The sequence below is a fragment of the Leucoraja erinacea genome, chromosome 5, assembly GCF_028641065.1.
Source record: "Leucoraja erinacea ecotype New England chromosome 5, Leri_hhj_1, whole genome shotgun sequence".
NCBI classification, from domain to species: domain Eukaryota; kingdom Metazoa; phylum Chordata; class Chondrichthyes; order Rajiformes; family Rajidae; genus Leucoraja; species Leucoraja erinaceus.
Genome location: NC_073381.1, coordinates 59,509,657 through 59,631,552, shown reverse-complemented (window position 1 = coordinate 59,631,552; position 121,896 = coordinate 59,509,657). Strand labels below are relative to the sequence as shown.

Genomic DNA, 121,896 nt, shown 5'->3' with positions numbered 1-121,896 from the left:
ACTGCAGAGCATCCTGGACAATACAGCTCACCCCCTCCATGACACACACTAGCCAACCTGAGAGGCACCTTCAGCAACAGACTGGTTCCACCAAGATGCAGCACAGAATGCCACAGGAGATCCATTTTCCCTGTGGCTATCAAACTGCATAACACTTCCCCCTTCTGTTGTGGGGTGGTCCTCTTCCTCCTACCACCTTCCTCCTACCCATCTTCCCCCCACCCCCCCCCCCCCCCCCAAAACTAGATAATGGTGTTTTTCAACATGGCGTTCAGTATTTCTTCCAGGATCTAACACAATGTAAAGTTGCATTCTGTATTATAAAAATAGATGAAAAGGAAACAGCATGCATTCATTTTTATGTTCTTTATTCAGCCTGCAAGGATGCCAACTGATCACTTACCCACTTCTGACAATATTGCATTTATTTTTCTTTCATTCTATATTTACACATTTTTTATGAAACTAAATTTTGCAATACTATATTTGCTCAGGAGAAATGGAATAAACAAACAGCGCTTAAAGTCCTAATGTCAAGCAGTGCTATTGGCCAACTCATGAACCGATCCTGTGATTTAGCATTCTCCTGAACAAAACAAAAAGCTTATGTTACAGGAACAAAAGTTAATTTAGCAATCAATATAAACTTCCAAACAGTGAGATGTCCTGAGTTAAAATACAAATCATATTTCACATCTATATTATATTCCAATATATTGCATATTTTGTACATAAAATAATATAGGTAACTTCACGAGATATCAAGGAAAACCTAGGCTTTTCTCTCTCAAATTTGGCAAAGGATAATCATAGGGAAAGCCACACGAGGCAATTGATCAGCAAGTCTTTTGGCAGACATGGAAAAACTTAATGTGTTCTGCTCCACAACCTGGGAGAATTGCAAGGAGCATGGTTTCAAAATATTATTTAACATTGGTAAAATAAAATGTTTTGTGTGGTTGGTAACTTTGCACATTTTAGAAGTCCTGGATGACAACTCAAACAGGCCCAGCCAAACATACTAAACTCCTTACTCCTCAAAGTGCTTATTTTTCAAAATGCTTTATGACAATAACTATACTCAAATGTTAAAAATTGATTTTTGTAGCATCATGCTCCTACTGTAGAATAATGTGTATAAGATCCATAGGAGTTAGGCTACTTTTAGAAAGTAAAATATCTTGCAAACCATTCTTCATGCTGCGGATCTGACGAGGACTCTGTGACTGGTGTGGTTTCCGTGTGTGAAGGGCTACAGTGAGAGATAGAGAAAAGTGATTTTTATAAGCACAGGTAATGATAGTAGAAGTTCCAAAGACATATGATCACATTAATCACCTCGATTGGTGCAGTGTTTCAGAAGTCGTTCAGTTCCCACAAATAAATCGTACCTAAAAATACTTCACAAAGAAACAATATCCTTTAAAAAATGTTATATTATTATGCTGGTTCGTTGATCAGATGATCCTCATAGATTCCAAAAGAAAAGTTTTGTGAAAGGCCTGTCCCACTTTCCCGAGCTGCTCACGAATTCTCCCGAATTTTCGCCTTGATTCAAACTCGGAGAATGTTCGTAACGGGTCCATAGGAGTCCATAGATATATCGTAGTGGCTTGTTATGTCAGCCCTAGGTACTCGGGGCATTAAATGTTGTAATTTTCTCCTCCCGACTATCTTTTTACTCGTGGGCATTTTTTTATACGCTGGAAAAAACATCCCGACTTACCTGATACAAACATTCTCGGAATTTGAATCAAGGCGAAGATTTGGGAAAATTCGTGAGCAGCTCGGGAAAGTGGGACAGGCCCTTAAGCAATTCATTTTCTGAATCGGGTTTCTATGACTGAACAAAGCAACATTGAGATCAATTATACAAATGCTGAATCATGAGAAATATGCAAGGCAAAAGCAGGTACGATGAGAAAAATAAAAACTCCTAAGTATAGCACTGAATGTTCATCCAACCTACCAGAAACGAAGTAATGTAAGAAACTTATTAGGAAATTATAATTCAATTATGTGCAATTTAAATAGGGGTAGGGCATATATAATAAATAGCAGGATGCTATGGATTATTGATGGACTGTGGGATCTTGGGGCTCAAGTCTATTGCGCCATGAAAGTGGCAGCAGAGGTAGAGAGGATGGTGCAGAAAGTGTATACCATGCTTGCCTTCAACTTTACAAAATACTGGTTAGATCTCACTTAAGTGCAGTTCTGGTCACGACACAATGGGAAGGGTGTGGTTATACTGGGGAATGCTGAGGAAATTCACCAAAATGTTGCCTGATCTAAAATACTTTAGTTATTGGGAGAGATTGGGCAAGTTGGGCATGTTTTTTCTGATCGGAGGAGGCTGCAAAGTCACCTCATAGAGGTATATAACATTACAAAGGTGTATTAAAATAAAACACACATGGATAGGATAGATAATCAGAATCTTTTATCCCATGGTAGTGGTATCAAAAACAAAATGGCATAAGCTTAAGTTAGGTAAGGTTTAATGTATTTGAGCTTTTTTTTGTATTACAGAGTGGTTGAAATTCACTGGCAGAGGAGGTGGTGGAATCAGTTGTAATCACTACATAGTTATACATTGTTGAAGCAGGCCCTTCGGCCCAACATTCTCATGTCAACCAACATAGCCCATCTATACTAGTCCCTCCCGTTTGCACTGGGCCATAATCCTGTACACCTATTCTATACATGTACCTGTCCAAATATATCAGTTATGATAGTTACTGCTCAACGACCTCTTCCAGAAACACGCTCCATATACCTAACCACCTCTTGTGTAAATAGTTTACCCCTTCAGGTTCCTATTAAATCTTCCCCCTCACCTTAAATCTATGTCTTCTGGGTCTTGATTCCCTTCCTCTGGACACAAGATTCTGTGCATTTACCCAATCTATTCCTCTCATGATTTTATACACCTCTATAAGATCACCCCTCAACCTCCTGCGTTCCAAGAAAAAAAAAGTCCTAGCCTGCTCAACCTCTGTCAGTATCCTCATAAAGGCCATACGCCTTTGTAACCACTCAATTTATCTATGATGCCACTACATTTAAGATGCATTTGTCAATCAGTAAGTTGGTAAATCATATTGCTGCAGTATAAAACTTTGGTTAACCACATGAGTGTGCAGCTCTGGTCTATGCTTTACAGGATGGATATGGAGGCTTTAAAGAGCATGCAGAAGAGGACCACCAAGATGTTGCCTGAGTTAGAGAGTATTAGATGTATGAAGAAGTTGGACAAACTTGGAATGTTTTCCCTACAGTGTTAGAGGCTGAGGAACAAAGAGTGTATAAAATTATGAGATGCACACATAAGGGGAGCTAGTCAGAGTTTTTTTTAAAGGGTGAAGATGTCAAATACCACAGGGCATAGATTTAAGATGCTGTGGAAGGGGGGCCCCCGGGGGGAGGAGGGGGAAGTTTAAAGAAGATTTGTTAGGCAAGTATTTTTACAAACAGAATGGTAGGTGCTGGTATGTACTGCCAGGGAAGGTTATGAAAACAGTTGCAATAGTCACATTTAAGCAACGTTTACATAGGCTCATTAATAGTCACGGGGATGGTGAGATATTGATCATGGACAGGCAGATGTGATTATTTTAAATTAGCATCATAGTTAGCACAGTCATTGGCGGCTGAAAGTCCTGACCCACGTTGTAATGTTCTCTGTTCTGAGGCATGAAAGGATACGGACCTAATGTGGGAAAATGGGATTAGTATTTAGCTTTAAATATACTCATAGCATATTAAACATTCATGATATCTTGTAGACTATCAAATAGGGTTCAGATGGAAGTCAGGCAAAAATTGACCATTGCGTCATCTTCTGGTATAAGACTCAGGATCAGCTGAATTAGATCAGAGAAGAATTTATGTAGGGCTCTCAAATTGAAGCTCATCTTCTTGAGAAGATCTTGCAAAACCATCAAAAAAAAGAATGCAGTGGATCACAATATGGTATGGATATGCTTCAAATATGGATGAAGATGAAAGAAGTATTGCTGATAAACAACATATTATTGTTAGGGCCTTTCAAAACATATGTTGGCCTTGAACTGCCAACTTTGGATACCTCACTTGCAGGATCAATGCTTGAATCTAACCCGCAGAAATATATTAGTGATCTCCATTTTAGCTGCAAGAATGCTTAATTACGTCCAACCATTAATTAATAGCTTGACAGAAAATTACACGATACAATGTTACATAATTGATCTGTTCATCTGTTTTAAATTATCAATGTGAATTTAAAGCCAATATGGTTTCCATAATAAAGAAATGGTTTCCATAATAAAAAAATTAATTGTTGCAGGAAAATCCCAATTGGCCCCCTTGTGACCTCATTGCCATTCAATAAGACAATGGTATTCTTAAATCTCAGCATCACTTTCCTGCACCAATTCCATATCTCTTGATTCTTTTAATATTCAAAAATGTATATACTGTATCAGAGTGATCCAGGCTTCACAACTCTCTTGGGTAATGATTCAATATTCCTAGTAAAGGCTTTTCCTATTAGCTCAGTTCTAAATTGCTCCAACTCTCTCCAATGGTCAATTAATGGGCAATTAACAGAAAACGTTAAGGGTGAGAAGACATTTTGAATTAAGCAATTAGCAGAACAGTGTAATTCAGCCAGCAGGTTCTAGAAATTTAGAACTCATGGTGCAACTTTTAATCCCATGTGCACTTTGCAGTATGTTTCTGGTGCGATTCAAGCCAATAAAATCAGTAAAGGCATTAAATGAATAAGTGAATGGAATGGACTATGAGATTAATATTTTTTGTCTTTATGTCGGAAAAATGGCAATACACATTTGCTGGGCAGCATAGCTTTGTGCAGGATGAGAATGTAGAAAAACCTTGACAAATCAGTAAAATGCAGAATCAGAATGGTTCAACTGAACAAAACATAATTTTTTGACACAGAAACGAAAACATTCAAACAAAAAACAAAAGTAATAGACAAAATGCAGATTTGTTCAAAACAGTTTCATAACATAAACGAGTATAAATAATATTTCATTTGTGACACCAAAATGCTTTGATTAACATGCTGCAGGCATATATGAGGAAATAAAACAACAGCTCATTTGAAAAATTAATTTATTAAAATAAAAAAGTATACTTTAAAAGTGCATGCTTTACCTTACAAACCAAGGTACAAATGTAGTAAAGCCGCTGTAGCTTTGGCCAAGACAATAAGAAATATCAACTTAAATGTGGAATAAAGCCACAGACATAATGAATGGCACAGAATAATTATATAACTGCATATATATTCATAAAAGCACTTAAACACACACTTCAAACTGCACTTTTCTTTTTAAACATAGTAATATATGCAAATCTTATAAAACTGACAATGTAGATTCTATACAATATAAATAATTCATCCAGATTATGCTTGCTTTTACAAAGTATTTACAATATATTGCTGCAACCTAATTCCTGATGTACCATTTTAATTTAACCTGGTTAAAAAGTAATCAATTGATTGTAAATTTCTGAAATTAATCTGAAAGTGACAAAAATATAGTTATGGAAACTGTGGGTGTAGTAACAGAGTACAAATGTAAGCTTTTTGGCTAAACATACTTAAAATGCAAAATATCATCCACTTTTAAAAGATCAGGCGATTTTACAGGCAATATATTCATCATGAAATATTCAACAGTGTATCTCTTACAATATGTTTTACACTCATAACATTTTTCCACAATTAACCTCACCAAGTAAGAATAGCCATACATTGCACTGAACATAAAAAAAAGTAGTTCTTTAAGAATGGATTTGGTAGTTATTAAGAAATGCTGCAGCCAGAATATTTAAAAGATTATCAGGGAACCTCTTTATAACAGTTTTTGTTTCTCGTTGAGTGCTACTTTCTCCCTTCGTGTGGCATCATGAAGCAACTGCTATCTGACAGAAAAGAGTCATTAACACGGATCTTTTACATGACATTCTTATTTTAAAATTCCTAGTAGCCACCTTATCATTTGGAAAAAAAACAACGGTCTTCTGGTTTCCTTAAAGAAGTAAAACAGAAACAATGATTCAAGATTCAAGATTCAATTTATTTGTCATTGATGGAACATATGATGGAAATGCTCTGCAGCTTAGGCAGCATCAGGAGAGAGGTTTGGTAGGTGGTCAGTATTAAGAATCACAACGGCTAAGTCTGGGATTCAGTGTGTGTGATCAAAGTTCACACACCCAGTTGGCATTGGGTGTGGGAGTTGAGAGTAGAGGGAAGATCAAAATCTCAATCATTGTTGGGTCCAGAGACACACTGATAATAAGGGAAGAATAATTTTCCTCTTGACATACATGATGTGCAACAGTAACCAAAATGGCACTTTGCCTCCATAGATGCTGCTTGACCTGTCAGGTTCCTCCAGTGTTCTGTTATTTATTCCAGATTCTAGATCTAAAGTCTCTTTTGGCTTCACAACAACATTTCTGGTTGAATGTGACATGGTTTTCTGAGTTTCGCACAGAACACAAGCCACTATCTCACCAGAACAAATATTTATCCAATGTATTTTAACACCACACAGAAATATTGTGGTCCTGCACACTATGAAGTAAATTAGTATTGAAAAGACATATTCAAGTTATGTTCATTGCTTCATAGGTTAATGGCATTGATAAAGTGACCAAACTGTGGGGGTTAATAATTGCAGTGCATTCCCTACTTTAAATATTTGAGTTCTGTTTATAAACAAACAATTTAATGTAAAAAGATCCTACAAGATGGATTTATTTCAAATTCATATCAAAAATCTCATGCTAATTCAACCTCAGTATGAAATCCTAACTGGTTTGTTTTTAATTAGAGGAGATAATTAACATAGACCCATCAATAAAGTAAAACATTCCAGTAAAAACAGTTTTACTGATATTGAATAGAACCGTTAAAATTATTTCTCATTACAAATTAATTTAAAATTGAAAGCAGTAATCATTAGGCCACCAAAGTAATGATATTTGTGAAGCTTGTATATGAAATAGGAGGCAGTCGTTAAGTTACTTTCTAATTGAAGTGTTTACAAGATCAGAGAAAACGATGCCCTAATTGCAAAATAAGTGTGTTTGCAATCAATAACTAATTAATCTAAAAGCATTTCCAAGCTTATGCAATTGAATGTTGATTACCAAAATAATGGTTTTCCTATATGGATAGTTTTTGCAACATCACATCAACAGTTGTATTGAGGTGGATGCTCACCTCACAAATCTTTTTACCTCCTTTGGAGGTACAGTCTGTGGTAGAGGCTTGTTACTATTGAACCCAATATCATGAACAGGAGAATTCGGAATTGGCTCTAAGCGATTGTGCTGCTGTTGCCCATTTCCCATTCCTGCAGATTCCACAGCACTTAGATTTGGGACACTAACAAAGCGACTGGCAATTTTATCATTCTTTTTTTTCTGCTGTAATGAAAACAAGAAAAATAAAGAGTCAGAAACTGTTACTTCCAAAGAAAGTTCCTTGCTAATTGGCTTTACTGTTAATAAAGGTGATCTTAAAGAGTCAGACTAAGCCAAGTAATCACGGGGAAGATTATGAACACTTGAATGTACAGACCTTGGCTAAGGGATTGATAACGCCAACTGTAGGGCTGGCATTAAAAACCTTGTTGAAATTTGTTTCTCTGTTCACCAGTTCCAGTTGGTAATATTTCTTGTCATCCTGTTAAATTGAATATCAAAAATTAAAATGCTTTATATAATTATATTTCAATAACTTTCATTGATTTAGTGAATGTAACGTCTAAGGTGTTTCCCAAAACTACTTTTGACCAAAATAGATTCAAAGGCAAAGAAGGCATTGCATTCAATTGAAAACTTTTCACTGTTAAGAGATAAATAGATGAAGATGTTCAGGGAAGGATACCAGAGTTTTCAGTTGCCAATGATGGAGTTTTGTGCTTAAAGTTGTGGCTGGGTTGCTAATCAAACACATTTATTGTCCTCGAAACGAAGAACTGCAGATGCTGGTTTAAAAAAAAAGACAAAGTGCTGGACTAACTCAGCAGGTCAGGCAGCATCTCTGGAGAACATGGATAGATGATGTTTTTCAGATTGATGGTCCTTATGGTGAGGATAATCCTGATTGTAATGGCTGTATCTAATCAAATAAAAATATTAATTCTTCTGCTTAACTATGTCTTTTAGATGGTACAATGACTTTGGGGAGTCGCAAGATATTTATTGCAGGTCCTGTTGTCATACAGTGTTCCAATTCTAACAAGGTAATATGGAATGGGGAAATCAGTTCAGTAATATTGTGGGGATGAATATATGAGATGGTTTTCTAGATTCAGCATGACAGAGCATGGTATTTTGCTGGTAGCTTAAGAGCCTTAAGGGAGTGATTACTAAAGGATATATAAAGAGTGAACATTCTTCAGTTTAATCTGAATCTAAAGTCTTCACTGAATAAAGTATGCTACTCGGCAGAAGGCACATTGGTGATGGTAGATTGGAAACTGCATAATTGTAAACAAGCAATTAAAAATGTAAACTAAAATTTAAAGGAAAATTTTAAACAGGAAAAGTATTTCATTTATGCCGATCAAGAGGTCAGACATAGCATTGCATCAAAAGGAATGACACTGGATGCTGCCAAAAAGACCAAAAGTCTCAGGATTCAGAAATTTTCAGAATTCAGCCTTTGAGGACCAAGGCATTGGTGAGGAAGGAGAAGGCAAGTTTAGAAAAAAAACTATGTAAAAATAATTTTCAAAAAGATATGTAAAAAGGAAAAGGTTACCTAAAGATAATGACGGTCCCCTGCAGACTGGGATAGGAATTTTGAGGTGATAAGGAAATATTTTGAGCCTGTCCTTGTAGAAGATGGCATAAAATAGATGTGAACAAAGTGGAGAACGATAGCTCAAGGGGAGCCCAAAAAATAAACAATGGCAATAAAAAATAAAGCTGGAGAAATTAATGCGTCTTAAAGATAATAAATCCCCAGGATCTGATCACCTGTTTCTGAGTGGTTATAATTTTCCAAAATTCAAAGGATCCTAGGAAGGTTACCACAGATTGTACGTTGCTAATGTCCTTCCACCATTTAAAAAAAAGGGAGGGGAGGAAATAGGGAACAACATATCAGATAACCTGAGATGGTAATAAGAAAAGTACTGGAATTTATTATTAACAAAATGGTACTTAGAAAATAGTAATAGAATTGGGCTGAGCAATATTGACGATGAAACAGAAATCAACGTTTGGTACTGTAAATAGATTAACATGTCCATCACTCTCTGTCACTTATTACCAAGCAATTTTGGATCCAATTCAGTGATTTGCTCTAGACCAGTCTCCCACATGGGACCATGTCAAAAAGGGACTCCTGAAATCCATGTACATTACATCAAACATACTGATGTCATCAATACATTGTGTACCTGACTCTATCAAATGGGTCAGATACTTCTCCCAAAAAAGACGCACTTACAATCTTTGATTAGTTCCTGCTTTTCAAAGTGTAAATTTAGACTACATTTTTTCCCAATAACCTCCCTATCACTGATGTTGGACTCAAGACCCTGGAGATGGGTCATGACCTGACACATTGCTTGACCATTCTCTCCACAGATGCTGCCTGACCTGTCTAACTTCTCTGAGGTAGACAAAAATGCTGGAGAAACTCAGCGGGTGAGGCAGCATCTATGGAGCGAAGGAATACGTGGCATTTCGGGTCGAGACCCTTCTGTCTAATTTCTCTTGCATTTTACATTTTTGATATGACATTCACAAAGGAATATAGTGCTGAGGTAAAAGATCAGTCAAGATCTTATTAAATGGGAAGGCGCAGCCACATAGCTTAGTTTAAGTTTAGTTTAGTGTACTGATATGGCACGCATGGGGCTGAATGACAAACTCCTGCTGCTATGTTGCATGTTCTTTTAGCCTGGTGAGTATTCCAATATATCTGTTGTATAGTCTATGCTTTGGCTAATCAAGGGAAGCATCCTGTGTGCCTTTTTATTCAAATCACCCAATATATCGGTACTACTTTCTTTCAAGATTGGTGAACATGTTGTTCAGTGTATTATTATTTATTGTGTATTTTAGAATCAGTGGACACTGAAAATACACAATAAATACCTGCTTTGTTCTAAAAGAGCAAGTATGAACTGGACAGGATGATTGTCCTCATTCTGCATCGTAACCATTCTATAATTCTCCTAGTAATTATTTTTCCTGGTACTTGTCAAATGACTTGCTAAAATCCATGAGAGGGCATTAAATCTGTTCCTTTCATTGATTTTTTTCAGTATGTACTAAGGTAAAATTTATTCTTAATCAGATATTACCGTCTTATCAAATCCCATGGTTTCTGACCTTGATTAATCAAGATCAAAGAAAAACTAGTTTTGAAAATGATGACTGATAATGTACATGGTTGCACAGATAATTTTCCAATAATTTGCCCATCACTGGTTAAGAATAATTGGCCAGTCTATTCCCTTCTCCCTTTTTAAACAGTGAATTCCACACAAGCTGCCTTCCAGTCCTCCAACATCATACCTGCAGCCAAAGAAAATGCCCTTCCTTCCTTTCATGAAAAAGCAGCTGAAGAAAGGCCCACACCTGTGAAATGAGATGATTGACCTTCAACAATTATAACCATGATACTATTTACCCCAATGGTATCCCCAAGGCTCCTACGATAAATGGCAGTGTTGTTGAAAGCTGCCCTTTTGTTAATGCCTAATTCTTACCACAGTCCCGAGTCAGGGTTTTCACCCACACCATGATAAATTCTATACTGAGGTATGGGGACAAGTACACATGGTAGAACATAATTTAAGCTGAAATAGGCAGGTTCTGGTGACGATATATCTTGAGTGCAATTGGACCTCACCTGTAACAGTAGTCAAAGAATTGCATAGAATTTGTAGCTCATGATCAGAGTTCATGGCAAACGCCAATAAAAATTGTTTTCGTCTTCATTATATTTTGTTGGTAAAATTTATTTAAAGGCATCAACTGGCTAATAGTAATTTAAGGTCTGGAAGTTCAATTTATGCTGCAAAGCGATATTAGAAGTAAATAAGTTGGCACAATTCTTTCAGCAAATCCAGTAATTGCAGTCACAATTCTGTTCAAAAAAGAGCATCTACAATCCATAAAGTGTATTGATCAGCTTGATAGTCCCTTGTCATCTTTTGATCGAAGAGACGTTTGGCGGCGCGACTCACCCGTTGCAGCGGCCCCTACAGCCTGTCTGTCTTTTTTTTATTTTTTGTCTAGTTAAATGTAGTGTTTGCTGTTTTTTAATAGTATTTTTTAAATGTGTAAATGTGGGGGGGGGGGGGGATTCTCTGCTATTGAAACTGTTTTTAAATCTCTTCCCTGTCCGGGAGACCCGACTTTTTCCCTGTCGGGTCTCGGCTGTCGTTGGGGCCTAGCACCGTGGAGCTAAATCCAGCCTGAACGACCGGGGGCTTATGAGACTGGTTTGCGGATCTGCGGAGAAAGTCTCACCATCGCGGGGGTGGCCGGCCTCGGAGCGTGGGGAGGGGGGTGACCAAGCTCGACTCGACTCTCTAAAAGTGGCAACATGAGTAGGTAGAGTGATAAATAAGGCATATGGTATGCTTGCTTTCATAGGTTGGAGAATTTGAGTATAAAAGTTAGGAAATCGTGATGCATCTTTATAGAACCTTGGTTAGGCTACATTTGGAGTATTGTGATCAGTTCTGGTTGTTGGATCACAAGAAGGGGGGAAGGGGGTTGGAAAGGGAGGACAGCACATCACCCGGCACGGCTTCATGGCCGTGGGACTCACCATCGCCCGTGGGGGTTCCAACCTTGGACTTTCAGCCCGGGAGCGGGGCCGTAAATCGCCCCGCGCGGCCTAAAATGGCCGTGGGACTCATCATCGCCCGCCTGGGGCTTGGACATCGGGAGAGACACGGAGAACAGGGGAGAGAAAAGACTTGCCTTCCATCACAGTGGCATCACTGTGATGGATGTTTGTGTGAATTTAATTATGTGTATGTCTGTAAGACAGTGTCTTTGTTTGTATGGCTGTGGAAACAACATTTCGTTTGAGTCTCACTGGGGCTCAAATGATAATAAATTTGTATTGTATTGTATTGAAATATCTTCTATTTAAAGGTAGTGAATACATACCACTAGTTTTTTCATGAGCTGATCCCGTTCTGTAATCATTTCCTTTAATTCATTGATCAACTGTAGATCTTCTGCTCTTGATTCTCTGCTATTGTATTTTTCCTCAGCCTCTTCCAATCTGGATTAATAAGATAGTAGTGTGAACTAAGAATAAGCATTCAGATAGCCAGAAGTCTGCTAAATCCAACGTATACCTTTTTATGGTGGTTTATGGATCAAAAGAGAAAGTCTTTACATGCATAACAACATAGGTGAGGTGAGGGGGTCCAAGTCCATCACTCTCTAAAAGTCGCAACATGAGTAGGTAGAGTGATAAATAAGGCATATGGTATGCTTGCTTTCATAGGTTGGAGAATTTGAGTATAAAAGTCAGGAAATCGTGGTGCATCTTTATAGGACCTTGGTTAGGCTACATTTGGAGTATTGTGAGCAGTTCTGGTTGCCCCATCACAAGAAGGGGTGGAGGCTTTGGAAAGGGAGCAGAGGAGGTTTACCAGGGTGATGCCTGGATTAGGCCACAAGGAGGGATTGAACACACTTGGATTATTTTCTCTGGAAATCTGTAAATTGCTGAGAGACATAGAAGTATTAAAATTATGAGAGGCAATAGATAGAATAGACAGTTAGAATCTTTTTTCTCAGGATGAAAATATAAAATACTAGAGGGCATAGCTTTAAGGTGAGAGGGGCAAAGTACAGAGGAGATGTGTGGGTAAAGTTTTTTTTAATATACAGTGAGTGATGAGTTCCTGGAATGTGCTGCCCGGGTTGGTTGTTGAGGCAGATACAATTTAATGCAATCTCTAATTTAAGAGACTTTTGAATAGTCCATTGGATAAGCAGGGAATGGAGGAATATGGAGTATTTGCATGCAGATAAGAGTTGGTCTTGGCAACATGTCTGGCATCGACATTCCAGGCCAAAGGGACTGTTCACCTCATTATTTCTATGATCCGGGTACTGGAAGACTGGAGGATAATTAATGTGCCTTTATTTACAAAGGGCTGCAAGGACCTGCCAGACAACTACAAGCCAGTGATTTAGTGGTGTTGAAAGTTACAGTAGGGGTCACTGGGGCCATAGAAAGATAGAAAATAGGTGCAGAAGTAGGCCATTGGGCCCTTCGAGTCAGCACTACCATTCAATATGAAAAGTTCAACACAGTCAAGAGTGTTTAATTTGTCGCGTACAGAAACAATGAAATTCTTACTGGCAGCAGCAAAACAGGACTGGGAACACAGTACTCAATAGATAACATAATAAACAAAAAAAATATGCAATTAAAAAAAGTATTAATTTCAATCGTTGTAAGGCTAATTACAAACCAACAAAAGCAACAAGCACCTTACACTTGTCCTTTGTAGGATTTTCATAAATAAACATTTCCCCACTTTTTCTTCTTTTGTCCCATTTCTAACCACATTTAGTTTTATCTTCTAGTTTTATCTTTATTTCTTTTGATGATCTTTGATAATTGTAGAAACTTGATAATTTATGATCATGACCACTGAGAAAAAGAATACGTATAAATGTACATCAGTGAGTATTACTGAATTGTGTAAGAAGGAACTGCAGATGGTCTTGACCTGAAACATCACCCAATCCTACTCTCCGGAGATGCTGCCTCAACTGCTGAGTGACTCCAGATTTTTGTCACAAATATGTAACAACATTAAAGGAGAGCGATCCACTGCCTAGCTCATTCTAGACAAAAATATTATTAACGATAATTCACAATTGCAAAAATAGGAGCAATGAGTTTATTGAAATTCTCTCTCTATCTAACTCTGGGATGGGGGAGGAAACTGAAGCATCTTGAGGAAATCAAAATGGTGATAGGAGAAAGTGCAAACTCCACACAGACAGCCACTGAGTTCAGGATCAAACCTGGGTTTCTGGCACTGTGTGACAGCAACTTTACCATCTGCAATGGATGAAGTTCTGTCAACGTTCCGTCAACGGATGGAGTTGAAAAGTGAAGCAAGTGCTTGCTGAGATGCACCAGTACTTAAGTGAAGATTCTGCATTGATCTAAACCTGGCTTCTTGATTTGTAAGGGTGTTAAAGGTTATGGAGAGAAGGCAGGATAATGGGTTTGGGAGGGAAAAACTGATCAGCCATGATTAAATGGCAATAGAGTCTTGATGGACCGAATAGCCTCCTAATTCTGTTCCTATGTCATAGGGAGGTGAAAGATTTAATAGAAACCCGAGAGTGGCAATCAGCCACTGGGTGACTGTTAATCTCGCTTGGGAAGTAGGTGAGTGGTAGAATTTGATGGCAATGTGGGGGCAAGAAGATGCATTAAGATAAGATTAGTGTAAAAATGGATAGTTGAAAATTGGCGCAGACTCAATAGGCTGAAGAGGCAGTTTCATTCCTGTATCTCTCCATGACTTTAATGAGGAAGCACAAGGGCTACAAATACATCAGAATCATGCAGAATCTATAATGTAGCCATAGCATTTCAATCTAAACTGATATCTTGATTAGTGCTCAATATGTGTTCCCAGAAATAAAAATACATGGAATCAGTACAAAAATGGGTCAGTGCAGCATTATATTTAGAGAGATGTGTATTTCTGATAATGTGTTCATTATATTTGGAGAAATATATTACTAACAGTGTCATTCACTTCTGGTACATTACTTCAGAGAGGATATGCAGATCTTGAATAGGATGCCATTCTTGTTCTTGGGCTGGAAGAGTTAAGCTAATGAGCGCGCCTGACGCTAACTCCTTTGAAGAAAGGGTATGGCGGGTAATATTATTTGCATGTTTAATATAATTTAAGAAGAATTTATAGTGTAGATAGAAGTTATTTCTTAGGGAAGGTGATCAGAATTCAAAATCAAGTGGTATACTCTAAGAATTATAGCACTTTGTTCAAGAATGATGTCAGAAAACTTAATCACACAGAAGATGTGTTAATCTGACTTTCAGAAACCCACTGAGATTGAGCCTATTGATAATTTCAAAAACATGTCGCAAAGGCGTGACATCAATTTGAAAGTTACAGAACTACATAAAGTAGCAATGTTAAGATGCACTTCAAACTTGCTCTAGGTTTGCGGGGTTTATAGGTCTACCTCTGTTCTTATCTGCAAATTAAGTTTCAAAGGAGTGAATTACAAATTAATCACCATCTTTTCTGGTACTGATACTACAGCAATTTGCTTCAGTTCCCAGAGTCATTATTTTAAAATGCTAAACAACCTACAAGATTTCCAGAGAAGAAATTTTATCTTTCAGGAATTCCTGAGCCTTGTTGAAGTCTGTTAGCATGCACTGTGTTTCTCGGATTTGGGCTGCAGTCATTTCATTTATCTTCTTCTCTTGTTTCTTTATCATCTCCTGTTCATAAATCCTGTTTTAAAAAAGACAAAGCAAAGCTAACTCCCAGTTTAACAGCTACTAATTTACACAGATAAATCAATGTATTTAGATTTAGTTTAGTTTAGTTTAGAGATATAGTGCAGAAACAGGCCCTACGGCCCACCAAGCACAATCCTACACACTAAAGATAATTTGACAATTTTACCAAAGCCAATTAACCTACAAACCGTATGTCTTTGGAATGTAGGAGGAAACCGGATTAGCCGGAGAAAACCCTTGCAGGCACTGGGAGAACGTACAAACTCCGTACAGACAGCACCTGTAGTTAAGATCGAACCCGAGTCTCTGACACTGCAAGGCAGCAACTCTACCCCTGTGCACCATGCCGCCCTCAGTTGTCACTCTTTCCCCAAATCATAAGATATTAAATCTATTTGCCTTAACCCATCTCAAGCTGAGAAAATGACTATAAAGAAATAATTTATGACCCTTTGGTCATAAACGAGCTCTCCAGCGAATATCTACCTTTAAACATTAGGTTTGGGATCCTGCAGGCAACATGCAAGCACAAGAAATAAAAGCAGGAGTTGACCATCCATTCAATAAGATCATTGTTTTACTTCAACCCACCTTCTTTCACTGACATCCTATCACTGTTCCTTTAATAACCCAGCTCAGCCTAGAGGAAACTCAGTGATTGAACCTACAGCCCTTGCAGATAGCAAATTCAAACAGATCAACAACACAGTCCTGAAAATGTAACCCCTTATTTTGACCACTGGTTCCAGTCATCCCAGGGGCAACACATCCCATTGTTTATCCCACAAGCTCCATACAAATTCTGTACTTTTGAATGAGATCATTTCCCCTTATATATTCAGGGGGATACAAGTACAATCTGCTTAACCAACCATCATATGACTGCAACATCCCTCATCCACTTCCCATCCCAGGAAACAGGCAAAAGTACTAAGAAATAAGTATTAATGGTCACGTTATTGTTCATTATTTCTAAGTACTGGGAAGACTGGAACCAGTGGTCAAAATAAGGGGTTACATTTTGGATGGTCAACTCCTGCTTTTATTTCTTGTGCTTGTATGTTGCCTGCAGGACCACAAACCTAATGATGACCAAACCTTGCTTTCTCCCTCCTTCCCCTCCCCTTCCCAGCTCTCCCACAGCCTACTGCCTCTGCCTCTTCCTTCCTTCTCCCCCCCCACATCAGTCTGAAGAAGGGTCTCGACCCGAAACGTCACCTAATCCTTCGCTCCATAGATGCTGCCTCACCCGCTGAGTTTCTCCAGCATTTTTGTGTACCTGCTATACTGTGATAGAATTAGTTTCAGAAATATAAGGTCAAGAAGCGAAAAAAAGTTCTCGAGGAATGCCTGCTTATGTCTGTCCTCAAGATAACATTTGCTGGAAGTGGTTGCCTTTGAAAGCAGTTGGGGAAATACATTTTCTCTACTAAAATGTACCATTTCAGTCTACTCTCCATTAACATTCATCTATCTGTCCATTTCATTGCTGTGCTTATGTTCTCTTTATAACTTTTTTTATTGTCACTCCAAACTACATTTCAGAGTTTTGTAGCTTTTGGAATAATGTCAAAGTTGTACATCACTTTATCAAACACCTTTTGCACCAACTGCACTTCTTTCATCAAAGCTCTCAATTATGTCATGGGATGTGCTTGTATTTGCTGCGATGTTCCTTGAAGTCAAAACTGCCAATTTTTTATCAAGGCTCACACCTCACACATAACAATGTATTGGTAGAAATGCATTGAAGACTGTGCATCATGTGTGGAGATGTATCTAGTAAGTTTCAAAACTTCGAGTGAAAATAATTCAGACATACACAATTATAGTCCTATTTTCTTTCTGCTGATTTGCCATGATAAATATACTTTTTTTTAAATGCACTACTTGTCTATTATTTTTTATTTGATTAATAAGTGGGTAATACCGCGTAAAATCAATAAGGAACAAAGTTTAAATTGTCACTGTTCTGAGATATTTGCCCTCATGTGTTTCCTTATGACATATAAGGAGACCATTTCAGCCCATTGACTGAATATCGGCTCATGGAGCAATTCCATTCCTCCACTAATTTTTCCTTTAACCTATTCTCCACATTTTCATTAACTCCCAGCAGATTCTGCTGCAGACTAGAAGCAATTTACAGTGGCCAAATAACCTACCATTTCTCGCATTTGTGAGGTGGGGGAGGAAATCAGAGCACTTAGGGGAAAGCTACATGGTTGCACGGAGAACTGGTACACTCCACATAGACAGCAACACAAAACATGCATAAACATACAGTGCCCTCCATAACGATTGGGACAAAAACCCATCATTTATTGATTTGCCTCTGTACTACACAATTTGAGAAATGTAATAGAAAAAAAAAAATCACATGTGGTTAAAGTGCACATTGTCAGATTTTATTAAAGGCCATTTTCATACATTTTGGTTTCACCATGTGGAAATTACAGCTTTGTTCATACATAGTCCCCCCATTTCAGGGCACCATAATGTTTGGGACACAGGCATTTGTAATTGCTCAGGTGTGTTTAATTGCCTTCTTTATATGCAGATGTAAGAGAGCTCTCAGCACCTAGTCTTTCCATCACCTTTATGAACTTTTATTGCTGTTTATCGACATGAGGACCAAAGTTGTGCCAATGAAAGTCAAAGAAGCCATAATGAGACTGAGAAACAAGAATAAAACTGTTAAGACATCAGCAAAACGTTAGACTTACCAAAGTCAACTGTTTGGAACATCATTAAGAAGGAAGAGAGCACTGGTGAGCTTACTAATCACAAAGAAAAATTTTAAAGAGCAATCACAATTCTCGAAAAAAGGTCTTGTGGACAGATGAGATGAAGATTAACTTATATCAGAGTGATGACAAGAGCAAAGTATGGAGGAGAGAAGGAACTGCCCAAGATCCATAGCATACCACCTCATCTGTGAAACATGGTGGTGGGAGTGTTATGGCCTGGGCATGTATGGCTGCTGAAGGTACTGGCTCACTTGTCTACATTGATGATACAACTGCTGATGGTAGTAGCATAATGAATTCTAATGTGTATAGACTCATCCCATCTGCTCAAGTTCAAATAAATGCCTTAAAACTAATTGGCTGGTGGTTGATTCTACAGCAAGACAATAATCACAAACATACTGCTAAAGCCGTCAATCACTTGATTTGAACCAATTGGGCCTTTTATATGCTGAAGAGAAAACTGAAGGGGATTAGCCTTTTTATAACAAGCAAGCATAATACAGGCAGATGTGAATATTGTGGGCAAGAAGAGACAATAGAGCATGTCGTTGTACATTGTGAGAGGTATGAGGAGGAGAGAGGACGGATGAGTGAGCAGTTCAGAAAAGAGTACAATTTGATTTGGTAGATATTTTGCAAGGGAGTTCATATAAGTGCTATCAAATCCTGTTGCTTTTTCTTAGGGTAACCAATTTGTTTGGAAGGATATAGGTTATTAGTATATGTAATGGTGTTGTTTGATCCACACTCCATGCCAGTTGGTGGCGGTAATGCACCAAAAAAGTTGTTTGCCAACCGCCAAAAAACACTACATAGAAGAAGAAGAAGAGAAGAAGGGGATTAGCCCACAAAACAAGCATAAGCTAAAGATGGCTGCAATACAGGCCTGGCAGAGCATCACCATAGAAGACACCCAGCAACTGGTGATGTCCATGAATCGCAGACTTCAACCAGTCATTGCATGCAAAGAATATGCAACAAAATACTAAACATGACTACTTCCATTTACATTATATTATGGTGCCCTGAAATTGGAGGGACTATGTATAAACACTGCTGTAATTTCTACATGGTGAAAAATTGCCTTTATTAATATCTGACAATGTGCACTTTAACCACATGTATTTTTTTAATTACAAATCTCAAATTCTGGAGTACAGAGACAAACAAATAAATGCTGGGTCTTTGTCCCAAACATTATGGAGGGCTCTGTAGGTTACTGGCACTATGAGGCAGAAAATAAATTAGGCACAGAATAGGAAGGAACCAATAACTGATCAGCCCACAATGAAGAGAGAAAGAATAGTTTTTCCAAATGCAACTCCAATATACTTCTTCAGCAAGTATAGATCAAATATTCATTTTGTCAAGTTGATATTGCCTTCATCTGTTGAACATTGTCAAATTCTGAAGAACATGCAAAAGCAAACATTGCTCATTCCAATGTGAACTAATATTGAGCTGATCTGTAAACAATGGGTCAAAATACGCATCCTATTTTTCTTAAAGGAAATTATTCTGTTTACCTAATTTTCTGGTTGACTTCACTTCGTACTTTTAAAACTTCATTCCCTTTATACTCAAGCTCTTTGGTCAAGGTACTTAGGTTTTCATGCATAGATCGGTTCTCCTCATCCATTTCCTTTATATGATGCTCACGGTGTCGTATTTCTTCTTGCAAGTCAGATATTCTGCTCAGTAGCTCCTTCTTCTAGATTATTTAAAACATTGGTAAACAAGTATCAGTAAAGATGCTATTAAATGAAATGTATTCCCACATAGCCTCATCCATAGCAACCATCCAGCTTGCCATGTACAATTTTGTTGTACATTAATTTGAGAGATCCTAATCATGCAAAGTCACCATTAGTCTTCATTTGAATGGAAACACAAATCGTTTACTTTCATGTAGAAGAATTGCCACCATTGACAATTTAAATTTATAAGCTTGTATCATAGGAAGAAGGCAGAGAGTTTATGACAGATTAACCTGTGATGGTGCAGCAAAAGCAGTTTGCAAGGTGACAAATATTTCATTAAAATGTATTTCTCATGCAATTACTAAATAATTGTTTAAAGAGGCTTAATAAATCGCCAATATATAATATGAAATTATTCATGATCTCAAAATATTTAATTAAAATTGTTCTAAGTATCAGATATTATATGTAAACAGTCATAAATCACACAGGCACATTTATTATGCAATGGTTCATTTGCACAATGGTTAATCATATTTATTTAAAAAAATTCAGATGAGTTGTTGAACGCACTAATGAGTGTTCACTATCTTTAATTCTGAAGGAATCAAAAGCTTAATAAGACAAAGTCGCTTAAGAAGGGGGTTCAAATCCAATAGAGGTCATAGATTATAGGCTAACTGCAAGGTGGGGAGTTTCCAATTACCATGCAATTGTTGAAAAAAATTGTGATGTTGGGCAACTCATTTCATCTTACAACAAGGATACAGCAAAATGTGAACAGCAGACACTTTTCATTCATCAAATGAAGCAGAGACTAGATCAGCAGAAAAGAGCTACTGAACTTAAATTCTACAATAATTAAAATTCTATTGGATTTTTAAGCTTAACTTTATCAGCAGGGAAGACCCTAGATGATGTGTCATCATATCCCTCGCAAATTAAACCGGGAATGCTGTTTAACCAACAAATTTTCCTGAATTCAGATTCAGATTATTTTGGTACCTTTTGCTGAATAGCAACGGATATGGAGCATGGCCAAAATAAATGTAAGCTAATTTGAATGTTATTAAATTCTTAAACTTGGAATTCACAGGGTGAATGTAGAGAGTCCTTTACCTTAGATAGAGGGATCAGAACCAAAGGATACAGGAATAAGCTGAGAAGGGAAAGATTTAATAGGAACCTGAGGGACAACTTTTCCCACCCAGGTTATATGGAATGAGCTGCCAGAGGAGGTAGTTGAGGTAGGTACTATCACAACATTTAAAAGACACTTGGATAGATACATGGATTGGAGAGGTTTAGAAGGATATGTGGCAAATGGGACTATCTTAAATGGGGCATATTGATCGGTATGTACGAGTTGGGCCAAAGAGCCTGTTTCTGTGCTGTTTGACCCAATACAATTGATCACTTTGGCTGTTGATAAAATTATGTTCACAGACAATGATGTCTCATTCCATATTGAGGGAACGTTAGGGAATGTTACTTAAATAAATTCATTTGAGAAATTCATAGCTGAGCACCTGGAACACCTAGATGAGTTGCTGAGTAATGGTATACAATATATATTCTCATTTTTTTGTACAACAGTGAATAGAACATTAAACTAACTGACCTCTTGTCTACGCAGGTCGATAGCCCGATCTAATTCCATTCTTGCAGCTGCTATTTCTTGTTGGTGATTTTGTTTCAGCTGGTCCATAGCTACAGAATGCTTATAGATGAGATCTGAACAAGACGCCGCTAACAAGACAATACAACATGGTTTTGGTAAATGCATGGTTTTGGTCCTTGACATATTATTTGCTTATTAATCAAAAATATTAACTGTAGAGAGAATATATTTTCCAGCAAGTAAACAGTAAACCAACTGTATTGCTGGTATCTTAGATGTTCTTGTTTTAAAAAAAGTACAAATATTTAGTTATTAGTTACAATGATATGGCCAGTGTATTATTTTCATGTAATAAGCCCTTGACATTTATTTTTCCCAAAAAAAATTTGACAAAAAAACATAGAACGTTTTTAGATATGGATTTTTTTTTGGTGTATCAGAATTATAGGGGATACATTATGGCAACCTAATATTCCACTTTTTGAGGGAATTGTGTAGTATACAATAGACAATAGGTGCAGGAGTGGGCCATTCGGCCTTTCGAGCCAGCACCACCATTCAATGTGATCATGCCTGATCATCCCCAATCAGTACCCCGTTCCTGTCTTCGCCCCATATCCCCTGACACCGTTATCTTTAAGTCATATCTAGCTCTCTCTTGAAAGTACCCAGAGAACCGCCCTCCACCGCCCTCTGAGGCAAAGAATTCCACGCTCACAACTCTCTGTGAGAAAAAGTGTTTCCTTGTCTCTGTTCTAAATGGCTTACCCCTTATTAGAAACATAGAAAATAGGTGCAGGAGGAGGCTATTTGGCCCTTCTAGCCCGCGCCACCATTCATTGTGATCATGGCTGATCGTCCCCAATCAATAACCCGTGCCTGCCTTCTCCCCATATCCCTTGATTCCACTAGCCCCTAGAGCTCTATCTAACTCTCTCTTTAATCCATCCAGTGATTTGGCCTCCACTGCCCTCTGTGGCAGGGAATTCCACAAATTCATAACTCTCTGGGTGAAAACGTTTTTTTCTCACCTCAGTCTTAAATGGCCTCCCCTTTATTCTAAGTCTGTGGCCCCTGGTTCTGGACTCTCCCAACATTGGGAACATTTTTCCTGCATCTAGCTTGTCCAGTCCTTTTATAATTTTATATGTTTCTATAAGAATCCCCCTCATCCTTCTAAACTACAGTGAATACAAGCCTAGTCTTTTCAATCTTTCCTCACATTACAGTCCCGCCATCCCATTATTCTTAAACTGTGGCCCCTGGTTCTGGACTCCCCCAACATCGGGAACATATTTCCTGCCTCTAGCGTGTCCAAACCCTTAATAATCTTATATGTTTCAATAAGATTCCCTCTCATCCTTCTAAACTCCAGAGTATACAAGCCCAGCCACTCCATTCTCTCAGCATATGAGTCCCGCTATCCCGGGAATTAACCTTGTAAACCTACGCTGCACTCCCTCAATTGCAAGAATGTCCTTCCTCAAATTAGTGGATTGCTGTTGTCCCAATCGTCCCAACTTTTGCTGTTGTCCCTATCGAGAAAATGCTGCCACCCAAGGAATTATTGAGACTGCTTACAGGAACCGACAAAGACATATGATTCCTTTCAGTGAAAGTGGTTACAGCATTTGGGCTAACTATGCCAACACAATGAATTTCCTTATACTAATTTAGTTTAGTTTATTAATGTCACGTATACTGAGGTAAAGTGAAAAGCTTTTTGTTGCATGCTATCCAAAAAGACTATAATGATTACAATCAAGTTCTCCAGTGTACAGATACAGGACAAAGAGCATAACATTGAATGCAAGATAAAGTCCGATTAAAGATAGCTGAAAGTCTCCAAGGAGGTAGATGGGAGGACGGTACTCTGGCTGGTGAGAGGATGGTTCAGTTGCCTGATAACAACTGAGAACAAACTGTCCCTGAATTTGGACTTTATAAAAGCTTTACTATAAAGTCCGTATAAACCACATCAACTGCGCTGCCCTCAACAATAAGGATGATGAGGTCACCTCTTCAAAATTAAAAAAAATCAAATTCAAGCGCGGTTGAGAGACAATGCATCAAGGATGTTCTTGATTGTTTTGGAATCCAGAATTAGGGGGTCACAGCCTCCGTGTTCAGATATGTAATTTCTACCAACATCTCCCACTAATAAACCCGTGATGACTATCACTGAACAATCCCTCTGCCTTTGAAATGAAATGCACTTTCCAAGTGCAGATTTATCTTGTCCCTCAGATTCTTTCCCAATAGACCAAATGGCCACTAATTACCAGGCTTATGCCTGCTATTTTTCTTGAACAATGTTGGATTACTTTGCTGGGGAACACAATACAGCTATCATTCTTTTAACAAGAAACACATTGATAGTCACCTGACAAACTAGCACTACATATGTGTCCTATGCTTTTATTTACAACAAAATCTGTGGCTTTATAACTTTAATTGAAGACTGAAAAAGATGAATTTATTATGGGGAACAAAGAAATGACAGAAGAGTTGTACAGGTACTTTGGATCCGTCTTCACTAAGGAGGACACAAACAATCTTCCGGATGTACTAGTGGCCATAGGATCTGGGGTGACGGAGGAACTGAAGGAAATCCACATTAGGCAGGAAATGGTGTGGTTAGACTGATGGGACTGAAGGCTTATAAATCCCCATGGTTTGCATCCATTGTACTTAAGGAAGTAGCTCTAGAAATCGTGGACGCATTGGTGATCATTTTCCAATGTTCTATAGATTCAGGATATAGATCTGTTCCTGTGTGTTGGAGGGTAGCTAATGTTATCCCACTTTTTAAGAGAGGCGGGAGAGAGAAAACAAGGAATTATAGACCAGTAAGCCTGACATCGGTGGTGGGGAAGATGCTGGAGTCAATCATAAAATATGAAATCGTAGCACATTTGGACATCAGTAACAAGATCGGTCCGAGTCAGCATGGATTTACGAAGGGGAAATCATGCTTGACTAATCTTCTGGAATTTGTTGAGGATGTAACTAGGATAATGGACAAGGGAGAGCCAGTGGATGTAGTATACATGGACTTTCAGAAAGCATTTGATAAGGTCCCACATAGGAGATTAATGGGCAGAAATTAGGGCACACTGTATTGGGGGTAGAGTGCTGACATGGATAGAAAATTGGTTAGCAGACAGGAAACAAAGAGTAGGGATTAACGGGTCCCTTTCAGGCAGGCAGTGCTAGTGGGGTACCGCAAGGCTCGGTGCTGCGACGCAGCTATTTGCAATATATATTAATGATTTAGATGAAAGGATTGCAAGTAATATTAGCAAATTTGCAGATGACACCCTAGTGAGACCACACCTGGAGTATTGTTTGCAGTTTTGGTCTCCAAATTTGAGGAAGGACATTCTTGTAATTGAGAGAGTGGGGGCATCAATGCCGCCTCCGGAACCAGGGGGATGAATCTCAGGCTAAGGCTCCTCTCCGATGCCTGACCCCCGGGTCACTGACCCTCACCTCCCCTGGACCCCAGCTGGACACAGAGCACCTGGGCCTTCACGGGAGGGGGTAGAAGAGACGGTCAGGGGGCAGGAGAGGGAAACGCTCATCGGGCATCGCCAAGTCTCTGCTCACTCCGGATGTTGTCGCCGCTTCACTGACACACACTGACACACACAAGGATTAAAGGGATATGGGCCAAATGCGGATAAATGGGACTAGTTTAGATGGAGCATGTTGATCTGCATGAACAAGTTGGGATGAAGGGCCTGTTTCCATGCTGCAAGATTATGACACACAGTCAGACTCTTGCCTTGTTTCTATGTTTTATTCTCTATATATATATATGCATAACAGCATGAATTATAATCTGATTTCCATACATGAATATAGTCATTCATGTGCTGCACCTGTTGATCAGAGCCCGGCTCTACTGTGGAATGTAATTAGGAATGTAAGTTAGCGTAACCTTATTCATACCGATCCAATTTAAAGCATAAATGTTGCATTCAATTGTAAGTTAAAAGGCTCGCTACAGTATGCACCAGATTGCACAATTTCAAGCTGAAAAATGCGAAACCTCACTACCGGGGGGGGGGGGGGGGGGGGGGGGGGGGGGATGGGATACCGCTCCCCTCCCCCCCTCGGTCGCTAGGCTCCCTCCCCCCCCCTCGGTCGCATTTCTCACTCAATGTTGGCAGCCCTGGTTTAGTAAGTTTAGGGAAATATAATAGGTGGGTAGATAACACGATAAATAAAATTTAGATCATGACTGAAGACATTGATACATGAGTTAAGTGGGAGTGGGTGAAAGATAAACATGAGAGAGACTGAGAACAAGACTGAAATTCAAGTGATATAAAATCAGAGAAATTGGGACTTGTTTTTAAGTGAGCAATGCAGCAAGAAATCAGTAGAACTATATAAGAATGTATACCAAGTAGTACTTTTCTTTCATCCTCCAACTCTGTCCTCAAATCTCGCAGCTGTTCTTCTGCTTCATTTTGCAAAGCCTCCAAATTTATTCTATGACCATCCTTCTGGGCCTCCATTTTCTCTTCGTGCTGTCTATTTAAAGAGTCTTCCAATTTCTGAAAAACACACACAATAGAATTCCAGCAATAGAATGACATGGGATGTAATGCTGGGGCTCTATAAGGAACTGTTCAGGCCACATTTGGAGAATTGTGAGCAATTTTGGGCACCATATCAGAGCAAGGATGCCCTGGCCCTGGAGAGGGTCCAGAGGATGTTTACATGAATTATCACCGGAATTAATGGGTTAACTTACAGTGAGCATTTGATGGCACAGGACCTGTGCTCGCTGCAGTTTAAAAGAATGAGGGGGGACCTCATTGAAACGTATCAAATAGTGAAAGGCTTGGATAGAGTGGATGTGGAGAGGATGGTTCCACTAGTGGGAGCGTCTAAGACTAGAGGTTATAGCCTCAGAATTAAAGAATATTCCTTTAGGAAGGAGATGCGAAGGAATTTATTTGGTCAGAGGGGGGTGAATCTGTGAAATGCTTTGCCACAGGAGGCTCTGGAGGCCATCAATGGATATTTTTAAGGCAGAGATTTATAGATTCTTGATTAGTTGGTATCAGGGGTTATGGGGAGAAGGCAGGAGAATGGGGTTAGGAGGGAGAGTTAGATCAGCCATGATTGAATGGCAGAGTAGGCTTAATGGGCTGAATGGCCTAATTCTGCTCCTATTATTTATGACCTTATACCTAACATAACCTAACATAACTTATAGAAGCAGGAGTTGGCCACTTGATCCTCCTGCCTGCTCCACAATTCAATAAGCTCATCATTCAATAAGAATGTTGAGCTCAGTGCCTCTTTCCTGCACCATTGCCCCACTTGTTTAAAAAAAACTGGTCGAATGTAACAACCCTGTAATCTATGCTACTATTTAACAAAGCCCAGGAACACATATTCTTTACCAACTGTTCTCTCAAAATTTGGTGCTGCCTGCAAATTTAAAACATTTTCACTGCAAACCAAATCCCATATATCTCTCTGTTTCCATACTTGAATAGTTTTTTTCAAAAATCCATGATTACTATCATTCATGCTGTTTCGCATTCATCAACTGAAACTTCTTTAATTGTCTATTAATCATGTCCCTGATAATTGTATCTGAAATCCTCCCGTCACTGAGGTTAAATTGATAGGCCTTCGAAACATAGAAAATAGGTGCAGGAGTAGGCCATTCAGCCCTTCGAGCCTGCACCATCATTCAATATGGTCATGGATGATCATCCAACTCAGTATCCTGTACCTGCCTTTTCTCCATACCCCCTGATCCCTTTAGCCACACGGGCCACATCTAACTCCCTCTTAAATATAGCCACTTAACTGGCCTCATCTACTTTCTGTGGCAGAGAATTCTACAGACTCACCACTCTCTGTGTGAATTTCTTTTTCTCATCTATGTCCTAAAAGACTTCCCCCTTTATCCTTAAACTGTGACCCTTTGTTCTGGACTTCCCCAACATCGAGAACAATCTTCCTGCATCTAGCCTGTCCAACCCCTTAAGAATTTTGTAAGTTTCTATAAGATCCCCCCTCAATCTTCTAAATTCTTGCGAGTACAAGGCGAGTCTATTCAGTCTTTCTTCATATGAAAGTCCTGCCATCCCAGGAATCAGTCTGGTGAACCTTCTCTGTACTCCCTCTATGGCAAGAATGTATTTCCTCAGATTTGTAGACCAAAACTGTACGCAATACTCCAGGCATGGTCTCACCAAGGCCCTGTCCAACTGCAGTAGAACCTCCCTGCTCCTATACTCAAATCCTTTTGCTATGAATCCTAACATACCATTCACTTTTTTCACTGCCTGCTGCACCGACAATGACTGGTGTACCATGACACCCAGGTCTCGTTGCATCTCCCCTTTTCCTAATCGGCCACTGTTCAGATAGTAGTCTACTCTCCTGTTCTTGCCACCAAAGTGGATAACCTCACATTTACCCACATTATACTGCATCTGCCATGCATTTGCCCACTCACCCAACTTATCCAAGTCACCTTGCAGCCTCCTAGCATCAGCCTCACAGCTAACACTGCCCCCCAGCTTCGTGTCATCCGCAAACTTGGAGATGTTGCATTCAATTCCCTTGTCCAAATCATGAATCTATATTGTAAATAGCTGGGGTCCCAGCACTGAGCCTTGCGGTACCCCACTAGTCACTGCCTGCCATTGTGAAAAGGACCTGTTTATTCCTACTCTTTACTTCCTGTCTGCCAGCCAGTTCTCTATCCACATCAATACTGAACCCCCAATACCCTGTACTTTAGGTTTGCTCTTATGTGGGAAACTTGTCAAAAGACTTCTGAAAGTCCAGATAAAACACATCCACTGGTTCTCCCTTATCCACTAGTTACATCCTCAAAAAATTCTGACATGATTTACCTTTCATAAATCCATGCTGACTTTGTCCAATGATTTCACCACTTTCCAAATGTGCTGCTATCCCATCTTTAATAATTGACTACCATTTCCCCCACTACCAATGGTCGACTAACTGGTCTGTAATTCCCCGTTTTCACTCTCCCTCCCTTTTTAAAAAAGTGGGGTTACATTAACTACCCTCCAATCCTCAGGAACTACTCCAGAGTCTAAAGAGTTTTGAAAAATTATCACTAATACATCCACTATTTCTGGGGCTACTTCCTTAAGCACTCTGGGATGCAGCCTATCTGGCCCTGGGGATTTATCGGCCTTTAATCCATTCAATTTACCTAACACCACTTCCCGACTAACCTGGATTTCAATCAGTTTCTCCATCTCATTTGATCCCCGGTCCCCTGCTATTTCCGGCAGATTATTTATGTCTTCCTTAGTGACAACAGAACCAAAGTAGTTATTCAATTGGTCTGCCATGTCCTTTCCCCCCGTGATCAATTCACCTGTTTCTGATTTCCCTTTTTGAAGAAATATGTCACATTTGTGACTCTGCAGTTTGATGACAACTCTGAAATCTCAACCCAGAGACCAAGTGAATAATTTATTTAATGTCATCAGCTTTTCGAATGCCTACTGACTAATTTTAACTTCACCCATAACTATCTTGACATTCACTTCTACTGAGAGAGGAAGCACCCTCTTAGAGTTAGAGAATCATAGAGTGATACAATGTAGAAACAGGCCCTTTGGCCCAACTTGTCCACACCGGCCAACTACTCAAATCCCACTTTCCTGCGCTTGGTCCATATTCCTACAAACCTGTCCCATCCATGTACCTGTCTAACTGTTTCTTAAACAATGGGTTATACCTCAACTACCTCCTCTGGCAGCTTGTTCCATATACCCACCACCCTTTGTGTGAAAAAGTTATCCATCAGATTCCTATTAAATCTTTGCCACTTCACCTTGAACTCATGTCCTCTGGTCTTCGATTCCCCTACTCTGGGGAAGAGACTCTGTGCATCTACCCGATCTATTCCTCTCATGTATTTGTACACCTCCATAAGCTTCCCCCTCATCCTCCTGCGCTCCATGGAATAGAGACCCAGCCTATTCAACCTCTCCCTATAGCTCACACCCTCTAGTCCAGGTACCATCCTTGTAAATCTTTTCTGGACCCTTTCAAACTTGACAATACCTTTCCTATAACATGGTGCCCAGAACTGAACACAATATTCTAAATGTGATCTCACCAACATCATATACAACTGCAACATGACGTCCCAACTTCTATACTCAATACTGACTGATTAAGGCCAAAGTGCCAAAAGCCACCTTATCCACCTGTGACTCGACCTTCAGGAACCATGCACCTGTACTCCTAGATCTCTCAGCTGTACAACACTACCCAGAGGCCTACCATTTACTGTGTAGGCCCTGCCCTTGTTCGACTTCCCAAAATGCAACACCTCACACTTCTCTGTATTAAATTCCATCAACCATTGCTCTGCCCACCTGGCCAATCAATCCAGATCCTGCTGCAATCTTTCACAACCATCTTCACTATCTGCAAAATCACTCACTTTCTTATCATCTTCCTTAATAAGGTTAGTTAGTTTAGTTAGTTTTCCTGCCTTGACCTCCTCCTCTATGGTTACATCCCTATGTGAAGTTAAAGTTGGCCATCCAATTAGGAAAGTCTACTTTAGGTTGTTCCTTGCATCTCACCATTACTAATCTAAATCCCAAAATAATCACTATCCTTTAGATGTTGTCAAAACGTCATCTGGTCCGTTGGCCCATCTCATTCTCCAGAACAGTCTGGCAATTTCTGTTAGGCCAAAAACTTACTGATCCAGGACCATTCCCCTGAACATTTCTCAGAAATCCGCCCTTTATTTTGCCTTTATTTTAACATTGTCCATTATGGATAATTGAAATCTCCAACATCACCACTCTACAGTTTTTGCACTGATCTGTAATTTCCCTGTAGATTTTCTCCTCCATTTCCTTTCACTGTCTGGTGACCCATAGAATATGCATAACCCATTTTGCCTCCTTCCAAATGGATTATTTCCTTGTTCTGTCAAAGGCATCCTGTATCTTCAACACTATAATATATTTCTTAATCAGTACTGTCACCCCATCTCTTTTTCTTCCTTCACTATCTTTTCTGAACAACTTGTTCTCATGAATAGTAGCTGCCCAGTTCTGCACTTTTTTGAGTGGTGTGGCTGTATCCAATAAAACATGATTGCACAGCTACTAAATAAATGAAGGGAAAAAAAACATAGAAGAGTACAGCACAGGGACAGGCCCACTGCCCCTGATGTCTGTGTCGACCATTGTGCCGATTTAAGCTGTATATCTACTTGCATGTGGTTTCTATCTCTCCATTCCCTGCCTGGCCTTGCACCTGTCCAAATGGCTTTTAAACATTTTTATCGTATCTGCTTTAAACAACTCCCTGGCAGTGTGATCCAGGCATCTACCACGCTTCTACATAAAATGCTTACCTCGTAAATCTCCTTTCAGCTATCTCCCTCATCTTACAGAAGCGCCCTCTTGTATTTGACATTTCCACACTGGGAAAAAGACTGACTATCTACCATAGCTATGCCTCTCATAATTTTATATCATTTCATCAGGTCGAACTGTGCTATAACATGCCTTGTACTCTTGTTTTTTAGATTCCATATTTCTCAAAGCATTCTGGTGAGCATCCTCTAAAGATGCCTGTTGATGTTTATGTTCTTCTTCCATTTCTTGCATTTGCTTCGTGAGCCGTTGTCTCTCATGGTTGAATTGGCACTGATGTTTCTGCAAGGAATCCTGCGACTGAGATAGCTGCATTTCCAGACTTTGCTTCAGTAAGGAGATCTATAGCAGAGGATTTAATAGTCGAATGGAAATTAAAAACAGCAATGTACATTCATAATTTATAAAGAAACTAATAAAATTATGAAGAGTTTCACGTGTTAACATAAAAATGTCACTATATAATTTTGTATAATCTCATGCAACAGCATTACCTGAATATCGTAGATTTATTTTTGTTGATTAAAAACAATGAAAGATAATTTATGGGAGTGAGAACAATGGCCGTAATTATTCTACACAGGTGACCATATATACTGTACAAGTATGGGAACACAAGAAAATAGGATCAGAAGTAGGCAACCCCCTCAAACCTGTCCTGATCACGACTCATCAATGCTGGCCAGTATCCCACGATGCTCAAATCTCAATCTTTCAAATATTTATCAATCTCCACCTTAAATACATATAATGATCTGGCCTCCGCCAACCTTGGGGGTAAATAATTCACTACTATGAGAGAGATTTGATCAGTCCCTTGTTTTGTAATTATATCCCCTCAAAATCTGCCGTGTCAAGCCCTCTTAGGATCTTATATGTTTGAATAAGGCTCACCTCTCATTTTTCTCGGCACCAAGGAATATAGACCCAAACTATCCATTCTTGATTTGGACAACCATAATAATGACTTTATTTCTGAATTTCACCCATGCAGCCTCACTGGACATTCACCCAGGAATATTCTAATTATTGCCCTGATGTTCTCCCTAATCAAAAAGGCAAACTACCCCTCCTCTCTTACCTCCACCTCTATCATGTCAATCACTTCTAGAACATTGAGCTATCACCAGTCCTACTCCTCCCTAAAACAATGTTTCTATTTTGGCTTTAATATCCCAATCTCATGGACGTGCATGCTCTGAGTCATCAGCCTTATCGTTTAAGCTTCTTGTATTAAAACTGTTTAGCTTAGCATATCAGACCAACCTGGCTCCTTGTCCTGCCCCTGCCCACTGAACATCTATATTTGCCTCAACCTTTGTATCAGCAACACTAGGCTTTGAGTTCTATCCCTCTGCCAGACTAGTTTAAGACTTGATGAGTAACATCAGAAATTTGCCCCACCAGGATTTTGGTATCCCTCCCAATACAATACAAGTTGTTCTTCTTGTACAGGTCATCTTTGCCACAGAAGAGATCCCAGTGGTCCAAGAACCCTAATCTCACCCTCCTTAACTTAACTAGTCATACAGTCATACCTCAGTCATACATCCGTCCACCTTATCCTCCTATTCCAACCTTCTGGCATTGAGTAATCCAGAGATTACTTGAGGTCCTGCATTTTAACCTTCATCTTTATTCTCTATATTCATTCTGCAGATTCTCAACCCCTTTTCTATCTATGTCATTGGTATCAATGTATACAACAATATCTGGCTGCTCATCCTCCCTCTTGAGAACATTCTGTAACTGCTTGGAGACAACTTTGATCCTGGCACGTAGGATCAAGGATGCCTCTGAGCAGTTGTAGCACATTCAAGTAAAGAAATTCTTGGCCAAATTGTTTACATATTTCAATTTCAGTTCATCAGCTGTATAATTGTATAGCACCAACACGGTGCACACTTGAACATACATGGACTATATTTTCATTTTTGCTGTTTACACAAAATGATGATGAAAAGTTCAATTCATGTGACATACAATATTGCTATTAGATTTGATTAACATTTCTTACTCTTGCTGATCAAGCCTCTCCAACAGAAACACAAATGTTAATGCCTTACACTGCTTCAAGATGATACTCCAAAACTAAGAACTGCTATATTTAAAAACCAGCCAACAACATAACAATCACAAATAGGAAATAAATAAACAGTGCACTACTTGATATATATTCAGTTACTAATACTATATTGCACTGAATGTGTGTGATGTAGTTCAGTCATAAAAAACGAACATGCATTTTTTTTCTGTTTTAACCAACATATATAAATGCTGTCGCAGTAGGTGCAAATGATAGCCTGCTTTCCATCAAATGACTTTCTTCTCATGCATACATCCAACATCTACTAGCATAATTTATCATGCAAGAGCAGTTTGTGAGCATGTTAAAATATCAAATTTAGTTTTAAAGAAGCTTAATATGGAGTAAAGCTGAACAGTGGCATTGCTTGATGCATAATTAGGATAACAAAAGTCCATCATTCTATAACATTCTCCATTTGACTATCACATTCAACTTTGTAATGTTTTTGCACAAAATCACTGTATAGGTTGAGGAAGGATACTCTTGCTATTGAGGGAGTGCAGCGTACGTTCATGACGTTATTTCCTGGAATGGCGGGACTGTCATATGATGAAAGAATGGAGCGTCTGGGCTTGTATTCATTGGAATTTAGAAGGATGAGAGGGTATCTTATAGAAACATATAAAATTATTAAGGGATTAGACACGCTAGATGCAGGAAACACGTCCCCGATGTTGGGGGAGTCCAGAACCAGGCGCCACAGTTTAAGTATGAGGGGTAGGCCATTAAGAATTGAGGTGAGGAAAAACCTTTTGTGTTTTTGAGTTATGAATTTGTGGAATTCTCTGCCTCAGAAGGCAGTGGAGACCGATTCACTGGATGCTTTCAAGAGAGAGTTAGATAGAACTCTTAGGGCTAGCGGAATCAATGGGTATGGAGAGAAGACTGGAACGGGGTACTAATTGTGGATGGTCAGCCATGATCACATTGAATGGCGGTGCTGGCTCGAAGGGCCGAATGGCCTACTCCTGCACCTATTGTGTATATATCTAAGTATTTATGTAAAAGGTATTCGATCAGTTTGATGATCAGTTAAATTGTTACATTTTAGCTTGCAGTCTAAGCTACATATTGTTCTATCCAGACTAAATAAAATCTCCAATTTGGACTCACTTCTTCCCATTTCAGAGGATTTATTAGAACTATTTTTCTTTGCAATCAGAAGTTCAAATGAAAATACACAAATACCAACTCTATTAAACATTTATATACAATTATTACTTTCTTAAAATTTGGAAAGCCAGCTCAAGGCATGTTGAATGAACAATTACATGACCATCAAGCCACAAAACAATCAAGAATGCTGAACTATGCACGGGACTCTCCATTTATATCACTGCAATAAAATATTCATCCCCTACCACTTTCACAATCGTTTACACATAATGGTGGCTGCTCATTGGACTCCATTTCCAAAATTCAGTTCTGATAACGACCAAAGACAAATGTTCAACCTGTAATGCTTTGATATCGAGCTAAAAGCAGAAAAAATCTAATTCAAACCATCTACTTCCAAGCAGTGTTAATTTTTATGGTTCTGGTTCTAAATCATAAGAAGGGATTTGTGACAATAAAATTGAAATTCATAAACCTTCACAGGATGTTGAATCTTTACATGCTAGCCATTGTCTTTAAGCTTGACAACTATGAATCACTTTGTTTATTACTGGGTGTTGGTTCCTATTATGGGGAATGAGAAATATTGAAATAAACATGCAAAAATTACACACACAAACACACATATATACATAAATGTATATATTTAAGTGAGATGAATATTGCATGTGTTTTAACTTTTTTTCCAAATATAAAATATATTTTAAAGTAAAATTGTTTACATGTGGAGGAATTTACTATGAGTAAATAGCATGCCACACCTACACATCAGGTATCAGGCAGGATGAAAATTGCATCTCACTTACATTACTGATAGATTTTTGTAAAGCTTCACCTAGAAAGTGCCGCTATGAAAAAAGATCACAGGAATAAATAAATCTGAATTTAATTGTAAATAGAAGAAACAATTTGGGGCAAATATGAAAAAAATGTCAAATGTTTACTAAGAACAGTGAGATGATTTTGACACTGTTTTAAAAAAATGGACATATTTGCACAATTAGGCTGAATTTTAAAAGTTGTGTCAACAACTTTTATTGGTTAATTATATAAACAATGTATTTTGACAATAGAGTTCAAAATTCATATAAAAACACAATTCAACGTTAAAAAAATCTGGTGTAGAGCATATGACAATTTTAGATACATTTGGTTAGAAAGTTGATGAGGCACACAGCACAGAAATACGCTCTTTTGCCCACCCTCTTCCAGGCCAATCCCTACTAATTTCATTTACCAGTATTTGGTACATAACCTTATATGTCTTGAAGATTCAAGTGCTGATCTAGATACGTATTAAATGTTTTGAGAGACTCTTTATCACACATTCCAGAACATCCTTCCATGCGCAACCATATCAAATGCCTTGCTGAAGTCCATATAGACAACATCTATGGCTTTGCCCTTGTCAACCTTTTTGTTTACTTCATCAAGTGACTACTTGTCCACTGTCGCTAGGACTCAGTCCCTCAAGTCCTGACAATGTCCTCTTGCATCTTTTCTGCATTCTTTTCAGCTCAATGTCATCTTTCCTACAGCAGGGTGACCAAAACCAAACACATCACTCCAGCTGTTCAAGAAGGAACTGCAGATGCTGGAAGATCGAAGGTACACAAAAATGCCGGAGAAACTCAGCGGGTGCAGCAGCATCTATGGAGCGAAGGAACTAGGCGACGTTTCGGGCCAAAACCCTTCTTCAGACTGATCATCACTCCACCTGCTGCCTCATCAATGTTTTGTACTAGAACGTAGTGCCAAAGGTTTTATATTCAGTGACCATAATGATGAAGGCCAGCATGCCAAAAGCCTTCTTCACCATTCTGCCCACTTGTGACATCACTTTCACAGAAGTATGTACTTGTACTCCTAGGCTGCTCCGTTCTACAACACTCCCTTGGACTCGATCATTCACTACGAAAGTTCTATCGGACCGATGGCCCAAAACGCAACACCTTCCACTTCCCCAAATTAAATTTAATTGGCTCACCGGCTCAAGACACTTGACAACCATCTTCATTGTCTACAATACCACCAATTTTAGTGTCATCTGCAAACTTACTAATCATGCCTTGTACATTCTCAACCATATCATGACAAACAGCAATGGACACTAGCTTCCAGTTCGAAAAATATATTTCAACTATCACCTTCTGCTTACTACCATGAAGCAAATTGTATATCCAGTTAGCTATCCAGTTATCCCATGTGATCTAACCTTCCAGCGGAGCCTTCCATGCAAAACCTTACCAAAGGCTATGAGTCCATACAGACAACTCCAGTAACTTACCTATCTCAGATGTCAAGCTTTTTAATCAATGAATCCTAGGATTTTCTTTGCAGCCATTATTATTACAACAAAGGCATCTCAGAGTCTTCCGGTATCTTACCCATTGTTAACAACAATGCATATATTTCTTCTCAAAATTCCAATAGTTCTCTTAGATAAACCAGTGTATAAGCTCCAGAGATTTATCTACCTTCATACATTTTAAGATATCCAGCACCTCCTATACTGTAAATGTGGACTATCCCCAAGACATTCCCATTAACTTTATTGAGTTCTCATGTCATTCTCCATGGTAAAAAAAAAGAGATAAATATTAATTGAGGACCACATCTCACTCCTACGGCTCAAGCATATTCAGTCTTTGCTTGACAAAATAAAAATTACTATAAAATGCAAACCTAATCCATCATAACCAACATCAAATGTGTCCAATTGCTATTCCGCCACTCTCCTCGCAATCCTTAGTGCAATGATGGAAATGAATGATGGAAAGCTTCATTGGGTGTGAACACATTAATTATGTTTCTCACCAAAGTTCAGTTAAGTTTTAACAGGATCACCTATTTTACAGTTCTTTACACCTCTTACACAAGGTTAATAGAGTCATATTTCAGAGGATATGTGAGAGTGTGTACGAAGAAATTGCAGATGGTGGTTTACACCACGACAGACACAAAATGTTGTAGTAACTCAGCAGGACAGGCAGCATCTCTGGAGAGAAGGAATAGGTGACCCTTCTTCAGACTGAGAGTCAGGGGAGAGGGACTGTCCTTATCATCCTGGCAACAAGGGTCAAATATGGGGGCACCTTCAGCCTGCTATTGTAAACTACTGAATGTCATGAGATCTTCCGCCTTACCTGCCAGGCCTCTAGCATAAAAATAAGTGCAACTGAATAGAAACATAGAAAATAGGTGCAGTAGGCCATTCGGCCCTTCGAGCCTGCCCCTCATTCAATATGATCATGGCTGATCATCCAACTCAGAATCCAACTATCTTTCCTCATTCTCTGCCGTGCTCCTGTCTACTGAACTGTCATTGACTTCTGTTCCGATTTCCAGCCTCCCACCTGCTTCTCTATTGTATTGTATTTGTCCCCCTGCCTAGTAAGTTTAAACCGTCCCGAATAGCACTAGCAAATCTGTCTGACGTGATACAGGTGCCCCTTCAATTCAGGTGCAACCTGTCCCTTTTGGACAGGTCATCTCTGTCCCCGACAAGATCCCAAAGAACCAAAATTCTGAATCCCTGCGCACTGTACCAACTCATCAGCCACATATTCCCGTCTTTTCATTCTCTTCCTACATTTGCTATAATATTAGTTGGAAGTAATCTGGAGATGAATACACTTGAGGTTATGCTTTTTAATATTTTGTCTAATTCCCTTCATTTGCTCTGCACGACCACATTTCTAGCTCATTTGTGTAAGTGTACATTGACTTCTGGGTGCTTACTCAACTCCCCTTGAACAAATTCTGTAGCAGCTCTGAAACATACTGCACCATGGCACCAGGGTGGCAACACACCATCTTGGAGTTGTGCCCCTAATTAATGGATCTCTTATTGTTATAGCATTGTCTGACTTCAGTCTGCCCCGCTGTGCCTCAGAGCCAGGCTTAGTGCCACAGACCTAACTTCTGCTGCTGCTCTCTGCTGATCCCTCAATAGCATTTAATACTTGTTCATGGTGGCCATGGTGGATTCTTGCACTCTGTATACTCCCTTTGCTTGTGATCATCGATATATTTTCTGCCTGTACATTCGGTATAACCACCTCACTATAACTCCTCTGTAGGACACTCTCACTCTCCCAGGTGATCCTGATAATCCTGAATCCTAATATGGATTATTTATCAACATCACAGACAGTTAGAATTCAAATAAAAGTATAATGTTTCAGGAAGATGCAGAAAAGAAGAAAGAGCTCCTCTTGGAATAATATCTATCTAAAACGCGTGTGCGTGTGTGTGTGTGTGTGTGTGTGTGTGTGCGTGTGTGTGTGTGTGTGTGTGTGTGTGTGTGTGTGTGTGTGTGTGTGTGTGTGTGTGTGTGTGTGTGTGTGTGTGTGTGTGTGTGTGTGTGTGTGTGTGTGTGTGTGTGTGTGTGTGTGTGAGTGAATATCTGGTTAATTCCAATTTTCTTCCAAACGCTAGGCCACAGCCTTCCCATTTTCACACATTCTACTCACATTTTTCCCGTTGAGGCGATAAACATCTTCCCGTCGCATTCCCACCTACATTTCCGAAGTTTTTAATCGTTTAAAGTATTAAAACCAGCCCGAAAACTCACCCTTTTCGGGAAAAAAAAGCCCGACGGTCGTCACAATGCACTCGCAAGGCAAGATAGGACACTCCGGGAGGGAAGGACACTCCATTGGTCATGGTCCGGCGCCCGAGTGATGTCATAATGCACTCGTAATGCAGGACGGGACACTCCGGGAGGGAGGGGCACTCCAGCGCTCACGCCGCCCGGTGCCCTGCGGCCTCCCGATGCCTGGTGGGGAGGCTGCTGCCGCAGGCTGAGACAGGCGACTCGGCATGGGCTGGAGCCCGGGGCTTGGGATGGGGCCGTGACCAGGGCCAAGAAAGAAACCGCCGGTGGAACCAAGGACGAGCCTGGGTCCAGGATCAATGACGGTGAAGTTGGGACCTGCACTGGAGCCCAGGCGGCAGCCGAGCTGACAGCTGGAGGCTGCAGCTGGAACCAAGGATGAGCCTGGGCCTGGACTGCAGTCCAGGTGGCGGCTGAGCTGACGGCTGGAGGCTGCCGCTGGAACCAAGGACAAGCCTGGGTCCACAGCCAGGGCGGGTTGAGTACGAGAACCAGGCCGAGTTCCAGGCCCTGGCGCTGCTCTACGACCTGGGTAGGTCCTGGGGCAGGGAATGGGGGTGAGGGGAGGAGGATGAGGGAAATGAGGAGGAGATGGGCTAGGGTCTCTACCCCCTCCCGCTCTGCCCCTCTCCACCCCTCCCCCTACCTTCCCTCTCTACTCTCCCATCCCTTCTTCTCTCTATACCCCCCTCCCCCTCTCCATCTCTACCCCCTCCCTCTCTACCCGCCCTCCCTCCCTCTCTACCCCCTGCCCTTCCTCTCTACCCCCCCCACCCCCCCCCCCCCCCCCCCCCCCTCTCTACTACCTTCACTCTCTACTCCCCCTCCCTCTCTAGGGAGTGGTGACCATTGGGACCTATGGGTGAGTGGTGGAATATTGCGTTCGGGGACCAGCCCTCCTCTGTGAAGCCACGCCCCCTCCCCACACCCTCGCATTGGGGGACGGGACCCAACGGGTCCCACTTGGTCTAGTATGCTGTAACATATACAGATAAAGATATTAGTTAACACAGGACTCACCCTAGCAGGTTATTTGGCTCTTCTGGTATATTTTCAGCCCACCCACATTAGTCAGCCCACCCACTCTCATTGTTAAGGATATCTACAAATACTGGCAATTTGGTACACAAAGTTCTTATTAGTTCTTATACTTTTGTATAAGCCACTGTATTTAGGAGAGAGTTTAAGAATGAACATACCGTATAATTATATCCCTGATAAAATGAATTACAACCCTCTCATCGGCCGACAGAATAAAAAAAAGACCAGTTGTATTTGTCTTCAGTCAGGGTACTGAAGCTTATGAAAATACCAAAAACTGTTTCAAAGGAGTGTAGTTTATTTGTACAGGTACTTTGTATTTAACTGCTACTTTATCATTAAACATATGTATGATTCCATAGAAGTAAGAAAAAAATAATTTTGCAAATTTCAAGTTGTATTTAGAAATAGTATACCAATACTTTTTCATTAGGATCATCACATACCTGATTCAAGAGATCTTCTACCTTTTTCTGACAGCCTTCCTTCTCTGCGTTGATTTCCTGGTCCTTTTGATGTGAGAGATGAGCCAGTGCAGACCTCTTCTCATCAGCATACTGTCTTTCTAACTTTGTGCATAAGTTTTCATATTGCTCCCTAAGATAAATATATAACTTCAATAATATAAAATACAAAAGGACTGATAAGTTTTGGATATAGAAAAATAAGTATTTAAGAGTAGAAAAAAATGAATAGTTTTAATCCATAAAATGTAGCCATTCATTAAAATAAGTGGCAGTTACAAAAAGTACCTGGTTTTTACCCCCACCCTCTGCCCCAACCTGAATAACATTTGTTGAAAATCATTGATTTAGGATACTAATTACAATAAGTTATAAAACCTAACAGATTGTTAAAACTTGTGAAAAGTCATTTACCAATTACAAAGTCTTTGCAAATGATTAATAAGGTAAACAACGCTATAGTTCATTTCCTAGCCAGCGTACATTTCTGCAAACCAAATGCTCCAGTCCACCACCGACTTTATATCTTTTGAATTTGTATGTTTTAAATTTAAACAGGGACAGTGCATATTGGTAAACATTTACATGTAAATATGCAAGATTACAGCCAATAGCTAATTTCCATCTTTAGTCCCTTTGGCAGCAAAATGAAACAAATATAGAAGACACACAACCAACTCAATTCACACAGACATCCAACACAGTGAGTCTCCTCCTCACTGTGATGGAAGGCAAAGTCTTGTCTCTCCCCTGCTCTCAATCCTGTGCCGATGTTAAAGCCCCCGGCTGGCGATGGTAAGTCCCCCCCGCGGCCGCTAAGGCCGTGCCAGCGATTGTCTTAATGTAGGAGCCCTGAACGGGCGATGGCAAGTCCCGCGGCCGTTAAAGCCGCGCCGGGCGATGTAATGCCCCACTCCGGGTCTTGATGTTGGAGCCCTCAGCAGGCGATGGCAAGTCCCGCGGCCTTTAAAGCCGCGCCGGGCGATGTCAGGCCCCGCTCCGGGTCGTTTTCATCCCCGCAATTCAGGCGGGAGAAGCTGCCGCCGCGGGAGCTCGGAAAAGCGGTCTCCCTCCAGGGACCCGCAAACTCCCGATGTCACCGTCCACAGGCCTGCAGCTGGAGCCTCCAAAGCCCCGAAGTCTGGTCGCAGCCGCGCACCATCACAGCTCTCCACGCTCCGAGGCTGGCCAGTCCCACGATGATAAGTCCGCAGACTCTACGACTGGAGCCCCTAGGTCATTCCAACTGGAGGCCGTTCCACGGTGTTAGGGCCCAACGACAACGGATACCCGACAGGGAAAAGGTCGGGTTTCCCGTGCAGGGAAGAGATTTAAAAGTTTCCCCCACCCACATATACACAGTTAAAAACAATATAAAAACAATATGGGACAAACATTTAAAAATGGACAGACGAGCTGCAGGGGCTGCGCCATTACAGCGCCACCATGTTTCCAATACAAGTATCACCTTAATATCCTTGCCTTCAATTCCTCCATGACTTTGGTAAAATCCATCTTTACAATACGTTGTGAGTCACAAGATGGAAGATAAGATTTATTAAGCAAGGTAATTATAAGAAAGGATGTTTTGTCCTTGATGCTGACCAAGCATCACTATCAACAGAATTGTGTGTATTTCTAATGGAAGTGGTAGCCGGGATTTGGTGCCCAGTTCTATTTGTTCTGGGAAAAGTCACAGTGAACCACCATGTGGAACTGCTCAGCCAGTTAGTTATAGTTAGTAATCCAAGAGCACCATCAGGAGGGGAGTTTAGGGTTTAGATTCAGTGAAGATGATGAGGGAAAGATTACATATTTTTAAGTTGGAGTAGTGTGTAAATGGATGAGCACCGTGTGCCTGTGCGTTTATAGGTTTCAAGGTCAGTTTATTGTTACAGTGGTGCAGAGGGAGAGTTGCTGCCTTACAGCAAAATGCAGCAGGGTTCGATCCCGACTATGGGTGCTGTCTGTATGGAGTTTGTATGTTCTCCCCATGATCTGCGTGGGTTTCCTCCGAGATATTCGGTTTCCTCCACACTCCAAAGACGTAGAGGTTTGTAGGTTAATTGGCTTGATAAATGTTAAAAAAAAATGTCCAGTATAAAATTATCCAACGCTGAGTGATGCTCAACCTAGAGCTTTTCAGCATACTACATCCAGATCCAGACATGTACCAATTAAGGTACAGTGAAATTTGAGTTACCATACATATAACCATATCACAATTACAGCACGGAAACAAGCCATTTTGGCCCTTCTAGTCCGTGCCGAACACTTATTCTCCCCCATACAGCCATACTAAGTGCAAAGCAACAAGACGCACAACCACATAAAAGTTAACTTAACATCCATCGCAGTGGATTCCACATTCCTCACTGTGATGGAATAAAGTTTAATCTTCTTCCTCTTTGATCTCCCGCAGTCAGGGCCGTCAAACCATCCACAGTCGGGGCGATCAAAGCCTCTGCAGCCGACAATCAAAGCTCCCGTCGGGGTGATCGAAACTCCCATGACAGGGAGGTTGAAACTCTCTCCAGGGCATGGAGCTCCCAAGTCGGCCTCTTCTTACCAGAGACTACGGGCTTCATGAAGTTAAAGTCCACAGGCCCCGCGGTTGGAGCTTCAATCCCCGGCAAAAGGATCGCAAGCTCCGCGATGTTAAAGTCCCACAGACTCCCGCGGCTTGGAGCGCCCGTCAGTCACCAGGAAAGGCTGCCAACTCCACAATGTTAGGCCGTAGTGTGGACGGAGATACGATACAGAAAAATATTGCATCTCCATCGAGGTAAGGGATTGAAAAAAGCATTCCCCAACCCCCCACATAAAACAAAACAAGGAACACTAAAACATAATTTTTAACATATACTAAAAATAACAAAAAAGAATGGACAGACTGTTACATCAAGTTGTAAGAAATCACAGTCTTGGAGAGCAGGATGCTCCTCAAACTGCGGAGCGTCCTTGATAATACAGCTCACCTCCTCCATGACACACTGGTCAACCTGAGGAGTACCTGAGGAGCAACAGACTAGTTCCACCAAGCTGCAGGACAGAACGCCACAGGAGATCCTTATTCCATTTGGCTATCAAACTTTACAACTCCTCCCCCTTCTGTCATGGGGTAGACTGACCCCCCACCTCCTCAATCTTTACAAATTCCCAAAGCCTTACCACTCATCACTTTATTTTCATGTTTCATGGATTTTGTGTTTTTTATGACTGTTGGCAAATTAATTTCCCTTCTGGGATAAATAAAGTTCTATCGTATCGTATCATAGTTGTTGCTGTTGAAACCATACTGCTATAGTGCATTTTTGGACAGTACAAGTGCAACCATCGTGCACTATTCATTGGCAGCTGTAGTAAATTGCTAGGTGGGTGGACAAGGATTCAACCAAGCTGTCTTACTTTGTATTATGCTAAGCTTCTTGAGTGTTGTTGGAGCTACACTCATCCAACTTCACACCCCAGATTTGAGTCATAAAGATGGTGGAAAGGATCTGGAAAGTCCAGAAGTGAAACATTTTTCATGATAACATTCAGCTTAAAGGTTTAACTGTTTTTCTTTCCCGAGAAGCTGCCAACCTACTGAGCTTTTACAACATTTTCTTGTTTTATTCTATATCTCAGAAGCCATCTCTCAATGATAGTAGACATTGATGAAGACATTCACCATCACCTTCAGAATGCTAAAAATGCTTTTGGTCATCTGAAAACCAGTGCTTGAAGATCAAAACAAACCTTGCCCAAAACTCCTGGTGTAGATGGTAGCAGTAAAGCACATTGAAAATTTGTTTTGTCCATTTGTGGCAATCCCTGGCATGTGACTACTGCAAATAGAGGCGAAGCATTCACAAGGCACAAATAATCTTTAGACAATTATTTGGAAGCACACAGAAGCCAAGTGTAAAATGTAGGAGTGCCAATGTTCATCTACTCATCTGCCATGACCACCAAGCATCTCTTGTTCCACCTGTGGCTATATGCAGACCCACATTGGCATTATTGGTCACTTTAGAGTCTGTACTGCAGAAGAAACAAGCTATTCTTAATCCTGAGGGATTGCTGAAGAAGACCAAGCTTCATTGCTCACTACCATTCGCAACTGTTTGCAATAAATCTTTCATCTGATTCATGGATTGTGAATATTCTCTCTGTTGATTACAACTGAAAAGGAATAATTGGAAAGTGTACATGAAAATATCTGTTTTATTCATGAAATAGCTTACATATATGAATAAATGAACAGCATTTCTATTTGGTATTGCATGGGAAGCTCATGCCTAAAAATTATTATATATTGAAACAAAAAACAGAGATGATCTTTTCTTGCAATGAATTTATCATCTGTGGTTTTCTAGATTCCTTTACTCATATTGGAATCTTTTTTTCTCTCTTCGATTTTCTTTCAACATTGAGACTTTGAGGGCTTGTTTTATACTACAGTTGTAGAGTCATAGAATCACATATTAAGGAAAAAGGCTCTTCGGCCCAACTTATCTATGCTTCATCTAAATTAATCCCATTTACCCGTATTTGGTCCCTATCCCTTGAAAACTAATATATCCATGTACCTGTCCAAATTCCTTTTTACTATTATTATTGTGCTTGCCTCAACTACTTCTTCTAGCAGCTCATTCCAAATACCCAACAATTAATTTAGCATTCAGTTATATAGGTCTTTCTGGATCGCAAATGATATTTCCTTCCAGAACAGCCTACCATGCGGAACCATATCAATTGCCATGCTGAAGACAACATATACTATCTCCTTTATCTGTGCACCCGCAATGAATGAAAACGATTCTTCATGTTATCACAGATATACTTTCTCCATTTTAAGTGAAGATGAACCAGGAATTCCCACAAGTCAGTAAGGATGTTTCCCTTTTTCGAAAAAGGCTTGAAAATATGTTTTCATTTTTCTTTGGCCCATTAGCAGAGCAGAAGTCTCAATATTCTGGAAATTTTAAATATAGCAAACAGCAAACCAAGCAGCATCTAATGAGAGAGAAAAAAGGCAGCAATTCACTGGTAGTTCTTCAAGGTTAGTTAATTGCATTCAGTGCTCATTATGCAATCTTTTTCACAAAAAAACAAATGCAAATTGGGTGACAACTTCGTAGGATGCCAAAATTAAAATTGCAGAGATGAGCTTTCAATTGCTTGTCACTTTAATCATCATTCCACCGACACTCTGATCTTCTTGTCTTGGTCTTTTACAGTATTCCAACAATGCCCAAGACAAGTTCAAAGAGCTGTATTGTATCTTTCAACTGGCAACTTTACAGCCCTCGGGATTTAACACAGATTCAGACTACAGACCATTTGTATCAGAACTGGCTACTGCAGGCTGATGTGTAAGAAGGAACTGCAGATGCTGGTTTAAACTGAAGATAGACACAAAAAGCTGGAGTAAATCAGCAGGTCAGGCAGTATCTCTGGAGCGAAGGAATGGGTGACGTTTCGGGTTGAAACCCTTCTTCAGACTGATAGAAACATAGAAACATAGAAATTAGGTGCAGGAGTAGGCCATTCGGCCCTTCGAGCCTGCACCGCCATTCAATATGATCATGGCTGATCATCCAACTCAGTATCCCGTAACTGCCTTCTCTCCATACCCCCTGATCCCCTTAGCCACAAGGGCCACATCTAACTCCCTCTTAAATATAGCCAATGAACTGGCCTCAACTACCCTCTGTGGCAGAGAGTTCCAGAGATTCACCACTCTCTGCGTGAAAAAAGTTCTTCTCATCTCGGTTTTAAAGGATTTCCCCTTTATCCTTAAGCTGTGACCCCTTGTCCTGGACTTCCCTAACATCGGGAACAATCTTCCTGCATCTAGCCTGTCCAACCCCTTAAGAATTTTGTAAGTTTCTATAAGATCCCCTCTCAATCTTCTAAATTCTAGAGAGTATAAACCAAGTCTATCCAGTCTTTCTTCATAAGACAGTCCTGACATCCCAGGAATCAGTCTGGTGAACCGTCTCTGCACACCCTCTATGGCAATAATGTCCTTCCTCAGATTTGGAGACCAAAACTGTACGCAATACACCAGGTGTGGTCTCACCAAGACCCTGTACAACTGCAGTAGAACCTCTCTGCTCCTATACTCAAATCCTTTTGCAATGAAAGCTAACATACCATTCGCTTTCTTTACTGCCTGCTGCACCTGCATGCCTACCTTCAATGACTGGTGTACCATGACACCCAGGTCTCGCTGCATCTCCCCCTTTCCCAATCGGCCACCATTTAGATAATAGTCTGCTTTCCTGTTTTTGCCACCAAAATGGATAACCTGATATTGTTGTATCAGAGATGGCCAGTTCTGATGCAACAATATCAGTCTGCAATGTATATTTTATTCCTCTTCTGACCAGTTGAGTATTTCCAGCAGTTGCTGTTTTTATTTTGCATTTTCCAGGATCTACAGTGTATTGGTTTTCCAAATGCATCTCACAGCTTGAAAATTGTTTGTTCTTCTGTTTTCTCTCCACCGTTTCATTCATCTCATTCCTCCACAGGTCACCTGTGATTAACAAGCCTTCTCCCAACCTGCACCGCCGCCACTGTCATTCAGTCTCTCTTGGCCACCATCGCAGAGATTCACTTCATTCTTTTCACCCTCTTCCATTGTCTGACACTTAAAAATGCTTGATATCTAACTTTTCTTATGATTAAATATTAACAATCTCAAACGAGTTCTACACACGGTTTGAGGTTAAAAACAGCACCCAGACACGTGCACTACTGCCATCTCCCAGTGACCAGTCGCTCAGGCTGTCTGCAGCCGGAGTTAAAAAGGCCTTTGCCAGCGTCAATCCACGCAAAGCTGCAGGGCCGGACAACATTCCTGGATGCGTTCTAAGAGACTGTGCCGAGCAACTGAAAGATGTCTTCAGAGATTTTTAACATCTCACTCAGCCAGGCAGTAGTGCCCAACTGTCTTAAGAGTGCCACCACCGTCCCTGTCCCGAAGAAACCAAACCCAGCCTGCCATAATGACTTTCGACCAGTGGCCCTAACACCCATTGTAATGAAGTGTTTTGAGCGACTAGTTATGCAGCACATCAAAAATAGTCTACCTGCCGACCTAGACCCACTGCAGTTCGCCTACAGAGCCAACCGATCCACAGAGGACGCAGTCTCAACAACACTGAACCTCGTATTGTCACATCTCGATCGGAAAAATACCTATGCCAGGATCCTCTTCATAGACTTCAGCTCTGCTTTCAATACAATCATTCCGCAGCAGCTGGTGGAGAAGTTGGAGCTATTGGGGGTTGATGCTGGCACATGCAACTGGGTCCTGAACTTTCTGTCGCAACGGCAGCAGACAGTCAGGGTGGGCAGTAGGACATCAAAAACCATAGCCGTGAGCACTGGCTCACCCCAAGGCTGTGTCCTAAGCCCCCTTCTGTTTAGTCTGCTGACACACGACTGTACTGCCAGACTCAATAACAACTTCATCAACAAGTTCGCTGATGACACAACAGTGGTGGGTCTCATCAGTGACAATGATGAATCGGCGTACAGGATGGAGGTGGAGCTGCTCACAGGTTGGTGCAAATCCCACAACCTCATTCTTAACGTGGGAAAAACTAAGGAGATGGTGGTTGACTTCAGGAGGGCGGGGAAACAACACCATACACCTCTGCACACCGACGGAGCTGATGTGGAAAGGGTCAGCAGCATGAAGTTCCTAGGACTACATCTGTCTGATGACCTGACGTCCACGGCCAACACCACAGCTCTGGTCAAGAGAGCCCAGCAGCGACTTCACCCTCTCCGAAGACTACGTAAAGCAGGCCTCCCCACCACACACCTACGGACTTTTTATAGGGGGACTGTCGAGAGCACATTGACCTACGGCATCACTTCCTGGTTCGGGAGCTGCAAGGCGTACGAACGGCACCAACTAGACAGGATAGTGAAGACCGCCAGCAGGATTATTGGTGCTCCACTCCCCTTCCTGCTGGACATATACAGGAAGAGATGTATCAGCAGAGCCATCTCCATCATCAAAGACCCTTACCACCCATCGCATGACATTTTCTCCATCCTGCCATCTGGGAAGAGGTACAGGAGCATTAGCTGCAAAACCAGCAGGATGCTCCTCAGCTTCTTCCCACAGGCTATAAGACTGCTAAATGGACTTTGCCCCCTGCCAAGTATCGCGCACAAACCCCCACACTGCAGCAGAGCCACTGTTGTGCCGCTGCCGGTCGGAACGCCAGTTGAATGTTTAGTAGAGTGTTAAATTTGTTCATGATACATGTATTTATTTTATTTCTATTTATTTTTCATGCACACTGAATGGACACTGGTTGAGCAACGTTTTTTTGTTGCCTCTGGGTATGCGAATACTCAGGAAATGACAATAAAGATATACAATACAATACAATACAACAACCCAAAACATCAGTCTGAAGAAGGGTCTCGACCCGAAACGTTTCCCATTCCTTCTTTCCAAAGATGCTGCCTGTCCCGATGAGTTACTCCAGCATTACTCTGGTCTAACCCAAAACATTATCTCTGTTTCTCTTTACATATTCGACTTGACCTTGTGAGTCACCATTCCTTGCTCCTTTAATGTTTGAACTGCATTCACTTTAAGATGTACAGATCTTGTGTATGGAACATTTTTCAAGATGGCGTCCTTGAGGCGCACGCCGGTATAGTCCCTGCTTATATGTTACGCCCTTTTGTCCTTCTATCTTAAAAACTCCTCCTGGAAGCGGCCCTACCGGCCTCCACTACCGGCACTACTTCTCTCCAACGTCCGTTCACTCCGGAATAAGATGGACGAACTCCAGCTTTTGATCCACTCAAGTAGAGAGTACAACGAATCTTCTGCAATCTGCTTCATGGAAACCTGGCTGGATCAATCTGTTCCCGACTCAGCAGTAACCCCACCCGACTTTACCATCTACAGAGCCGATAAGTCGGCAGCGCTGTCACTCAAGTCCAAGGGAGGGGGTATCTGCTTCCTTGTCAATCAACGCTGGTGCAATAACATCACAGTACAATCACAACACTGCTCCCCTGATATTGAATTCCTCTGTTTGATCATCAGACCATTCTACCTACCAAGAGAATTCTCATCTGTTGTGTTAATTGGCGTCTACGTTCCACCCGATGCTAATGCTAACACGGCTATGGATATTTTATCACATCACATTTCCTCCATGGAAAGCTCGCATCCGGACTCCATCATTATAGCCTTGGGCGATTTCAACCACAGCTGTCTAACAAAAGAACTCCCTAACTACACTCAGCAAGTTACATGCCCGAGCAGAGAAAACAATACATTGGATCATTGTTACACTAACATCACTGGCGCTTACCGTGCCTTTCCTCGTGCTCCACTGGGCAGATCCGATCATGTAATGCTGCTGCTCATCCCCGCATACAAACAAAAACTGAAATCCATCAAGCCTAAAACAATAACCGTTAAGTCCTGGTCAGAGGATGTCATCGAAACGTTAAGGGGATGTTTTGAATGTACTGACTGGGACCTCTTCCTCGACGTATCCGGCAACAACAACGACGTGTACACTGACGTGGTGACGTCATACGTCCGCTACTGTGAAGAACTGTGCGTCCCCTACAAAACTGTCACAATACCCAGCAATGGTAAACCCTGGTTCAACAAGCACATACAACTTCTTCGCAAAAAGAAAAATGCAGCCTACACCAACGGTAACAAGGATCAGTATAAATCAGCAAAATATGAACTCAGGTCTGCAATTCGGAAAGCAAAATTAGCTTATTCAAACAAATTGGAACAACAACTGAAAACACACAATTCAAGAGAAGTCTGGAAACATCTACAGAAGATGACGGACTACAAAAAACGTCCTGTTCCCATCCCAGCGAGGATCCGGATTTACCGGAAAAACTGAACACTTTTTATGCACGCTTTGATAATGCCACCCCACCATCCATGCCTCCCCCTCCACCTAACTCAGCACCATTCACCATCTCTGAGGAGGTGGTTAGGGCGGCCTTCAAAAATCTTAATAAAAGAAAAGCGGCAGGGCCTGATAACCTCAGCCCCGCTGCTCTCAACCACTGTGCAGCTCAGCTGGCCCCTGTGTTCACCTCCATCTTTAACACCTCCCTCAGCCAATGTAGAGTCCCTCAGTGTTTTAAATCATCCATTATCATCCCTGTGCCCAAGTCCTCCAAGGTGAGCTGCCTGAACGATTATAGACCTGTGGCATTAACATCAGTCGCCATGAAGGCCTTTGAGCACATAGTCCTCACCCATCTGAAAACTCACACTGCCCCCATCATGGACCCTTTCCAATTTGCATATAGTGCCAACCGGTCTGTTGAGGATGCTATCAACTTAGCTCTTCACTATTCCCTACATCATCTGGAATCACCGAACACCTATGCACGCATCCTGTTTATAGATTTTAGCTCGGCCTTTAATACTATACACCCGATTAAACTCTACAATAAAATGTTGGACATGAGCATTCACCCAGCCATGTGCCATTGGATTCTACACTTTCTAACAAACAGACAGCAAAGAGTCAAGGTGGGTGAAAAACTCTCCAGCCCTTTGACTCTCAACATAGGAGCCCCCCAAGGGTGCGTTCTGTCACCCCAGCTCTTCTCACTTTACACCAACAACCTCACATCCCAATGCAGCTCAGTTAAAATTTTTAAATATGCAGACGACACAACAATAATTGGCCTTATCTCAGACAACAAAGAATCACAATACCATCTAACAGTCGATAGCGCAGTCAAATGGTGCGCAGACAACAACCTCCAGCTTAATACTTCAAAAACCTTAGAAATCATCATAGATTTCAGACGCAATCAAAACCACAAACCCCCGGTCCATGTCAACTCTCACCCCATAACCTCCACGAACTCATTTAAGTTTCTAGGCACCTATATCTCCAATAATCTAAAATGGCACATCAATGCAGACCACGTCATCAAGAAAGGTCAACAACGCCTATATTTCCTCAGACAGCTCAAAAAGTTCAGAGTCCATAAACACCTCCTGGTCCGTTTCTATCAATCAATCATTGAAAGCATCATCACCTCCTCAATCACAGTCTGGTACGGTAACACCGATAGTCACTCACTACACAGAATACAACGCATTGTCTCCAAGGCCTCCAGGATCATCAACTCCCCCCTCCCCTCAATCCATTCCATTTATCTCCAACGTACCTCAAAACGGGCAAAAAAGATCATCTCGGACCCCTCCCATCCAGCAAATCACCTTTTTCAGTCTCTCCCTTCAGGGAGGCGCCTCAGGTCACTTGCTACTAAAACCACCCGCTTTAAAAACAGTTTCTTCCCCTCAGCAATAAGAACTCTCAATTCCGTCCAATAATCAGACAATAATATGACTTTTGATGTATACAGTGTCTTGTCTATGGTCTTTGTTTGTTCTTTTGCACTATGTATTGTTGGTGAGATTTGTGATTTGTGATGTGGTATGGATGCACTTTATTACGGTGATCTGTGTTATTAGTGGTATGTAACTAAAGCAGTGTACCATCATGTACCGAACCCAAATACCACCAACCCTGGTTGCGTGGCAAATAAAGATTCTATTCTATTCTATTCTATTCTATTTACTTACCTGCCTTTCAATATCTCTTAACAAATGCAATGGTAACATTACAGCATAATATCACAAGAGTTACTAAATTATATTTAGAAATTTTGAGTAGTGCTTCTTGTAGTGGGGGGGGGGGTCAATGAATGAGACTTGTTCTGGACTCACAACAAGCTCCAATATCCAATGGAAGATTCTGTGAGTGGAATTCTCAATGGGCTGACTATCACTTGTAACTGTGGATGTTGTGTGAAATTATTTTAATGACATGACAAATGGAAAAGGAAATACAATATAGGCCAACATTTCCTACTCTGATAAATCATGAAGCTACACACATTTACTCCTGACTACCCTTAATATTATTACCTGTAAGTCCTACATATCTATCTTTGGGGCAGTGATGATAATTCAGTGTTTAACATATTATAGCACCTAAACAAACTCTTAAAAAGAGCTCAGACTCATTGTTAATGCAAGCATGTGGCCTTTACCTACAAGTCCACGAAATCTGCTTAGGTTTACATTTGCCAATTGTCCCAGTGGCAATTTTCCTACCTCACAACTGTTTTCCATTTTTGTTCCAGTTCTTTCTCCAATTCTTCCAATTTGAACCTCTCTTCTTCTTTAGCCAGAGTTAGTTGGGTCTCATAGTTCTGCCTTTGTTGTTCCATTTCTCCCTATCATATGCAAATAAATTACTCTTAGTGTTGCAATCAACAAGAGCTCAAATACATATATTCTAATGTAATTATTTATTTGAATAAAGAGAATTGAATAAAGTGAAAAAAGAGAATTGTTATTATATGAATTTAGTACAACATTTTTACCTTACTTCATGGGAGAGATCATATCTTCTGTAAACCAAAATCTTCAGTTATTTGAGAAGTAGATATCATGTTTAACACTACCAATTAATCTCTATAGTTAAAATACCTGTTATCAAACAGATACCCCATCACATTCTTCCATCTTCTTTGAAAGCTGACAAACACCATACGGTCTGAGCAGCATATTTAAGTGAATATTCAAAGAGGGATCATTGTGATGTCAGAACGTCATAGCTAATAATGTCATTCACATACAATTAAAAATGCTTCATAAAAAATGGCAACCTAGTGATCACATTCCTTCCAGTTTCTTTAAATTATAAATGTTGCCTTTACTTAACCATTAAAGAAAATTGATTAAGTTAAATAATATTTTTTGAGATCAATGACAACCAATGTCCAGCATGTTACATTATTCTTTCCTGTTAATGATCGATTTCTCTTGTCCCCCAACTACTGAAATCATATTTTATAGGATTTTAAAAAATGTTTGAATGTTTTTAAGTTTTTCAACTAATATGCAAATCCCTATCTTGCTGACTGAGATGTGATGTCACTACTCTGGTAGTACCTCACTGTTGGATTTCAAATTAAGCTCAACGGTTAATTTCTCCAGTAACTAAACTAGAAAATCTACTTATGACTGTTGATTGTAAAAATGACAACTGTACTGTATGGAAGAAAAATGTAAATAAGGTACTTTAATAGATAGATAGATCCTTTATTGGCATTCAGACCTTTCGGTCTGAACGAAATTATGTTGCCTGCAGTCATACACAGAATCAATAATAACAAAACATACAATAAACACAAATTAAACATCCACCACAGTGAGTTCACCAAGCACATCCTCACTGTGATGGAGGCAAAGTCTTAGTCTCCGTCTCTTCCCTCTTTGTTCTCCCTCTGCGCTGAGGCGATCGATCCAGGCCGAAGATGCCGCTCTCCAGTCCAGCGGACCTCCGTGGTGATGTCGCCATCGCTGAAAGCCAGAACGCCGTCTCCACTACTAGATGGCCCGCCACAGCATCAGCTCCGGGCCGCCGCCCCCGCTCCAGGTCCTGCAGTCCCCAGCTCCAGGTCCCGCAGTCTCCGCTCCGGGCCGCTGCCCCAGCTCCGGGTCCCGCAGTCTCCGCTCCAGGCCGCCGCCCCAGCTCCGGGCCGCCGCCCCAGCTCCAGGCCGCCGCCCCAGCTCCGGGCCGCTGCCCCAGCTCCAGGTCCCGCAGTCTCCGCTCCGGGCCGCCGCCCCAGCTCCAGGTCCCGCAGTCTCCGCTCCGGGCCGCCGCCCCAGCTCCGGGTCCCGCAGTCGCCGCTCCAGGTCCCGCAGTCTCCGCTCCGGGCAGCCGCCCCAGCTCCAGGCCGCTGCCCCAGCTCCGGGTCCCGCAGTCTCAGCTCCAAGCCCCGCTGAATCAGCTCCAGGCCGCCGCCGAAAGCCAGAACGCCGCACCAGCAAGTCGGGCCACCGCTGCCTTAGCCCCGAAGACGGCCAGCCTCTCGCTGGTAAGTCCTGGCTGGCTCTGCCTCCGGAGCCTCGGGGTCGGTCGCAGGTTGGAGGCCGCCAGCTCCGCCATTAGGCCTCAGCGCAGACGGAGGCAGAGAAGGGGGATACGACACGAAAAAGTCGCATTCCCCCGAAGGAAGAGACAGAGAACATGTTTCACCCCCTCTAACACAACCCAACAAACTAAAACTTAACCAAAACAAGACAAAAAAAACAACAGAAAAAAGTAAAGACAGACGGACTGCAGGCGGTCCGCAGCTGTTAACAGCGCCGCCACTTCCGGAATATTAGGGTGATAGAATCTTAGAGTGATACAGTGTGGAAACAGGCCCTTCGTCCCAACTTGCCCACATCGGAAAACATGTCCCAGTTACACTAGTCCCACCTGCCCCCTTTTGGTGTGTATCCCTCCAATCCTGTCCTATCTATGTACTGTACCATATAATAACAATTACAGCACGGAAACAGGCCATCTCGACCCTTCCTGCACCTGTCCAACTGTTTCTTAAATGTTGGGATATTCCATGCCTAAACTACCTCCTCAGACAGCTTGTTCCATACACCCATCACCCTTTGTGTGAAAAAGTTACCCATCAGATTCCTATTAAATCTTTTCCCCTTCACCTTAAACCTATGTCCTTTAGTCCTCAATTTACCTACTCTGGGCAAGAGACTCTATGCATCTTCTCTTATGCTTTAATTAGTGAGTTATTTATACAGCTAAAAACACTCAAATTTAACATTCTTAACAATGTATTTCATTTAGAATAACTAGGCACAGTTTTCCCCGTGACCTGCGTGAGTTTTCTTCGAGAACGGTTTCTTCGGTTTCCTCACACACTCCAAAGACCTACAGATATGTAGGTTAATTGGCTTGGTAAATGTAAAAAGTGTCCCTAGTGTGTGTAGGATAGTGTTAATATGCGGGGATTACTGATCGGCATGTACCCGTTGGCCAGAAGGGCCTGTTTCCACGCTGTATCTCTAAACTAAACTAAAAAGATATTTCTGAATGTCAGAGACTGACATTGAAAAATGTTAACTACTTTAAGAGATGGCGATCGGTGATGTTGTGTTGACATCTATTAGAGTTTCAAAAGGGGTTTTTGGCCCCAACAATCAACTGATAATGCATTGTGCCATCTTGGGCTTCCATGCTCTCCAGAATGGTTTTAATCAGCAAGATCAACACGCAGATCCAAGCCTAGAAAGTTGAGACAATGGGAAACGTAATCAAAAGGCTACATTCGGCAAAATCTGACCATTTTGGACCTCCCAATTTATGACAATTTTAAACAAATATGCTATAATTGATCTGTTTACCATGCACAGATCACATCACTATAGCTTTTGAGCTAACACAAAATCTTTGACAAATTAGTCTTGTAACAGTGTTAAGCAATTTTCAAAAGGGAATCGGACGAAATACGGGTAAACATGGGGAAATAATTGGCTGGGTGGCAAGATGAGTGGGCTAAAAGGAAAGTTTGGATTGCTCTACAAATCAGGGGCCAAATGGTCATCATCAAGCTGTAATGATTTTATGTTCTAGTTATATCCTATCCTATCCTGTCAAAAAAAATGAGTAGGAAGGAACTGCAGATGATGGTTTAAACTGAAGATAGACAAAAATGCTGGAGTAACTAAGCGGGACAGGCAGCATCACTGGATAGGAGTTGGGGATGTTTCGGATCGCGACCCTTCTTCAGACAGGAAGAAGGATCTCAACCCAAAACATCACCCATTCCTCCTATCCGGAGATGCTGCTGTCCTGCTGAGTTACTCCAGCATTTTGTGTCTATCTTAATTCCAGATGATTATTTGGAACATTGAATAAAGCTATATTAAATATATTGATAAGGCATTGATACCTGCACAGAAGAAAATGAATCACTTGTCTCCCTCAGTTTAATCCTGGTACGATCCAGTTCTTCTTTCAGTTTTTTCTGAGCATCCTTCAAGCTGGAAATATGCCCTTCTGCTGATCCTAAGCCATGTTCACTCTTTTTCACAAGCTCCTGTAAACAGCACACCTGGTGAAAGAGGTTCATTTTTCATTAATGTCAAGACTATTAGTGCTTTTTATATTTGTTTCTTCCATTTACACAGCATCTATATCATGAGAAAAAAATCTTAAGGTGTATTATCAAATAAAAAAAGCTGACAATGAGTCGCATACGGTAGACAAGTAAAAATTTGGTTAAGAAGGTATATTTTAACATAGAAACTAGGTGCAGGAGTAGGCCATTCGGCCCTTCGAGCCTGCACCACCATTCAATATGATCATGGCTGATCTGATTAACAGATTAAGAGGAAAGGGTAACGGAAAAGTTCAGAAATTAAGATCTTGGTAATTATAAACATCAATTATTGAAACAATTAAATTCAGGGATGCTGAGACATTAGAATTAGAAGAGCAGAGCTTGTCTTCCTAGCCTAAATTATATATGTCAGATTCAGGACGGTGGGGTAATCGGTTTAAGAAGAGGTGGCTGTAGGAGGGGACATTTAGGGGGAAAGGGGAGTTAGTTAGTAGAGGGGGTTGAGGGTGAGGGGGTGGATGGTGAGGTGTCGGTTAGAGGAGTCAATGGGGGAGTTTAGGACGAGCTTGGGGAAAGGGGGGAGTATGTTAGTGGAAGGGGTGAGAGGCTGGTAAACTGGGAAGGGAGGCAGTCAGTTGGGAGGGAGTTGGGATAAGGGGCTGGTCAGTTGGGAGGAGGGTGGGGGGGGGATTGTGTGTTGTGAACTGCATGTGGTGCGGAGAGGCACGGTGGGGAAGGGGCCTGAATTTACGTTCCTTACCCCCTCCCCCACACTGTGGCATCCAACACACAAGGACCGAAGTCCACAGTCTGCACCCTCTTTCCCCCCTCACTTGATGCATACCTGTCTAGCCTGATCCTGGGCATATTTTACCCCATTTCTTTCCCCGCCTATCACCTGGTTCCACACTCTCTTCTCCCCCCGTTTCCTCTCGCCCCATGCCATCAGCCACCAGCCGAATCTAAGATGAGAAAAAAACTTTTTCACCCAGTGAGTTGTGAATCTGTGGAATTCTCAGGCTCAGAAGGCAGTGGGGAAAGCAATTCACTGAATGTTTTCAAGAGAGACTTAGATTTAGCTCTTAAGACTAAAGGAATCAAGGGATATGGGGAAAAAGCAGGAACGGGGTACTGATTTTAGATGATCAGCCATGATCATATTGAATGGTGGTGCTTGCTCGAAGGGCCGAATGGCCTACTCCTGCACCTATTTTTCTATGTTTCTAAGTCCATTGACCACTAGTTCACACCAGTTTTATGGTATCCCACTTTCTCATCCACTTCCAACATATTATGGGCAATTTTAGAGGCATATAACCTATAAACTGACATGTCTTTGGGATGTGGGAGGAAAATGGAGCACCTGGAGGAAAGCCACGTGTGCACAGGGAGAACGAACAAACTCCACACAGACATAATGCAAGAACAGGATCAAACCCAGGTTACTTGTTCGAGGCAGTGGCTCTGCTAGCTGCACCACTGTGCTACTCTTAGTTATATGTCATCCCCAGATAATAAGCACGCTAATGAGATTGTACTATGTCCCCCAATGGCAGGCAACAGAGAGCAACAGATGTGTAGACAGATTATTGACAGATGCCAAAGCAACAGGACTGTCCCTTAGTGAGCGACATTAACTTCCCCACTACTGACTGGACTTGCTCAGTGCCAAAACCGTTGATGGGGCAGTTTGTCAGGTGTATCCAAAAGGGTTTCCTTTTTTTTTTTTTAAGAGACAGCACGGAAACAGGTACTCCGGCCAACGACCAGCGATCCCCGCACATTAACATAATCCTACACACACTAGGGACAATTTTACAATTATATGAAGCCAATTAACCTACAAACATGTACATCTTTGGAGTGTGGGAGGAAACTGAGGATCTCGGAGAAAACCCACGTGGTCACGGGGCGAACATATAAACTCCATACAGACAACACCCGTAGTTAGGATCGAACCCAGGTCTCTGGCGCTGTAAGGTAGGAACTCTTCCGCTGCACCATTGTACCGCCTGTACTGTTTCTTGAAACTATGTGGATAATCTAATCTGAGAAGGGGTTGTACTAGATCTTGTGTTGTGAAATGAGTCTGGCCAGGTGAGCATAACTTCATAAGTTTTAAGATTGATTTGAATTGGGAGAAGGCTGGACCTTGCAGGAAGGTACTAAATTGGATGAAGGCAATTGTGCTATTATGCAGGAGCTTGTGAGGGTACACAGGAAGCAGTTGTTATTTGGCAAGGCCACATCTGACATGTGGGAGACATTTAAAGGCCGGGTGATCGGTTGAAGAGCAGCATGTTCCAGGAAGGAGGACTGATAAGGATGGCAAAATCAGGGAATTTTGGATGTGCAAAAAGGTTGTAAATTTGGGCAGAAAGAAAAAGGAAGCGCAAGTAAGGTTAAAGACCATGGGATCAGACAAAGAGGAATAAAAAGAAAGCCGGAAATAACTCATGCAGTCAATTAAATCGGCCAAAGTGGGCCACAAAGTGGCTTTTTGAGTCAGATTAAAGAAAATCTCAAAGCTTTTTATACTTAAAAAAAAGAGGATAACCATGGAAAAGGTAAGTACTCAAGGCAAAAGGAAGGAATTTGTGGTTGGATTCTGCAGATGTCGGTGAGGTATTAAATAATTACTTTGCATTTATTTTCACTAAGACATGGATGACAGCAAGATCAGTGTGGAGAAGCATGGGCAGTTTAAGATTAAGGAGGAAGAGGTATTGGGGCTCTTGAAGAGCATAATGTGGATACATTTTCAGGACCTGATCAGTTAGTGAGAGAGGCAAAAGAGGAGACTGTGCGGACCTTGATGATGATTTGTGTGTCCTCTCTAGCCTCAGGCAAGGTCCTGGAGAACTGGAGAGTAGCTAATGTTGACAAAAGAGCTTGAGAAACTCAGCGGGTGCAGCAGCATCTATGGAGCGAAGGAAATAGGCAAAGTTTCGGGCCGAAACCCTTCTTCAGATTGATGTAGGGTGGGAGGGTGGGGGGGGGAGAAGAAAGGAGAAAGGAAGAGGAGGAGCCCGAGGGCTGAGGGACAGCTGAGAAGGGGAGGAAACAGCAAGGGCTACCGGAAATTGGAGAATCCAATGTTTATGCCGCCAGGGTGCAGACTGCCCAAGTGGAATATGAGGTGCTGCTCCTCCAATTTCCGGTGGTGCTCACTCTGGCCATGGAGGAGGCCCAGGACAGAGAGGACAGATTCGGAATGGGAGGGGAGGTTGAAGTGCTGAGCCACCAAGAGATCAGGTTGGTTAACGTGGACGGAGCGGAGGTGTTCGGCGAAACGATCGCCAAGCCTACGCTTGGTCTCACCGATGTAGATCAGCTGACATCTAGAGCAGCGGATGCAATAGATGAGGTTGGAGGAGATGCAGGTGAAACTCTGTCGCACCTGGAACGACTGCTTGGGTCATTGAATGGAGTCGAGGGGGGAGGTAAAGCGACAAGTGTAGCATCTCTTGCGGTTGCAAGGGAAAGTGCCCGGGGAGGGGGCGGTGCGGGATGGAAGGGAAGAATTGACCAGGGAGTTACGGAGGGAGCGGTCTTTGCGGAAAGCAGACAGGGGGGGGGGGGGGGGGGATGGGAAGATGTGGCGAGTGGTGAGGTCACGTTGGAGGTGGCGAAAATGACGGAGGACTATTTGTTGTATGTGACGGCTAGTGGGGTGAAAGGTGAGGACTAGGGGGACTCTGCCCTTGTTACGAGTGGGGGGATGGGGAGAGAGAGCAGTGTTACGGGGTATGGAAGAGACCCTGGTGAGAGCCTCATCTATAGTAGGGGAGGGGAATCCCCGTTCCCTGAAGAATGAGGACATTTCCGATGCCCTGGTGTGGAACACCTCATCCTGGAGGCAGATGCGACGTAGATGGGGGAATTGGGAGTAGGGGAGTAGGGGATGGAGTCCTTACAGGAAGCAGGGTGGGAAGAAGTGTAGCCTAGATAGCCATGGGAGTCAGTGGGTTTATAGTGGATGTCGGTCAGAAGTCTATCACCGGCGATGGAGATAGTGAGGTCAAGAAATGGTAGGGAAGTGTTGGAAATGGTCCAGGTGTATTTGAGTGCCGGATGGAAGTTAGTGGTGAAGCGGATGAAGTCAGTCAGTTGTGTGTGGGTGCAGGAGGTAGCACCAAAGCAATCGTCGATGTAGCGGAGGTAGAGGTCGGGGATGGGGCCCTGGTACGCCTCGAACAAGGATTGTTCGACGTACCCGACAAAGAGGCAGGCACAGTTGGGGCCCATGAGTAGCTAATGTTGTTCCTTCATTTAAGAAGGTCGGTCATGACCCAACTTGTGAGGTAGATGTCAAACTATCAGGATGTCTACCCTTTGAAACTGTATTTTCAGAATGCTTAGTACTTTGAGAGAAGAATTTCCAAAAAAAGATCAAATCTAAGATTAGCAATTTCTCTTGCCTCTTGATTCGCTGTGTTTAACTTAGCAGTCAACTCTTCCTGTATGTTTTCTATTTGTCGTTGGTACTGATTTTTCTCCTCTTCCATTCGCAGCCGATCTTTCGCAAGACTTTGATCTATTTCCTTAAAATAGAAAGTTAGGTACAGAGAATAAGACTCTTAAATGAAATAATACAAACAAATTAACCCATTATTTTGTGCACAAAATGTTCTTCCAGTCATGAAATTTCAAAAAAATTAATTTCAGGGAACACCAGGGCAGCAACCTTTGACATTCTCAAGCTTTTATTTGGCCTAAAGTGACAAGAAACATAGGAATGTAAAATATAGTCCTAATTTGGTCATATTACATTAACTTTAAGCTAGATATTTCAAGATAGTTCTAGCATTTATTTCAAGCGGGCCAGCATACAAAAACAGGGATGTAATGCTGAGGCTCTATAAGGCCTTGGTCAGGCCGCATTTGGAGTATTATAAGCAATTTTGGCACCATATCCGAGGAAGGATGTACTGGCTCTGGAGAGGATAAAGAGGAGGTTTACAATAATGATCCTAGGAATGAGTGGGTTAACATATGATGAGCATTTGACGACACTGGGCCTGTACTCGCTGGATTTTAGAAAGATGAAAAGATGAGTTTCATTGAACTTACCGAATAGTGAAAGGCTTGGATAGAGTGGATGTGGAGAGGTTGTTTCCACTCGTGGGAGAGTCTAGGACTGGAGGTCAGAGCCTCAGAAATAAAGGACGTTCCTTTAGGAAGGAGATGAGGAGGAATTTATTTAGTCAGAGGGTGGTGAATCTGAGGAATTCTTTGCCACAGAGGCTGTGGAGGCCAAGTCAATTGATATTTTTAAGGCAGAGATAGGTGGATTCTTGATTAGTACGGATGTCAGGGGTTATGGGGATTTCGTTTGGACCCCCAGGGGTCCAAATGACAATTAAATTGACTCTTGACTCTTGACTCTTAGGAAGGAGATGAGGAGGAATTTATTTAGTCAGAGGGTGGTGAATCTGAGGAATTCTTTGCCACAGAGGCTGTGGAGGCCAAGTCAATTGATATTTTTAAGGCAGAGATAGGTGGATTCTTGATTAGTACGGATGTCAGGGGTTATGGGGAGAAGGCAGGAGAAAGGGGTTAGGAGGAAGCGATAGATCAGCCATGATTGAATGAAGGAACAGACTTGATGGGCCGAACGGCCTAATTCTGCTCCTATCGCTTATGACATTATATTAATGCTGAAATTTGTTTAGAGAAATGCCCAGATCTTCTACTGCCATCTCTGCATTGTTGATTGTGGTAATGGGGTCCAGAGGGGTGTGAGGGGTGTGTGAGCGTAGGAAGGAATAGATGAGACTAATGTTAATATTTTAGAGATAGACACAAAAAGCTGGAGTAACTCAGCGGGACTTCTCTGGAGTGAAGGAATGGGTGACGTATCGGATCGAGCCCCTTCTTCAGACTGGTCAGGGATAAGGGAAATGAGAGATATAAATATTTGCAAAATCTCTCAGTTCTGTCGTATTTTTACATGAAACACCATTCCAAGCGACTAAATATGTTTAATTTTCTTTTGGCAGAAAGTCACAAGTAGTAAAAATACATGGCTTAATCAGAACTACAAGCTTCCCTAGAGTGCGTTGTACCACTAACTGACACATGCTGCTTTGGAATGTTAATTGGAGATATGAAATCATACAATGCACATCATGTGGAATAACGCCTGATAATTTGGCAGCTACCACAACATTTTTGAACAACGGCATGATGCCATCTGTATTTGAGCCACTGCCAAAAAGCAAACAAAACTAATGGTGTTATCTGCTGATAAAAAAGACAAAACATTTCTGAGATTGCACTGACCTTTTTGCACGTCCTGAATTTGCTTTACAAGTAACAATCAAGATTTGTGATCTGCATTGCAATGCACATATTTGCCATACTGAGTGTTCATCCAAGGAGCTGAAGTGCTGCATAACCAGGTTTGTGGAAGATACTTAGCTAAGTGGAAGGAGGGCAGGAGGAGGAGGTAGATATAATCAGGTCGAAGATACTAAAAGAGGATGATGAATGTGAAGAGGGCACTGAATATAAGGAAGAGATGCTAGTAGGGAAGTGCGAAGAACAAAGCAATGATAACAATTCCTTTCTGGCTGTTCACGACCAATTCATCTGACATTTTGACAAAAAACGTAACCTCAAATTGCTCCTACACAAACAGTTCTACATTTTAATCTATTTTTGCTCCAGAGAATAAAATAATTGGCATATGCAAATAAATGTTTAATTCCAATCTTCTAACTAAATATTGCCAAATTGCATGCATTTATCAACTAATCACTGGTATTTTATTTCCATGATCTATACTTTTCCAGCATCCAGATACAATAATACCTTGGTGGCTGTAGCTTGCTGAGTACAAGCTGTGGAATTTCAATGAAATAGGGAATTCCTGCTCAAGCTAATAAAACAGACTACAGTTCTGCTTTCAATAGAATTATCCCAACCAAACCCATATTCAAACTCATGGAGTAAGCACTCCCCTCTGCAACTGGATCCTCAACTTCCTGATGACCCCAATCAGTGAGGATAGGTAACAATTCATCCTCCACGATGCTCCTCAACACCGGTGCCCTGCAAGGTTGCGTTCTCAGCCCGCGACTAATACACTTATGACCGTGCAGCCAAATACCAATCCACCTCAATTTACAAGTTTGCAGATGACACCCCAGTGTTTTTTTTGAAGAAGATATTCCAAAAATGTTGCCATGCTTGTCATCTGTCGAAGGAAGACTGTGGATTAGCTTGCTATTTGTGTTTTTCCTAGTTATTTCATGGATATTGATCATTTTGGCAACCGTCCCCATCTCACATCCCCTTCCTTCCTGATCCTTATCTGCCACATTACAACATTTAGTTCGGTAGCATATGCTGATAATGGCAGCTGAGAAAAAAAAATTGATACTTGTCACAGATGCCAGTGCTACATGCCACTGATTCAAAATTCTGGGACAATAATTTCCACCTACCATTTGCAATTTTTGCTTTTCTCTTTCACTTGTTCCTTGAACAGATTCTAATGCTGCCTGATGTTTTTCAGATAACTCCTCCATATTCTTCTTAAAGGTTTCCTTTAGATATTTGATTTCCTCTTCATGCTTATAGTGCAGGTTTGTTAACTCCTCTTCATGATATTGTATTTGCATTTCTTTTTCTTCATTTAAGGACTGCAATTAAAATATTTAATGACAGATTTAATAGCAAGCATTAAATCTTGCAGGGTTTAAGAAGTTAGCAATGGAATATTATTTTTACATCAATTAGATTTTCATTGGACATTACAAGGACACAAAAGGATTCATTCATACTTTAAGGAAATCACCTTTTGTAATATTCTCTTGGCCTCGAGCATACAAGGATCAAAAAAATATTCAGAATTAATTACCGTATATTGGCAGTTGCAATTTGGAACAGACTAATTGTCAGTAGAATTATTTGAAGCAAGATTATGGTTAACACTTTATAAACTCTGGGGGACCAGCTGAAGGACAACAATGGACATTTCCCATGTCTTCATTACCATCTTTCCTTAAATGTTGTGTATACTATATTTTTATCCCATCATGAAGGTACTGATGATCACGCTCATGGGTGATACTAGATGGTCCTTCTCCATGTTGAATGACATGGGCTATGATTCATATGTCACTGAGAATGTTACAAGTTTTCAAGATGACCTTAAACAGATACTGAATAATTTTATTTTTCTTCCTGGAAATCTCTTACTGGAACAGGTCTTGGAATACACTGTTTGTTCAAAGTTTCTGATCTTTGACTGACATGTAGATGATATGGCCCATCCACTGGGCAGGATTAATACAAAGTCTCAAGGTAGGGAATGTTGGCCATGGGGAGGATACTGAGCTAAGCTGAGCTAATCCTGCCAGGTAATTAGGAACATTTTGCAAACATAATAATTGGATGTCTTTTGAGCTTCAAACTGCTCAAAATCTTTCCAAATTGAACATTTGCCTCAACATTTTAATAACTGATCCGTGGCACATTTCCCACGATATTACTAATTGGAAGGAAGGAACTGCAGATAATGGTTTACACTGAAGATAGACACAAAATGCAGGTGTAACCAGCTATTATTGAATGCTACTATTCTAAATTTGTATCCTGTTGTATCCTGTTGAAGACCTTTCGCATTTCATGTGGCATTTTCCCTTTGGATTTCCTTTTCTTCTCACAGGATCATCTTGACAACATTTACAACTTCATTTAAAAATGTAGCGGCACCTGATAGCAACCCAAGGTCACGACGAACCATCGGCTCTAGAGAGCGGTGTCTTGGTGGGGGAGGTGCGCGTCATGGGGTCGTTATCGGAGGTTATTATTTAAGGCCGGGCAATGCCCGTGTCAGCTGAGGAGTAGGGAGCTGTATGCAGAAGAATAAACACGTCTAGAGCACACACTTGTGTCCGACTTGTTTTTGGCTGGCATCCTGCCAGTCCCCGCCACAATTGGTGACCCCAGACGCCCAGGAGTGTAATCCTGGAAGGGAAATTTAAAATAAATAAATAATGCATTCTGTCGCTGCTGCCTACAAGCCGACAAGGCCGAACTCAACGCTGTCTCCCTGAAGCTGCCTACATTTTGGACCTCACAGCCGAGGGTTTGGTTTGGACAGGCCAAATCCCAATTTCACATTTGCGGCGTTACAGCTGACGAGACTCTCTATCACTATGTGGTAAGCGCCCTTGACCAGTAGACGGCCGGTCAGGTCATTCCTTACCTGGATGACCCGCCGGTCATAGGGAAATACACAGGTCTCAAGGAGCTGCTGCTCTGGATCTTCGGGCCGAGCCGAATGCAGCGCGCCTGTCAGGTCCTTAACATGGGTGGGCTCGGCGACCGGATGCCCTCGGCCCTCATGAGCGAGATGCTCACGCTCATGGTAGCAATGTTACAAAATTTTGAGATTTAAAAAGTCAAGTCTTTAATTTATCCAATCAGATAAAGCATAAAAAGAAGTTTAATTTGACACCTAATTCACTTTCATATCTTCATTATTAAAAAGGTTATGGCCATTTTCATACTCGGAAATTAGCATCTTGTTCCCTATTGCTTTTTCATTGACTTAACACAAAAGCTGTGATCGAGGACATTTAAAAGCCCATAACTTTCTTAAAATTTAAGAGAACTGAAAGAAATTTTCAGTTATTATAGATTGAAGCATTCTGAACCAAATATGAAACAATCTTACTTAGATGACTTGAAATTAAAGCATATAATTAGTTAGTTACCTAATTGTAGCTAATTACAAAATTCAATTACTGGATCTAAACATCTATCCATTTCTTAAGAATAGATTAACATTTTTAAATAGCCTAAGTGTCCAAATAACATTCACACGTTTTTCTGGAACGGGACCATTTGGAACGCTGAGGTTGTGGTGATTTTAGTCCCCATATCGGCAGCAAATACACTGCCGGTTCTTCGGGGGAAAAAATCACCGTTTCGCAACTTAAAATGTGAATTAAATGCATCTAAAGAAACACTTTTATACATAAAAATAAACTACTTTCTTTTACCTGTCACCTACATGAAATCCGGCCCTGTTGTCAGCATTGACAGCTTCAGAGCTGATTTTAAAATGACTCCAGCGATTAACTTGTCGAGCGAATTTAAAAAAAAACCACACAGAACGGCCTTAAGAACGTTTCTTCAGCAACATCTTGCACTCCAACAAATATAAACCAGGACCAGGTCGGAAAAATACCGCGTTTTAACCCCACCTCCCCCTCAAACGCGCCAAAATCACGCACACGGCCAGTGGCAGAATTGCAGCGCCGCTGAAGGTAAGTATTGTAACATACCTACTCATGGGTGATCACCTGCCCTGTCTGCTCTTTCAATTCACCTACCTGCAGCAGTTGCCACGAGACCTCCGGCAGCAGCTCGTGGGGAGAGTTTTGAAGATCCCATCTGGCTAGCGTGTTTATGTGGCACGGACTTTGGAAGCAGGTCGCTCGCTGGGCCTGGGCGTGCATCCCGTGCCAGACAGCAAAGGTGCATAGACACGTCTGGGCACCCATTCAAGACTTTACTGTGCCACGCCGGCGGTTCGATCACATACACGTGAACATCATGGGGCCACTGCCTCCGTTCCAAGGGGTTTCACACCTGCTTACGGTGGTCGACCATTTTACATGGTGGCCGGAGGCCATCCCGCTTATGGACACTTCAACGCAGTTGTGTGCTCGTGCCCTCGTAGCAGCCTGGATTGCCCGCTATGGGGTTCCACTGCACATCACATCCGACCGGGGCACCCAGTTTACATATGAACTGTGGTCCTCCATGGCCCGCCTGTTGGGGCCGCAGCTTCACCACATGACAGCGTACCATCCCCAATCAAATGGGTTGGTGGAGCGGTTCCACCGCTGTCTGAAGGCCACCCTGAAGGCTCGTCTCACAGGCCCTGGGTGGATGGACGAGTTGCCGTGGGTCCTGTTGGGGATTCGGACGGCCCCCAAGGAGGATCTGTCATCGCACTCCATGGAGTTGGTATATGGTGCTCCGCTCACCGTCCCCGGGGAGTTTGTCCCTGCTGCTGATGGGTCCCAGGAACCCCCGTCATTGGTGCTGATCCGCTTGCGGGAGAGGGTCGGCGCCCTGTCTCCCATCCCAATGTCGTGTCATGGAGTGGCCCCTTCCCATGTGCCACTGCCACTGATGGGCTGCCCATACGTTTTTCTTCGCCGTGACTCCCACAAGTTATTCTTGCAGCGCCCATATGAAGGTCTCTATCGCGTGCTGCGTCACGGGCCTACTACATTTGATTTGGACATGGGAGGCCGGCGTGAAACGGTGTCTGTTGCTCATTTGAAATCGACCCACTTGGACCTGAGCGAGCCAGTCCATGTGGCTCAATGTCCCTGTTGCAGGCGTCCACCGTCCTGGGCTCCCGGAGATTCTCCCGAACCGAGCAAGCCCCCGGGGCACAGGATTGTATCTATGCGTTCGGGCCGCCTCGTGCGACGTCCTGTGCGGGTCAGTGTTCTGGTTCTGGGGGGGGTCATGTAGCGGCACCTGATAGCAACCCAAGGTCACGACGAACCATCGTCACGGGGTCGTTATCTGAGTTATTATTTAAGGCCGGGCAACGCCCGTGTCAGCTGAGGAGTAGGGAGCTGTATGCAGAAGAATAAACACGTCTAGAGCATACACTTGTGTCCGACTAGTTTTTGGCTGAACTCCTGTCAGTCCCCGCTGCAACTGTACCATTGGGATTTTACCATGTGCTAGCTTCACATAGCAGCAAGTAGAATATCATTTACACCCAAGGTCATAGATCAATTTAATGATATAGTGGGTTACAAGGGAGGGGATTTGTCAAAGTATCAATAATTTCATTTAAGAGATATCTACAGAATGTCCATGGATACATATCAAATTCACCATTTTGGGGCAGTGGAGATTTATTTAAATGATATTGGTAAATATAGATTATAATGGCAATAATCCTGATGATTAATATGAAATACATTTAGCTTTGTTAGTAATGCAAATTGACAAAGGGAAACTATTGTCTTAGGAATAGAAATTCAACTTTCCAAAGTATTAAGCAGCAGTATCAATCAATTTAAGCTTTATTTTTTATTTTTGCATTGCTTCCATTTATTTCCTAACTAACAACATTTATTTCATGGTAGAATTAAACATCTCAAAAAGTAAAATAATACACAACCTTCTCAATTGCTATTAGTTGATGTCTCTGTTGTTCATCCAAGGTCTGCTTGCTATTTTGCAAGATATTCCTTTCCTCTTCAAGATGAGATAATTTCTCCTTTAATCTGCAGTGCTGTGACTCCAGTTCTTGGATTGTAGCTTCTTGGTTCATTTCAGTGGCTTCAAGTGTTCCAATATGACCTAAATACAGCACAATGTATTTTTATAATTGCTTATATAATTATTTATAATCTCTCCAATATCATACGTATTATCATACAATTCTGTCCTTGGACCTGTGGTCGCACTGCCATCTGAGTTCAAAGATTTTGACTGATTAATGACTTGTTTCAAAACACGCTGTAGTTGTAAACAAATCTTTAGATCGAAGCATCACCAATCTTCAGAGCTGCACACTATCAATTCTAAGATACAAGAACGATTTTCAGTGGTGTTGGCCAGTAGCTGTTTCTCAACTAATATGATGGACACTGTTTAATTTTTACTATTATCTTTCTATTTATGACAAATTGGTTGCTATATTTTATTATGAATACAAAGTAATTTGAGACAACAAGCAGTCAAAATACTGTACAAATATGTTTCTTAATTACACAAAGGACACAAAGTGCTAGAGTTACTGAACAGGTCAGGCAGCATCTCTGGAGAACATGGATAGTTGACATTTCGGATCAAGACTTTTCTTCAGACTTCATGCATACTTTGAAGAGATTCTCCTCTTCTCTTACTCCGGCACTTCGTGTCCATTGTGTATTAACCAGCATCTGCAGTTTGTTTCTAAATTTTGAATGTTCCGCTGCAAAATCCCCTTAAGGAATGCCCACTTTGAAGGAGTTCTCCTCCTCCCTCACTCCAGAGATGCTGCCTGACTTGCTGAATTACTCGAGCACTTTGTGTCCTTTTGTGTATTAACCAGCAGTTCTTTGTTTCTATTGGTTGTCTCTTAAAATCAAATGTACATGATCAACAAAAAAATGTAGAACAAAAAAATGGCCTCCGCAACAAAACCAATGCAATTTAAATTTGGCAAGTTGAATGTAGGAACAAGTCCCGAGGTATAATTAGATATATTATATGCAAAGTCAAAGAAAGCTCTGATCAAGTGCCTGGTTTTTACATCTTTTTTAGTCACACTGAGGTATCAAAATTCTGGAGGATAGATTGCATGCTTTTCTTTAAGAAGAATTCAGGGACAAGCTAGGAAATTTAGCGGCCAGTGAATCTTACATCATTAGAGAGAAAATTAATGGAGGTATTCCGACAAACAACATTTATTTGCAGTTGGAAAGGCAAGGATTAATAGCATGTTAGAGAATGTTAGCATGGTGAGGAAGGAGGGTTGGTTTAAACTGCACCCATTTTAATGTACGGGGCCTCACGGGAAAGGCAGATGAGCTTAGGGCATGGATAGATACGAGTGACTGGGACGTTGTACCCATGACTGAAACCTGGTTAGGGAAGGGGCAGGACTGGCAGCTCAATGTTCCGGGGTACAGGAGCTTCAGGAGAGACATGGGCGAGGGAAAAAGAGGAGGGGGTGTTTGCATTGTTGGTTAAGGAGGATGTCACAGCTGTGTTCAGAAGTGACATTACTGATGGGTCGAATAGAGAGGCTATATGGTTGGAGATGAGGAACAAGAAAGCGATGATCACCTTGTTGGGGATGTACTACAGACACCCGAATAGTCAACGGGAATTAGAAGAACAAATGTGCCGGGAGATTGCAGACAGCTGCAGGTCAAATAAGGTTGTAGCAGTCGGGGTTTTTAAACTTTCCCAATATAGACTGGGAAAATCATATCGTGAAGGGTTCAGATGGGGTGCAATTCCTCAAAAGTGTTCAAGAGAGTTTTCTTAAGCAGTATGCGGAGGCCCCCACACGTGGGAGGGCAACGCTGGATTCAGGCATGGAAATTGCTATAAAAACATGGTGGGGGAGTGACCGACTCCGAACTCCAGCAACAGCAGCTTCGTCCGCCCCGAATTGTGAGGCTTCAATCGGCTTAAACATCGGGACCCTCGATCATCTTGATGCAGCAATGTGACCGCAGGGCGGTGAAGATCCCACGGCCGTCGCACCGGTGCCGGGCGATGAAAAGCCCCGTGAACGGGCCGATTCATACCATTTCAAGCAGGGTGCAAGGCCGCCAAATTCAAGTGCAGTTTCATACCATTTCAAGCAGGGTGCAAGGCCACCAAATTCAAGTGCAGTTTCATACCATTTCAAGCAGGGTGCGAGGCCACCAAATTCAGGTGCAGTTTCATACCAATTCCAGCAGGGTGCAAGGCCACCAAATTCCAGTGCAGTTTCCTACCACTTCAAGCAGGGTGCAAGGCTACCAAATTCAAGTACAGTTTCCTACCACTTCAAGCAGGGTGCAAGGCCACCAAATTCATGTGCAGTTTCCTACCACTTCAAGCAGGGTGCAAGGCCACCAAATTCAGGTGCAGTTTCATACCAATTCCAGCAGGGTGCAAGGCCACCAAATTCCAGTGCAGTTTCATACCATTTCAAGCAGGGTGCAAGGCCACCAAATTCAAGTGCAGTTTCATACCATTTCAAGCAGGGTGCAAGGCCACCAAATTCATGTGCAGTTTCATACCATTTCAAGCAGGGTGCAAGGCCACCAAATTCAAGTGCAGTTTCATACCATTTCAAGCAGGGTGCAAGGCCACCAAATTCAAGTGCAGTTTCATACCATTTCATGCAGGGTGCAAGGCCACCAAATTCAAATGCAGTTTCATACCATTTCAAGCAGGGTGCAAGGCCACCAAATTTCAAGCATGGTGAAACACCATAAAACCACATAAAACATCACAAAACAACATAAAAACCACATAAGAACCACACCCACAATTCAGTAGACATTCAGTGCGTTCAGTTGTTTCACAGGTCAGAGAGTCGTGACCTCTCCCTCCCCCATCTTGCAGAGACTGTCTCGCCCACACTCCCTGATTTTATAGTCCCTCCCTGTCCATCTGGAAGGGGTGTGGTCTTCATGGCGTGATTGACAGGAGAGAATCGCAATAGTTTTTAAACACTAATAACTATTTTAATTTTCATCGATTGGAAAAATCCTCTGCACCTGATGAGTGGAGAGAGACTCTGAGTAAGATGGCCAAGAATCACAGCCGTAAGTGGTAGCGTTTTTTCTAAAATCAATATACAGTGCCAAAAGGAAGTGGTCAAGTTTAGATTTTAATTATATAGATAGAAGATAGATAGACAGTAGGACGGAGGAAATTGGAGCAGTCACTGGAAGTGGCTTAACAGCAGTCAGGGTTACTGTCGAAGAAGTACTGAAGGAACTGTCATGTTTGAAGGTAGACAAATCTCCAGGGCCTGATCTGATACATCTGAGGACATTGTGGGGATCTAGAGAAGAAATTACGGGAGGCCTGGTTGAAATTTACGAGTCATCCTTAAATACAGGAGAGGTGCCGGAAAGCTGGAGTGTGGCAAATGTTGTACCTTTTTTCAAGAAGGGCTGCAGGCAAAATGCTGGGAAATATAGGCTGGTGAGCTTAACATCTGTTGTGTAAGTTACTGGAGAGTATTCTGAGGGATAGGTTATGCAAGCATTTGGATGGGCAAGGGCTGATTAGAGATAGTCAGGATGGTTTTGTTCGTGAGAGATCGTGTCTCACAAATCTGATTGATTTTTTTGAAGACGTGACCAAAAAGGTTGATGAGGGCAGAGCTGTAGCTGCTGTGTACATTGACCTCAGTAAGGCGTTCGACAAGGTTCCGCATGATAGGCTGCTCTGGAAGTTTAGATCGCATGGGATCAAAGGAGAGATAGCTGAATGGGTAGCAAATTGGCTCAGTGGAAAGAAGCAGAGGGTAATGGTGGAAGGTTGCTTCTCAGAATGGATACCTGTAACTAGTGGTGTGCCTCAGGGTTCGGTGCAGGGCCCGTTACTGTTTGTCATCTACATCAATGATTTGGATGAGAACATACAGGGCAAGATTAGCATGTTTGCTGATGATATAAAATTTAGTGGTTTTGCATATAGTGAAGTTGGTTGTGAATGATTGCAGCAGGATCTGGATCGATTGGCCAGGTGGGCGGAGGAATGGTTGATGGAATTTAATACAGAGAAGTGTGAGGTGTTGAACTTTGGGATGTCGAACAAGGGCAGGACCTACACAGTAAATGGTAGGCCTCTGGGTAGTGTTGTAGAGCAGAGGGATCTAGGAGTACAGGTGCATGGATCCTTGAAGGTCGAGTCACAGGTAGATAAGGTGGTCAAAATGGCTTTTGGCATTTTGGCCATCATCAGTCAGATGGTGTAGAAGTATAGAAGTTGGGAGGTCATGTTGCAGTTGTATAAGACGTTGGTGAGACGGCATTTAGAATATTGTGTTCAGTTCTGGGCACCATGTTATAGGAAAGATATTGTCAAGCTTGAAAGGTTTCAGAAAAGATTTACGAGGATGTTGCCAGGACTAGAGTGTGTGAGGTATAGGGAGAGGCTGAGTAGGCTGGGTCTCTATTCCATGGAGCGCAGGAGGATCTTATAGAGGCAGACAAAATCATGAGAGGAATATATCGGGTAGATGCACAGTCTTTTGCCCAGAGTAAGGGAATCGAGGACCAGAGGACATAGGTTCAAGGTGAAGGGGAAAAGATTTAATAGGAATCCGAGAGGTAATTTTTTCACACAAAGGGTGGTGGGTGTATGGAACAAGCTGCCAGAGGAGATAGTTAAGGCTGGGACTATTCCACCGTTTAAGAAAGTTAGACAGGTACATGGATAGGACAGGTTTGGAGGAATATGGAACAAGCACAGGCAAGTGGGACTAGTGCAGCTGGGACATTGTTGGCCGGTTTGGGCGAGTTGGACTGAGGGGTCTGTTTCCACTCTATGACTCAAAGGCAGGTAAATATGAATAAACTCTGTGATTTCCAGAAAGATTATTGCCAGTGCGGCAGAGAGGCTGGTGACTATGTGGTCTAGCTGCTTCTCCTGCAAGACTGCATAGAGCAATAGGAACTGACTTTACACTCGCTACAGAGTATCCAGAATGCAGAAACTGTGGTAGATCTCAGGCACAGAAAGTGAGGACATGTGTGACCACCAGGGAAGGCAGTAATGGCAGGCAGGTGGTGCAGAAGTCATCTGTAGTCATTCCCCTCTCAAACAGGCATACCATATTGAGTGCAATGATGGGGGATGGCTTCCCGGGGGAAAACAGCAGCAACACTGTAGGATCGTATGAACATAAATCAGAACAGGACCAACATCTTAGTGAGAAGATGCTCTGGTGCTAATGAGGAAAGTTTAAACTGAGTTGGCAAGGGAAAGGAAATCAGACTAGATATCCACATGAAGAGCTGCAGTCACCTGAAGGAGAACAAGTTAATAAATCCAGTTTGCAAACTTGAAGGATAACTACACATGAAGGGAATCCAAATCCAAATTGCATCTATGTTAATGCAAAGAGTTTACCTCGTAAGGTAGAAGAACTGAAAGGTTGAATTAATATATGGGACTATGGTATTGTTGCCATCACCTACACATGGCAAGACGAGCAACTCAATATCCCGAGATACAGAATTTTCAGCCAAGACAGTGAGGATGTAAAAGTGGAAGTGGTATTGTAATGTTAGTCATGGAATATTACTTCATCATTGAGGGTGCACATCCAAGGCCATATTTTTTTTAGAGATTATGAACTAAAAGGGTGTTGTCACTTTACTAGGGGTGCATTACAGACCTACTGTCAACAGGAGATATGTGGAAAAATATCAGAGAGAGTAAATATTTTACTGAGATCAGTGGCAATAAAGATAGGTGAAGCAACAGTTAAGACGATTGTCCCTTATAAAACTATGAGCTGATTTCAATATTTTTAATTTGTATTTCATGTTAAATTATGTATCAAGATGTTTCTATTTTTAATTGTATCACTCAAACTGTATTAGTGATTATGTGAACATTTAACAAATGGGGTTAAACTAAGGATAAACGGGCTGGGCCGTGCAACCGAGAACAAAGGGGAAACAAGAGTGGGGGGGTTGCCGAAAACAAAGGGGGACCTGGCATGGAAGGCCGTTGACTACTAAGAGGAACCTGGTGTGGGGTGCCGCTGAGAACTAAGGGAGACCCACTGTTGGGGGGTGGGGGGGGAAGGGAACGAAGAAGGGATGAGTACTTTTTGTAACTTTGTTGGCATATTTGTGGTGACTCTTATGTGTACTTTGTATGCAAAAATAAGGAATCTCACCTTACCTAGGTACAAGTGACAATAAAGTATCATCATTATAAATTTTCATTGTCATCAGATAAACCTACTTGATTTCAGTAGCAATTCTGTAGATTGTTGTTGAATAAGATCTTTACAAACAACCAGTTCATTTTCTAACTGTTTTTGATTTATAAGGGTATCATTATCTTTTTGTTGGTCCTCTTTCAGCTGTTCCTGAAGCATCTGAAAGAATACATGCCATTTTTATTAAATAAATCAATGATTACAATTGGGCTCTGTTCAGGACTACACATTAACAAAAAAAACACAGCACAGGTTATTGATTCAAATTGCCATTCTTTTAGTACTTCAAGGGACAGTGCAGGCAAACAGTTACACATCCTGTGTTAGCCGGGACATCTGATATATTGGGCTAAATTGGTTCGTCCCATACGCAACCGCCCTTGTCCCACATTTGATTACTACTACTCGGGTCAAGGGGACTGTCGGGTCGGAGCGCCGCGTCCGCACCGCCTCACCAGACCCAACTTAGTGCAGCCCATAGAGTGCAGCAGCGCCTCGCCCGTGGCCCCATCAGTCGGCAGCCCGGCCAGCTGTCCGACCTTCAGACTTCGCTTACCGCTGACACCACCACCCCTCTCCTTCTCATGGCCGATCATCGGTTCATGAATTGGATGCGGTGCCGGACTTTGAGCGAGACATCGCGCTGCACAGGCCAAATCTCCTCTGCTGGCCTGCCGGCTGGGCTTTGTGTACATTCCAGCACCCGGGCCAACTCATCATTTATCCCGCTACAGCCGAGTTGGTCAATGAATTGCCATTGGGAATTTGTCCCTTATTTTGACCTTTTGTCCCTTATTTGGGAGTAAGAAAGTTGGCAACCCTACTTCAGAATGATTGACCACTTGGCATCAAATCAATGCACATTGGTGCAGATGGGACACATATCCTCCACACCTTTGGACCCAAGGATTCTAATATTGTTAATAAGCATGCAAACTAGAGAGATTAGCAAGTCCAAATGAGCAGAAAAAATGTAACCAAGATATTTGGGCCTCAATATCTACTTACACAGGAGGCCATGTGGCCCTTGAAGTCAATGTCAGCTCCCAATCAGAGCAATCCCATTATCACTATTCCCCCACTCCATATTTATTTGCACCCCTGCAATTTATTCTTTCACACAGTTCTATGAATCCTTTGCCACTCACCCATTCTAAGGAACAATTTACAGCAGCCAATTAATCTACCGGAAAGGCAGTGGGACACGGGGGGGGGGGGGGGGGAGTGAGAGCAGAGCATCTGTTGGAAATGGTGAACATGGTCATAGGGAGCAATGTATACTACACAAAGAAATAAATAATCCCAGGTTTCCGGAGCTCTTAGGCAGCAGCGCTAACTGCTGCGCCTGCTGTTCCATCTAGCAATTAATTGGTTAAGTAATTTATTTATTGGGAGTCTTTTTCTTAACATAACTAATGGGTCAGAACAATTTACATTAAGCTGCTCCCCTATATGAATTTTCAGAATTTAGCCAACCTGCTCAAAATCTCAGGCAAGCTGAGTGATAGATTCATTGCACTGTCATTCCATTCCATCATAATGTTTCTCCTATAATCCAACAACAGAGACTAATCGTGCTGGGTATATATTAGGGAATCTGGATCTGTAATCCTACATTAACTAGAATGCAGGATCGGTACATGCACTTTTCATTTCACTGCACATCTCGTGACGAATAAACTTGACTTGACTTGCATTCAAACAAATTGGAATTGACAAATGGGGCAAAGGAGGGAGAGAGTACTTCATTTGTTTTTAAACATTTTATTTCAGTGTTTTCATGTTTCTAATAATCATGTTTTTCACATGCAAATTAATTCTAAATACAGAAATCTTACAATTTTTTAATATATTTGAAAACCTTTTTAAAAATGCCTCCCAATATTTACAGATTCCACACCCTGCCTTAAATCTGAATTAAATGTAATGACAGAACTACTAGTTTTAGCGCAGAAAATATTTCATTGGTCAGGCAATGGACAAAACAAATGGGCTTAATCGCCAATGAAAAAATAATTCTGATATAACGTGTTATAATTAACATTGTTGTAATTTAAAAAAATCTGTAGTTCTTACTTGTACATTACTTTCTGCTTTGTTTAATGCTCCATGAAGCTGTTCATACTTGTTCCTCAGCTGATTGCCATCCTCCTGAGAGATCTGCAATTCTGCCTGCAACTTCTCAAGTGCTGTTCTCAAAGCAGTCTCTTGGACATGAAACTCCACTTTTAATTGGGACTCCCTCTGTTTACATAGCACACTTTCTGAAGCCTGTTGAGATTTTTTTATAGCTTCAATTTCATGTTCATAAAAGGCCCGAGTTTTGCTCAATTTAGCCTCAAATTCATCCGCTATTTTTTGTTTTTCAAGTGCAAGTGCTTCAGTTTTGTTCTTCACAGATATCAGTTCAGTTCTAAGCATTTGCTGCAATTTCTCTTGTTGTTTATCTGAAGTTTCCTGCTGACTCTGTGAAGACTTTAAGAGATTCTGAATTTCTAGCTTATGAGCTGCACGCAATTCTTCCAGAGTTTCTTGTTTATCCAGATCAAATTGAGATTCTAACCGCATAAATTGTTGTAGTTTATCTTCAAAACTATCCTTAATTTCTTGAATATTTCTAGACATAATCACAACACCTTGCATTTGATGAGTCTCTAAAACAAGATGTGTATCTTCAACCTGCTGCTTATAGGCATCAAATTCTGCTAGTGCTTGTTTTTTCATCTGCTCATGTTGTTCCAGAGATTCTTCCAACGACTGGATTTTCTTTCGTAATTCTACTTCCTCGTTAATTTTCCCCTTATAGTAAAGAATTTTCTCTTTTGTTTCATCAAAGATTTGTTGAACGTCCTCCTCATGGACCTCCTTGAGTGCCTGGATAGCAGCCTCATGTTCATCATTTTTGGTGTTTAAAGCGTAAATCACCTGCGAAGAGAAAAATATGACATACATTTATAAAGTTAATGGTTTAGACAATGTATTTCTTGAAAAAAAAAGGATTTGTTGTCTTAGTCATAGGAATATTATTCAATGCAATATGTTTTGTATAGGAATACTACAGCTCTTGTTTGCCCTTTATAAATAAGTTAAAGCTTGCCTCAGCTGTAAACTTGCCACTTCATTTAGACCAACTCATACCTCCTCCCCAATCAAAGGTCATATCATTCATGATTATAAACAATCTATATTCAAGTCAAGAGTGTTTTATTGTCATATGTCCCAGATAAAACAATGACATTCTTACTTGCTGCAGCACAGCAGAATATGCAATCATAATAAATAATAACACAAAACTAAAAACCCCAATAACAGTGCAATAATAATAATAATAATAATAATAATAATAATAATAATAATAATAATAATAATAGTCTATTGTAGTTCATAGCTTATGAGGTTTTAGTGTTTAATAGCCTGATGGTTGTAGGGAAGAAGCTGTTCCTGGACGTTACAGTTCTCAGGCTCCTGTACCTTTTTCCCAATGGCAGTGTTGATATGAGTGTGTGGCCAGGATGGTGTGGGTCTCTGATGATGTTAGCTCCCTTTGTGAGGCAGCGACTCCAATAAATCCCTTCGATGGTGGGGAGGTCAGAGCCGGTGATGGACTGCACAGTGTTCACAACTTTTTGCAGTCTTATCTGCTCCTGGACATTCAAGTTGCCATACCAGGCCACAATGCAACCAGTCAATCTGCTCTCTACTGTGCACCTGCAGAGGTTCAAGAGAATCCTCTTCGACATACTGAATCGCCGTAACCTTCTCAGGAAGTAGGGCCACTGATGTGCTTTCTTTATAATTACATCAGTGTGCTGGGTCCAGGAAAGATCGTCAGAAATATGCATGCCCAGGAATTTGATGTTTTCTACTCTCTCCACCATTCATGTAAACAGATTTGTGGGTCCTCAACCTTCCTCTTCCAAAGTCCACAATCAGTTCTTTGGTTTTGCTAATAGTGAGAGTCAGGTTGTGAGTGCCTTATCTATAAAAATGACAATGAATCCATAGTACTGCCATAAAATCTAAACATATCTTCTCTATTCTCATTATGAAGGAATATGCAAGCATTAGCTAAACTACTTAAGATGCATCTCTTAAGTGGTCTCTGATGTGCCCTATCAATTAGTATTATTAAAATTATTGCAAAGTCAGCCAGTTATTTTTGTGACTTTCACTTAAAATTGACCAAGTTCTATGTCGTAGCATGCTGTGAAGAACTAACAGCACACTGCGTGAACATATAAAAACAGACTGAAATGGAAGTGATAAAAAACAAGTCTATAATGCCACGCAGTTAAATTGACAATAATCTAAGAGATAAATCACGCAGTCAGACCACTGCTTGACACAACCTTCAGGTCATATATTACATGGTTATTTAAGACTAACCACAAAGAAGTAACAATTATGGTTCCAACAATTCTGGATTAATACCAAAGATCTTTGGAAATATCAATGCCCAGATCAATTTACTGCTTTCTGAACTTTGAGCTTTACCCAGGTTGTTCAGGTTGAATTCAAAAGGGGAAAGAAGGGTCACCTATCTAAAAGCCAGCTGTCAAAAAGCATTCCAATTGATGCGGCTTGCTCAGCCCCCACCATTGTAGACTGTGTAAGGCCTCACCACCCACTTTGAAGCCAAATGCTGCGGATGCTGGTTTAAACCAAAGATAGATATACACTATCTCTCCCCCATCCTAGTAATCATACTAGTTTCACTGTCGTCCTGTTGAGTTTCACTATCTGTATAACTTGTCATCACCTACCCCATAGCCAACAATTGACTATTGTGGGCGCTACCTTTCCTTGATCATCGTTGCTTTTTGCACATCTTTAATTAATTTGTTCTATATCCCACTATATTACCATCTATACCTCTCGTTTCCAGGGCTGCCAACTCTCACGCATTGAGCGTGAGACTCACGCATTTCACGCAATTCTCACGCTCTCACACTGATCACAGAATTTCTTACGCTCTGTCTTCAGTTCCTCACACAGTTTGTCTCTTTGCGCCACATCGCTGCGAGCTTTACGACAGAGCGGTCTGTGGGGAAGCACGTCAGATGACGGCAGTATGTCGTGTCTTGGTCCATGTGCAGCCGCCGACAACATGGTGGCGATGAAGCAACCGAAGAGGGAACTAACCAGGTGAGAACCAGTTTTCACACACACACACGTGGTGGCTTTTGTTATGGGGAGGGTTCAGCTTCAGTGTACAGTCCTGCCCCAAAGTTTGCCTCGACGCTGTGCGTCCCGGGCCAAAGCTTCTCAGCTGGCCCACCGGCTGGGCTTTGTGTGCAGTCCAGCAGCCGGGACAACTCATCATTCACACAGCCGTGGCCGAGTTGGTCAACAAATTGCCGTCAGGAATTTGTCCCGTATTTTGACCCTTTGTCCCTCATTTGGGAGTGAGAAAGTTGGCAACCATACTGGACTCTCCTAGCAACTGGTGACTGGCCTTCCCTAGCAACCAGCGACTGGACTCTCTAGCAACCGATGACTGGCCTCCCCTAGCAACTGGCCCCAGGCAGCAGTGCACGAGGCCTTGGTGTTAGACGAAGCTTAGCAACTGGTGACAGGCTTCACCTAGCAACCAGCACAGCACCGACCCACCCAGTACACCACCAGAAATTGGAGAGGGATTTAATAACTTTTTTACATCAGTCTTCACAGTGGAAGACACCTGCAGTGTGCCTGCAATCCTGGAGAGTCAGGGGGTGGAAGTTGGTGGAGTTGCGATTACTAAGGAGAAAGTACAAGGAAAACTGAAAGGGTAGATAAGTCACCTGAACCGGATGGACTGCACCTCGTGGTTCTGAAGGAGGTGGCCTCAGAGATTGTGGAAACATTAGTTGTGATATCACTAGAGTTAGGAATGGTTCCTGAAGATTGGAAAATTATGAATATCACCCCGCTGTACAAGAAGGAAGCAAAGCAGAAGAGCAGAAACCATAGGCCAGTTAACCTGACTACAGTGGTTGGTAAGATTTTAGAGTCAATTATCAAGGATGAGGTTATGTAGTACTTAGAAGTTCATGATAAAATAGGCCAGTCAGCATGGTTTTGTGAAGGGAAGATCTTGCCTGACGGATCTGCTGGAGTTCTTTGAGGAAGCTAATAGCAGGACAGACAGAGGGGAAGCTGTAAATGTTTTTTACCCAGATTTTTAGAAGGCCTTCGATAAGGTGCCACACGTCAGGCTGCTAGTGAAGATGAGACCCCATGGTATTAAAGGGAAGGTACCAGCATAGATAGTGGGGGGGCTGAATGGCAGAAGGCAAAGAGTTACAATAAAAGTCGCTTTTTCAGGTTGGCTGCCAGTGACTAGTGGAATACCGCAAGGGTCGGTGCCGGTGCTTCTCTTCACGTTGTATATTAATGATTTGGATAAGGGGATTGAAGGCGTTGTGGCCATGTTTGCAGATGATGCTAAGATAGGGGGAGGGGCAGGCAGTGTAGAGAAAGCAAGGACTCTACAGAAGCAAAATGCGGAGTGATGCATTTTGGTAATAAGAATAACGGCGCAGATTATTTTCTAAATGGAGAGAGAATCAAGAAATCAGTGGTGCAAAGGAACTTGGGAGTTCTGGTGCAGGACTCCCGTAAAGTTAATTTGCAAGTCAAATCGGTAGTAAGGAAGGTAAGGAAGGTAAATTCAATGCTAGCATTTATATCAAGAGAACTGGACTACAAAAACATGAGATGTAATGCTGAGGCTCTATAAGGCGCTGGTCAGGCCGCATTTGGAGTACTGTAAGGAAATTTGGGCCCCATATCTGAGGAAGGGTGTTCTGGCTCTGGAGAGGGTCCAGAGGTTTACAAGAATTATCCCAGGAATGAGTGGGTTAGCATATGATGAGTTTTTGACAGCACAGGGCCTCTACTTACTAGAGTTCAGAAGGTTGGGGGGGACCTCATTGAAACTTACAGAAAAATGAAAGGCACAGATAGAGCGGATGTGGAAAGGATGTTTCCACTGGTGGGAGAGTCTAGGACCCGAGGTCGTATCCTCAGAATTAAAGGGCGCTCTTTTAGAAAGGAGGTGAGGAGCAACTTCTTTAGTCAGAGGGTAGTTAATCTGTGGAACTCATTGCCATAGAAGGCCGTGGAGACCAAGTTAATGGATATTTTTAAGACAGAGATGGACAAATTCTTGATTAGAACGGGTGTCAAGGGTTATGGGGAAAAGGCAGGAAAATGGGATTAGTTGATGTCAGACATCAGCCATGGGACGAATGGCCTAATTCTACTCCTTTTACTTGTGAACTTATCAAAGGCTTTCTGAAAATCTGGGTAAACAACATACACTGACTCTCCTATGTCTAACCTGCTATTTACTTCATCAAAAAATTCCAGCAGATTTGTCAGGCAATATCTCACCTTCACAAAACCATGCTGACTTCGGCCTATTTTATCGTGAACTTCTAAGTACTCCCTAACCTCATCCTTTATAATGGACTCTAAAATGTTACCAACCACTAAAGTCAGACCAACCGGCCTATTGTCTGAAGAAGGGTCTCGACCCGAAACATCACCCATTCCTTCTCTCCAGAGATGCTGCCTGTCTAGCTTTTTACTCCTGTTACTCCAGCTTTTTGTGTCTATCTTCAGTTTAAAGCAGCATCTGTAGTTCCTCCTTACACTGTAGTTTCCACTCTTCTGCTTTGATCCTTCTTGTACAGCAGGGTAATACTGGCAATTTTCCAATCATCTGGATTTCCATTCGTTACCAGATCTCCAATTTCCCTCGTCATCCAAGCTTCTTCATGCTTGCCAGCCTTGCCCTTCAATCTAACAGGGATGTGAGCATCCTGGTCTATTTAACATGAGTTCAGTAGGACTGACAAGCGGTGGGCCCATCTGTCAACACTCAAGAACCCTGTGACTGGTCAATCCAAGTTTCCTAGAGTGGCTAAGGTTTACAACTTGTCCTCTGTGTGTCACATAGCAACGCTGACGCAGAGAAGGTATTTTTCAGCGATAGCACTGAACAAGACAGAAACCAGAAATACCCTGAGCCTGGATGGCACAGGATGGGATCAGCAGAGCCCTGTTTCAGGTTTGAGCCACCCGCGGAGGTAATCCATTTATCTTGCAGTGCAACCTACAGCTACAATAAGGAACATTGTTGACTGGTCAAGCTGTTTCTTCCTGACGCTTCTTTCAAATACAACCCTCCTGTATCGACAAGCCATCAAGACTGGATGAGAGGTTAGCTTTGCTAATTGGCTCCCGGTAAGAACTGCCGTCGATACTTCATTCAGCTGTATTTCACCAAGCATCGCACGTCGTGATGCAGCAGGAGTTTTTTCTGTTTGGTATAATTTCCAGGCTGATTATATTGTACTTATAATTGGCGACATTTGATGGACATTTCCGCTGCAACCCCAGAGCAGTAGAGCGCCAACTGTATATATCTATTGCATATAGTTATCACCATTATCGCGAGGACTCATCTATTCTAGCTAATCAACAGTAGGGATCACTCTCCCAACTACCAGCACAACTTAATAGGAATAGCTTTAAATTCTTACACTCCAAAAGAATGAAGGAATTAAGTGATTAATGCACCTCGCAAGGCAACTTACAGTTGCAACAAACAACAAGCTCAGGTTAAGAGATTTATGGACATAAAATTAAGAACCAAGAGTCCATTCAGTCCAAACTTCACAGATTAGAGAAAGTGAACCTTGTATTAAGCTGGTCACATATTAATGATGAAACTTTTGAACATTTAGCTTCAATGGGGTTCTGTGGTAAGACAATTTTACATATATATCTTAATTTCATTGAACCATATACTTGGTTGAATACGTGTCATTATTTTCGTCTTGTTTCTTTCGTCAAAGGGTAAGGTTGATTAATTTCCTTGTGCAGAACAGTGATGGAAGTCCAACTCCTCTTGCCTTGTTTATATGTTTTTGTTTCACTATATACATGCATAACAGCATGAATTATAATTTGTTTTCCATACATGAATATACTAAAGTCATTCACGTGCTGCAACTGTTGATCAGAGCCTGTATCTACCGTGGAATGTAATTTAGCCTAACCTTATTCATACCTATTCCAATTTAAAGCATAAATGTTGCATTCAAGTGTAAGTTAAAAGACTCGCTACAGTATGAAGCAGATTGCACAATTTCAAGCTGAAAAATGCAAAAGCTCCCTAACCTAGGAGGGGGACCACCCCTCCCCCTCGGTCGTTACACTCCCTCGCAATTTCTCACTCTCAGCTGTCGCCCATTGTTGGCAGCCCTGCGTTTCCCTTTCCCCAGGCTCTCAATCTAAAGAAGGGCTTCACTTAAAACATCACCAATATCTTTTCTCCAGAAATGCTGCCTGACCCGCTGAGTTAGTCAAGCTTTTCTGTGTCTATCTTCATTAAGAACTGCCCTCTTTATTTTACATTGTTCACTCTGTACTACTCTAGCTTTTTTTTTCTCCTACTTCTTATAACCATTTGTCCCTCACACTTCCATCACATGCTTTTTCACCTCAATTATTCTCTCAGGACTCACAGGTTCCAGAGAGTTCCATACCCTGGGGTGCTGTCATTCTTCGCCAGTCAGTAATCACGAGGCAAGTTCCAATTATAAAGAGAAGGCCAGAGAATCAGGCAAGTATTGTTTTTCCAAGCCATGAGAGCAAGGTACAATGCATGGGCATTTGAGCACAAAGAGGCCATTTGAAGCAAAAAAAAGCTTCAGATTACAGTATCTCCACAGGGACAATTTCTTTTCTACTGCCAATACCAGCACTTGCAAGACCCAGCAGTCCATTGACAGCACACATTCAAACCAGAAGATGCTGGAGGCTGAAGACATGCAAGATGCTGTCAAAGATGCCATGGCAAGTTAATATAAATAGTACATGCCCCAGAATGAATCCATTGCCTTTATTCACATGCTGTGAAGGCAATGGATGTTAAAATGATAAATAGATATAGTCATGGAGATTGCTTTGAACAGAGTATTCAATCTGGTATGGTCGAGCACCCATAACATATACATAGCTGAACTTTAATTTTACATCAATGCCACTGACAATGATGATACTGCTGCCATTAAATGTCATAATGTGTGACTACTCAGTGAAGCAGCTAAAATTAGTCACTCTAAAGATGACGCATGAGAAACTCCTACAGCAACATCCTAAAGGCATTGAGCTGTTGATTATTTATATCTATAAAAAAAATACAATTCACAAAGATTTAAAATTCACCTTTCAACCTCTGCCTTGAGGGATGATAAGAGGGAGATATCTTATATACAAAGCAAATTTGTCAAAATAATTTCTAAAAAATATATTTCTAGGTACTCCACTAATCACTTTTACTGAGCCATTTGAAATCATTATCTTGTAATAATGCCAAACAGTGCCAAATTAATATTAAATGTATAACTTCTCCTCATTTATGTGTCTTGGGAAGGACTGTCTAATTGTTCTCATTGCTAGTTCTGTTATATTCACAAAATAATGTTAAAACATGAAATGGGCATGATATTGTAACAATGTTACAAAATTTTGAGATTTAAAAAATCAAGTTTGCAATTTATCCCATCAGATAAAGCATAAAAAGAAGCTTAATTTGACACCTAATTCACGTTCATATCTTCAGTATTAAAAAAGTTATGGCCATTTTCATACTCAGAAATTAGCATCTTGTTCCCCATTGCTTTTCCATTGACAACACAAAAGCTGTGATCGAGGACAGTAAAAAGCCCATAACCTTCTTAAAAATTAAGAGAACTGAATGAAATTTTCAGTTATTATAGATTAAAGCATTCTGAAACAAATATAAAACATCTTACTTGGATAACCTGAAATTAAAGCATATAATTAGTAGCAATGTTACAAAATTTTGAGATTTTAAAAATCAAGTCTGCAATTTATCCCATCAGATAAAGCATAAAAATAAGTTTAATTTGACACCTAATTCTTGGGTGACCTGAAATTAAAGCATATAATTAGTTAGTTACCCAATTGTAGCCAATTTCAAACTTCAATTACTAGATCTAAACATCTATCCATTTCTTATATAAATGATCAACATTTTTAAATAGCCTAAGTGTCCAAATAATATTCACAAATAATTCACAATAAAACATGATTTTAAAATCTCATTTACATCAATTTATAGGCCAAATTGAAGGAATTTAGTGTTCCATTGCTGTAAATTAAAGTCAATTTAAATCAGCTTTCTAGTGGGTTCCTGTGAAGGCGCTGGTTTAGAACGTTCACATTGCGATGGATTAGTACCCTCAAATGCCCAGAAAAATACTGCGGGATATAATGGGCCCCAAATGAGCTACTCGCAACATTAAACTTTGTATAAAGAGATCTTAAGAAGCCCTTTTTAATGTAAAAATAAACAGCCTACCTTCTGTTATCCCCTCTATGAGTTCCGGCCGGTTGCCGACGGTCGTGGGTTTAGAGGATAATTTTTAAACTACTATAACAATTAGATAAAGCCCTTAAAACTAATAATAGCTAAAGCGACGGAATCTTCCAGCGATTTTTCGTTAATGATTAACTAGGCTGAACATCCTCGATTTGAACAGCCTAGGGAAAATCGCGTTTTAAACCCGCCCCCCTCTAAACGGCGCCAAAATCGCGCACATGGGCTGGGACAGATTTTGAGCGACGCTTCAGGTAGGTTTTGCAACATACATATAATTAGTTAATTGTAGTTATTTACAAAATTGACCGTTGTGACAGATATAGTAGTAATAAACACCCAGACTGCCTTGAAAATTTAAAAATGTGATATTCTCAAGATCAGAACTTTATATGCTGTAAGTCCGTAACAGATAGGTAAATAAATTACAATTTCTAGCAATAGACCAAGTCTTTATGGAGAAGATCAGTTGCTAGCTGGTACATTGGCATATCATAATCAGTAGCATCATCATATTCCTCAGATTGCAACCAATAAGCAACTCTGTACACCTTGTTTTTCCTCAACTTTTCAATTTTGTAATTGTAAACTACAAGTTTTCGCCCTTCATACCTTGAATGACATGCCTTTCTGACCACTACTTTCCCCATTAAGAATGTCCTGTAGATTCCATTTCTTAAGAAAAGGATAATTTGTTTTAAATAGTCTAAGTATCCAAATAACAAACTAATCCCATTCACACAAGAATTCACAATATAACATGATTTTTTAATCTCACTGTCATGAACACATGCCGGATGGAAGGAATTTAATGTTTAATTCCCATAAATTAATCTAGAAACATCCACTATCAATATAATCAAAATTATTATTTTTTGCACAATAAATGTGGCTAAAGCTGTTGTGTATATTTAGTATAAAAATACTGATTATGGATGGACAATTACACAAAATATAGACGATTTAGATGCTCTTATGACATGAATGTCCCAAAAAAAAAATGTTAATCCTTGCGAGTGGGTGTTTCTGGAATGCGATCGATTGGAACGTTGCATTTGCGGTGAATTTGAACCCCATCTCGGCAGGAAAGACATTGCCGGTTCGTATGGGGCCCAAATCACATTTTTGCAACATAAAATTAGATTAAAACCAAGAAGCAAGATTATATGTAAAATACACAAATTACCCTTTCTTTTGTCCTCGCATTGCGATCCGTCATGCTGTATGCGTTGAGGGCATTCAAAGTCGCTTTTTATTTTAATCAAACTATTAAATTGTACAACGATTTAAAAAAAAAAAAAAACGGGAACGGAAGTCCAATCGATTTTATCTTCATCGACTCGCAGCCGAGTAGAATCCCTCTCCGACAAGCGATACAAACATACCCCCCCTCCCCCCTTCAAGGCGCCAAAGTTGCGCACACGGCCAGTGGCAGAACTGCAGCGCCGCTGAAGGTAGGTTTTGTAACATCGCTAGATATTGTGCACATTATCATAAAGCAAAATACCGTGAAATTCGCCTTCTCTATGAAATTAATAAGAAACCTTTCACAGGAATCATGCACAATGCAGATTATAATGCAATATCAATTGCGCACTTGAGAACTTAAAAATTACTTTGGAAATTGATAAACTGAAAAATAACTATTTTAGATTTAACCAATATGGGGAACAAAACACATGTTTACATGTAACCTCACGCGGTAATCAGACACCATTGTCTGTTCAGAACATAGTGGGTGGTCACCAAAATTAACAAGCAATTGCTTCTATTGACACTGTGCAACCACACCCAATTAAATAACATATCATACAGCCTCTGATACGTTTAGCTTCTGTAACAAAAATAATTCATTGCTATTGAAAAGACCTTTATTTTTGGAAATCTTCCAGGAAAAATCTATACATAACTCTCTGATCTTGTTATCTTCCGGTTTGAGCGGTCTTTCTATTTGCGCCAAAATGGTACGCGATAGCACTACGATTTTTCGCCAGCAAACTCATCGTTCTCCTGCGCTGCGAGTGCACTAAGTTTCGTTCTGATCGGTGGCCTAATGTAAAAGTTAGCGAGGTATCAAAATCGCACAGATCGATCTCCTCTCCTGCCAGTCGGCACCACGTGGATTGGTGTTTTCACCTGTCACTCTGCGTGACAGTCTGCCCCTTCCTGCACCATTGGGTCTTTACTGGAGCTGAGGGAGGCTCTGGATGGCCGGCGTAGGTTTCCATCGCGTCTTTACTGGAGCTGATGATGGCCGGCGGATGTTTCCAACCGGACAGAGGCGGAAAACCCGGGGGGGCCAGAGGGGACACGTCCCCCCCATGTTTTGAGAGGTGGGGGACATCCCCCCCAAGTTTTTGTGATCCCGATTTTAAAATCGCCGTTTTTAGCGCTGGATTCAGCCTCCGAAGCCTCGCGCATGTGTGAGTGTGTGCATGCGCGCGTACCCGCCCAAAAATCGTGTCCCCCGTCCCCTCCATGTTTTGATAGTGAGTTCCGTTCTTGCAACCGGATACCATTTTCGGAGGGACCGGAAGCGGCCCAGCCCGATGCTGGAAATGTCGCCAAACAGAAAGCAGAGAATCTAATCCCGGCAGAGGAGAACGTCCAGCGACCAGCGCCCGATGTGACTCCTCATCGCACCGTCAGCTCCAGCCCCTTCCATTCTGGTCCCCTGGAGGGTACCTGGCCCCCTCCCCCCACAACCCCTGTCTTTTCTCCGAGCTCTCTCGAGGTGAAAGAGGTGATTCAGTGCTCCGGTCACATTTGCAAATTCAGGAATTCATTCAACACACTGCATTTCATGCAGACATTTATTCTGCAAGAAAAAACTACATTGAAGACTCAAACTCGCGACCGAGGAACTGCCGGGATCAAGGCGCAAACTCGCGACCTTGCGGATATGAGCCGAGCACTCTACCACTGAGCCATTAAAATCTACGCTAAAAAATTTCCATTCCGAAGGCCGACAAATTCCGAATTACGAAAAGTGTCTGGTCCCAAGCTGCCGGATAAAAGGTAGTGCACCTGTAAATGAATTGTACAAAATTCTGCCCTAGTTCCAAATCGTATGCAACCAAGCGAAATTAATTTAATTGGGAGTTCACCATTTCAAGAAATAGCTTTCATAGTTTTCTCCAAAGCATTCAAACTAATCTATGTATTCCACAGCTGTTTGGAGAGTTCACATCTGCCATCTCATTTGCAAGCTACCGGCTGAACAGCAGGCCTGTGTTGCTAAAGTGATATTTTTGGTGCAATCTTTACAAGTAGCCACGGAGATAAGGCAAAGGTGGGAAAAGAGGGAGTAATGAGAGGGGAATATCAATAATTGAGGGGATTAAACAGTTCAATGAGCCTTCCCACAACCTGTATTGAGTACATATACTTGCAATACTTGTCAATGTTGCCTGTCTGCAAAAAGCATTTTATTAGAATCAATGCTAGAGCATTAATAAAAATAAGAAATACATTGTGGGCACCCTGCAAGTCACACAAATTATCCCACCTTATTTGAAGATGTATTTGTTTTACAGAGTAAAAAAGTGGTCTCAATTATGATTTTTTGATACAACTTCTCAGTTAGAAAGAGTACCACACATTTGGTAATGTCAATGCATGAGCAAAATACAGCAATAGACCATTTTTGGGTTACTGGCATACCAGCAGTGTAATTTTGATTGAGGTGTTTGATAGGTTCTGGTAGGTGGGGGATTACATTTGGACTTAGTTATGATACCTTCCATTTTAGTGATGTTTTCAGCCAATTTTACAGTCATTTTTAGCATATCAAGACGAACAGTCTGTTCAAAATAGTAATTCTCTGAAGAACTTGCCAAAAAAAAGATGGGAACTACAGGTGTGAATTGCATGATCTCCTAATATCATTGAATTGTTACATGGTTGAAAAGGAGCTTAATCAACTAACTTCATCTGCTTTTTGTCATGCAATTCTGTCAGTTCCAATTCTCTCTTTCCCCATAGGCCTGCCAATTATATTCTCACGTATTAAATACAGTTAGCATTATTTTAGTTAGTAATGACTGTCTTGTACATTACAAATGTAACTAGGGAGTATATTATTATTTATTTGCTTTTATATTAATCGTGTAAGATTGAGTAATTATCAAGTTTGTTCACGTGTGTCAGACGACGTTCTGTTATTGCTTTGCCACAGCCAGTGCCACATCTGTGTCTCTGCTGAGAATGTTCGCAATGCATGCCTCTCTGCCACAACTCAGTAAGTGGGCTATTGTCTGGACCTCTCCACAGTTGCACTTGTCAGAGTGCGAGAAGCCCCACTTCTTCAGGTTGAGTCCACAATGTCCCACTCCAGTGTGGATGCGGTTCGGCCTGGTGCCATCTGTTGTTTGGTTTTGGTGCTCTAGTTCTATGAAGCTGTTCCGACTCTTCAAACGTTTCTTGGCATGTTGCTGATTGTGCAAGGGGTGACGGGGGTCTGTGTCCGCATTGAAGCGTTCTACTGCAGCTGCCCGATCACCTCTTCGCGATGGTTCATCGATGCCAGCCAGCTCGTACAGATGTTCAACCTTCAGGCATCCTGTGGTTTTCCTGCAGGCAGTGTTCAACGCAGTCCACCTTGCGTGCATGTTTAGAGTGGCTCCAGACGGGGCTTGCATATTCTGCCACTGAGAAACAGAGCGCCAGGGTTACAGTGCGGATTGTTGTTGTGTCATTTCCAAATGAGCTGTTAGCCAATTTTTCGATGACATTGTTCCGGGTGTTGACCTTTACCTTGGTTTTCTCAACATGTTGGCGATATGATAACGTGCGATTGAGGACCACACCTAGGTACTTTGGGGCTTTGCAGTGTTCCGACAGGACATCATTCCATCGCACCTGCAGTTGACGTTTCGCATCCCGGTTCTGGAGGTGGAAAGCTGCGCTTTGCGTTTTTGTTGGGTTTGGGCGCAGGGATTTCTGTTGGTAGTATGTTGTCATATTCTGCAGAGCAGCCTCTAGTACAGTCTCAATCTGGCTGAAGTCTGAGGATTGCGTTGCGATGCATAAGTCATCGGTATACAGAAACTACCTAATTTTCGGGGTGATGGGTTGGTCATTGGTGTATATATTGAACACCATTGGGGCAAGGACACTGCCCTGTGGTAGACCATTCTTTTGACGTCTCCAACAGCATTCAGGCAGACAAAGAAGCGCCAGTTCTCCATCATTGTCATGATCAACTGGACAAGATGAGTCCTGTAGTGTTTGTTGCAATTATCAAGTAACATAATGTGATTATCCATGCAGCTCTTAAAGATTTAAAAGGAATCCATGAACTTCCAAAAAAAAGACAGAAAGTAAAAAGCAAATTAGTGGATAAAAATAGGCTTGGATAGACAATAGACTATTGGTGCAGGAGTAGGCCATTTGGCCATTCGAGCCAGCACCGCCATTCAATGTGATCATGGCTGATCATCCCCAATCAGTACCCCGTTCCTGCCTTCTCTCCATATCCCCTGACTCCGCTATTTTTAAGCCCTATCTAGCTCTCTCTTGAAAGCATCCAGAGAACGTGCCTCCACCGCCCTCTGAGGCAGAGATCTAAACATCTTTTCCTATTCCTGATATAAATAAACTCATATCGAAAATTTATCTTGTATAATCATGAGACTACCAGTGGTGCTAGTCATAGAACAGCAGCAAACTTCATAATTTTTAGAGGTCTTGGTAAGATTGTTTCAAAGCCATCGGAATTGTCATGAGCCACCATCGTGAAAAGCAGCTTTCAAAGGGAAACACAATACAGTAAGACCAAACAGATGAAAATGTGAACATGTTTGTCGGGTTATACGTTAACAAGTTTTAAATTATTGGATGGTGTGTGAAGAAATTGTTGACACAAGGAACAGCAGATGCTGGAATTTAGTAGAGAAGAAAAAATACTGGAGTAACTCAGCAGGTTAGGCACCTAGTCCCGTGGAGGACGTTGATAGGCGACTTTTTGGATCAGAAAGAAAATGTTCACAGCTATAAAATCTGCTAAGCAGAGACATCACAAGATGAAAGAGGGAAAAGTAATGAGGCTCATATTAAGTATAGTGCACATAGTTAAATGATGTTTGCTATAAGTACTGTGTTTACAGGCCTGTTATGCTGTTGTAAATAAAAATGTAATTGTTCCATTGTCAGTACATTACCATTAAACTCATGATTCTAAAGGTGCATGGGATTCACAGCAATTTGATCGTATCAATTCACAGTCACAATAATACTTTATTAGCCAAGTATGTTTTGCAACATACGAGGAATCTCATTTGCCAAGTCAGTCATACAAATAAAAAGCAAAAGACACAAAACACATTTTAACATAAACATCCACCACAGTGACTCCTCCACATTCCTCACTGTGATGGGATGCGAAACAAAAGTTCAATTTCTTCCCTTGTTTGCTCTCCCGTGGTCGGGTGCCTCAAGCTCTCCGTTGACGGGACGATCTTGACTTCCATAGCCGGCGGCGGATTCTCCGTGTCGAGGCGATCAGCTCCTGCATCGGAGGGATGTCAGCTCCCCCGTGCCGATGATCGAACCCTGCGTCGGGGTTGGTCGAGCCTCTGCGTTCGTTGGAGCTCCCAACTAGCCTCTCCCGAGACCGAGAAGTCGATAGTAAAGTCCGCAGGCCACGGTTGGAGAGATCCCAGGCAAGGGATCGACTCTGATGTTAAGTCCACGCCCTGTGGGTGCGATCAAGGTCAGTCCGAGGAGACCTCCAGCTCCATTGATGGTAGGCCGCAGAGCGACCGGAGACACAATCCGGAAAGTAATCGCATCTCTGGCAAGGTAAGAAACTGAAAAAAAACATCCCCCGACCCCCTCCCCTTCTACCCGCATAAAACAAATCGGAGAACATAAACACAAACTTTTTAAATGCACTAAATAGGTATGTTACAAAACCTACCTGAATCGTGGCTGAGCATCTGCCCTACCCCGTGTGCGCGATTTTGGCGCTGTTTAGAGGGGGCGGGTTTAAAACGCGATTTTTACCAGGCTTTTGCAATCGAAAATGTTCAGCCTAGTAAATCATTAACGGAAAATCGCTGAAAGACCCCGTCGCAAAAGGTATTATTAGTTTTTATGGCCTTGTAAAATAATTATAGTAGTTTAAAAATCACTCTCTAAACTCGCAACCTCTCGCAGCCCCAGTGTTTTATAAAGCAAACAATTAAAGGTATGTACCTTATTTTTACATTAAATGGGGCTTGTAAATAACCCTGTATATAAAGTTTTCTATAGCGAGTAGCTCATTTTGGGCTCTTTATATCCCGCAGTATTTTTCTGGGCACTTGAGGGCACAAATCCAGCGCAATGTGAACGTTCTAAACCAGCGCGTTCACAGGAACCCACTAGAAAGCCGATTTAAATTGACTTTAATTTACAACAATTGAACACTAAATTCCTTCCATTTGGCCTATAAATTGATGTAAATGAGATTTAAAAATCATGTTTTATTGTGAATTATTTGTGAATATTATTTGGACACTTAGGCTATTTAAAAATGTTAATCATTTATTAAGAAATGATCTAGTCATTGAAGTTTGAAATTAGCTACAATTGGGTAACTAACTAATTATATGCTTTAATTTCAGGTCCTCCAAGTAAGATTATTTTATATTTGTTTCAGAATGGTTCAATCTATGTTAACTGAAAATTTCATTCAGTTCTCTTCATTTTTAAGAAGGTTATGGGCTTTTGACAGCACGCGATCACAGCTTTTTTGTTATGTCCATAGGAAATCAATAGGGAACAAGATGCTAATTTCCGGGAATGAAAATGGCCATAACTTTTTTATTACTTGAGATATGAAAGTGAATTAGGTGTCAAATTAAACTTATTGTTATGCTTTATCTGATGGGATAAATTGCAGACTTGATTTTTTAAATCTCAAAATTCTGTAACATTGCTACACTAAAAATAAAAACAAAAAGATGAAAAAACAGACACTGTTGGCGGGGCTGCCAATCGTTCGGTGCCCCTGTTGCTCTCTTTAAGTTACTCAAAAAAGGCAGTTTGTGATTTTATAAATGAGTTGGACATAAACATAGATGGGCTAGTTAGTAACTTTACAGATGCAACCACAATTGCTGCAGTTTGGACAGTGAGGAAAGCTGTCAAAGGATACAGCGGGACATAGATTATCTATAGAATGGGCCATGAAATGGTACGTGGTGTTGAATACGAGCAAATATGAGATGTTGCACTTTGGAACGTCGAATGTAAGGAAGGTAAATGGTTGATGGCAAGACCTTTTGCAGCACTGATGTAGAGTGATCTTGAATCCAAGACCATAGCTCCCCGAAAATGTCGATACAAGTAGATAGATTTATAAATGTTTGGTACGCCTGCCTTCATTGGTCAGGGCACTGAGTATAAGACTCAGGTCGTCATTATACAGCTCATTGGTTAAGCAGTATTTATAGTATTGGTGCAGTTCTTGTCGCCCCATTACAGAAAGGATCTGGAGACTTTGGAGACGGTGCAGAAGAGGTTTACCAGAATGCTGCCTGGATTAGGGGGTATTACCTACAAGGAGAGGTTGGACAGACTTGGTTTGTTTTCCCTGCAATGTTGGAATTGCGGAGACATGGTAGAAGTATATAAAATTATGAGAGGCACAGATAGGGTTGACAGTCAAAAGCTTTTTCCCCAGGGTGGAAATGTCAAAGACTAGAGGGGATAACTTTAAGGTATGAAGAGATTCATTTAAAGGAGATGGGTGGGGCAAGTTCTTTACACAGAGGGTGATGGATGACAGGAACACAGTACCTGGAGTGGTGGTGTTGACAGAAACAATAGTAGCATTGGACAGGAACGTGCATAGGCACATGGATATGCATGGAATAGATATCTGTGAATAATATGCAAGCAGATGAGATAAGTTTATCTTGGCATCATGTTCAACACAGTCATTGTGGGTCTAAGGGCCTATTCCTATGCTATGTTTTTCTATGTTTTATGTGTTATGTTCAAAAGGAACCAAAATGAATTATAATGCCAACTAAAAAGCTTTTTTTTTCATCTCCATTCCCTCATTAATATTAACTCAAAATAGATCAGCTTTAATGTTGCAAGCTTTTACCAAGTAATAATATTTGGAGACATATACAAAAGTAAAGCTGGGGACAAATCCATTTGCTACAGGTGTGCAACATTTGAAGAGACTATCTCAACACTGAAGTTACAATCTGTTTAAATAGTATCAAACTCATAAGAAAACCAAGTGTCTTCAACACCCAGTCAGTAAATGCCATGAAGTGAAATCCAATCACTTTTACTGCCAAAGACATTAAACCACTAGACAGGACAAATGCTGTGGAAGCCTCAGAATTTGATTATCATTACAATCCAGCCTCAAGGAACTGCTATCTCATCCCTGCTACCAGATCCAAGCAGGCGACTGTGATGAAACGGAAAATAATGAATGTTTTGTGCTACTCGTTTTCAACAGAACATGTGATTGGCAATGTAGTATATTAACAGACTAGCAAAGGTTAATATTTAGAAATTGAAATAACAATATGTAAAATTAAAATTGTACCTTAAAACACAATGAGTGAGCAGCATCTGCCTGCCAGAAAATCCCATGGATTTTCCGCACTACATTTTGATGCAGAGTAGAGTGATCAACAATGGTTGCAAAGGGACGAATCAGATATTGTTTTCCCAAAAACAGATTACTTAATGTAATGGCTGTTTGGGTTACAGAAATTCGCCCTTACAGAATTTAGAAATCACTACCCAAAACTTTGATATATAGAATAAAATATGCTCTAACAGATTTTATGTGAAAAAAAGTAAATGAATACAATTTTTATTTTTACTTATGTTTTTTGCTGCATGAGCAGATGACACAATCTCATGATACGGAACATTTACTAGGAATGCAATCTCCCGTTCCTGCTAACGTGCAACGTGTGGTTGTTTGTATTAAGATCACCATGTCTGGTAGCCAAATCGAAAAAATCTTTACCTCTATGGGCTGGATTGCACAGCAAAATTATACTTCAGCTATTAAAAGCCTGGGCTGCGTGTCGATCTGAATTTGATTCTGGTTAACTACTCTTCGAAACGGATCAGTGGCATTGGAGAAGATATGCTGCAGGTTCATCAGAATGATATCTGGGTTTAACGTGATGAGGACAGGTTTTTGAAGCTTGAATTGTATTCTGTCAATTACAGAATGCTAGTGGATGAGCTGGCCGAATTTCTAAAAGTAACAAAATGTTGGATATCATAGATACTTTACTGTAATAAGGAATCCAAAACAAAGATACATCATATGAAGACAAACATCATTCATAAATATTAAGTAACATTTGCAACACACCGTGACAGGCAATAACAATCTCCAATTCCAAAGAATCCAATCAATACATTTATATGACATGATCCGTGAGCCATCCAACATCAACATCCTTGGGGTGGGGTGTATCATGATTGGAAGTTTCAATGAACCAGCTACACACTGTTGCATGGAGGAGATCTGATAGCTGGCTATCATGCTGTGACTGACTCACTTGCTAATTCCTCAATATCTTTCCACCATCTACAAAACAGAAGTCCGGTATCTATCGGCATATTCTCCACTTACCTGGCTGAGTTACGCTCTAACAACATTTGAGCTGCTTGATACCATCCAGGTCAAAGAAAAAATTATTTGTTTGCCACACAATCAAAAGATACTAAAATATTAATTCAATCAATAATAGTACATACTGCTGCTATGATCTGGTCTGTCTATCCGCAAAGCCTACTGCAGTTACTTTACAAGGTTATTTCAACAGCATCTCTAAGATCCACAACTGCTATCAGTGACATTCCCATTTTCAGAAAATGAGTAAAAAGTTAAGGCACTCAAGAATGAGTTCAAGATCCAATTTTTCCAAACAGCAGCCTGTCGGTATAACTCATTATCACCGATCCCACAGTAAAAAATGGACCATGGTGGGCTCCACATGTAATTGAATATTGCTTTTTGCATATGTTCCATTGGTTTATAGCTTTCGTCCCCCTCTATCCTGACTCTGTGTCTGAGGAAGAGTCTCAATCCGAAACGTCACCTATTCCTGTTCTCCAGAGATGCTGCTGAGTTACTTCAGATTTTTGTGTCTGTCTTCGGTATAACCAGCATCAGCAGTTCCTCCTTACACACTTCATTTGAAAGGTATTAAGTACAAAATGTGGAACATCATGATACAGCTCGGTGGGAACATACAAGTACTGTGTGCAGTTCTGGTCACCCAGTTATAAGAAATAAGTCATTAAGTTGGAAAGGATCCAGATGAGATTTCCCAGGACTGGTGTTCATTCACTATTCACTGGGTTTGCGGGCTTGAGTTATAGGGAACAGTGAGATAGGTTGGGACTTTGGAGCATAGGAAGCCGAGGGGTGATCTTATTGAGGAGTTGAATATCTTGAGTGGCATGGATAAAGTGAATGTTCACAGTCATTCCCCCAGGTTAGAGGATTCGAAAAGTAGAGGACATAGGAATAAGGGGAGATGGAAGAGATTTAAGAATGACCGTAGGAGCAACTTTTTCACTCTGAGGTTGGTCCGTATCTAGGATGAGATTCCTAGAGGAAGGTATAGAAGTAGATACAATTGCAACTTTTATTACAAATCCATCAATCTAAACAGCACTATTCACCAAGAAAAAAAATCAATCTACCTGTTCAATTTTATAATCTCCAATCCCCACAGATTTTATCTGTGTAGTCCTGTATACCTTATCTTAGTTACCACTAATTTTCAAACTCGGAAGGCATGAATTAATCATCCACTGTGTCAGCTTCACTGCCCACCAGCCCAACCCGTCTGTGTCGACCAAGATGGTCATCTATTCACCTATGTTTGGTCCACATCCACCTTATCTTTCCTATCTATGTTCCTGTCCAAATGTCTTAAATGTTGTTAATGTACCTGCGTCAAATACTTCTTCTGGCAGCTCGTTCCATATACCCACCACTCTCTATTGCCCCTTAAATCATTCCCCTCTCACCTTTAACCTTTGTCCTCTGTACATTTACCCCATTTTCTTCATTATTTTATACACCTCTATAAGATCACTTTTCAGCCTTCTGCGCTCCAAGGATTCAAGTAATACCCAATCTCTTCCCAGAGCTCAGGCCTTCAAGTCCTGCAAGATTCTCATAAATCTTCTCTGCACCCTTTCTAGGTTAATGTCATGTTTCCTATAGTAGAGCGACTATAACTGAACACAATTCTCCAAGTGCAGTGTCACTACCATTGTGTACACAACGCAACATAAAATCCCACCTTCTCTGTGTAAGAAGGAACTGCAGATGCTGGTTTAGAGATAGACACTAAAAGCTGGAGTAACTCAATGGGACAGGCAGCATCTCTGGGAAGAACCCAAAACGTCACCCATTCCTATGAAGAAGGGTCTCAACCTGAAACAAAACTAATTCCTTCTCTCCAGAGATACTGCCTGTCCCGCTGAGTTACTCCAGCTTTTTGTGTCTATCCCACCTTCTCTATTCATTTCCCTGATTGATGAAGGTCAACGTGCCAAAAGCCTTCTACATCAGCCTATCTAGCTACAACTGTGCTTTAAAGTGCAATGGCAATGGAAATGAAGTGAAAATGCAACCAGCTGTTTGGCTTGAGCCTGCCCTGTGCTTGAAAGTGCAATGGCAATGGAAGTGAAGTGAAAATGCAATGAGCTTTGGTTTGAGCTTGCCCTGTGCTTGAAAGTGCAATGGCAATGGAAATTAAGTGAAAATGCAATCAGCTGTTTGGCTTGGCCTGCCCTGTGCTTGAAACTTCAATGGCAATGGAAGTGAAATGAAAATGCAATGAGCTATTCGGCCTGCCCTGTGCTTGTAACTGCAATGCAATTGGAAATGAAATGAGTTGTTTGGCCTGCCTGAAACAACTAATTTCGGCCCACAAGGCCCCTATTAGCCGAGAAGTCTTTTGCCCAAAATACCCGTATTAGCCCATGAGAAGCATTCTGGCCCAAAAGGCCCGTGCCAGGCCAGGAAAAGTCCAGCAAAAGTGCCTTTCACTGAGATTACACACAAATTTATTTTAAGCCTTTTCGGCCCATCAGGCCTGTACTAGCCCAGGCATCCCTTCAGCCCATCAGTAAGTATCCCCCCTGCAAGTATTAAACCTCAACCCAGTATTTTTCTCCCTCCCTTCATTTGCTCCCTGAGAGATCCAGACCAGGATAGACTTTCCTCCTTCATTGTTGTGATCTGCAGAAAAAGATGAAAAATGTCTAAAATTGATTCTCCACCCTCTCCCCATTCTCTCTCACAGTCTCTCACCTGTTTTGGGCAGAATTTCTGGCAGTTTCTGAGCTGCCAGCCCACCAGGCCTGAGTGACTGAGCTGCCAGCCCAAGGGCTGAGTGACTGAGCTGCCACCCCAAGAATCCATTTGGCCCACAATGTCCATACTAGCCCTCTGGAAACCAGTCCCTTCAGCCCACAAAACCCATACTAGCGCTCCAGAAAGCCCCCCCCCCCCCCTCCCTCTCCCACTGGCCAGTAATATGGGAATTGGTGGAGAGGTGGAATATTGCGTTGGGGGACTAGCCCTCTCGTGTGAACATGGGACCCAACGGGTCCCACTTAGTCTGGTCTTCTTATATCCATTATGCCTCCTGTTTTGGGGGGAAGGATATTATTTTGCTTATAAAGCACAAAAGCATCAAAAGCTCATTACAACTCCACAACCTTTAATTTTTGCTTTCTGCCCTGTGGAATGAAATGAACACGGCTCCAAATGCCTTCCTAATAAGCTTGCAAATAAATGATTATTCTGTAACTCGCAAACTATTACTTACACAGCTACAAGTTAATTTCACAGGGGATCCACCAATTGGGTGTTGAACACATTTGGAAGTGGCTAATTGAAGATGGAGTTATTCGTTAAGAGTAATATAAGGTCTTGATCGAGTTTTGTGATCAATTTTACGCTCGCAATCAATCATGCTGCTGAAAGAAAGATGCAGAATTCAATTGAATTCCCTGGCACAGAGAAAGAGTGAGCTATGACACAAGCTCAGTTTGGTTTAATTTAAACTGACAGAATCATAATCTTCTCAGGCAGTTTCAATTTGTGCCATTTCTTCATTTTAATCAGCTTTAATGTTCCTATAAATAAGTTCTCACCAGATTTAACTGACCTTTGTATACCTATTTAAGCACCAAGAAAGAATAATTAAAATCTATGGTTGTCACTTTCCAAGATTACAATTAAGCTCCAGTCAATCTCCTGCAGCAATGCACACGGCAAAAGCTAAATGCATTAATCCTATCAAGCAAGGTCAGAAGACAGGACAAATAAGTGGGCAGAAGAAAAACGATGAGGCAACAAAGAGCAATGGAAATAAACAGTTTATGCAAGAAGGAAATGGAAAAAGAAAGCACAAAAGAAAGAGGGGGAAATGAGTAAGAGAGTAATTAAATGAAAGACATGGCTAGAAATGGTACAAGGAAATATTGCTTCTGTTATGGGTTGCCTATTAATGATCTGACGAAGGTTCGGTTGAATTTCTGCTGGAGGGCGAGTAAATTCCTTTGGGAAATTGCGGAGATGAATTATTATTCACTATTCAGTGTGAACTAAAGTCCAGGTGCAGAGGAATACAACATCCATATGCATTGGCATATTAGCAATTAAATATATGGAAGCAGGCCAAAATCATCATGGACAGAAGGCTGCATTGGATATATGGCCAGAAACAACATGAGAAAATAAAGATTTAAGAGACCCAACAGGAAATGCATTGGAATGGATGATACACATACACACAGATAAAATGTAGTGGGATTACTGTTGACCAAAATCATTCAAAGATGACAATGCCAATTGCCTGACAAGGTATTGCAGCATTTACAAGGAATTTCTTACCTGGCATCGAACTATAATCTATAGGCTATGTCAAAAGGTTTGGCAAAATGCCACCCAATTGTTGAAGTGTGCAAGTACAATTAGGCTGAAATCACCGAACAGATTTAGTATCAAGATTTAGACTGCAAAAAATCTTAATTCGAAAGCAAACTTCTGAATTACATAATTTCACAATCTGCAAGCATTATAAATTCAAAGAACAGATAGGATTAGGTTTAGGCTCATGATTGTCACATGTACCGAGGTACAGTGAAAAACTGTTTTGCATGCTATCCAATTAGATCAGATTATTATACTATACATAAATACAATCGTCAAACTCGGGTTCACTAGGTAGAGCAAAGAGGAAGATACAGTGTGCAGAATATAGTACTCAGCATTGCGAATCACCAGATATATTGATGAATGTCCAATGTCCGAAATTGGGTAGATGGGACTCAGACCTTATGGAAGGAGTGTTCAGAGCCTTGATAACAGAGGGAAAGAAGCTGGTCCTGAATCTGGTGGCATGTGCTTTGAAGCTTTTGTATCTTCTGCGAAATGGGACTAGGGAACAAGTTCTTGATTATGTTGGCTGCTTTTCCAAGGCAACGTGAAGTGTAGATGGAGTCAATGGTGGGGAGTCTGATCGGTGTGATGGATTAGGCTCCATTTCAGTCTTCTAAGGAAGTAGAGAGAGGCGTTGGTGCCTCTGCAGATTGTTGGTAATATTAATTCCAAAGAACATGAAGCTCTCCTTTCCACTTCGACACCACAGATACTGATTGGGGCATGTACAGCGCCACGCTTCCTGAAGTCGATAACTTTCTTCATCTTGCTGACATCGTGGGAGAGATAGACACAACATACAGGAGTAACTCAGCTGGCCAGGCAGCATCTCTGGAGAAAATAGATAAGTGACATTTCATGCTGAATACTTCTACAGACTGATGGGGGGAGACTGGAAGCAACAAATGACCTGGACAAACCAGGGCAGGCGACACATGACCTCAGGCAGGGAGGTTCCCTGATAAGCGGCCTGTTGGCCAGGGACAGTGTGATCCCAAGAGGGATACATCGTTGCGAACTGAGGAACTGGTTAACTGACTTTTAGTGGGGGGGGAAGTGGGTAAGGAGGGGGTGGGGGCAGCAAGGTGGAGAGGAGTGTTTGTAGAAGTTACAAGGTGGAGAGGAGTGTTTGTAGAAGTTACCTAAAATTAAGGAATTCAACATTAATATTGCTGTATTATAAGGTGCCTGTAGATTGGCTATTGCATGTTAGCCAATCAGAATGCTTACTAGTAATAACCCCGCCTAGTTCAATGCTTATTGTGTAAGAAATCGTTTATCATATTCAGTAGATGCAGCAGACTGAACATACAATGTACTGCATATCTGACACTGGAATGTCTATTAAAGATGCTTACACCTTTACCTGTGTGCGAGTCAGGTAATTCCATGGTGTCAGAAAAGTGGTTCTAACCCACTCCGCTTGTTTACCGTGATTTATTTTCTTTATCAGTTTTACTTTGTAATTTTTCAACGTTATGGCCAACTCGTATCGAAAGCCGAATCCCCTTGTGTTTGACTGACATAGCCGAGCGATGGCACATGTTTGAACGTGACTATGCTCACTATATTTGCATTGTTCACCGGAATGACCCCAATGATCTGAAGGCATCACTACTGCTCAATCAAGCGGGTCCAGAGGCAATGATCCGTGCAGATAACTTCAAGTTTGCCCCAGCAATCAACTACGCTAATAGCCAGGTCCTAGTGCCCGCTGAAACTATTGACAATCCAACTGTCTTACTCAGAAAATTTAGTAAGTTGTGCGACCTGCCCTCTAATCGCATCCTTGAGAGAACAAGGTTTTTCACGCCGCAGCAGCAGGTCGTCGAACCTGTCGAACGCTTCATCAGTTACTTACGATATACATGGCTACACAGTGCCACTTCCGTTAGTTGACTGATGAGTTAGTACTTGATAAGAATTACTAATGAGTTAGTACTTGGGGGGAATGAGTGATCGCAAGCTAAAAGCTGAACTGCTTCGAAACGCTGAATTGACGTTAGAGTAAGCCATTCATTCATGATACATGGCAGAGGTCGTGGCCCCGCTCGCAGACTTTGTTCTTGCCAGCCCACAACAGCAACACGTTAATCTTGCTAACTACTCTCCCCACAATGTTTCAAATGTGCCTCGGAAAAGTTCTAATGTGCCTGCCATGAGATACCCCAAATGCAATTACTTCTACTCTAGAGGGCGCCAGCTCTGCGTAGCCCATAGGAAAGTTTGTCACAACTGCAAGAAGCTTAATCATTTTGCGACGTGTTGTCGGTCTCGTGGGAACAATACTTCAAGGACAAATCTGCACCTGCTTCAACAATATCTGTCTTACTCTGACTTCCCACGGGAATGATTGCCATAAGGCAGTCATCCCTCCCACTCTACGGGGTGAGTACTATGGCGATATCCACAGAGGCCACCCCGGCACGGAGGCCACTCTAAAACGGTCCCAGAACATGATCTACTGGCCCGGCATGACAAGGTTCATACGCGAAAAGACCGAATCGTGCCCATCTGCAACAGCCTGACACCACACCAGCAGAAGCAACCCCTCCTGCCTCAGCCAGCTCCCTCCCTTCCGTGGTCTTCATTGGCCGCCGACATCTTTGAATGACACGGGAAACACTACCTTGTTTTGGTGGACTCCTACTCGCGCTGGTTCGAAATTGACCTACTCCCAACGATCACCTCCGAGACAGTGATCCAAAAATTATCAATCCACCAGTCCGTGCATGGGGCACCTGTCCGCCTTCAAACTGACAATGGAAGGCAATTCACCAGTCAGAAATTCAAGAACTTTGCCAAACGGTGGAACTTTCAACACGCCACCAGCAGCCCAGAATACCCACAGTCCAATGGACTTGTCGAGCGTGCTGTTCGGAGTGCTAAACAACTTATGGAGCGCTCATATCTAGCAAAGTCCTAGTCAACCTGGACCTACTCAACCTGCGGAACATTTCAAGGGACAGCGTTCTTGGCTCCCCCGACCAACGGCTAATGTCTCATCAGATGCGTCCACCACTGCCTGTCTCCAAGCAACAGCTGCAGCCGCAGGTCCGCTCTCCCACAGCGATACAAAAGCGAGTGCAGTTTAAACGCAACACGCAAAAGCGGTTTCCTCTACAGACGCAACCGTCAACATCTCCTTCCAGTGAAGGAACCTCGTCTAACGCCTGCGGGTCCTGATGACCCCCCCATTCGTGTTTACACCGACGCCTGTTGCAGCCGTCCCATCACCTGTTGTGACTAAGACCACACACTCTCCGCGTCGGTCTGCCCCTGCGTTTCCTGTTGTAACCGGTGCCCCGGGCTCCCCTCGTCGGTCTACCCCCGGTTCCCCCGTGGCGTCCTCTCCCCACAAGCCCATCAGGTCACCAACGGCATTACCAACCCCAGTCCCCATCTTTTCGGAAAGAAAGGGGGATGAGACGGCTACCTACCGCACGAGGACCGGGTGGGTTAGTAGGCCACCCACTAGATACGGCGATTTTGTTTAACCTTACTATATTCCCTCAGCTTATTGTTTAAAGTGCCTTAGTTGCTGTTCAGTTCTATGAGAAGAGATGTAGATTGGCTAGTAGTAATAACCCCGCCAAGTGCATGCTTTATAGTGTAAGAAATAGTTTATTACATTCAGTAGATGCAGCAGACTGCACGTATAATGTACTGCATATCTGACACTGGAATGTCTATTAAAGATGCTTACATCTTTACCCGTGTGCGAGTCAGGTAATTACACTGCCCAAGCAAAATATGCATGTGGCCTCATTCTGACAATGAAGGAGGCACAGGACCGAAAGGTCAATACGGGAAGGGGACTTAAAATGATTAGCAACTGGGAGATCCAGCTGCATATATGACAAAAAACCACCTTACCCTAAAAAAATTGCTACAAAAGTTTTCTCAATGGTTTTTTGTGGTATCAAATGTGCTTAAAAACATACCAAAGGTCTACCACAGTTAGACCACTGGAAAGGTCTAATTTTCAAGATGGCGTCCAAGATCCATTTTATGTGCAATATTAGCATAAAAAGGAATATTTTCCAGTGCAAGTATAGGTCTGCCTCATAAAAACAAACATGACACATGAAAATCAGGTAATAGGAACCACAGTATAACTATGCCCATGTTGTGAATTTGAAATATGCTCTTGAATGAAATTGTTATTGTTATTATGTAAGTTGTCTATGGTGAAAATGCCGTCCAGCATATGATGACTGGAAAATCAGCGCAAAGAGCTTTCCGTGGACATCTGCTGGTGGACAGATGTCTCAATCACCTGGTTGTGACTGATCTGCTGAAGGATGACTCACAGTTCCAGTCATTGGTAGACCAAGCGGGAGAAACATACTCATCCTTGGTGGAGAAAGAAACGACTTTGGAGAGTGCTGTAGCATCGGACATGTTAATCCAAATCAAAGAAAAGATTGACACAAAGAAGGCAGAACTTAGCACAAGGTAAAAAAAGTCAAATGTGGATAAACTATCAGAGAATGCTGCTGACTGCCTGAGATTCGATCAAAGCAGATCGCACATGATCTTGGATGCTGCACATGCGCGCAGTGTCAGACTGCCTGCCAATATTTGCCGCAGCTGGGCATTACAACTATCTGAACTCTGCATATTTCTATATCCAAGAAATGTGCCAACTCGAGACCAGACATCCTGATGTATATGTCAAATTTTCCAAGGGTTTCCATGTGATCCACTAGAACAACCAGTTCTGGGCAGGCCTTAGCTCTGACCTTGTCATCGAGCAAACATTGATGCGGTCCTTGAAGAGTAGTACAGGATTGATGCATGGAAGTGGAATGACCAAAGAAATGTGGACCATGTTCACACCCATCACATCAGAGTACGACAACGCCATTGACATCTAGGTATGTAGAGATGAGTTCAGTGGGGCAGGATCAGGCAGAAGCAACGGGTCTGCCAGAGCAGTTCTGGTTGTGGATTTGGGGTTGAGGCAGAAGCAGTCGGTGCGGGGCTGGGGCTGGAGGCTGTGGAGGGCAGTTGCCGGATGTGCCGAAATCAGAGATAGGCTGGGTGATAATGGACTGGTGTTCATCTACGGGGTCATGGTCAAAGGGTGGGCATGAGAAGGTGTCCTAGACCTGGCACCTGGCCTCAGCACCCGCTGACAAAGAAGGTGCCATTGTCGTCTGGCAAGCCCGACATCGGTGTCGCTCGCCAGGCGACAACGGCACCTTCTTTGTCGGTGGGTTTAATGATAATGTCAGGATTGTTGTAAAGTGAGCAGAGGGCTGTACATTCAGAGGTGGGTAAAGGAAGTAGAAAAGTAAAGATGTCCAAAATAAAAAGGTCCAGAGAGGGTAGAAGGCCGGCAAGAGGAGTCCAAGAGGTGGAGGAAGAATGTTGGAGAAGGAGTTATCACTGGCTAGTGAGGACTCATTCTCATAGGAAAAGGCCCAGATGTGTGCCAGGAACTCGCTGAGGTGGGGGCATAAGGGTACAAATGTAAGGCCTCTATTGGGAACTGACAGTTCTGTATTGGAAAGAGGGGGGGCAGGGAGGAGGGAGCAAACACAACAGGGGTGAGGGCTCTGATGAGAGGGGGAGGGCACAGAGGCTTGGGCGAGGGACTGTGGAGAGATGGTGAAGGCTAAGACAGGAGGGGGATGTGAGGAGTGATGCACGGATGGATGGTAGTGGGAGAAGTGTGCTTTACAAAGGAGGAAATAACATCATAGATGTTCCATGTTGGAAGGGTGTGTGTGTGTGGGGGGGGGAGGGGGGGGAGTAGGTCCAAGGAGAGTCAGAAGAAGAGTCAGCCCACATTTTCTTTCCAAAAATAAACTTTATTCAGAATAATAAAAAATGTAAACAAAACAAGAATAGAGCGAAAACTTTTCCAACATTCTCAGAACACATTAATTAGTGTTATATTTGGTGATGTTCACAGACTATCTTTATACCAAGTATCCTTGCCACGCATGTAGCCCCCTCAGTTTTTATCCCCTCCCGTTTGAGGGGCGGCTCCTCAAAGCCCCACCTCCCAATGTTCTGCTGTGGAAGGTCCTTAGACTATGGTCCTCCACCATAGAGACTTGCAATGGGGTTCAGCAAGCTTCAACGAGTCCCTCAGAAACAACTCCTGCAGTCTGAAATGGGGCCCATCCCTGCCGGACATCTCAAGGTGTTGAAGTTGACAACATGGAGGCTCTTGGCCTGGAGCTGAACCTTGAACTTAGGTGAGTCAAAGGCTCCGGCCTGCTTGTGGGCAGGGGAGAGGCTTAGACCGACCATTCTGCATCAGAAAGAGTGAAGACACAACAGGGGTGAGGGCTGGAGTCACAAGGGGGCAGAGGGGTGGAGGGAGACTTGGGCGAGGTGCTGTGGAATTATTGTCAGAGAGGTTGTTATCCTAAATAGATATCAATGTTAAATTTAGTGGTAGAGCCTGGTATCGAGGGGTTTCAAAGTAATTTGCCAAAGGAACATTGCAATTATTTTAGTAATATTCAAAATGTCTGTAGTAGTAAGAAATATGTTGACAAATCTGGCAGGTTGTTCTCCTACAATGCAATCATTGTGTTCCAAAGAAACATTGTGTTATTAAAAAAAAATCATACTGAGGCCAGAGGGCAGCTCTCAGACACCTCATCATACCCAACTCTTGACCATGACCCCACAGATAAACACTATCGCCTAGACCATCCCATCGCCGGCTATTTCCCCTCCAACTTTATAGTTCCCCAACTCCACAATGCATGTTTCTATCTCCTTCATAAATTCAACATGCATTATTTCCCTGGCAGTCGCATTGTTTCTGCTGCTCCTGCCCCATTGTACACACCATATAGTTAATTTCTCTCTTGCCCATCTCTCCTTGGTCCTGTCCCTTCCAACCTATATAGAAGACACCTCACATGCTTTCCAACACTTCAATAACTTTCAATTCCAAGGCCCTCATCGCCTCATCTTTACCATGGACATCCAATTCCTTTATACCACCATTCCCTACCAGGAAGGCCTCAGAGCTTTCAGTTTCTTCCTCCCCCTGGCAGAACATAGCTTTGCCCTCAATAACTGCTCTTCTGACTCCTTTCAATTTCTTCATCAAAAATGTAACGATGGACACTCATATGGGCCCCAGCTATGCTTGTCTTTGTTTGGGGTACGTTAAACACTCCTGGTTACAAACATACCTTGGCACAATTTCCCCAATTCTTTCTCTGCTACATCAACGACTGCATCAGGCATACATCCTACACCCATGCAGAAGGCATTTATTTCATCAACATTACTAGAGCTCTAGGGGCTAGTGGAATCAAGGGATATGGGGAGAAGGCAGGCACGGGTTATTGATTGGGGACGATCAATCATGATCACAATGAATGGCGGTGCTAGCTCAAAGGGCCGAATGGCCTCCTCCTACACAATATTTTCTATGTTTCTATGTTTTCTATGTTTCTGCTAACTTCCACCCTGCCCTCAAATACACTTGGACGATCGCAAACACCTCTCTCCCCTTTCACGATCTCAGCTTCCATCACAGCTTCTACTACAAACATACTTACTGACTCCCACTTACTTTGACTACACCTCCTCCCACTCTGCCTCTTGTGTGGACGCCATCCCTTACACTCAATTTCTCCGTCTCTGCTGCATCTGCTACCAAAACGAATGCTCTGCACTGTAGGACATGCAGGATGGCATCTTCCTTCAATAAATGTGGTTTTCCCCTGCTGTTGTTTATAGAGCCCTCAACCATGTTTTCCCTCTGTCCAACATTTCTGGTCTTACTCCTCCCTCCCCTAGAAGGAACAAGGATGAAGTTCCTTTGGTCCTCACCTTTCGCCCCACTAGCCTCCACATCCAACATTTTCACCGTTATCTCCGCCACCTTCAACCATCAGTCCCATCTTCTTATCCCCACCACGTTTTGCTTTCCATAGAGACCACTTCCCTTCCCACCCAACCAACACCCTCCCTGGGTACTTTCCCCTGCAACTGCTGAAAATCTGTTCCAACACCTCCCCTCTCACTTCCATCCAGGGAACCCTAACAGCTCTTCCATGTGAGACAGATTTACATGCACCTGCATTTGTCATGCCTGATGTGGCCTCTTTTACATTGGTGAGACCTAGCGCAAATAAGGTGACTGTTTCATTAACACTTGCACCCTGCCAAGTCCTGTTGGATTTCTCTGTTGCTAACCCTTTTAACTTTCCTTACCATTTGCATACTGACCTTTCTATCCTTACCCTTCTTATATGTACAATGTCCACAGTAGTTTGGTACTGATGTACGGTTGTGATTATTGCTGTGCAGGATTGGTTCAAGAATGTAATGGGAAGATGTACCTTCTGCCTGATGATAGCAGTGAGATGAGAGCATGGTCAGGATTGTTCGGGTCTTCGATGATATTAGCTGCCTTATTGAGGCAGCGCTTCCCGTAGATCCCTTCGATGGTGGAGAAGTCAATGTTGACCACTTTCCGCAGACTCGTTTGTTCCTGAGTGTTCACATTTCCAAATGATGTCACAAGGCAACCAGTTGATATGCTCTCTGTCATATACCTATAGACATAGGATTGATTCACAAAAGGACACAGTAACTCTTCAGTAACTCAGTGCTTCAGTAACTCAGCAGGTATGGCAGCATCTCTGGAGAACATGAATAGGTGATGTTTTGAGTCAAGACCCTTCTTCAATGATCTCTGAGATTCGATTCATTAATCAACAACATGTTGAACGCCTCAAACTACTGATGAAGGAGAGGCATTGGTGAGCTTTCTTTCTATGCTGATGTACAAATTTAAGCAAATTCCTGCTACTTATTTATAGAGTGTTGGTATTTGATAAAAGGCAAATGCAAATTAAATAATAGTTAAGTAATAGTTTCATTTTGATATTAAAAAACATATTGCTTTGCAAGCATTCTTCCTTCATACGCCAGATAAGCATCAGTGTATTTTGACCATAAAAATTCTGTGAACATTTTTCCTTTGCAACTCCATAACATACTTTTCATAAAGTGGACATTAAGCTATCTTGAAATAATCAAGCTAATGTTGAGACAATAAGTTGTATTTTCCAAATCAATGTACTAGTTTAAATAAGGTTCCACTTTCAGAGTTACTAGTTTCCATTCAGTTTTATCTCTGTTTGTAAATGAAGTTGTGTAAAAATTGTACACCATCAATTGGACACTCATCTTGATTTTGAATTCAGCAGTCGATACATCTTGAAAAGGTACTAGAGCTGAAATTGGTCCTCAATCATTTGCAAAATGTTGCAGTATCATTTCTGCAAGTTATTGAACTGTAGTTGAGAAAAAAATTCCTCTTGAAGTGAGGGTGTGCAAAATTGCACGTGAAAGCAACCATAGATAAATTTCCATCCATTGCGCTTCAGAACAATTTATCTGCTCAAGTGATCGTATAACATACACTGTTCTCTGTAATCTAAACCAACCCTTCCTGGCTCAAAAGGTTTTGGCAGCACATTGTTTACTGACATCTAAAATTATTGAATCGATTGTCACTACACTTAAACCAAAACCTCCAACCACTGACATTAATTTCTTTGAATTCACATACAAACAGAAAATGAATTAATTAGTCCAGACAATATCTGATTCAAATACTGAAATCACAAGATGTTTTATTGCACATAAAATCAATTATGTTAACATAAGATTGATATAAATGAGCCTTCAGAAATAATGTCAAATTCTTTTTTCAGGCACAAAGATTTGCAATTGCTGATGTGCAAAGAAAGACAGAAAGTTCTGGAGTAACTCAGCAGGTCAGGCAGCATCTCTGGTGAACATAGATAGGCATCATTTTAGGCTGGTTCCTTGTTCAGGCTGATTGCAATGATGGAGGGAAAGCTGAAAGAGAGGTGGGGAGGTCAAAGTCTGGTAAGTGATAGGGGGGAGAGGGGGGAGAGAGAGAGGGGGGAGAGAGAGAGGGGGGGGGAGAGAGAGAGAGAGAGGGAGAGAGAGAGAGAGGGGGGAGAGAGAGAGAGGGGGGAGAGAGGGGGGGGAGAGAGGAGAGAGGGGGGAGAGAGGGGGGGGGGAGAGGGGGGGGGAGAGGGGGGGGGGGAGGGGGAGAGAGAGGGGGAGAGAGAGAGAGGGGGGGGAGAGAGGCAGTGAGAGAGAGGGGAGAGATATCACATTTTCTTAAAATTTGAAAATTCAATGTTCATACTCTTCGGTTGAATGAGTGAATACTTTATTGCCACATGTGACATGTCACATTGAAACTCTTTGCTTGCATACCCAAGCGCTTACAAAGCTACAAAGTACCCCCGAGCCTAGGGGCCCCTTTGTGCATCACCTCCCCCCCCCCCCCCCTCATGGTGGTAGCCCCACGGCGGGGGTCCTCCATCGTCCATTGTTTCTTTCTTCTTTCCCCCTCCCTCCCGGTAGCTGCGTTCTCACTTCCACATGTTCTTCTTCGTCTGGCGCCATCATCGACCGCCGCAATGACCTCCCCACTATCGCGGCCGAGTCCTCTCCGGACGCCTTCATGGCGCCAACCCAGGTCCCAGCAGCGGGCTCCGCAGACCCAGGGGAAGTTGGCTGCGGGCTTCAATGATTGGCGAGGCTGCACCTCCGACCCGCGAGCGCCGGCCTCAGCTTCCTCACGGCCCTCCAGAAGGCGTCTGCAGCAGCAACCCTCTGGAAGGCATCTGCCCTCTGGAAGGCGTCCGGTTGTAAGCATGATGTAAATTGGAGGTAAAATTCCTCCAATTTACATGTGGCCTCACTCTGGCAATAGAGGAGGCCCAGGACTGAAAGGTCAGTAAGGGAATGGAAAGGGACGTTAAGATGGTTAGCAGCCAGGAGATCCTGCAGGCCTTAAGGGACCAAGTGCAAGTGTTTGGCAAAGCAGTCACCTATCTATGCTTGGTCCCGCCGATGTAAAGAAGGCCACATCAGGAGCATAAAATGCAGTTGATGAGGTTAGAGGAGGTGCACGCGATCCTCTGTCTCACCTGGAAGGACTGCTTGGGTCCCTGGATAGACAGGAGGGAGGAGGTATAGTGGACAGATGATAACTCTTCTGCGGTTGACGATGAAAGTACCTGGGGAGAGGGAGAAGGGATGAGTGAACCAAGGAGTTACTGAGGGAATGGTCTCTGCGGAAAGCAATGAGGATAGAGAGATGTGACTGGTGGTGGGCTCACATTGAAGGTGGCGGAAATGTTGAATTAATTTTTCAATTATCATCACTCTATGCAAATAAATGACTGAAAATGTAATTAACAACTCTATCTTCTGTACAAATGAAAAGTAATCAACTTTCAAATTAATCGGAATTTTCAAAAACATAATCAATGTTTAGGATAACAAAAGTATTTATTACATTTGGTTTTATTCAATTATAGTTAAAATTTATAGGACTTCAAAACTGCAACCCAAAGGAAACAATAGGATTTGAATAAAATATACAGCAACTCTCAGTTAAAATTCACTCAAGTTAAAGCTATCTAAAGTTGTGATCCAAAGTAATCATTTCCTCTTCCTATGGATTTGTAGGAACCAATTTTTTAAAAAATATTCAAGTTATATTTATGGTTGAATAAATTATCTTTATCCATCAACAAAATAACTATTTGATGCACATTCAACAGAAGAAAATGCTTGGTTAATCTTTACTTCACCCAAATATTTCCTTCGAGATACAATGACAAACCACATTAGTTTGCAGTACAAATCATCATAGCTTGCAACACAAATACTTCTGACATATTGGCTGAGGGAAAACTTCACATCTTTGGTCACAATAAAAACATTATTGTCTCTTCCATATTTCTCAATTTATCCAGTGTATCTCTGGGAAATTCCAGAAAAAACACATTAACTGCTAAAGGATGCTAAATTATCTGTACAGCTTGATAAAGGAACAAAAAGAAAAGTTAGGTTTCTGTTTGAAGTTTATAAAATAATAATTTTATAGGTTGTCCAGATAAATTGCAGATAAGCTATATCAAATTTTTCTGGGTCGGAGTCGGGATAACTATTTCTCAGGAGTGAAGAACAAGGTAGAGCATTTGCTGAAAAAGGGATTCAGAGATGGTAAAGATTGCAGGTGAGGGGGAATAAGGAGAGGATGGGAGAGAGTTAGTATGTATGTGTGCACTGACAGGTGACAACGTGGACATATATTTATGTGCACATGTCTATGTAGCAGAGCCTGGTCTCCAGCCATCTTTACTCCCATTGTCACTAGATCAAGACCTTGTGATATGAACAATATGAACAATTGCTATCCAACAGTGAAAGTGATGCATGAGCAACTTCCACTCACACCATTGTATTTAGGACCCTAACAGCTACAGTCTGAATGTTGCTTAGCTATTGTGACTTAAGGGCCTGTCCCACTTGGGTGTCATTGGCATGCAAATTACGCAACCTCGTGGTCGCGTTGAGGCGCACGGGCATCGTGTGGCCGCGCAGGGCTGGTCCCACTGAGAAGCGCGGAGGAGTATGTAGTTGTGCGCGACATCGCGTGCGGCTCCTAAATTTTTATAGCGAACGAAATCTTCGCGCGCCACCGGCATGTCGCGTAACTGTCGGCCAAAGTGGGACAGGCCCAAGACCCTGGAACAACGCAACGTCTCACCTTCAACAGCAGCAGAAGCAGGCAAACGACCACAGAGCTCGGCCTGGGACTCACGGCCGTTGCGGTCCGGATCCGCCCCCACTTCTACTACCAGAGCGGAGCCAAGAAAATTGAAGATAGACACAAAACACTGGAATAACTCAGCGGGACCGGCAGCTTCTCTGAAGAGAAAGAATGGATGATATTTTGGGTCAAGACCCTTCTTTCAGACTGAAGAGTCTCGACAAGAAACATCACCTATTGCTTCTCTCCAGAGATGCTGCCGGTCCCACTGAGTTACTCCTGCATTTTGTGTCCATCTTCAAATGACATCACACGCTCCAGACGGCTGTGCGGGCAAATTAAGTTGCGCGCGACCTTCGCGGGACTGTCGCGCCTCAACGTGACCACGAGGTCTCGTAATTAGCGTGCGAAGGACACCTAAGTGGGACAGGGGCTTTAGGAACACTGAAATATTCACATTCACTCTGTGGGAGTGAGAAATGATGAGAGCAGATGTGACCAGCTCAAAGCTCACAATATTGTAAGGACCTTCGCCCGGAACGATGAACAGGAAGAAAATGCTTTTTACCCCAGTGAGATTTGAGCAATTTTGCTTTGGAATAAGTGCATGTTTCACTTATAAGGCCCACTAATATAAACCATCATTTTAATATAGACTGGCATGTTCTAACCATCAGTAACCACCATTTGTGAGATGATGGTTTGTGAGATGATGGTGGAATTACAGATACCTTACATTCCATAAAATACTTTAAACCGTAATGATTTTTAAGCTTTAACATTTTAAGCTTTTCAACATTTATACAAGAAAATAATTGACTGATTGTATTCCTATTTTGTTGCAGTGCTATCATTCTGTAGAAAAGTGCTCTTAGATAACTTATCATTGAAACTAGGGCTTCCTGAGATGAAAGAGCACAAAAAAATGCGTGCCCAATGGAACAACATATGTACATTAACTTTGTTACAGTTGTAAAAAAAATAATTCACCCTATAACAACTCATGGCACAGATTAGCTGCAGTACAAGATAAATGCACTCAAATCCAAATTTGATAGTCATTTTTCCAAATCTAAATTAAAATCTGAACTTATATTTTCTTTCAATAAAGTTGTGCTAGCGACATCATTTAGTTCACCTAATCAAAGACTGCTACAGATGAACCACTACATGATTAATTTTCAGTTATTCTATGAAAACCAACCCTACAAATAGTACCTGACCAATTTATGATTTATTTGAAATTGCTATAGTTAATCACAAAATCTTTCAGCAAATACTTCATTCACCAATTACATCAACAGGTGATTTTGCATCTTTTATGAAAAATAAATTATTATTATTATTAAGATTAATATGGAAATTAAAAGTATCACAAACTGCTTTACAGAAAATTGCTGGCAACTTAGTCTATATTTTTGTCATGTTGCCTGTGCAAATCCTCATACAGAATAACGATGATGATAAGTGAATGAATGGCTTTCGAGTGGTTGAATAAGGGCGATCCCATGCATTCTTGCAGATTCCACCCCCTTTCATAGAAGATCCCTCTTCTATCCCCACCCTTCTTCACCCCCCCCTCCCTCCCCCATTGGACCCCAGTCAAATCTTCTTTTTCATCACTTGCCAGCTGTGTATCCAGTTTCCCCACTCTTCCTCAGGATATTCCCTTTTCATAGTTCTCCATTCTCTCTCCCTCATACCCCCCCCCCCCCCACCAAGAATTTTCTCCAGTTGTACCCCTCTGTGCAGGATCGAATTTCTTCCAAGTCTGCTGATCCCATTCTAATGATTTAAATATCCTTTCTCCTGAGTCCACCACCCCAATGCCCATCATTAAACCATTCCCTCACTCCTCCCAACCCCATGGGTGATGACCCTTCCACTGAACTTTTCCCAGGTTAATCTCGCCTCTCAATGTTTCCAACCCCTAATGATGGTTGACCATCCCCGCCAACCATACATTCCCCCATGTCCTTTCTACCGAGTTGCCCCACCTCACTTCTCTCCTCAAGAGTATTCTTTCTCCCTTACTGACCACCCCCATCAATCAGTTATTCCTCCTGTCTCCTCCACCGAGTTTATCCCAGGTTTATCCTGGTCCCCAGGTTACCTTTCTCCTGGGTCCTCCACCCTCTTTCCCAATTCCCTGTTTGCCCCCAGGGGGGGTTCCCCCACCCCCCAGTGGATTGTGTCAGGTTTCCCTGTCCCGGGCGGCAGTCACAGTCACCTTGGTCAGTTGGGCGATCTTCTTGCTCATCTTGATGTGCAGCTCGTGGTTGTACTCGGGGGCCGAGCCCACCTTGCCGGCTGCCGGCCCACCGCTGCAGTGCTGCTGCTGCTGTTGTTGTTGCCAGCCCACGCCGGTCGCCATCTTCCGGAGCCGGCCGACCAGGAGGAGGAGGAGGAGGAGATGGGTGATGGATGTGCGCCGCCGCTTGAGGCTCCGGCCCGGGGTTGCGGTTGCGGTTGCGGCTGGAGCCGGGGACGAGGGGCAGGGGCCCGGCCCGGGGCTGTGGCTGTGGCTGTGGCTCCTCAGCAACCACCGCTCTAGCCGGGCGGCGAGAGGGCGGCCAAGCCGTGCGGCCGCGGACTGGGGGCCGGCGCTGCTGCTGCTGCCAACCGCATCGACTCGCGGCGAGCCATGGTTACCGGCGGCCGTGGGTCACCATCGCCGCCTCTCCCGCTAGCGGACCGCCGCCGCCGCCGCCGTTGTTGTTGTTGTTGTTGTTTTCCTCTCTCCCCCTCTCCCCACACACACACACACGCGCTCACGTCGTTACCATGGAGCGCACCGACAGTTGACATGACGCGCGACGTACACCCGCAGCGCCTCCCCTCACAGGGATGGTGCACATAGAGATAGAGGGATAGAGAGATGGTGCACATAGAGATAGAGAGATGGTGCCCATAGAGATAGAGAGATGGTGCACATAGAGATAGAGAGATGGTGCTCATGGAGATAGAGAGATGGTGCACATAGAGATAGAGAGATGGTGCCCATAGAGATAGAGAGATGGTGCACATAGAGATAGAGAGATGGTGCCCATAGAGATAGAGAGATGGTGCACATAGAGATAGAGAGATGGTGCACATAGAGATAGAGAGATGGTGCCCATAGAGATAGAGAGATGGTGCCCATAGAGATAGAGAGATGGTGCACATAGAGATAGAGAGATGGTGCCCATAGAGATAGAGGGATGGTGCCCATAGAGATAGAGAGATGGTGCACATAGAGAGATAGAGAGATGGTGCCCATAGAGATAGAGAGATAGAGAGATGGTGCCCATAGAGATAGAGAGATGGTGCCCATAGAGATAGAGAGATGGTGCCCATAGAGATAGAGGGATGGTGCCCATAGAGATAGAGAGATGGTGCCCATAGAGATAGAGAGATGGTGCCCATAGAGATATAGAGATGGTGCCCATAGAGATATAGAGATGGTGCCCATAGAGATATAGAGATGGTGCACCTAGAGATAGAGAGATGGTGCCCATAGAGATAGAGAGATGGTGCACATAGAGAGATAGAGAGATGGTGCCCATAGAGATAGAGAGACGGTGCACATGGAGATAGAGAGATGGTGCACATAGAGATAGAGAGATGTTGCACATGGAGATAGAGAGATGGTGCATATGGAGATAGAGAGATGGTGCACATAGAGATAGAGAGATGGTGCCCATAGAGATAGAGAGATGGTGCACATAGAGATAGAGAGATGGCGCTCATGGAGATAGAGAGATGTTGCACATGGAGATAGAGAGATGGTGCTCATGGAGATAGAGAGATGTTGCACATGGAGATAGAGAGATGGTGCCCATGGAGATAGAGAGATGGTGCACATAGAGATAGAGAGATGGTGCCCATGGAGATAGAGAGATGGCGCCCATGGAGATAAAGGGAGGGAGAGAGAGCCCACGGTGAGGCTTGCGTGAGTCCCGGGGACAATTATTAATTATTATTGCCGTTGTCCACAGCGCCGGGCCTCTGTCTTCTGGACGGATGGTAGCAATGTTACAAAATTTTGAGATTTGAGATTTAAAAAATCATGTCTGCAATTTATCCCATCAGATAAAGCATAACAAGTCTGAAGAAGGGTTTCGGCCCGAAACGTTGCCTATTTCCTTCGCTACATAGATGCTGCTGCACCCGCTGAGTTTCTCCAGCTTTTTTGTGTAACCCAAGCATAACAATAAGTTTAATTTGACACCTAATTCACTTTCATATCTCAAGTAATAAAAAAGTTATGGCCATTTTCATACGCAGAAATTAGCATCTTGTTCCCTTTTGATTTTCTATGGGCATAAAAAAAAAGCAGTGATCATGGACGGTCTCAAAGCCCTTAACCTTCTTAAAAAATAAGAGAACTGAATGAAATTTTCAGTTATCATAGATTGAAGCATTCTGAACAAATATAAAATAATCTTACTTGGATGACCTGAAATTAAAGCATATAATTAGTTAGTTACCCAATTGTAGCTAATTTCAAACTTCAATTATTAGATCTAAACATCTATCCATTTCTTAATAAATGATTAACATTTTTAAATAGCCCAAGTGTCCAAATAATATTCACAAATAATTCACAATAAAACATGGTTTTTAAATCTCAATTACATCAATTTATAGGCCAAATGGAAGGAATTTAGTGTTCAATTGCTGTAAATTAAAGTCAATTTAAATCGGCTTTCTAGTGGGTTCCTGTGAACGCGCTGGTTTAGAACGTTCACATTGCAGTGGATTTGTGCCCTCAAATGCCCAGAAAAATACTGCGGGATATAAAGAGCCCAAAATGAACTACTCGCTATAGAAAACTTTATATACAGGGTTATATATATGCCCCATTTAATGTAAAAATAAGGTACATACCTTTAATTGTTTGCTTTATAAAACCCTGGGGCTGCGAGAGGTTGCGAGTTTAGAGAGTGGTTTTTAAACTACTATATAACTATTTTACGATGCCATAAAAACTAATAATACCTTTTGCGACGGGGTCTTTCAGCAATTTTCCGTTAATGATTTACTAGGCTGAACATTTTCGATTGCAACAGCCTAGTAAAAATCGCGTTTTAAACCCGCCCCCTCTAAACAGCGGCAAAATCACGTACACGGGGTGGGGCAGATACTCAGACACGATTCGGGTAGGTTTTGTAACATACCTACGGATAGGGTAAAATCCCTGTTTTATGCGGATGACTTGGTTCTGCTGTCCCCCACAGAACAGGGACTGCAGCAACAGTTGGACCTACTTGATGAGTACTGACAAAATTGGGCCCTGGCAGTAAATCTAAAGAAAACCAACATCATGATTTTTCAGAAACGACCCAGATGTCAGGAAGATAAATACAAATTTACCCTCAATGGTATCATTATCGAACACACTATGAACTGTACTTACCTTGGTCTAACTGTTTCAGCATCAGGGAGCTTCAATATGGCAGTGAATGCACTAAAAGAGAAAGCTCGAAGAACTCTGCACGCAATAAAAAGAAGATTCTACAACATCCAAATTCCAATTAAAATGTCATGGGCAAGCGAGAGTTGGTGCAGGCAAATGAAGGGCGAGAGGGAGTTGGTGCTGGGAACTCAAGGGTGAGAGGGGGAGTTGGTGCAGGCAACTTGTGGGCAAGAGGGGCAGATGGTGCGGGCAATTCAAGGGCATGAGCAAGTTGGTTGGGGTAACTGGGCAAGGGATAGGTTGTGGCCACTGGACAAGGGATGCAGTCGGTGCATGCATGTAGTTGGTTAGGTTGACACACATTTGGAGAAGAAAAAGAGATAGAGGCTTCTGGCCTAACAGCATGGTAACAGGCCTTTTGGCGCAACTTGCCTCAACATGCTGACCACCATGCCTCAGCTCCACTAGTCCCACCTCCCTGCACTTGGCCCATATCCCTCTAAACCTATCCAATCCCTGTAACTGTCCAAATGTCTCTTAAAACGTTAATGATAATCAACCTGCTCAACACCTACTCCGGCAGCGTGTTCCATGCACCTACCAAACCTTTATGTTAAAATAAAGTTCCCTTCAGGTTATCTATTATATCATTCCCCCCTCATCTTAAACCTATGCCCTATTGATTCCACTATTCTGGATAAAAGATTAGGGCGTCATTGCCTCAAACTCTCCTCCTTTCACTAGAAACATAGAAACATAGAAATTAGGTGCATGGAGAGTAGGCCATTTGGCCCTTCGAGCCTGCACCGCCATTCAATATGATCATGGCTGATCATCCAACTCAGTATCCCGTACCTGCCTTCTCTCCATACCCCCTGATCCCCTTAGCCACAAGGGCCACATCTAACCCTCTTAAATATAGCCAATGAACTGTGGCCTCGACTACCCTCTGTGGCAGAGAGTTCCAGAGATTCACCACTCTCTGTGTGAAAAAAAGTTCTTCTCATCTCGATTTTAAAGGATTTCCCCCTTTTCCTTAAGCTGTGACCCCTTGTCCTGGACTTCCCCAACATCGGGAATAATCTTCCTGCATCTAGCCTGTCCAACCCCTTAAGCATTTTGTAAGTTTCTATAAGATCCCCTCTCAATCTCGTAAATTCTAGAGAGTATAAGTCTATCCAGTCTTTCTTCATAAGACAGTCCTGACATCCCAGGAATCAGTCTGGTGAACCTTCTCTGCACTCCCTCTATGGCAATAATGTCCTTCCTCAGATTTGGAGACCAAAACTGTACGCAATACTCCAGGTGTGGTCTCACCAAGACCCTGTACAACTGCAGTAGAACCTCCCTGCTCCTATACTCAAATCCTTTTGCTATGAAAGCTAACATACCATTCGCTTTCTTCACTGCCTGCTGCACCTGCTTGCCTACTTTCAATGACTGGTGTACCATGACACCCAGGTCTCGCTGCATCTCCCCTTTTCCTAGTCGGCCACCATTTAGATAATAGTCTGCTTTCCTGTTTTTGCCACCAAAATGGATAACCTCACATTTATCCACATTATACTGCATCTGCCAAACATTTGCCCACTCACCCAGCCTATCCAAGTCACCTTGCAGTCTCCTAGCATCCTCCTCACAGCTAACACTGCCCCCCAGCTTAGTGTCATCCGCAACCTTGGAGATATTGCCTTCAATTCCCTCATCCAGATCATTAATATATATTGTAATAGCTGGGGTCCCAGCACTGAGCCTTGCGGTACCCCACTAGTCACTGCCTGCCATTGTGAAAAGGACCCGTTTACTCCTACTCTTTGCTTCCTGTTTGCCAGCCAGTTCTCTATCCACATCAATACTGAACCCCCAATGCCGTGTGCTTTAAGTTTGTATACTAATCTCTTATGTAGGACCCTTGTCGAAAGCCTTCTGGAAGTCCAGATACACCACATCCACTGGTTCTCCCCTATCCACGCTACTAGTTACAACCTCGAAAAATTCTATAAGATTCGTCAGACATGATTTGCCTTTCATAAATCCATGCTGACTTTGTCCAATGATTTCACCACTTTCCAAATGTGCTGCTATCCCATCTTTAATAACTGACTCTAGCAGTTTCCCCCACTACCGATGTTAGACTAACTGGTCTGTAATTCCCCGTTTTCTCTCTCTCCCTCCCTTCTTAAAAAGTGGGGGTTACGTTTGCTACCCGCCAATCCTCAGGAACTACTCCAGAATCTAAAGAGTTTTTGAAAAGATTATTACTAATGCATCCACTATTTCTGGAGCTACTTCCTTAAGTACTCTGGGATGCAGGCCTATCTGGCCCTGTGGATTTATCGGCCTTTAATCCATTCAATTTACCCAACACCACTTCCCGGCTAACCTGGATTTCACTCAATTCCTCCAACTCCTTTGACCCGCGGTCCCCTGCTATTTCCGGCAGATTATTTATGTCTTCCTTAGTGAAGACAGAACCAAAGTAGTTATTCTATTGGTCCGCCATATCCTTGTTCCCCATGATCAACTCACCTGTTTCTGACTGCAAGGGACCTACATTTGTTTTAACTAATCTTACCATTTGTTTTAACTAATCTCTTTCTTTTCACAGATCTCAATTTCACAACCATTTGTTTTAACTAATCTCTTTCTTTTCACCTATCTAATTTCACAAACATTATAATGAATATGGTATCAAATTTAAGCAAATTGCTGCCTTGGCCCGCTGCGTTCCTATTTCCTTGCTGTA

General features: G+C 42.1%; 1 protein-coding gene across 6 annotated transcripts; it reads right to left on the bottom strand.

The window, feature by feature from the left end:
* Positions 1-292: 292 nt before the first annotated feature.
* Positions 293-116,499, bottom strand: LOC129697305 (protein FAM184A-like). 6 transcript variants are annotated; one of them, XM_055635739.1, is made up of 19 exons: positions 115,983-116,499; positions 76,880-77,728; positions 74,827-74,962; positions 68,525-68,706; positions 63,801-63,998; positions 60,771-60,893; positions 56,179-56,340; positions 52,535-52,656; positions 40,366-40,516; positions 35,067-35,108; positions 31,188-31,397; positions 26,039-26,192; positions 21,628-21,755; positions 19,833-20,017; positions 15,399-15,545; positions 12,178-12,295; positions 7,610-7,714; positions 7,250-7,455; positions 293-1,252 (listed from the first exon to the last, which is right to left on the bottom strand). In XM_055635739.1, the coding sequence occupies exons 1-19, from the start codon at positions 116,124-116,126 to the stop codon at positions 1,165-1,167; spliced, it is 3,450 nt and encodes a 1,149-aa protein (XP_055491714.1). In that variant the 5' UTR covers positions 116,127-116,499; the 3' UTR covers positions 293-1,164. The 6 variants fall into 6 exon arrangements, with proteins under 6 accessions (XP_055491714.1, XP_055491718.1, XP_055491717.1 ...); XM_055635743.1 differs by lacking the exon at positions 115,983-116,499 and adding an exon at positions 109,479-109,709; XM_055635741.1 differs by lacking the exon at positions 293-1,252 and adding an exon at positions 5,111-5,940.
* Between the last annotated feature and the right edge of the window lie 5,397 nt (positions 116,500-121,896).

What these genes read in the sequence shown, in the direction of transcription:
- LOC129697305 (XM_055635739.1), bottom strand. Translation starts at nt 116,126, where the DNA reads ATGGCGACCGGCGTGGGCTGGCAACAACAACAGCAGCAGCAGCACTGC. An exon ending in AGAATTGCTACTGAAATCAA is followed by an intron (nt 68,707 to 74,826) that starts GTAGGTTTATCT and finishes TGCTGTATTTAG; the next exon opens with GTCATATTGGAACACTTGAA. An exon ending in GAGGTAAAAAGATTTGTGAG is followed by an intron (nt 1,253 to 7,249) that starts GTGAGCATCCAC and finishes CTCTCACTGTAG; the next exon opens with CCCTTCACACACGGAAACCA.